The sequence below is a fragment of the Thalassophryne amazonica genome, chromosome 12, assembly GCF_902500255.1.
Source record: "Thalassophryne amazonica chromosome 12, fThaAma1.1, whole genome shotgun sequence".
Classification (NCBI taxonomy): Eukaryota; Metazoa; Chordata; class Actinopteri; order Batrachoidiformes; family Batrachoididae; genus Thalassophryne; species Thalassophryne amazonica.
In genome coordinates, this window is record NC_047114.1 from 62,697,307 (window position 1) to 62,841,485 (window position 144,179).

At 42.5% G+C, this 144,179-nt stretch overlaps 1 protein-coding gene and 1 long non-coding RNA gene across 2 annotated transcripts; one reads left to right on the forward strand and one right to left on the reverse strand.

The window, feature by feature from the left end:
* Positions 1-21,238: 21,238 nt before the first annotated feature.
* On the forward strand, positions 21,239-35,735 carry LOC117522131. The gene is made up of 3 exons (XR_004564149.1): positions 21,239-21,250; positions 23,422-23,426; positions 35,605-35,735. It is a non-coding gene; the product is annotated as an uncharacterized LOC117522131 (long non-coding RNA).
* A 3,433-nt stretch (positions 35,736-39,168) lies between these two features.
* Positions 39,169-106,659, reverse strand: LOC117522130 (solute carrier family 22 member 5-like). Its single transcript, XM_034183513.1, has 9 exons — positions 106,203-106,659; positions 105,923-106,026; positions 77,729-77,880; positions 75,311-75,482; positions 63,253-63,391; positions 46,202-46,296; positions 40,214-40,428; positions 39,939-40,121; positions 39,169-39,605 (listed from the first exon to the last, which is right to left on the reverse strand). Exons 1-9 carry the CDS (start codon positions 106,572-106,574, stop codon positions 39,439-39,441), a joined length of 1,599 nt encoding a protein of 532 aa, XP_034039404.1. The 5' UTR covers positions 106,575-106,659; the 3' UTR covers positions 39,169-39,438.
* Positions 106,660-144,179: the final 37,520 nt, after the last annotated feature.

Consider the following 144,179-nt stretch of genomic DNA (forward strand, 5'->3'; position numbering starts at 1 on the left):
TTAGAAGTTCTTAATTTAGCCCTGCTCGTGTCCATAGCATCGTCAGCAGGGGGAGCTGTTACCACACGGAGCGCTGAGGCCGTGGAGCGTGGGGAGGGCGGAACCTTGTTGGACCCGGAAGGGAGAGGGACGGCACGTGCCCAGCCACGTCCTTCGTCTCGCTCCCGACGGCATTCCTCTAACCGATTGTCTAATCGTATAACTAGATCAATAAGCCCGTCCAAATCCCGCGGCTCATCCTTAGCCACCAGGTGCTCCTTCAGGGCCGACATCAGTTGTGCAAAGAAATTGGGGCACCAACACACTTCAAAAACCCACACAACTCTGAACTCAGGAGCAAAACATGGTGGTCGAGGGCTGGTTTGATTACAAGAATTAAATTTTAAAATTACAATTATTATTAGCAAAATCTAGTGAACGTAATCTGGTTATATTTGTTTGAAGAGCCCATGACAATAAACTAAAATGAATGTCATTTACCATCAGAAGCTGGTATGTAGTTAGAAATACAGTGGCAATCAGATGTATATTAGCCTATTTACACTAGCCATTACAATGCATTTTGGGCAATTCCTTTGCAAACCGATAGTATCTGACTACATGAAAGTACATGTGTAAATGCACTGAAGACACATTGAGGATGGATTGTAATCAGCTCGTCAAAGCCACCTCCAGAGGTAGTCAGAGATCCAGTTTACACCTGGCACGGAAAAGTGGTTTTGGACATCAGGTTGCAATCAGGTTGTACTTGACACATGAAACCACAGGGCTGAATGCAGCAAAAACACATTGAGAACACATTGTGATCCAACCGGCTAAACTACCTTAAGGAGTGTAGCAATGGCTGCCTGTCTCATTCTATGGAATGTTCCAGGAACAAAGGTGTGTATTGTTGATAGCATGAAACTCATTGAGACATTATGTGATGTTTTTTGAGTTTAAACATTGGTACAAAAGCAAAATGCACGTGCACGTCAGCTAATATACCCCCTCCAACATTTGCTTCCCCAATTTAATTATTTCTCTGTGAAAAATATCTGTGTCATTCCTTGCTGAGTGTCTCACCACCACAGTGGAATAAAGAGGAAACCAGGGAGGGCAGCAGCAACTAACAGCATCCTCCATCCTTGTATGAAGTAGGCGAGGAGAGAAAGAAAGGTGTAACCTAGGCCATAACCTAGATCATGACCCAGCAAAGCATAGCTCAGTCGAGCAGTCTTGTTCAGGATTTCTGAACCTGACAAGGGAAAAGATCAGAATCAATGCATAAATATGATAAGCCAGAACACAAGTACAATCAGTAGATTCACCTAATTCATAAGCACCACAAATGGGGCAGTTTGAACTTAAAAAAATCTCAACACCTGAAACTTTGGCAATTAAAGCCAGAATGCTGTTAAAAGACAACAAGAGCAATCTGAGATTTCTGAAGTCCACCAATCCAGATCACCTCCAAAATTCAATGGAGTCTTCCATGCCCTAATATCTATCTGTGGTGCAAATTTGGTGAGAGTCTGTGAAGTAGTTTGACGTAATGTCATGATCTGCCCCTGTCTGGATCTATGCCATGGTTTTGAACCTCATCTGCATCCTCTTTGCTCTTTGATCCACTGTCTTTGATTGCCTGTTGGTTATACTTTCATCACTGGTTGAATCATCTGAGTTCCGTTCGAGTTTAGTCTCTGCCTTTTATTTTCTTGTTGATCACTTTTCAGTTCTTTCATTTGTTTCCTAGTTTGATGTTTTGTTCCTTTCATGTTGGTATGTTATTTGGCCTTTGGGTTTTGTTTCATTGTTACTTTAGGTGTTTTATTTTCAACCTGGTCTCACGGCAAGTCGTGACTCAGCAGCACGAAATATACATTAATCTATTGGTTCGTGATATTGTGACGAAAAGCGCCTCATTTTCGTCACAGCAGCACGAATTCATTCTAATTCATTCCGTGATGCTGCATGAAATTAAAAGTGAAGCGGGGGGGGGGGGGGGGGGGGGGGGGGGAATCGGGGTGGTTATGGTTAGGGTTGGGGGATGGAGTAGGATTAGGTTATGGTTAAGGTTGAGGGTAGGAGTAGGGTTGGTAATAGTGAGTAAAAAAAAACCCAGTCACGAAAATTTGACTAAATTCATTACGGGCGCACGAAAAAAAAAACGTGAGACTGGGCTATTTATTTTTTTATCACTGTTGGTTTGGGGGGGGGGGGGTTACTGTCACTTTGTTGACTTTGCTCCTGTTTTGTCACGTCCACCTGTCACTGAACTCTCTTGTCTCCTGTCTTCCCTCGTCTTTGTCTCATTCGACCACGCCCCCTTCCTGAACTTACCCACACCTGCTTCACATCACGCCCTGATTCCCCAGTGTATTTAAGCCTCGCATGTTCAATGTTCACTGCCAGTTTAAGTGCTTTCCATTGTGAGTTACAGCTCTCGTTCTAGCCTCTGTATTTATGTCATAGCTGAGTTTTGGTTTTCTTCCCCTCCCTGGTTTTTGGACCTTGCTTTTGTCACAGCCCTTTGTATGCTGTCTCTCCGTGTTCTGAACCCTGCTTGTTTTTTGACTACAGCTCAGCCTGACATCTGTCTGTTTACGCCTGCCTCGCTGACTGTCAAATTGTGTATTGAACCTCTGCCTGAATTATCGATAAAGCCTTTTTATGAGGTCTATGCCTTTGTCTGCGAGTCTGCATATGTGTACATGCTGGATGTAATAAAAGATTAAAAAGTTGCCACATTAAGGACATGTGCTCTCTCACCCACACATTCTGAGGGCCAGTCCCAAGCCTGGGCGAGTAAACCAAACATGCATATCACAAATTGAATTCCATATAGGATCAGTTGAGGCCCAGGGTAACAACGTCCACAGGCCCCTGGTGGAAATGGGGCTACTGTTGAGCGAAGAAGAGGTGGAGGATGTGCCCAGAGGGAGAGGGAAAGGAGGAAAATTAGAAGTGTGGAAGTGAGTGTCAGGACACTGATTGTTGGCAGTATGACTAATAAAGGGAGAGAGTCGGCTGATATGATGGAGAGGAGTAAGATATATTCTGTGTGTGCCAGAGACAAAGTGAAAGGGACGTAAGGACAGGAGCATCAGAGGTGAGTTAAAACTATTGTATTATGGTGTGAATGGGAGGAGAATTGGTGTTGGGGTCATTCTAAAGTATGAGCATATTAAGAGTGTGTTGGAGGTGAAGCGAGTGTATAACAGGGTAATGTGTTGGAAACCGAAGAGCTGCTGATGAAGGTCATGACAGCTTATGCTCTTCATGGTCACACTTCTCCAAAATCAGACAAACGTATATGGTTTTCTCTGTGACTTGCCGGCTTCCAGTGTCATTATCCATTGAAGGGAACGCCTCTTTCAGTGAGAATTGTTTTCAGCAATGGGACCATCATACTCTTGAAATTTTCACACTCTTCCATGATGACATACATAGCAACAACGCATGTGAAAGTAACAGTAAACACAAAATAATTACAAAATAAAGCATATTATTTAGGTGCTGCTAAATGAAAATGTTCACTGCTTCCTGAAGTGCACTGAACTGCTAAAAAATGGATACAGACAATGCAATGTAGTCTGAGTCAAATTTTCCTATATGCGGTAGGGAGAATTGTCAAACATGCAAAACACACAGAAAATGAAAATAAACCATCTGTTCATGGAAATGCCATTGGCCACCATAGTCTACATTTTGTCATACAACGTAAGTGGTAGGACTCTTCCTTCTGCAAGTTCAATCTGAAACTGACATGCTCTGAAGAGAAAATGAATGAAGGCCAGTAGGAGCAAGATGGAATATATGTGTGTGAATGAGGACGAGTACCGTGGAATAGTGCAGTTGCAAAGAGTACACGTAGAGAAGGTAGATGAGTTTCAATACTTGGGTTTAATGCCCTACAGTGGCTTGCAAATGTATTCAGCCCCTTGGTATTTCATGCATTTTAATTTGTTTATGGCATTTCAAATACAAAAAGTAAATCAGGCTTCTCAATACAAAAATTTCTAAAATTATCTTCCTTAGACACAAACTGAAAGTAAATTTCTACAACTTGATATAAATTAATTAAAAATATAAAAGCCAAGATGATGGGCTGCATAAGTAATCAGCCCCTTTGGTACGTATAATACCTGTAAATGATCAGTTTAATCGCCAGTTTTCTTCAGACAAGTCAGGGGATGGATATGGAGGATGTCAGACAACGTAGGGTCTGTTCCAGTTCCTGGTTGGCCTGTTCTGCCTGTCCGTTCGTCTGGGGGTGATACCCGGACGAGAGGCTCACGGTGGCCCCCAGTTCTCTGCAGAAACTCCTCCAGACTTGAGAGGAGAACTGGGGACCATGATCCGAGACAATGTCTGTTGGTATCCCATGCAGACGTACGACGTGGTGGACCAGGAGGTCTGCTGTCTCCTGGGCCGTTGGGAGCTTCGGGAGGGCCACGAAGTGGGCCGCCTTGGAGAATCGGTCCACTATCATGAGGATGGTCGTCATGTCCTGGGACGGCGGGAGGCCCATGACAAAGTCCAGGCCGATGTGGGACCAGGGGCGGTGAGGCACCGGAAGTGGTTGAAGAAGTCCTTGGGTCCTCTTGTGGTCTGCCTTGCCCCTGGCACAGATGGTACAGGCCTGGACGTATTCCCAGACGTCGGCCTCCATGGACGCCCACCAGAAGCACTGCCGGACCACTGCCACGGTTCTTCGCACCCCTGGGTGGCAGGAGAGCTTGGAACCGTGACAGAAGTCCAGGACTGCAGCTCTGGCTTCTGGTGAGACGTAAAGACGGTTCTTTGGGCCGTTCCCCAGGTCCAGGCTCCGTGCCAGGGCCTCCCGGACGGTCTTCTCCACGTCCCAGGTGAGGGTGGCCACGATAGTGGACTCGGGTAGGATGGCTTCCGGTGGATCCGACAGCTCGGTCTTGACTTCCTCTTGGTGAACCCGGGACAAGGCGTCAGATCTCTGGTTCTTGGTCCCGGGGCGGTAGGTGATCCGGAAGTCAAAACGCCCGAAGAACAGTGACCAGCGGGCTTGCCTGGGGTTCAGCTGCTTGGCGGTCCTGATATACTCCAGATTCCGATGGTCCGTGAAAACCGTAAATGGTACCGCAGCTCCCTCCAACAGATGTCTCCACTCCTCAAGAGCCTCTTTCACCGCGAGGAGTTCCCGATTGCCCATGTCATAGTTCCGTTCAGCGGGGTCAACCTGCATGAAAAATAGGCACATGGGTGGAGAACCTTGTCGGACTCTCTGCTCTGGGACAACACGGCTCTTATCCCTCAGTCAGAGGCGTCCACTTCAACCACGAACTGGTGGCTAGGATCAGGCTGCACCAGAACTGGTGCAGTCAAAAACCGGCGTTTCAACTCCCTAAACGCGGCCTCGCACCGATCCGACCAGGTAAAGGGGACTTTAGAGGAGGTCAGGGCTGTCAGGGGACCAACAACCTGACTGTAACCTTAATGAACCTCCGGTAGAAATTAGCAAAGCCGAGGAACTGTTGCAGTTTCCTACGGCTTGTCGGTTGGGGCCAGTCTCTCACCGCCGCAACCTTGGCCGGATCAGGGACGACGGAGTTGGAGGAGATGATAAACCCCAGGAAGGACAAAGAAGTGCGGTGGAACTCACACTTCTCGCCCTTCACGAACAGCCTGTTCTCCAACAAGCGCTGCAGGACCTGACATACATGCTGAACATGGGTCTCAGGATCCGGGGAAAAGATGAGTATATCATCCAGATATACGAAGACGAATCGGTGCAGGAAGTCCCGCAAGACATCATTTACCAAGGCTTGGAACGTCGCGGGGGCGTTAGTGAGGCCGAATGGCATGACCAGGTACTCAAAGTGACCTAACGGGGTGTTAAATGCCGTCTTCCATTCGTCTCCCTTCCGGATCCGAACCAGGTGGTACGCATTTCTAAGATCCAGCTTTGTGAAAATTTTGGCTCCATGCAGGGCCGTGAACACTGAATCTAACAGGGGCAACGGGTATCGATTGCGAACCGTAATCTCGTTCAGCCCTCTGTAATCAATGCATGGACGGAGTCCGCCGTCTTTCTTGCCCACAAAAAAGAAACCAGCACCCATCGGGGAGGTGGAGTTTCAGATCAACCTGGCTGCTAATGAGTCCTGGATGTAGGTTTCCATTGATTCGCGCTCAGGACGTGAGAAGTTGTACAGTCTACTGGACGGGTACTCAACGCCCGGGATCAGATCAATGGCGCAATCGTACGGCCGGTGCGGGGGAAGAGTGAGTGCCAGATCTTTGCTGAAGATGTCAGCAAGATCGTGGTACTCCTCAGGCACCGGCGTCAGATTGGGGGGGACTTTAACCTCCTCGTTAGCAGTCAAACCAGGGGGAACCGAGGATCCTAAACACTCCCGGTGGCAGGTTTCGCTCCACTGAGCCACAACCCCAGACGGCCAATCAATCCGGGGATTGTGTTTAATCATCCATGGGAAGCCCAAAATCACGCGGGAGGTAGAAGGAGTCACATAAAACTCAATCTCCTCCCGATGATTTCCAGACACTACCAGAGTTACAGGTAGTGTCTTGTGTGTGATTAAAGGGAGAAGGGTGCCATCAAGTGCCCGCACCTTCAATGGAGAAGGGAGCGCCACTAGAGGGAGCCCTACTTCCCTTGCCTATCTGCTGTCCAGCAGATTCCCTTCTGACCCCGTGTCCACCAGTGCTGGGGCTTGAAGAGTTAGATCCCCACTCAGGATCGTAACTGGGAGATGTGCAGAAGTGCGTGTGTGTCCCATGAGAATTTCTTGACCCACCCTTAGCCCAGGGCAGGCATTGGTGTTTTAACCGCTTGGGGTAGTCTCTTTACTGATGCTCACTTGAGCCGCAGATAAAGCACTCCCCGCGGGCCAGTCTCCTGTGTCTGTTAGAAGTTCTTAATTTAGCCCTGCTCGTGTCCATAGCATCGTCAGCAGGGGGAGCTGTTACCACACGGAGCGCTGAGGCCGTGGAGCGTGGGGAGGGCGGAACCTTGTTGGACCCGGAAGGGAGAGGGACGGCACGTGCCCAGCCACGTCCTTCGTCTCGCTCCCGACGGCATTCCTCTAACCGATTGTCTAATCGTATAACTAGATCAATAAGCCCGTCCAAATCCCGCGGCTCATCCTTAGCCACCAGGTGCTCCTTCAGGGCCGACATCAGTTGTGCAAAGAAATTGGGGCACCAACACACTTCAAAAACCCACACAACTCTGAACTCAGGAGCAAAACATGGTGGTCGAGGGCTGGTTTGATTACAAGAATTAAATTTTAAAATTACAATTATTATTAGCAAAATCTAGTGAACGTAATCTGGTTATATTTGTTTGAAGAGCCCATGACAATAAACTAAAATGAATGTCATTTACCATCAGAAGCTGGTATGTAGTTAGAAATACAGTGGCAATCAGATGTATATTAGCCTATTTACACTAGCCATTACAATGCATTTTGGGCAATTCCTTTGCAAACCGATAGTATCTGACTACATGAAAGTACATGTGTAAATGCACTGAAGACACATTGAGGATGGATTGTAATCAGCTCGTCAAAGCCACCTCCAGAGGTAGTCAGAGATCCAGTTTACACCTGGCACGGAAAAGTGGTTTTGGACATCAGGTTGCAATCAGGTTGTACTTGACACATGAAACCACAGGGCTGAATGCAGCAAAAACACATTGAGAACACATTGTGATCCAACCGGCTAAACTACCTTAAGGAGTGTAGCAATGGCTGCCTGTCTCATTCTATGGAATGTTCCAGGAACAAAGGTGTGTATTGTTGATAGCATGAAACTCATTGAGACATTATGTGATGTTTTTTGAGTTTAAACATTGGTACAAAAGCAAAATGCACGTGCACGTCAGCTAATATACCCCCTCCAACATTTGCTTCCCCAATTTAATTATTTCTCTGTGAAAAATATCTGTGTCATTCCTTGCTGAGTGTCTCACCACCACAGTGGAATAAAGAGGAAACCAGGGAGGGCAGCAGCAACTAACAGCATCCTCCATCCTTGTATGAAGTAGGCGAGGAGAGAAAGAAAGGTGTAACCTAGGCCATAACCTAGATCATGACCCAGCAAAGCATAGCTCAGTCGAGCAGTCTTGTTCAGGATTTCTGAACCTGACAAGGGAAAAGATCAGAATCAATGCATAAATATGATAAGCCAGAACACAAGTACAATCAGTAGATTCACCTAATTCATAAGCACCACAAATGGGGCAGTTTGAACTTAAAAAAATCTCAACACCTGAAACTTTGGCAATTAAAGCCAGAATGCTGTTAAAAGACAACAAGAGCAATCTGAGATTTCTGAAGTCCACCAATCCAGATCACCTCCAAAATTCAATGGAGTCTTCCATGCCCTAATATCTATCTGTGGTGCAAATTTGGTGAGAGTCTGTGAAGTAGTTTGACGTAATGTCATGATCTGCCCCTGTCTGGATCTATGCCATGGTTTTGAACCTCATCTGCATCCTCTTTGCTCTTTGATCCACTGTCTTTGATTGCCTGTTGGTTATACTTTCATCACTGGTTGAATCATCTGAGTTCCGTTCGAGTTTAGTCTCTGCCTTTTATTTTCTTGTTGATCACTTTTCAGTTCTTTCATTTGTTTCCTAGTTTGATGTTTTGTTCCTTTCATGTTGGTATGTTATTTGGCCTTTGGGTTTTGTTTCATTGTTACTTTAGGTGTTTTATTTTCAACCTGGTCTCACGGCAAGTCGTGACTCAGCAGCACGAATATACATTAATCTATTGGTTCGTGATATTGTGACGAAAAGCGCCTCATTTTCGTCACAGCAGCACGAATTCATTCTAATTCATTCCGTGATGCTGCATGAAATTAAAAGTGAAGCGGGGGGGGGGGGGGGGGGGGGGGATCGGGGTGGTTATGGTTAGGGTTGGGGGATGGAGTAGGATTAGGTTATGGTTAAGGTTGAGGGTAGGAGTAGGGTTGGTAATAGTGAGTAAAAAAAAACCCAGTCACGAAAATTTGACTAAATTCATTACGGGCGCACGAAAAAAAAAACGTGAGACTGGGCTATTTATTTTTTTATCACTGTTGGTTTGGGGGGGGGGGGGGTTACTGTCACTTTGTTGACTTTGCTCCTGTTTTGTCACGTCCACCTGTCACTGAACTCTCTTGTCTCCTGTCTTCCCTCGTCTTTGTCTCATTCGACCACGCCCCCTTCCTGAACTTACCCACACCTGCTTCACATCACGCCCTGATTCCCCAGTGTATTTAAGCCTCGCATGTTCAATGTTCACTGCCAGTTTAAGTGCTTTCCATTGTGAGTTACAGCTCTCGTTCTAGCCTCTGTATTTATGTCATAGCTGAGTTTTGGTTTTCTTCCCCTCCCTGGTTTTTGGACCTCGCTTTTGTCACAGCCCTTTGTATGCTGTCTCTCCGTGTTCTGAACCCTGCTTGTTTTTTGACTACAGCTCAGCCTGACATCTGTCTGTTTACGCCTGCCTCGCTGACTGTCAAATTGTGTATTGAACCTCTGCCTGAATTATCGATAAAGCCTTTTTATGAGGTCTATGCCTTTGTCTGCGAGTCTGCATATGTGTACATGCTGGATGTAATAAAAGATTAAAAAGTTGCCACATTAAGGACATGTGCTCTCTCACCCACACATTCTGAGGGCCAGTCCCAAGCCTGGGCGAGTAAACCAAACATGCATATCACAAATTGAATTCCATATAGGATCAGTTGAGGCCCAGGGTAACAACGTCCACAGGCCCCTGGTGGAAATGGGGCTACTGTTGAGCGAAGAAGAGGTGGAGGATGTGCCCAGAGGGAGAGGGAAAGGAGGAAAATTAGAAGTGTGGAAGTGAGTGTCAGGACACTGATTGTTGGCAGTATGACTAATAAAGGGAGAGAGTTGGCTGATATGATGGAGAGGAGTAAGATATATTCTGTGTGTGCCAGAGACAAAGTGAAAGGGACGTAAGGACAGGAGCATCAGAGGTGAGTTAAAACTATTGTATTATGGTGTAAATGGGAGGAGAATTGGTGTTGGGGTCATTCTAAAGTATGAGCATATTAAGAGTGTGTTGGAGGTGAAGCGAGTGTATAACAGGGTAATGTGTTGGAAACCGAAGAGCTGCTGATGAAGGTCATGACAGCTTATGCTCTTCATGGTCACACTTCTCCAAAATCAGACAAACGTATATGGTTTTCTCTGTGACTTGCCGGCTTCCAGTGTCATTATCCATTGAAGGGAACGCCTCTTTCAGTGAGAATTGTTTTCAGCAATGGGACCATCATACTCTTGAAATTTTCACACTCTTCCATGATGACATACATAGCAACAACGCATGTGAAAGTAACAGTAAACACAAAATAATTACAAAATAAAGCATATTATTTAGGTGCTGCTAAATGAAAATGTTCACTGCTTCCGGAAGTGCACTGAACTGCTAAAAAATGGATACAGACAATGCAATGTAGTCTGAGTCAAATTTTCCTATATGCGGTAGGGAGAATTGTCAAACATGCAAAACACACAGAAAATGAAAATAAACCATCTGTTCATGGAAATGCCATTGGCCACCATAGTCTACATTTTGTCATACAACGTAAGTGGTAGGACTCTTCCTTCTGCAAGTTCAATCTGAAACTGACATGCTCTGAAGAGAAAATGCATGAAGGCCAGTAGGAGCAAGATGGAATATATGTGTGTGAATGAGGACGAGTACCGTGGAATAGTGCAGTTGCAAAGAGTACACGTAGAGAAGGTAGATGAGTTTCAATACTTGGGTTTAATGCCCTACAGTGGCTTGCAAATGTATTCAGCCCCTTGGTATTTCATGCATTTTAATTTGTTTATGGCATTTCAAATACAAAAAGTAAATCAGGCTTCTCAATACAAAAATTTCTAAAATTATCTTCCTTAGACACAAACTGAAAGTAAATTTCTACAACTTGATATAAATTAATTAAAAATATAAAAGCCAAGATGATGGGCTGCATAAGTAATCAGCCCCTTTGGTACGTATAATACCTGTAAATGATCAGTTTAATCGCCAGTTTTCTTCAGACAAGTCAGGGGATGGATATGGAGGATGTCAGACAACGTAGGGTCTGTTCCAGTTCCTGGTTGGCCTGTTCTGCCTGTCCGTTCGTCTGGGGGTGATACCCGGACGAGAGGCTCACGGTGCCCCCCAGTTCTCTGCAGAAACTCCTCCAGACTTGAGAGGAGAACTGGGGACCATGATCCGAGACAATGTCTGTTGGTATCCCATGCAGACGTACGACGTGGTGGACCAGGAGGTCTGCTGTCTCCTGGGCCGTTGGGAGCTTCGGGAGGGCCACGAAGTGGGCCGCCTTGGAGAATCGGTCCACTATCATGAGGATGGTCGTCATGTCCTGGGACGGCGGGAGGCCCGTGACAAAGTCCAGGCCGATGTGGGACCAGGGGCGGTGAGGCACCGGAAGTGGTTGAAGAAGTCCTTGGGTCCTCTTGTGGTCTGCCTTGCCCCTGGCACAGATGGTACAGGCCTGGACGTATTCCCAGACGTCGGCCTCCATGGACGCCCACCAGAAGCACTGCCGGACCACTGCCACGGTTCTTCGCACCCCTGGGTGGCAGGAGAGCTTGGAACCGTGACAGAAGTCCAGGACTGCAGCTCTGGCTTCTGGTGAGACGTAAAGACGGTTCTTTGGGCCGTTCCCCAGGTCCGGGCTCCGTGCCAGGGCCTCCCGGACGGTCTTCTCCACGTCCCAGGTGAGGGTGGCCACGATAGTGGACTCGGGTAGGATGGCTTCCGGTGGATCCGACAGCTCGGTCTTGACTTCCTCTTGGTGAACCCGGGACAAGGCGTCAGATCTCTGGTTCTTGGTCCCGGGGCGGTAGGTGATCCGGAAGTCAAAACGCCCGAAGAACAGTGACCAGTGGGCTTGCCTGGGGTTCAGCTGCTTGGCGGTCCTGATATACTCCAGATTCCGATGGTCCGTGAAAACCGTAAATGGTACCGCAGCTCCCTCCAACAGATGTCTCCACTCCTCAAGAGCCTCTTTCACCGCGAGGAGTTCCCGATTGCCCATGTCATAGTTCCGTTCAGCCGGGGTCAACCTGCATGAAAAATAGGCACATGGGTGGAGAACCTTGTCGGACTCTCTGCTCTGGGACAACACGGCTCTTATCCCTCAGTCAGAGGCGTCCACTTCAACCACGAACTGGCGGCTAGGATCAGGCTGCACCAGAACTGGTGCAGTCAAAAACCGGCGTTTCAACTCCCTAAACGCGGCCTCGCACCGATCCGACCAGGTAAAGGGGACTTTAGAGGAGGTCAGGGCTGTCAGGGGACCAACAACCTGACTGTAACCTTAATGAACCTCCGGTAGAAATTAGCAAAGCCGAGGAACTGTTGCAGTTTCCTACGGCTTGTCGGTTGGGGCCAGTCTCTCACCGCCGCAACCTTGGCCGGATCAGGGACGACGGAGTTGGAGGAGATGATAAACCCAGGAAGGACAAAGAAGTGCGGTGGAACTCACACTTCTCGCCCTTCACGAACAGCCTGTTCTCCAACAAGCGCTGCAGGACCTGACATACATGCTGAACATGGGTCTCAGGATCCGGGGAAAAGATGAGTATATCATCCAGATATACGAAGACGAATCGGTGCAGGAAGTCCCGCAAGACATCATTTACCAAGGCTTGGAACGTCGCGGGGGCGTTAGTGAGGCCGAATGGCATGACCAGGTACTCAAAGTGACCTAACGGGGTGTTAAATGCCGTCTTCCATTCGTCTCCCTTCCGGATCCGAACCAGGTGGTACGCATTTCTAAGATCCAGCTTTGTGAAAATTTTGGCTCCATGCAGGGCCGTGAACACTGAATCTAACAGGGGCAACGGGTATCGATTGCGAACCGTAATCTCGTTCAGCCCTCTGTAATCAATGCATGGACGGAGTCCGCCGTCTTTCTTGCCCACAAAAAAGAAACCAGCACCCATCGGGGAGGTGGAGTTTCAGATCAACCTGGCTGCTAATGAGTCCTGGATGTAGGTTTCCATTGATTCGCGCTCAGGACGTGAGAAGTTGTACAGTCTACTGGACGGGTACTCAACGCCCGGGATCAGATCAATGGCGCAATCGTACGGCCGGTGCGGGGGAAGAGTGAGTGCCAGATCTTTGCTGAAGATGTCAGCAAGATCGTGGTACTCCTCAGGCACCGGCGTCAGATTGGGGGGGACTTTAACCTCCTCGTTAGCAGTCAAACCAGGGGGAACCGAGGATCCTAAACACTCCCGGTGGCAGGTTTCGCTCCACTGAGCCACAACCCCAGACGGCCAATCAATCCGGGGATTGTGTTTAATCATCCATGGGAAGCCCAAAATCACGCGGGAGGTAGAAGGAGTCACATAAAACTCAATCTCCTCCCGATGATTTCCAGACACTACCAGAGTTACAGGTAGTGTCTTGTGTGTGATTAAAGGGAGAAGGGTGCCATCAAGTGCCCGCACCTTCAATGGAGAAGGGAGCGCCACTAGAGGGAGCCCTACTTCCCTTGCCTATCTGCTGTCCAGCAGATTCCCTTCTGACCCCGTGTCCACCAGTGCTGGGGCTTGAAGGGTTAGATCCCCACTCAGGATCGTAACTGGGAGATGTGCAGAAGTGCGTGTGTGTCCCATGAGAATTTCTTGACCCACCCTTAGCCCAGGGCAGGCATTGGTGTTTTAACCGCTTGGGGTAGTCTCTCTGCTGATGCTCACTTGAGCCGCAGATAAAGCACTCCCCGCGGGCCAGTCTCCTGTGTCTGTTAGAAGTTCTTAATTTAGCCCTGCTCGTGTCCATAGCATCGTCAGCAGGGGGAGCTGTTACCACACGGAGCGCTGAGGCCGTGGAGCGTGGGGAGGGCGGAACCTTGTTGGACTCGGAAGGGAGAGGGACGGCACGTGCCCAGCCACGTCCTTCGTCTCGCTCCCGACGGCATTCCTCTAACCGATTGTCTAATCGTATAACTAGATCAATAAGCCCGTCAAAATCCCGCGGCTCATCCTTAGCCACCAGGTGCTCCTTCAGGACCGACAACAGTCCGTTTACGAAGGCGGCGCGGAGCGCAGCAGCATTCCAGCCAGACCTCGCAGCCGCGATGCGGAAGTCGACTGCATACTCAGCTGCGCTCCGATGTCCCTGTCTCATAGACAGCAACACTGTTGAAGCGGTCTCGCCTCTATTCGGGTGATCGAAGACTGTTCTGAACTCCCTCACAAACCCAGTATATGTTGTTAGGAGCCGTGAATTCTGCTCCCAAAGCGCCGTAGCCCAGGCGCGTGCCTCACCTTGAAGCAAATTAACCACATAAGCCACCCGGCTAGAATCTGCCGCGTACATTACGGGACGCTGCGCAAAGACGAGCGAACACTGCATCAAGAAATCTGCGCACGTCTCTACACAGCCTCCGTACGGCTCCGGGGGACTTATGTATGCTTCAGGGGATAGTGGGGGGATTCGTTGAACGACCATTGGAATGTCTATATTTGGCACCAGGACAGCAGGAGGAGCTGCAGCAGCGCACTGTGTGTGCGCTTCCACCTGTGCGGTGAGAGCCTCCATCCTGCGATTGAGAATGATGTTCTGCTCGGTCATTAAATCCAACCGAGCAGTGAAGGCGGTGAGGATCTGCTGCAACTCACCTACCACGCCTCCCGCTGGCGCCTGTGCACCCTGCTCTTCCATTGGTTGTCCAACGGATGGTTGACGCCCCTCGGAATCCATGACGCTGGCCAAGATATCCTGTTGGGAAAGTGTAGTGACACGGACCCACAACAGGGGGCATAAATGAACAGACAGTGGATGAGCCAAAAATACAACACTTTACTGTTGTGAAATGTGCACAACGAAACACAGACAAATGCAGAGTTTGGATTACAGTCAAATATACAAAGGTGACGTGTGAGCAGGCTTGAGGATAGGAGACCACCGTCCAGAGAAGAGCCGATTTCCATTGCCACCGGATCTGGAGCACACCGGAGTCGCCAAATCCTGAATCCCCAGGTGGGCACCGTCTCCAGCTGTCAGATCTGGTACTGCTGGCAGGAGGCAGAAAACAGTTAATGGTGGGTGTGAGAAAACACACCCAGTAAACAGTCAGCTATAGTTCCTTCACGGTGGGCAAAACACCTCCACCTCTAGAACAGGACAAAGTTCGTGCAGAGCCTGAATAACTACTTATCAAGTTTGATGTGAGGAGTAAAGAGCGTCAACTCCTCCACAATCCGCAAACCCCAGCTCCAGCTGCGAGTAATCACCAGGTAAGTCTGCAAAATATTCAAGAACAGATTACGTGCGTTCGGCACAATAACGGCTGAGAGTTTTACCTCGAGGTTACGATGATATCTCGGCAGCGAGGTGGAGTTGCTGCCCGGCTTTTATGGAGATGTGGTGATGATGAGTGACAGCTGGCGTTGTTGATGAGTGACAGCTGTCACTCCCGGTTGCTCCGGCGCCCTCTTGTGCCTCTCGTGAAACTTCAGCTACAATTTGCCAGAAGGTACATCTGAGATGTAAGCCTAGATTTGATGTTTTGGTGAAAGAAAACTCTTCATAACGGATGTAAATAAAGTTCAAGACATATTCAGTGACTTGGAAATGTTCATGTATCCATCCCCTGACTTGTCTGAAGAAAACTGGCAGTTTAACTGATTATTTACAGGTATTATACCAAAGGGGCTGATTACTTATGCAACCCATCATCTTGGCTTTTATATTTTTACTTAATTTATATCAACTTGTAGAGATTTACTTTCAGTTTAAGTCTAAGGAAGATATTTTTTGAAATTTTTATATTGAGAAGCCTGATTTACTTTTTGTATCTGAAATGCCATAAACAAATTAAAATGCGAAGGGGCTGAATACCTTTGCAAGCCACTGTATAGTAATGGAAAGTGTGGTAGAGAGGTGAAGAAGAAAATGCAGGCAGGGAAAGGTGGCAGGAGTGATTTGTGACAAAAATGTATCTGCATGAGTGAAAGGCAAAGTTTATAAGAGGGTAGTCAGACCAGCTACGCTGAATGGCTTAGAAGTGGTGGCTCTAAAAAATGACAGGAGGCAGAGCTGAAGATGCTTTGATTTTCTTTGGGAGTGACTGAGATGGACAGGATTAAGAAGGAACATAACAGGGACACCTCAGGTAGGATGGTTTGTAAATAATGTTAGAGAGGGAAGACTGAAATGATATGGACATGTGCAAAGGATCCAGGGTATATAGGGAGAAGGATGCTGAGAATAGCGTGAATTGACAAGATGGGAAATGGGAGGCCAAAGAGAAGGTTTATGGATGTGGTGAGGGAGGACAGGCTGAGATGGAGGTTGGATGATCTGCTGTGGTGACCCCTAATGGCAGCAGCTGAAAAAAGAAGCTCACCCAGGAAGATCGCTGGGCTGTAACATATTTGACTGATTCCTCTCAGAAAGTTGAGGACACAGAACATTGGCCAGTTGACCGAAGCAGCTTGAATCAAGGTCGAAAGTGTTTGTAAAGCCAGTGAGAAGAAAAATAATGGCTTTCTGCCAAACCTGAAAGAAAGTATAAAAAGACACAAAACAATTACGTCATACGACAAAGGAATAAGATAGATAGATAGATAGATAGATAGATAGATACGTGGGGAAATTTGTCTTGGACTTCTCAAAAATCATGACCCATACAGAGATACAGAACAAGACATAAACAGTTCATAACAGTGAATTAAAAAAAAAAAAAAGAATAAAAATAAATAAATAAATAAATAAAAAAACATACAAATACTAAAACCTCTTACTGAGCCTGATACAAATACTAAAACCTCCTACTGAGCCTGATTGTTAGCGGTGTTTGTTATGATATTTGTTAAGGGCTATGATTGATATAGGAACAAAAGAGTTTCTATATCTATTCAGTCTGCAGTGGGAGACTCTGAAACGCCGGCCCGATGGTAGCGACTTGTATTGCGTGTGCAGAACATGGGAGGGGTCAGAAAGAATTCTGTCCGCTTGCTTCATCACGCACTGATCAAAAATTGACTGAGGATTGTTATACTGTTTCAGACCGATGATTTTCATTGCTGTGAGGACAAGGTAGTTTAATTTTGATCTTAGGGCCCTGTCCCACTGGCGTTTAGGAGGATTTGTGGATGGAATGCGCACAAAAGTGGCCGACATCCGCCAAACAACCGCAATAACTGTGTAACATTCCTGTATGTGTCGGCCGCCATCCGAACATGTCCGTGATCATCCGCAGAGGCACGCATGTCCTCAGCCAGGATTCTTGAGCGGCTCAAAAATCCTGCTGCGGATGAGATCCGCATCACTGCCTGAACACATACTGAAGACATACGCAGGACATACACAACCAACGCGCCGCATATCCCCTGTCATCCGCTGATATCCGCAACCGACGGGTTGGCGCGGCTTGGCGGTGGACCGGGACAGCGTGCAAAACAGATATGACGCGTGCCCAGCACGGCCACATCATGGTCGCAAATGGTATGTCGCGCATGCAGACAGAGTGGGCACGGATGGAGCGAGTGCATCACGGCCGCTGTGCCCCTCATGGGGGCGCCTCCGCGGTCGCCTTCACTTCTGTTCCCTGTTATATCCACTTTTCTTCTTCATGTATTCGCTGATCCACCCCGGGACATTTGTCATTTCCGCCTACCTTTGTTGCGGACGCTCAGCTTTTGTCTCCTCATTTCATGCACAAATCCTCCTAAACGCCAGTGGGACAGGGCCCTTAGGGACACAGGAAGGTTCCTAAACCAAGTGGTTATGCCATATCTTAGAATGCTTTCCAGAACTGCCTGATAAAACAGTAACATAATTTTTTGGTCGACTCAATGCAATTCACCATGGCAACAGGAGAAAATCAAGTTAAAATTAATTAAATTAAATCTAATTAATTTTACTCAAACATCGTCCACAAACCTGGACTGTCAGAGGTGAAGGAATCACAAAGGTCTATGAAATCTCACATGTGGGCAAAGCCCAGCTAGCCTGCAAGTATATTGAAAATAAATAAATAAATAAATACATAAAATAACTAAATAAAAATTGCAGGAGGAAATTGATTTGCTTTTTGGTTTTCAGAATGAAGAAGTAACATTCAGGGTCTTGAGTGCAACTTGCATCTCACAGGCTGACTTTCACTTGCTTGATTACAGTTGTGTTTAAAAAGTACTTAAGGTGGTACTGTCACCACCGGCTACTGTGGGGATCAGTGAGATGTTGAATGCTTCACCAACAACATTAAGATAATTAAGTATTTTTTATGCCTTTTTAAAGAACTATGTTCTTCTATGTTCTTTTGTAATAGTTGCCATTAAATGCTACAGTAATAGTATCAAAGTAATATTCATTTTAAAAAAGTAAATTTAAAAAAATTCTCCCTTTATTTGGGGCAGAGTGGCAAATTATAAATGAGAATAACAACTAGTGCAGTGCCCGTAGGAAGTTTACATTTGCAGGAAACTTGGGAGCTGAAGTAGATTTCTCATGGATGGTTGTATGAGGCTGTGTTTGACACACACACAAGGTCAGCCTTATATATTAGATAAAAGCAAAATGTCAAGTTCATTGGATTTAATACATTTGCATTATTAGAAAAAATGTTTAACTTAGAGACATAAGGGCAAGCTACCACACCAATGAGAAAAAAAAAAAAAATCCCAAAAGCAAAATTTGCTTAGTAAAACATGACAATGACACGTGTTAATATTATTACAGCATCCAAACTTATTGGATTATAATGTGAAAAATTATTTTGGAATATGTGAAAGGTTTCATGTTTAAAATTACCATAACAACTTGAAAAAATGAGAAACCTTTTAATGTACAACCCCAATTCCAATGAAGTTGGGATGCTGTGTGAAATGTAAATAAAAACAGAATACAATGATTTGCAAATCCTCTTCAACCTATATTCAATTGAATACACCACAAAGACAAGATATTTAATGTTCAAACTGATAGACTTTTTTGTTTTTGTGCAAATATTTGCTCATTTTGAAATGGATGCCTGCAACACATTTCCAAAAAGCTGGGACAGGGGCAACAAAAGACTGGGAAATTTGATGAATGCTCAAAGAACACCTGTTTGGAACATTCCACAGGTGAACAGGTTAATTGGAAACAGGTGAGTGTCATGATTAGGTATAAAAGGAGCATCCCCAAAAGGCTCAGCCATTCACAAGCAGAGGAAAAAAATATGGAATCACTCAATTCTGAGGAAAGAATTATGGAATCACCCTGTAAATTTTCATCCCCAAAACTAACACCTGCATCATATCAGATCTGCTCGTTAGTCTGCATCTAAAAAGGAGTGATCACACCTTGGAGAGCTGTTGCACCAAGTGGACTGACATGAATCATGGCTCCAACACAAGAGATGTCAATTGAAACAAAGGAGAGGATTATCAAACTCTTAAAAGAGAGTAAATCATCACGCAATGTTGTAAAAGATGTTGGTTGTTCACAGTCAGCTGTGTCTAAACTCTGGACCAAATACAAACAACATGGGAAGGTTGTTAAAGGCAAACATACTGGTAGACCAAGGAAGACATCAAAGCGTCAAGACAGAAAACTTAAAGCAATATGTCTCAAAAATCGAAAAATGTACAACAAAACAAATGAGGAACGAATGGGAGGAAACTGGAGTCAACGTCTGTGACCGAACTGTAAGAAACCGCCTAAAGGAAATGGGATTTACATACAGAAAAGCTAAACGAAAGGCATCATTAACACCTAAACAGAAAAAAACAAGGTTACAATGGGCTAAGGAAAAGCAATTGTGGACTGTGGATGACTGGATGAAAGTCATATTCAGTGATGAATCTCGAATCTGCATTGGGCAAGCTGATGATGCTGGAACTTTTGTTTGGTGCCTTTCCAATAAGATTTATAAAGATGACTGCCTGAAGAGAACATGTAAATTTCCACAGTCGTTGATGATATGGGGCTGCATGTCAGGTAAAGGCACTGGGGAGATGGCTGTCATTACATCATCAATAAATGCACAAGTTTATGTTGATATTTTGGACAATTGAAAGGATGTTTGGTGATGATGAAATCATTTTTCAAGATGATAATGCATCTTGCCATAGAGCAAAAACTGCAAAAACATTCCTTGCAAAAAGACACATAGGGTCAATGTCATGGCATAGGGTCAATGTCAATGAGCAGATCTGATTTGATGCAGGTGTTAATTTGGGGGATGAAAATTTACAGGGTGATTCCATAATTTTTTTCCTCAGAATTGAGTGATTCCATATTTTTTCCTCTACTTGGTCTAAAAAAGTAACCGTTACTGACTGCCACAATCTTTTTTTCTTGATTTCTTATAGTGTTTCTTAAAGCCAGAAAGTTGCCAGTTGAAATGACTTTAGTTTTGTGTCATGTCTGTGATCTGCTTTTTTTCTACAAAATTAAACAACTAAATGAACATCCTCTGAGGCCGGTGATTCCATAATTTTTGCCAGGGGTTGTACTTATTTACATTGGTCTAATGGAAAATTGTGGTTTCCAGTTTAAATCTGCTGGAATCACTTTACAAAATCATAAATATACATTGTGAGAAACTAAAAAAATTAGCTGTAACAAATTACATCAATTTGTTTTAAGTTGATCCAAAGTAGCATTTTTTTTTTCAGTGTAGGAACAGACACAATTTCTCACAATTTCTCCTTCAAGACAGTACTTCAGTACAGTACTTGATATCAGCAACTTTTTTTTTAACCTCTGCTGGATTATGCCCCTGATCAGTACCTCAAGAAATTACATGCTGTGTACCACTGTGCTTTACATTTTATTACTGGTTGTGGAAATCGCACACATCATTGTATTTTGTATGATATTACTAACTGGCTATACCTCTGTTTATGCAGGTTCTCTCACTGGTTGATCTTTATATATAAAACTGGTCTTGGCATAGTTCCTCCTTATCTGTCGACCTACATGTGTAGAAACCAAAATCAATATGACCTTTGCTCTCATTCTATTCTACAGACGGTGGTCCCAAGAATGAGAACAGAACTTGGAAAAAAAGCTTTTAAATATGCTGCTCCTTTCACATGGAATAACTTACAGACTGAACAGAAATTGTCGGAACTGATCTGTCTGGGGGAGTTTAAGTTGATGATGAGAGATCGAGAGGAAAACTCCCTTGGTCAATGTGAAAAGCTTTTAAATGTTTTTACGATGGCATTTTAGAAACTGTACCTGTATCACATGCTTGCTGGATGTTGTGATTTTAGTTCATTTATATATGTGTATGCATAGAGAGAAAGAGAGAGAGAGAGAGAGAGAAAGAGAGAGTCCATTTGTTGTGTATGAAAGTTATGTCTGTTTGTGTCCATCATGTTGTGCTGCCTTCTTGGCCAGGTCACTCTTGGAAAAGAGATTTTTAATCTCATTGAGGCTTTTCCTGGTTTACCTGGAAATTACAACATGTAATTTATTTAAACAAGTTTGTTGCCCATAAGGGACACAACAGAAAGCTGATTTTTGGCTGTCAGCCCATCTTATTTTCACCAAAAGTTAACTTCACAAATGAATAAACAGGTGAGACCTTGCTGCAGATTTGAACAGGTTTTGTTGCCATCTATTAGGTGATGTGAGTATTTCAGGGTTTCTGCTATGTTTACTACTTGAAACCCAAATTTAAGTTAAAAAACAAACAAACAACAAAAAAAGGCATCATAAAGTTAAAAAATGCCTGATTTTTTTTCCCCATACAGAACTTGGGCCTTCCAGTATTAATGTATAAAAATTTTAATTTTGAGAGTTTTACAGCTCTTGACTTTTAAAATATGAAAGTTTGCTGTAAGGACATTCAGAAGAACATACGGTAGGATGGAATATCTAATGAAAGCACAACTTACAGCTACGAATAAGTTAAAATGTTGTCAGTTCGGCTGCTCCCGTTATTGTTCGGGGTCGCTACAGCGGATTCAGCCAGATCCGCATTGATATTTGGCACAAGTTTTACACCGGATGCTCTTCCTGGTGCAACTCCAGTTTTACCTGGAGAAACACACACAGCCGCTGGTGTTCTGAAGAGGTCTCTCATTCACGTACTAACCAGATACTGCACCGCTTAGCTTCTGCAAATAAGCTAAAATGAAAAAAAAAAAAAAAAAAAACCTCACCAAATTAAGGTAACAGTTTTCATGGACATTTCTGGGTAGAATGGAGGTAAAATTATAACAACTCAAATTAAATTTGTCTACCTCGCAACACCAAAGCTTTTTAACCAACTTGGTGTTTCACTTTTGCCTCATAGCAAGAAGGTCTTGGGATCGCTTCCCGCCTTGTCCTTTGTGTGGAATTGACATATTCTCCCCCGTGTCTGTGTGGGTTTCCTCTAGGCACTCCAGTTTCCTCCCACAATCTTATTTAGGGTCTGCTCCTGACCAAGGCAGAGTCTCTACATGCTGAAGTGGATACCTTTACTGTGGCTGTTCACTGCTCCTAGTGGTTGGATTGTGTTGAGTACACTTTATGTTGTATGTATAATGACCCTTCTTCTAAAAATGCTTTGCTAAATTTGAGTTAGCCTGATGACAAAAGACTCATGATGTGTACTCAGTAGTGGCTGAGTTGGAATTACTTAAAATAAGATCCATGAATGTTGTTACCTTAATTTTTTTTTTTAAGTTGAGCATTGCATCCTTTTGTGTATTCGCCCTATTGACATATCCCATAATCCCTTGAGCGCCAGAGAGTTGCTGGAGTCAAACAACATATAGAGAATCCACATGATGACAATTGTAAATGAATATTATACTAAAAAAAATGTAATTTTTTATGCTTTTCATCACGTTAATAAGAGACTGCTGCATGATACCCTGATTGCTAAAACAATTATAACAAATAATCTGTGTCTGCTACGTTTAATCTGCGTAGAATTTAATAAACGCAACCTGAATTTCAGACATATTATATATATTAGTCTGGAACAAAGAGGACAAACAGTGTTGTAAAGAACAATAATCAAGACGTTAAAGAGCAAACTTCACTTTCTCCCAGAACGACATGATCAGGAAGCGAGCGTAGCTCACAGCAGCTCCCATTGAAAATAACGGAGAGACAGCCTGTGATTCTCGCATGTTTACATAAAACAAATGCAATAACAATGTCTATAAACCCAGAGAATATATTCATAAGAGTTTTAGGCACAATATAAAAATAGTTTTATGTTGCGATGTTAATGGTGTTGTCCGTGTGCAGCAGTTAAAGTGAAGCCCGATCAGAGCGTCTCAATGCAGTTCTCAATCTTACTGAGATCTTGCAGCGCAGCGAACTCTCCGAACTTTTGCGGGATTTGAAATGTCAATAGGGAGAATAGAACCTCTGTCAGCATGTGACCCTCACACAGCTGTAAGACAGTCATTTCACAATTATGGGTGTCTTTCAGTATTCCACAGTGTCAGGATGTGAGTTTTTGTCTGTTTTTGTTTTTAGGTTTTGGTTTGGTTTTGTTCTTTTGTTACATTTTTCTTGGTGTTATTACTTTCCTGTTTGTCTATTCTCTTGCTGGGTTCTTCCTGCTTGGGTCTGTCTGTCTCTATCTCTCTTGTCTGTCTCTCCTGGTTCTTAGTGGTGGGCGTCTCCCTCTCTCTGGCCACACCCTCATTCTGGTGCCTTCCACACACACCTGCTCTCAATATGCACCTCATTACCTGGGTGTGTATATAGCTCCCCAGTTCGCTTTGTCCTTCGCCAGATTGATGCACCTAGTGCCTTCTCTCCAGCTCTGTTTTTTGTATTCTCAACCTGCTTGCCTCACGTGTATTTTGACCACCTGCTTGTATCCTCGACCACGCCTAAGCCTGATATTCTTTGTACTGTTGCTCTTTGGACTGCCTTCTTGTGTACCAGACTCTGTTTACTACAACCCCGTGTTATGTGCAGACGCAAGTTGAGGAGCGGACCAACGTCTGACCGAACCCAGCGCTAAATAACCAGAAAGCGGTTCCACAAACAAAACGATTTTATTTCCCCTCCGGTGCAATAATTAGTGTACAACATAAATATTGTTTATATATTGTTTATATAATGTTTGTCTGGCAGAGTGAAGGATGGCGCGCTCTCCAGAGCCCAAAAGGATTGAAGCCTCGGCGCTTCTGGACTCAGATTCACCGCCAAACACCCCCCAGGTGGACACGACAAACTGACTCTGTGAAGGATGGAAAAGGTGAGGTAAGTCAACAGAGCTACAGCAAATATCTTTCAGAGGCACACACTATCAGCAACACATTCAGGTCTGAATTTAAGCTTTATGTAAATGAGCAGCTTCTCACAACAGGTGGAGGATCATCAGTCCGTACGCCACGGCAGTGAGAAGCAAACTGCACAATTCTCATCAATGTTCAAATATACTGCATAACAAAATGCCAAATTACTATTAACGATCATTCAGACAATAATCACCTCTGATGTGTGCTGACAGCATGTGTCCCTCACCCGTCCTCCTTCACAGGCACAATGTGTCAAACCCTGGCGCGGTCCTCAGCGTCTCACAAACGAACGTCACAAGGTCGAGTTCCCGGCAATTCTGCTTGAACCACTCATGGCTTAAAGTCTTTAAGTTTACACGTGAGCATCATCCACAGGTGCTGCGAGTCAGTAGGCCTGCACGTAAACATCCTCCTACAGGTGCAGCTAATAATGCTGATGAGGGTGAAGGACTCTTCTGCCAGCACCTTCTCCACAGACAAAAACCAGTTTGCATACCACCTGGAGAGCAAAGAAAAGAAAACAACACAAAAACATCCAGCCAAACCCCCCAACACACAACACCCCGATTCCAATGAAGTTGGGACGTTGTGTAAAATGTAAATAAAATCAGAATACAATGATTTGCAAATTCTCTTCAACCTATATTCAACTGAATACACCACAAAGACAAGATATTTAAATGGTCAAACTGATAAACTTTATTGTTTTTGTGCAAATATTTGCTCATTTTTAAATGGATGACTGCAACACATTTCAAAAAAGCTGGGACAGTGGTATTATGTTAAGATTATGTTACAAAGTATTGAGTTGAACTTTTGTTATTGACCAAATACTTATTTTCCACCATAATTTACAAATAAATTAGTAAAAAATCCTACAATGTGATTTCCTGGATTTTTTTTTTCTCATTTTGTCTCTCATAGTTGAAGTGTACCTATGTTGAAAATTACAGACCTCTCTCATCTTTGTAAGTAGGAGAACTTGCACAATCAGGGACTGACTAAATACTTTTTTTTACCTCACTGTACAACCCTAATTCCAGTGAAGTTGGGACATTGTGTAAAATGTAAATAAAACAGAATATAATGATTTGCAAATCCTCTTCAACCTATATTCAATTGAACACACCACAAATACAAGATATTTAATGTTCAAACTGAGAAACTTTATTGTTTTTGTGTAAATATTTGCTCATTTTGAAATGGATGACTGCAACACATTTCCAAAAAGCTGGGACAGGGGCAACAAAAGAAAATGTGGAAAATGTCCCAGTTCTTGCATGGCCGGCATACTCACCGGACATGTCACCCATTGAGCATGTTTGGGATGCTCTGGACCGGCGTATACGACAGCGTGTACCAGTTCCTGCCAAATATCCAGCAACTTCGCACAGCCATTGAAGAGGAGTGGACCAACATTCCACAGGCCACAATTGACAACCTGATCAACTCTATGCGAAGGAGATGTGTTGCACTGCATGAGGCAAATGGTGGTCACACCTGATACTGACTGGTATCCCCCCCAATAAAACAAAACTGCACCTTTCAGAGTGGCCTTTTATTGTGGACAGTCTAAGGCACACCTGTGCACTAATCATGGTGTCTAATCAGCATCTTGATATGGCACACCTGTGAGGTGGGATGGATTATCTCAGCAAAGGAGAAGTGCTCACTATCACAGATTTAGACTGGTTTGTGAACAATATTTGAGGGAAATGGTGATATTGTGTATGTGGAAAAAGTTTTAGATCTTTGAGTTCATCTCATACAAAATGGGTGTTGTGAAAGTGTCGTGACATGGACCCACAACAGGGGGCGTTAATGAACGAACAATGGATAAGCCAAAAGTAACAATTTAATGTTGTGAATCGCACAACGACGTACAGACAGTAACAATATGGTGGACTGTGAATCATACACCAGGTGACGTGTGGGCAGGCTCAACGATAGAAGACGCCTGGCGAGAGAAGAGCCGGATCCACACAACTTTCACCACCAACGGAGCTGAAGAACACCGGAGCCGCCAAGCCCTGCGCCCCAGGTGGCCACTGTCTTCAGCAGTCAGACCCGGTACTGCTGGCAGAAAACAGAGACAGTCCTGATGAGTGTGAGTTCGCACACTCTGTAATCCCACAGTCAGTGTTTACTTAGGATGGAGCACCTCCACCTCCAATCACACACTTGTGCAGCTCCTGTTTCACCACTTATCTGGTTTGGGGTGTGAGGCGAAGCCGTCACTGATCACACCAAACGCCAATCCCACAGATAAGGACACACCAGGAAAACGGCTGCAAAGAAGCTCAGATTAATACTCAATGTTTTGAGTCAGCAGAGAAAATTACCTGAATGGTAGCTGATTTCTCGGCGAGGAGGTGGAGTTGCAGTCCGGCCTTTATGGTGATGGTGCAGACAGTCATCTCATCAAGACCAATAACAGGTGATAGACTGGATGCGATTAGGGCAGCCACTGGCCACGACACTGATCTCCAGAGAGTCATTTGCTTCATCAAATGTGGCTGGCCAGAGGACCTGACACAAATACCGCATACACTGCACAGATTCCATGCGGTCAGAGCACACCTGTCAGAAGCGGAGGGACTACTACTGTATGATGACAGGATTGTTATACCCCTCTTTCATCAGAGAGATGTACTTACCCAGTTACACAAAGGCCATTAGGGCCTCACCAAGTGTCACTGGAGGGCCATCTTGTCTGTCTGGTGGCCAGGGATAGGCCGTACCATCACTGAAATGGTAAAAACATGTGAATTCTGCCTGAAGAACAAACCAACTCAGAGACATGAGCCATTGATGACCTCACCATTACCTGGTGGTCCATGGCAGAAAATTGCAGCAGACATATGTGAACAAAATGGTAAACAATACTTCATAGTAGTGGATTACTACTCTTGTGACATTGAAATTGGACAACTGATCACCACAACCAGTCAACAAGTAATTTCTCGCCTGAAAAGCACGTTTGTCAGGTGGGGGATCCCTTTGGAGCTAGTATGTGATAATGGTTCTCAGTTCACGTCAGCAGTTTAAAATGTTTAGTGAAACATACAACATTAAACATACTACATCAAGCCCCCATTATCCACAGGCCAATGGGGCAGCGGAGAGGAGTGTTGCCACAGCAAAGCACATCCTGCATCAGCCAGACCGTCACCTAGCCCTGATGAGCTACAGGGCCACTCCAATCACAACAACAGGCCTGAGTCCGGCTCAACTCACAATTGGTCGACAGATCTGGACAACAGTCCCTGTGCAGCCCAAGCAGCTACTTCATAGCTCAATTGACCACAATACAGTGAGGTTTAAGGACCAACAGACTAAAAGCTATGGAGCTAAATCAAGGCCAAAAGTTTTGTAATCTGAAAATAAAAAAAGATTGAAAAAATAAATTCTGAAACTGAAAATTAATGTTTTGTAATCTGAAAATAAAAAAAAGATTGAAAAAATAAATTTTGAAAATGAAAATTCAATGTTTGTTCTTGAATTTTATAATCATTTAAAAAGTGTTATCAAAATAAAAATAAGTGTAAGATATATATTTTTCAGTTTAAATAAATTTTTGATTCAGCTCTGTAATTATTTTGATCAAATAATTTATTTTCATAAATATTTATTTTTTTCACCTTCAGATCTTTTTTTCACTTTCAGATCTTATTTTTTCAGTTTCAAACTTTTGGCCCTGTTCTGGCGTGGGAGGGCGTGGCTTCGATTGAGATGGGAGTGGAATTGTGAGTGACAGCAGAGCAATCAGTCCTCACATGATGCTGGGACAGTGGTATGTTTACCACTATGTTACATCACCTTTCCTTCTAACAACACTCAATAATCATTTAGAAAATTTGTTGAGGGAGTTGAAAGTCCATGTTGCCCAGCGAGAGCCCCAAAACATCACTGCTCTAGAGGAGATCTGCATGGAGGAATGGGTCAAAATACCAGCTACAGTGTGTGCAAACCTGGTGAAGAGTAACAGTAAACATTTGACCTGTCATTGCCAACAAACATTATGTTACAAAGTATTGAGATGAACTTTTGTTATTGACCAAATACTTATTTTCCACCATAATTTACAAATAAATTTGTAAAAAATCCTACAATGTGATTTCCTGGATTTTTTTCTCATTTTGTCTCTCATAGTTGAAGTGTACCTATGTTGAAAATTACAGACCTCTCTCATCTTTGTAAGTAGGAGAACTTGCACAATCAGGGACTGACTAAATACTGAGAAACTTTATTGTTTTTGTGCAAATATTTGCTCATTTTGAAATGGATGACTGCAACACGTTTCAAAAAAGCTGGGACAGTGGTATGTTTACCACTATGTTCCATTACCTTTCCTTCTAACAACACTCAATAAGCATTTGGTAACTGAGGACACTAATTGTTGAAGCTTTGTAGGTGGAATTCTTTCCCATCCTTGCTTGATGTATGACTTCAGTTCTTTGACAGTCCGGGGTCTCCATTGTCGTATTTTGTGCTTCATAATGCTCCACACATTTACAATGGGAGACAGGTCTGGACTGCAGGCAGGCCAGTCTAGTACCCGCACTCTTTTACTTCGAAGCCACACTGTTGTAACACGTGAAGAATGTGGCTTGGCATTGTCTTGCTGAAATAAGCAGGGACATCCCTGAAAAAGATGTTGCTTGGATGGTAGCATTTGTTGCTCCAAAACCTGAATGTACCTTTCAGCATTGATGGTGCCATCACAGATGTGTAAGCTGCCCATGCCATGGGCACTAACACACCCCTATACCATCACAGATGCTGGCTTTTGAACTTTGCACTGGTAACAATCTGGATGTTTTTTTTTTCCCTCTGTTGTCCAGAGGACACAACGTCCTTGATTTCCAATAACAATTTGAAATGTGGACTCATCAGACCACAGCACACTTTTCCACTTTGCGTCTGTCCATTTCAAATGAGCTTGGGCCCAGAGACGGTGGCGGCGTTGCTGGATGTTGTTGATGTATGGCTTTCGCTTTGCATGGTAGAGTTTTAACTTGCACTTGTAGATGTAGTGACGAACTGTGTTAACTGACAATGGTTTTCTGAAGTGTTCTTGTTCCCACGCAGTAAGTACCTTTACACAATGATGTCGGTTTTTAATACAGTGCTGCCTGAGGGAGTGGCAACTTGATGGAACTTGCTGCAGAAAGCAGAGAAAAGTGCTACAGAATGTGCTGCAAAGAGGAATGGGTGAAGCTGGTTAAAGATAGCTGCACCAAGCTTGTGGCATCATATTCAAAAAGACTTGAGGCTGTAATTGCACTGTACATGTTTTTACTTGTAATGGGCCAATATCTACAGAGGAACATCTTTGCAGAAACCTTCAGCTGTTGGAGAAGATACGTTTAATCTGTCTGAGGTATGCAAGTTTATTTGTGGTTTCTGTAATTCTAATAATAAGGATGCACTTATTACCTGTGCCAACAAAGTTGGAGGCGGTTTTGTTGTCACCTCTGTTTGTTTGTTTGTGAACAGCCAGAGCTCACAATTTTTCATATATCATTATGATTTTTTTTACTAAGTGTGCAAAACTAGAGCTGTGAGGGCAGTGAAAACAACTGAAAGTGACAGTGATGAGGGCAGTGGATGGTTCTTAGGAGCTGTTTCAGAGGACAGAGGTCTGGATGAAGACAAATGGGTTACATATCTGAAAATCAATGGGACCACTGTGCAATGTAGAATTGACACGGGTGCATATGTAACAGTAATATCAGAACAGACATATCACAGCCTACCTCAGCGCCCGGTTTTTAAAGACACTAAAGCAGTCTTCATTACTCCTGGGGGGAAGCTGGACTGCAGAGGGAAATTCTTAACAGACTGTGAGAGACGTGGGGTGAAATATACCTTTTGGATATATATAATGAGAGGCCCATTTACTACGAATCTGTTGGGAAGGGAAACAGCAATTAAATTGGGGCTTGTCCGCAGAGTGGATAGACTTGAGTCATTTGAGGATGGTTTGGTGACATTGGACTTCTGAGATGAGAACCAGTGAAAATAGAGCTCCAGCCCAATGACACACCTTACACTATTGCCACACCTTTACGTATACCTTTCCCCATCCTGTCTCAAGTTGAAGAGGAACTGAAATGAATGGAGTCACTAGGCATCATTGAGGAAGTGAAAGAAGCCACAGATTGGTGTGCACCTATGGTGCCAGTTATTAAAAAGAAAAAGAAACCCAGATTTTGTGTGGATCTAACAAAGCTTAACAAAGCAGTAAAACGGGAGAGATTCATTCTTCCCACACTGGAAGATATAGCATCAAAGCTTTCTGGGGCAACTGTTTTCTCCACTGTTGATGCCTCCAGTGGATTTTGGCAAATACCACTTGATGCCAACAGCAGGATGCTCACGACTTTCAACACACCAGTGGGTTGGTTCTGTTTTCGGAGACTTCCTTTTGGCATAATGTCAGCCCCGGAGATTTTTAAACAAAAGATGAGTGCTCTTCTGAGGGACCACACAGACACAGTAGTGGTGATGGATGACATCCAGATTTTTGGCAAGGATAAAAAAGGACCACGATCAGAACCTCAGGGCAGTGACGCAAACCATCAGAGCATCCAAAGATAAGTGTCAGTTTGGCAAATCTGAGATCCAGTATTTTGGACACATCATAGGGAGAGACGGTATCAAACCTGACATGAGCAAAGTTAGCGGTATCACAGAGCTACCCAGCCCCACCAGTGTTGCAGAGTTACTTCAGATGGTCGGAATGATCAACTACTTGGGGAAATTCCTCCCTGACCTTTCATCTGTCATGTACCCCAATAACAGCCTGCTAAAAAAGGATGCTGTATGGTTTTGGGGAGAGGAACAGGAGCAAGCATTCAAGAGAGTGAAAACCATGCTGACCTCTACACCAGTCCTAGCATATTATGACGTGGCCAAACCAACAGTGGTTAGTGACGATGCCAGTAGCTTTGGCCTGGGTGCAGCATTGTATCAGGAGAAGGGAGATGGACTCCGGCCGGTTGCTTTCTGGTCCAGAACTTTGACAGAGACTGAGCGGCGGTACTGTCAGATTGAAAAAGAATGCCTCGCCAGTGTGTGGGCGTTTGAGTGGTTCAGCAGGTATCTACAAGGCATGAAGAAATTCACATTGCAAACAGATTAGAAGCCGCTTGTTCCACTTATAAACTCATATGTCCTCGACAAAGCACCGGTGAGATGTCAGCGGTTGTTGATGCGCTTAATGAAGTTTAACGCTGACGCTGTTCATGTCCCAGGGAAGCAGCTTGTTGTGGCCGACACCTTGACTCGCAATCCTCTGCCGGACAGGACAGAGACACATCTGACACAGAACAAGAGCAAAAAGGAAAGTTTTAAGCCTAATCTTAAAAGTAGAGAGGGTGTCTGGCTCCCTGATCTGAATTGGGAGCTGGTTCCACAGGAGAGGAGCCTGAAAGCTGAAGGCTCTGCCTCCCATTCTACTCTTACAAACCCTAGGAACTACAAGTAAGCCTGCAGTCTGAGAGCGAAGCGCTCTATTGGGGTGATATGGTACTACGAGGTCCCTAAGATAAGATGGGACCTGATTATTCAAAACCTTATAAGTAAGAAGAAGAATTTTAAATTATATTCTAGAATTAACAGGAAGCCAATGAAGAGAGGCCAATATGGGTGAGATATGCTCTCTCCTTCTAGTCCCCGTCAGTACTCTAGCTGCAGCATTTTGAATTAACTGAAGGCTTTTTAGGGAACTTTTAGGACAACCTGATAATAATGAATTACAATAGTCCAGCCTAGAGGAAATAAATGCATGAATTAGTTTTTCAGCATCACTCTGAGACAAGACCTTTCTGATTTTAGAGATATTGCGTAAATGCAAAAAAGCAGTCCTACATATTTGTTTAATATGCGCTTTGAATGACATATCCTGATCAAAAATGACTCCAAGATTTCTCACAGTATTACTAGAGGTCAGGGTAATGCCATCCACAGTAAGGATCTGGTTAGACACCATGTTTCTAAGATTTGTGGGGCCAAGTACAATAACTTCAGTTTTATCTGAGTTTAAAAGCAGGAAATTAGAGGTCATCCATGTCTTTATGTCTGTAAGACAATCCTGCAGTTTAGCTAATTGGTGTGTGTCCTCTGGCTTCATGGATAGATAAAGCTGGGTATCATCTGCGTAACAATGAAAATTTAAGCAATACCGTCTAATAATACTGCCTAAGGGAAGCATGTATAAAGTGAATACAATTGGTCCTAGCACAGAACCTTGTGGAACTCCATAATTAACTTTAGTCTGTGAAGAAGATTCCCCATTTACATTAACAAATTGTAATCTATATCATCTATTAACAAGACAATGTGAATCCACATTCTGCACACATTGCAAAGGTATGGCTGTGGAACAACAGGGTATGGTTACTGGACTGACTTGCCTGCAGTCCTGACCTGTCCTCAAAACAGCATGTGTGTAGATTGTTGAAAAAAAAAAAAAAAAATACAACAACCCTGTACTGTTTTGCACCTTAAAGATGTGCTTGCAGGAAGAATGGGACAAAATAACACCTGAAACACTCCATTGCTTGGTTGTTGTGGTGGCAGACCCATCAGTAGTGATGATGATGGTCTCTTATTCGATTCCTGGATGGGGACGTGAACCTGGAGGTGACTGAACAGGCCCACTCTTGATGCGTGCTGTTTCAGACTGACACTGCATGTGGTTGCTGTGGGAAGCTCCTGCTGGTCTCTCTGCTCTCTCTCCTTCCTCCTTCTCATTTTTTCCTTGATGCTGTTTACATTTCTTTCAAGACTTCCAGCTGGCTCACTCCCTCACGTGTTCTTCCCAGGTCTTCCAGTTGATGGAGCAGCTCTTAAGGTTGTGCTTCAGGAGGTCCTTGTAGTTTCTTCTGAATCCTCTGGACTGTTTTCCTTCACTCAGCTGGAAGTACAAGATAGCTTGGTAAGTTAGATGTCATCCATCCTAATAATGTGACCCACCCACCGAAGCTGGTTCTTGATGACATTCTCGATGCTCTGGAGCTTGGCCAAGCTCCAGAGCATCGAGAATGGTCCCAGAGCTCCGGCACTCTGGGACCAACTCCAGATGTAGAGATGCTGACTTGGTTAGGGGCAGAGAAAGAAGTAATTGTTGTGGGAGGATATCCGAGGAAACACACTGACACGCTGGGAGAAGACATAAACTCCACATAGAAAGGACGAGGCTGGAAGCGATCACACAACCTTCTTGTTGTGAGGCATCAGTATACAAACCACTAAGCCACCCAGCAGGGTTGGCATGACGGCTTTGTTGATGAGGATCACACACACACACACACACACACACACACACACACACACACACACACACACACACACACACACACACACACACACACACACACACACACACACACACACACACACACACACACACACACACACACACACACACACACACAATTTATATGTAAAGAGTCGACTCGAGAAAACATAAAACTTTCCATTCTCAAGAAAACTACATTATAATTCTTTGAGATGCACCTGGATGTGAACTGATGTCAACAAAAAGAAGCATAAGGAATATTTTTGCCACCTACTACTGTTAATTTTTGTTGAATGTAAAAGGTTGTTACATGTAACCACATATTCCTCAGATATATTTTCTGGGTGGAAAAAGCAACAACAAAAATCTAACTGTATCTTATATTGTGCCCAAGTCAATGCTATTTGATTTGTCTCCAAATGCTCCCCAACCATGACTGCAAATATTCACCTGAGGGAAGCAGGATGCAGAGGCTTTGTAGGAAAATCAACAAACGTTTGTGTTACTGTCATACCTGGAGCATGCCTGCAGGGGGCCATTAAAAAAACTGGCAGAGTAGGTAGAGAAAAATTGTCACTGGGTGTGGTCATGGAGGAAGAATACATTCTGAAGGCCAACAATCCAATATGGACAACTGCGTATGGGGGCGGGAAGAAAGTGCACTCTTTCACCTTAGATTTAATCGGAATTGTCATATTTGTTGATTTGAATGAGTGATGTGTTGATTCATATACACTTCAAGTCATATTAGAATGGATGAACCAGGATATTTATTCAAACAGAAAACAAACAGTTCAACACCTGCAACATCCATTTTCTATACCCGCTTACTCCAGTTAAGGGTCACGGGGGGAGGTGTGAGGGGTGGGGTGGTGGCTGGAGCCTGTCTAAGCAGTCATGGGGTGTGAGGCAGGGTACACCCTGTACAACACGCCAGTCCATCATAGGGCCACATATAGACAAACAAACCTTCACACCTACGGTCAGTTTAACGTTTCCAGTTCACCTAACCTGCATGTCTTTGGATGTGGGAGGAAGCCAGAACACCTGGAGGGAACCCACGCAAACTCCACACAAAAAGGCCCCATGCAGGTGGGAAATGAACCCACAGCCTTCTTTCTGTGAGGCAACAGTGCTACCCACTAAGTCACCGTGCTGCCACCTGCATGTTTCATAGTTCAAAATTTTCCTGAAAACCAACAAATGACCAAAGATATATCATCTGATAGGCACCACAACACTTCCAAATTAAGACAACACTTGCACATACAGAAAACATTTACAAATGCAAAAAACAACAACAAAAAACACCTGCACCAGTTCAGCAAGAGGAAGTTGCATCAAAAAACATCTTGCTAATTGAAAATTGCTTCCAAACATTGAAAATACAAACATAATTTATACAGTATATAATGTCTGTGCACAGGACATTAACTGACTTATACTCTTCATTTTATTGCAAATAAAATAAAAAAAATGTGAAATACTGCTTGTGTAAGAGTGAAATGATGAATAATCTAAATAAACTTGCTCAGTTCTGCCCACCAGGTAAAGAGTGGAGCACCACGATGCATTTAGCTATCTATTCCTTCAGGCAGAAACATCTGTTTTTGTTATGAGTATACTTCATGTGCAATTTAATGTGGGGTGTGGCCCAGCTGGTTCTGTGTTGTTGGCATGTACTTTGTTTTATTGTAATTGTGAAGGCATTCATGTGCACTGGCAATGAATCAAAGATGAAATTCCCTACAGGGACAATGTGTATTGTATCACATCGTCTGGGGAGCCAAAAAGGGGAGAATAAGGAGAAGGAGTCTGGGTGCCCATGACTGACAGGGGCCCAGAGAGGCCCCAGATACAATTGTAATACTGACAAAATAATAAGGGGGGTGGCTCAGTAAGAGAATTCTTTTCATGGGACCCAAAATCCCTCGGGGCGTCCCTGCACAACGCACTTCTATTGTGTTATTACTTACATTGTGTTGTGAAGCTTTGCAAAGCATTTCAGTGTTTGGGTGTGTGGTGTTATCCAAATGCATTTGCTGCAAGTTAGAATTGTGTTCTGTGTGTTTCCAAGTTTGTGTTTTTGATGCAACTACTTGTGGAAGTAAGGCAGATTTTTTTTTTCATTTCTGAATGTTTTATGGTTTTGCTTGTGTTGTGATAATTTGGAATTTGTTATAGCCCGTAATGGACATAGAAATAAACACACACACACACACACACACACACACACACACACACACACACACACACACACACACACACACACACACACACACACACACACACACACACACACACACACACACACACACACAGTTCTCCCACTTAGAAATCATGGGGGGTGGGTGGGGGTTCTGAAATTTTCATCTTAGGTACATGTCCACTGTGAGAGACATAATCTAAAAAAAAAAATCCGGAAATCACAATGTATGATTTTTTTTTTTTTTTATAATTTATTTGTAGGTTACTGCTGCAAATAAGTATTTGAACACCTACCAACCAGCAAGAATTCTGGCTCACACAGACCTGTTAATTTTTCTTTAAGAAGCCCTCTTATTCTACACTATTTACCTGTATTAATTGCACCTGTTTGAACTTATCTGTATAAAAGACACCTGTTCACACACTCAATCAATCACACTCCAACCTGTCCATCATAGCCAAGACCAAAGAGCTGTCTAAGGACACCAGGGACAAAACTGTAGACCTGCACAAGGCTGGGATGGACTACAGGACAACAGGCAAGCAGCTTGGTAGAAGACAACTGTTATGATTATTTATTAGAAAGTGGAAGAAACACAAGATGACTGTCAATCTCCCCCGGTCTTGGATTCCATGCAAGATCTCACTTTGTGGGGTAAGGATGATTCTGAGAAAGCTCAGAACTACACAGGAGGACCTGTTCAATGACCTGAAGAGAGCTGGGACCACAGTCACAAAGATTATATTAGTAACACATGATGCTGTCATGGTTTAAAATCCTGCAGGGCAGCAAGGTCCCCCTGCTCAAGCCAGCACATGTCCAGGCCCGTTTGAAGTTCGCCAGTGACCATCTGGATGATCCAGAGGAGGTATGGGAGAAGGTCATGTGGTCAGATAAGACCAAAATAGAGCTTTTTGGAATCAACTCCACTTACCATGTTTAGAGGATGAGAACAACCCCAGGAAAACCATCCCAACCGGGAAGCATGGGGGTGGAAATATCATACTCTGGGGGTGTTCTTCTGCAAAGGGGACAGGACGACTGCACCATATTAAAGGGAGGATGGATGGGGTCATGTATTGTGAGATTTTGGCAAACAACCTCCTTCCCTCATTAAGAGCACTGAAGATGGGTCATGGCTAGGTCTTCCAGCATGACAATGACCCCAAACACACAGCCAGGGCAACTAAGGAGGGGCTCCGTAAGAAGCATTTCAAGGTCCTGGAGTGGCCTGGCCAGTCTCCAGACCTGAGCTCAATAGAAAATCTTTGGAGGGAGCTGAAACTCCAAACCTGAAGGATTTGGAGAAGATTTGTGTGGAGGAGTGGACCAAAATCCCTGCTGTAGTGTGTGAAAACCTGGTGAAAAACTACAGGAAACATTTGACCTCTGTAATTGCAAACAAAGGCTACTGTACCAAATATTAACATTGATTTTCACAGGTGTTCAAATACTTATTTGCAGCAGTAACATACAAATAAATTATTAAAAAATCATACATTGTGATTTCCAGATTTTTTTTTTTTTTTTAGATTATGTCTCTCACAGTGGACATGCACCTAAGATGAAAATTTCAGACCCCTCCATGATTTCTAAGTGGGAGAACTTGCAAAATCGCAGGGTGTTCAAATACTTATTTTCCTCACTGTATATATACGAAGTCTGTTAGAATAGTATCGTACCTTTTTATTTTTTTCAAAAAGTATATGGATTTGATTCATATGTTTTTACGTCAGCCAAGCTTGAACCTTCGTGCGCATGCGTGAGTTTTTCCATGCCTGTCGGTTGCGTCATTTGCCTGTGGGCAGGCTTTGAGTGAGCACTGGTCCACCCCTCTCGTCATTGTTTCATTGCGAGGAAATGGCGGAATGATTTGGGCTTTTTTTCCATCAGAATTTTTTCAGAAACTGTTAGAGACAGGCAGCTGGAAACCATTCAAAAAATGTATCTGGCTTTCGGCGAAAATTTTACGGGCTTCACAGAGAATAAGGAGTGTTACTACAGCTTTAAGGACAGCCCACAATGGCGCACGGCGCGCCGCGCTCCGAGCCGCCATCGAGAGGCAGAAACCACCACATCATTTCTAAACGGATGGCTCTGTGGAGCCGGGACCGTCGTGTGCAATTTCTCTGGTTATCACAAGAGCTGGACATCAGCCATTTTCCGGCAGATTTCACTTTTAACAAGAGATTTTGTCATGGAAAGACGCGCGGAGGCTTCGCACGTCACGACCGATTCGCTGATGAAGCGAGACAAAGGAACACCTCCGTTTCGGAGTGTTAGAGTTGGGACAAGCCTATCTCGGCTTTCAGTGCTTACCAGTCGAGTGAGTATAAGAGAAATTGTGGAGAGCTGGGCATGTCCCAACTTGTCCTCTAACACTCCAAAACGGAGGTGTTCCTTTGTCTCGCTTCATCAGCGAATCGGATGTGACGCGCGAAGCCTCCGCGCGGCTTTCCATGACAAAATCTCTTGTTAAAAGTGAAATCTGCTGGAAAATGGCTGATGTCCAGCTCTTGTGATAACCAGAGAAATTGCACATGACGGTCCCGGCTCCACACAGCGATCTGTTTAGAAATGATGTGGTGGTTTCTGCCTCTCGATGGCGGCTCGGAGCGCGGCACACCATACGCCATTGTGGGCCGTCCTTAAAACTGTAGTAACACTCCTTATTCTCTGTGAAGTCTGTAAAATTTTCACCGAAAGCCAGATAAATTTTTCGAATGGTTTCCAGCTGTCTGTCTCTAACAGTTTCTGAAAAAAGTCTGATGGAAAAAAACCCCAAATCATTCCGCCATTTCCTCGCAATGAAACAACAACGAGAGGGGTGGACCAGTGCTCACTCAAAGCCTGCCCACAGGCGAATGACGCAACCAACAGCCGTGGAAAAACTCACGCATGCGCACGAAGGTTCAAGCTGGGCTGACGTAAAAACATATGAATCAAATCCATATAGTTTTTGAAAAAAATAAAAAGGTACAATACTTTTCTAACAGACCTCGTATATATATATATATATATATATATATATATATATATATATATATATATATATATATATATATATACTGTATATACTGTATATATATTTATATGCTCCATACCATGAAACATAACATGCATGAAGATGTTTATGTGAAGACTTGATCCCCTTTGTGTGAGTTTCATTCATTGTCCTTTCTCTCTTTTCTTTTTCACTGAGCAGCAAGGAGGCAGCAACCATGCAGTGCTGAAGAATCAGTGCCAAAATCTGCAGTTCTTCAAATGGCCACTTGACTGTGAGACAAACTCCACTGATCCCCATGTTAAAACATCAGACTTTACAGCAGGAGTAAGCATGTTTGCGGCCACAGGTATGGGGTGGGGGTGAAGCGTAGGGGGTATAACTCAGTTTAAATCTTACCAAGCCATAAAGTTATGCACATGAGGAAATGCTGGTCAAATCAAAGCTTTATTTCCAACATACATAGACCTCAGGGCCTATATAGGTGCTTATCTTTAGATTCTGTATTGAGAAGAAGGTGACAGGTTGTCCTGGACAGGGTGCCAGTTTGATGCAGGTTCCTTCTCAAGCCAAGACTGATGCCCATTTTACAGCAGGGTGGACTGAGACAATGCAGATTAAGTGTTTTGTCCATGGGCACAGAGATGTACAGGATTTAAACCCAAGTCCATTGAACTACCTACTTCATACAAAAAAGTTTACTTAAGACTTTTCCTCAATGCATTGAACCCTCTGATGGGTTTGGCCTGACTAATGTGGTTAGGGAGTTTGTCGTTTTTGGTGTCCGGCAGCAAAACACTGAGGCCAGCAGCTATGATGCTGACTGTACCAAAAATGATGAAGGGGAGACTCTTGTTATAAACACCTGCAAACAGAAAAACAGGTTTCATAGTCAGTTGAATTTCAATGCATGTGTAATACTTATTCTATACAATAACCAGGGAAGGGCAACATTTCTTACACATGTATTTCAATTGCATATTTGAAATACACATAAATGTCAGATTGCTGTAGCCAATACTGTCTTCATTCCCTTGGACACCATTACAGAGTTAAACTAGTTTTTTATTTTAAAAAGTCATGTATGTGTCCGATTAATCCCAAAGTGATATAGGTAATATAAATACAGCAAAGACATGATTGTTTTTGCAGTTATTTTATCTTTGCATCTAATATGTTTTGGTAAGTCAGCACTTGCCTGCATAGATCACATAGGGACAAATCACTGAACCGATGCGTGAGGCTGTGGACGCCATGCCTACTCCCATGTTTCTGACCACAGTGGGGAATAACTCAGGGGTGAACACGAAGACAAAGCCGTAGCTAGCAGACACACACAGCTTCCCCAGCAATGCAAGCGTCTGCGAAATGACGGGTTTATCTGAAAACACGTAGTTGTTAGAAATATTTTGTGCAATGCAGACGATATTCAGTTATTCTGCAGATTCATCACAGTCATTAGAACATACAAACCTTCAGGGATGATCTTTACGAGTACAAGCATGACGCCACAGAAAAGCAGGGTGAAAAAGAGAATTGTGGGTCTTGGCACCCTATTAATCAACAGCCAGACAGCTATATATGCCACAATGTCAGTGGCTGCAGAAATTAGGCAGTTGAGGTAGGCATTTCCATTCATGTTACTTGTACTGAGAGCAAGTCCATAGTAGACCATGGCCGAAGCTAGCCTGCAGAAATACACAATCAAGAATGATTGGAGATTAAAGACTTATCATTTTAACTCCACCTTTTATTACAACAACACAATTCTTGATATTTCCCCTTGACAACTGAAAAATTCTCTGCAAATTAATAATACTGTATACTGAGAAATATTAAACAATTGTGAATTTATTATTTAGAAATTTATTAGAAATAGTAAGTTAATTCTATGTAAATTATAAAACAATTGCAATGTCATTTTCTATATGTAAATCACCAATCATTTACTTTAAAAGGAACAAACTTGGGCACCTCTGAACATACATATGTGTGGTTTTGAAGTTATGTATATCTTGAATTTAGCTTATTTTCTTTCATATCCAAAGCATAGGTGTGACATCCACAAACCCAGCTATTAACTAATAATTATATTTATTTCCATTGAAGAAATTTTGCATGTCAAATTCTGATACTCAAATCAGATTTTAAAGGGGGATTGCTGCAAAATGACACTTTACCTTCAATATTACTTACAGAGGTATAGATGTGGATAAAATCAGACTTTTGGAATTGATTATTGAGCTGTCTATGTAAAAATCAGGCGGCTGCCTATAAAGGTGTCCACATGGCCTGACTCGGATTTTGATCAAATTATCACCAATTACCCTTCAAATAGATTGATTAGGCATGGTAAAGTTTGTTTTTCCATCAGGCAAAATTTTACTTGAGTGTTGGTCAATTCAAAATTTGATGTCAAAACAGCCTGAAATGTTGTTACATTAAAATATATATTTAAAATGCCCAAATTTGAGGTAACACTGGCCATCTAGAAGCCCGTGGTTTGAAAAACTGGCTATGGGTTATCATCAACCATCATCCAGATATCAAACATTCATTGTCCATCTGGCATAACTTTTACGTATATTTCAGTTATTCAAACTTTTCGAAATTTGTATGTTGCCCTCCCTGACCCGGCGCCACGAGAGGGCGTTTGGGGGTGATGCTCCCTCACATCATCAACCTCGCCCCCTTGGATGTGAGAGTTATCAAAAATAAAAATAAAAAAGAAAGAAAAAGAAATACTGGAAAATATAGCGCCTCGCAGTTTGCACATTTTTTTAGTTCAATTTTGCATGCTTTTTTTTTCTTTTTCTTTTTTTTTACAGTGCATTGTGCTCTGCATCCTCATCAAGCAGGCCGGTGTTCTGTCGAGATGACGGGACACCTGTTGCGGCACCGCGAAGGGAGAGTACGCGCATTGTGTTCTGCGTGTCTGTTTATAAGAGTCTTCTCGCCCAGAAGAAAAAAGAGCGCCAGCAACTACCCATAACTGTGTTCTTCACTCGGAAAAAGACACCTGCAGCGAGGTGTGAGTGGAAAAAGGCGCGACAGTGACGCGGCGCCAGTACGCAGAGGCGCGATCAGAGGAACTGTGAAATACTGGTCTGTCACTATTAATAATTTCTTATGTGTTCAACCTCATAGGTTGATTGTTAAAATTAAATTTGTTACTTCTAAAATCCATCATAATTATTTATAGTAAAATGTTCTATTTTTATTTCTCAAACAAATGTTTGGGCCTGAAAACAGGTTGGTCTTATTTTTCTACTAAGGTTTGAACTTTGAGTGTTTACACAGGAAAGGAAAGTGAGAAAATGTTAATGCCTGTTTGAGAAAAGTGTATAAAGTGTGTAGTGAGGAGTTTTACAGCCTTAAAACGTCTATAATAATTGTAAAAAAATAACGCTGTCTACTTCGCGGATTTCACCTATTGCGGGCTATTTTTAGAACGTAACGAGGGACCACTGTATCTCTACATGAAAGGTTTATCTTTGACCCGTTGTGTAACTGTCATGCCCAATTGCGCTGTGTTTGCGCTTGTGATGGAGGGCTGTATGTGGGGTTAATCTACTGTCTTGTGTTGTTTCTCAGATCAGTAGTTGGTTTGGTTTTGTGGTATGCAGGAGATCACTTGACCGAGGGTCTATACGTTCAAATAATCATCACTCTTTACTCTTACTCATTCAGTCTCTTACAACGGTGTAGCCTAAATACGAGGTCTATTAGAAAAGTATCCAACCTTATTATTTTTTTCAAAAACCATATGGATTTGAATCACGTGTGATTACATCAGACATGCTTGAACCCTCGTGGGCATGCGAGAGTTTTTTCACGCCTGTCGGTTACGTCATTCGCCTGTGGGCAGTCTTTGAGTGAGGAGTCGCCCACCCTCTCGTCGATTTTTTCATTGTTTAGGAATGGCTCAGAGACTGCTGCTTTATTTGATCAAAATGTTTTCAAAACTGTAAGGCACAACTGAGTGGACACCATTCGATAAATTCAGCTGGTTTTCGATAAAAATTTTAACGGCTGATGAGAGATTTTGGTCTGGTAGTGTCACCGTAAGGACGGCCCACGGCGTCTGACGGCGATCTGCGCTTCGAGGCGGCAGCGTCTTGCCGTTTCAAGTTGAAAACTTCCACATTTCAGGCTCTGTTGACCCAGTAAGTCGTCAGAGAACAGAGAACTTTCAGAAGAAGTCGGCATGAGGAGTTTATTCGGACATTCCATTGTTAACGGACATTTTGTAATGAAAGAACGTGCGGGCAGAGTCGCATTTGTCGGGCCGGACCCGACCGCGGGGGGTCGCAACATGAAAAACACCTCCGTTGGAAACCTTAACGGCCAAGTTGGAACATGCCCAAGCTGTTAAACAATTTCTCAGTTACTCACTTGTTGAAAGCCATCAAAAGCCGCCTGAATTTTACAAATGGTTTTCAACACGGAGGTGTTTTTCCTGTCACGGCGCACACAGATCCGCCGAGTCATCACAGAAACGACTCGGCGAATTTGCGCGCACGTCTTTCATTAAAAAATGTCCTTAAACAGTGGAATGTCCGCATAAAGTCCTCATGCCGGCCTCTTCTGAATCTTCTCTGTTCTCTCACGACGTCCTGGGTGAATTAAGCCTTAAATTAGGATGTTTTCAGCTCGAAACAGGCCGACGACGGCGCCTGGAAGCGCTGCACGACGTCCCGCTCCGTGGGAAGTCCTTACACCGACAGAAACACCCCATAATCTCTCATCAGCCGTTAAACTTTTCACCGAAAACCATCTTAATTTCTCGAATAGTGTCCACTCGGATATTCCTCACAGGTCCAGAAAAAATTTTGATAAAGCAACGCACACCGTCTCGAGCAGCGTGTAAAACAAAGGAATTCAGCCGAGAGGGCGGGCCCACATCTCACTCAAAGCCTGCCCACAGGGAAATGACGTCACCGACATGCATGCGCACGAGGGTTCAAACATGATTGGTGTAATCGCACGTCATTCAAATCCATATAGTTAAAAAAATAAATAAAAGGGTCGGTTTATTATCTAATAGACCTCGTACACGAGCTTTCTAGGAGCGCACCCAATTCATTACGCACGCTCAGAGGCAGGTACCCTCCGGTGCGCACTTTTTTTTTGGGGGGGGGGGTGACCCTGCCCCCTGTGATAAACTCATCGCCCCCTTAATATTTTTTTCTGGCGCCAGGCCTGTGCCCTCCCAGGGTCAAATTCTGGAGGAGTAGGGAAACTGAAAAATGCTCATAAAATGAGTAATATTTGACATATCTCAGCAAATGAGATTTGCTGAGTTTTGTATGTTTTTGGATTTGGGAAGTTCATTTATGGGGTTGTTTGTGTGATCCAAGGTCAAGGTCATTGAGAAATGTCAAGGTCAATGTCTCATTTTCCTATATTTCCATCTATTCAAACATTTCACCACATCTCACATTTGAGGAAGTGCCTAAATATCATCCTATCATTAATATTTGAAGAGATACTATCATTAACTTTAGAACAATACCATATATGACCTAATTTAAGCAGTATGCTAACTCCAACGCATGTGAAATATAGACAGTTATTCCTACAGTATCACATTAAAGACATATATCTGTGTTGTTGGTAGGATGATCTTAATATCATTCAAACATACAGAAGTTGTAGACCGTTTGTATCCTATATCATAATTACTTAACTTTGAACGTCAAGGTAAAAAGGCATTTCAAGGTTAAACTTACGCTGTCATCTTACAAAAGGTAAAACGTTTTCTCTAGCTTACTGCAATACAGAAGTAGATTGGTATGATGTAAAATATTGAACTAAATAAATAATGGTTTCAATTATTTCAAAGTGTTGCATTTGTGAATGAATCTTTGATATCTGGATGATCGTTGATGATACCCCATAGCCAGTTTTTCAAACCACGCACTGGTAGATGGGCAGTGTTGCCTCAAATTTGGGCATTTTAATATATATTTTAATGTAACAGGATTTCAGGCTGTTTTGACATCAAATTTTGAATTGACCAAAAATCAAGTAAAATTTTGCTTGATGGAAAAACAAACTTTACTATGCCTAATCAATTTATTTGAAGGGTAATTGGTGAAAATTTGATCAAAATCCGAGTTGGGTCAAGTGGACACCCCCCGCCTGATTTTTACATAGACAGTTCAATATATTACTCTTAGCCCTCTCTGGATCATAAACAGTAAACACCTTATGCTTCATATTAAAACTGAGCAATGTTTGTGTGCGTTTGTTTATTCCACTACTTATTATACTACTCAACCTCCCTGGTAAAATCTACTCCAGGGGGCTGGAAAAGAGAGTTCGGCCGATAGCCAAACCTCAGATTGAAGAGGAATAATGCTGGTTCCATATGGAACAACCGACCAGCCCTTCACTCTCACAAGTGAGATGCTGTGGAAGGCGCTGTGGGAGTATGGAGTGAGGGGGTCATCCAAGCTCCGTAATCACAAACCGAGAGCTTTGTTCGGGTTCTCAGCAGTAAGTCAGACTTGTTTCCGGTGGGGGTTGGCCTCCCTCAAGGCTGCAGCTTGTCACCAATCCTGTTTATGATATTCATGGACAGGATATCAAGGTGTAGTCAGGGGAGGAGAGTCTTCAGTTTGGTGGGCTTAGGGTCTCATCACTGCTTTTTGCAGATGATGTAGTCCTGTTGGCTTCATCGGTCTGTAACCTCCAACACTCAGTGGGTCAGTTTGCAGCCGAATGTGGAGCAGTATGGGGCCATTATTGGAGCAAAAGTATTTGCAAATGTGTATTTCAATCTGTGTGTATGTAACCACAAACCTTTTTTGCACATTTGTGGATCTAGTTACATACACACAGATTTTTGTACACATTTGTGGATCTGGTTACACACAGAGATTGAAATATACTTTTGCAACAATAACATGCAGGTTAGATGGAGTGGAAACTTTAACTTGCCCATAGGTGTGCATGTGGGGATAAATGTGTTTCTTTGTCTATATGTGGCCCTGCGACAGACTGCCGTCCTGTCCAGGGTGTACCCCGCCTCACGCCCTATGACTGCTGGGATAGGCTCCAGCCCCTCTGTGACCCTTAATTGGAGTAAGCGGTTGAAGATGAGTGAGTGAGTGAGTGAGTGGACCACATGTAGCACATAATTAGGTGGAGTCCAGAATTACTCTAGCAAGATCAATCATTTTGCTGAAGGTCAAGGTCAATTGTGGCCAAATGTCAGATTTATGATAACACTATTGTCTTCATGTCCATGGGTGATATTACTTCACATTTTAGAATATATTAGATGTGACCATAATTAGGAAAGTGAAGAAGAAATGCTCTAAGGGTTGGTAAGGTTAGACCTTACGCACCTTGAGGCAGCTTTGTTCTGCTTTGGCGCTATATAAATGTATTAAATTAAAATTAATACATTGAATTGAATAAATATAAAAAAAAATAGAAGTAAATCCACATTACCATATGAAGGTAGTTAAGATTGTTATGTTCCTCATGTTGGTGGTACGTATCAGGTCCAAATAAGAATATGTCTGCTGTTGGCCATCAGTGTTTTGCTGAATCAAACAAAAGAAGCAGAACCATCACATTGCACATGATGAAATGTTTCTCAGCACCTTGCATAGACTGTAAATTCAAGTAACTAGTAAGTCCTGCTCGCTTGTTCAGTGGTGATGTCACGCTGCATGTCAATGTGACGTCCACATCAAAACAATCACATATGATTTTATCAGTAATAGCAAACATTATTTGCTATCACAACATTCTTATCCCACTCCCTACAACGAGTTAAAATTTTAAAATTTCTGAGTCAAGCAGGGTTTTGTCTGTCGACATCTATAGTGATGGTGTGTCCTGAGAAAGAAAATGTGTGGATTAAAGAGCTTCACTCAGTTTCCTGTCCTGCTGCGGACATAAGTCAAAGCCTTGTTAATTATGTTTTTTTTATAGAAGCAGCTTTTTAAAATAACATCATAGAAATATATTTATTGTAAAAGTATAGAATTGAAGTTGAGGTGGCATTTCAAATCTGTTATAGTCAGGAAACAACATTCAAGCATTTTCACTCTGTAATCACACAGTCTATACTGAAAATGCAAACAAATCACTATCAAATCAATGGGGAACAAAGTTCTCGGGGGAGTGAGAAATACAGATGAAGTGTCTTGTCCAAAAACACAGTGAGCATGAGCAGAAATTGAGCCTGGGTATAGATATTTGCAGGCCAGCTTCTTATCCACTAAGCTCCCTCCTCTGTACATCCTGAGTTCAAGCACCCTATTTTTCAGAATATAAGTTGCACCCAAGCAGTAAGATTTGGAGGTCTCAGAAGAGGCATAGACAGCAGAAGAAAGTTCCTTGACTGCTACTTGAGGCTGGCTACAAAAGTGAACAGGTACCCATTAAAGCCAATTAATGTCCAACGTCAGACCAGAAATAAACATGTTTACAGACTGGTACAAACAATGGTTTTGGTCTTGGTTTAACAAAACTACTTATAAAAAATGACTTTTGAAATATGTTGCAAATGTAACAGTTGTATTCCTCTGGGAGGCAAAGCAGTGAGTGTGGCAGGAGTTCGGAGGAACCATGGAGAAGAATTTTCAGTCTGCACCAAGGTGCTTCTGGCAGAAGGCACCTCAGGAAAGGAAAACGGGGAACCATCCAAGCTGTCTCCAGTAAGGATAGGATTCTGTTGACCTCAACTAGGGAGGTAATAGGGCACTGGAAGGAACACTTTGAGGAACTCTTGCATCAAACTGGCGCACCCTCTGTAGTAGAGGCAGAGCTGGAATTCGATGGGGGATCATCATCAATTTTCCTGGTGGAAGTAACTGAGGTAGTCAAACAACTCCATAGTGGCAAAGCTCCAGGGGTTGATGAGATCTGTCCAGAAATGCTGAAGTCTCTGGGTATGGAGGGATTATCTTGGATGAGACATCTCTTCAACACTGCATGGAGGTCTGCCACAGTGCCTAATGAGTGGCAAACTGGGGCGGTGGTCCCCATATTTAAAATAGGGGACCAGAGAGTGTGTGCCAACTACAGGGGCATCACACTACTCAGCCTCCCTGGTAAAGTCTGCTCCAAGGTGGTGGAAAAGAGGGTACAGCTGATAGTCGAACCTCAGATTGAAGAGGAACAATGTGGGTTCCATCCTGGTCGTGGAACAACCAACCAGCTCTTCACTCTCACAAGGATTCTGGAGGGTAACTGGGAGTATGCCCATCCAGTCTTGATGTGTTTTGTGGACTTGGAAAAGGCATATGATCAGGTATCCCAGGAAATACTGTGGGAGGTGCTGCGGGAGTATGGAGTGGGGGGATCCCTTTTTCAAGGCCATCCAATCTGTGTACTCACAAAGCAAGAGCTGTGTTCCTGTTCTCAGCAGTAAGTCGGACTTGTTTCCGGTGGGGGTTGGCCCCCACCAGGGTTGTGCCTTGTCCTATTTGTGATATTCATGGACAGGATATCGAGGCATAGTTGGGGGAGGAGGGTCTTCAATTTGATGTTCTCAGGGTCTCATCGCTGCTTATTGCAGATGATGTGGTCCTGTTGGCTTCAATGGCCTGTGACCTCCAACACTGGAGTCCAGAGTATACAGTAGTATGTAAAAACGTGGGCACCCGTGATGATTTCCATGATTTTCCTTTATAAATCATTCGTTGTTTGCATCAGCAATTTCAGTTAAATATATCATATAGCAGACGAACACAGTGCTATTTGAATAAATGAATGAATGAATGAATGAATGATTTATTCAGCACGCATGAACAAAATCTCTCATTTACAAAAGAAGTCAAGAGAAAACAAAAATTAAAACATATAGAACAAAACTCAAACAATTTACCAATTTAGTGCGGCTGAAAGGGTGTGGGCAGAAGCAAAAGCTTATAAACGCCCACCCCGTACATCAGTTTCTGTGCACAAACAAAAAATAAACACGAAAAACAATTACCAGTCAGCAATGTAACGCAGTTAAACAAAGTAATACAACAGACAAACAAAAAATGGCCACACCAGCAATTTACTTAATTACGCAAACTATAACAAGTTAATATATTATTTTTATAGTCTTTTAAAACAAGCCAATGTACTCGATACTTTAATACAATCTAAACAATCATTCCACACTCTAACACCCTTTACGAAATGCAATGACTTTTAGCAGTAGTTCGAATCATTCTTCTATCAAACACCAAAGATCCACGCAAATTATAACTGGACTCTCTCATTTTAAACAGCTCCTGGACATGTTGAGGCAAGAGTCCGTTTTTAACTTTATACATTATCTGTATTGTAAAATAATCAACCAAGTCATAAAATTTCAAAAACTGAAGACGAACAAACAGTGAATTTGTTGGTTCACGATATGGTTTTTTACTTATCACTCTTATAGCTTTTTCTGTAACAGAAATATTGGATTCGTATTTGTTTTATATGTATTTCCCCAAACTTCAATGCAGTAAGTCATATAAGGGACAAGTAATGAGTGATACAATGAAACCAACAGATGTTGGGGGAGAAAGTATTGTACTTTGTACAAGATAGCAATAACTTTTGATATTTTGGACTTAATATGTTTTATATGAGTTTTCCAACTGAGCTTGTCATCAACAAAAACTCCAAGAAATTTAGTTTGAGATACAATTTAAATTTCAATGCCATTCAACAATAATTTACTACTTAAATTTCTGGGCTTATTTCCAAATATAATGCACTTAGTTTTACCGAAATGAAGTGATAATTTATTAGACTCAAACCAGTATTTAAATTTTTGCAGTTCCCTCTCCACCAAGTCCAAGAGCTGTCTCAAATTATCTCCACTACCAATCACAGTTGTATCATCAGCAAACAAAATACAACTCAAAGACTTAGAAACCAAACCTATATCATTAATATACAGCAAAAACAATAATGGCCCGAGAACTGACCCCTGGGGCACTCCACATGTAATCCTCAAAAATTCTGATTTTATCCTACCAAGGTGAACACACTGATATCTATTACGTAAATAACTAGCTATCCAGTTAAAGGCCAGTCCTCTAATACCATACATCTGTAATTTTTCCAATAATACGGTATGATCAATAGTATCAAATGCTTTCTGTAAGTCAAAAAAACCTCCCACAGTGTATTGCTTCTTCTCTACTGCATTTGTAACTTGTTCCACAAGTCTATTAAAGCCAAAGAAGTTTTTTGATTTTTTTCTGAAACCATACTGCTGTTCGTTAATATGATGTTTTTCTATAAAATCGTTTAACCTCTTTACAAATATTTTTTTCCAGAATTTTAGAAAACTGTGGTAACAAAGAGACTGGCCTATAATTTGAAAAAAATGTGTTTAGCACCACATTTAAACAATGGTATCACCTTAGCAATTTTCATTCTGGAGGGAAATTTCCCAGTCATGAGTGACAGGTTACAAATATATGTTAAAGGTTTGATAATACAGTCAATAATGTTCTTAATCAAAACCATATCAAAGCTATCAATGTCAGTGGATTTTTTTCCCTTAATGTTGTGAACTATGTTAAAAATTTCTTTTTCATCCGTTTCGCTAATAAACATTGAATCCTGAATTTTATTAATTAATTTGCAGTTGTCCATAGAACACTTTGCCATAGTTACAATTGAGTTTGATACATTTTTACCATTTGAGAAGTATTTGAGAAGTGAAATGAAGTTTATAGGATTTACAGAAATTGCACAATAATTCTTTAAACAAAATTAGGCAGGTGCATAAATTTGGGCACTCCAACAGAAAAAATATATAAATATTTAGTAGATCCACCTTTTGCAGAAATAACAGCCTCTAAACACTTTCTATAGCTTGCAATGAGAATCTGGATTCTGGTTGAAGGTATTTGAACCATTCTTCTTTACAAAACATCTCCAGTTCAGTCAAGCTTGTTGGTTTGCGAGCATGGACAGCCGGCTAAAATCACACCACAGATTTTCAATAATATTCAGGTCTGGGGACTGAGATGGCCATTCCAGAACATTGCACTTGTTCCTCTGCCTGAATATCTTAGTAGATTTTGAGCAGTGTTTAGGGTTGTTGTCTTGTTGAAAGATCCAGCCCCGGCGCAACTTCAACTTTGTCACTGATTCATGAACATTGTTCTCAATAATCTGCTAATATTCACTGGAATCCATGTGACCCTCAACTTTAACCAGATTCCCAGTACCTTCACTGGCCACACAGCCCCACAGCATGATGGAACCATCTCCAAATTTTACTGTAGGTAGGAAGTGTTTTCTTGGAATGCTGCGTTCTTTTTCAGCCATGCATACACCCCTTGTTAGGTCCAAATAACTCAATTTTAGTTTAATCAATCCACAGCACCTTATTCCAAAATGAAACTGGCTTGTCCAAATGTGCTTTAGCATACCTCAAGCGACTCTGTTTGTAGCGTGTATGCAGAAAAGCCTTCCTCTGCATTACAGCATCATACAGCATCTCTTTGTGCAATGTGCGCTGTATAGTTGAACGATGCACAGAGACACTATCTGCAGCAAGATCATGTTGTTGGTCTTTGGAGCAGGTCTGTGGGTTGACTATGACTGTTCTCACCATCCTTCGCTTCAGCTTATCAGAGATTTTTCTTGGCCTGCCACTTCGGGCCTTAACTAGTACTGTGCCTGCGGTCTTCCATTTCCTCACTATGTTCCTCACATTGGAAACTGACAGCTGAAATCTCTGAGATAGCTTTTTGTATCCTTTCCCTAAACCATGATCTTAAACAATCTTTGTTTTCATGTCATTTGAGAGTTGTTTAGAGACTCCCATGTTGCCACTCATTAGAAGAGATGCAAAGAGGGGAAACATTTGCCACCTTAAATACACTTTCTCATGATTGGATTCACCTGTGTAAGGAGGTCAAGGGTCAATGAGCTTATCAAACCAATTTTGTGTTCCATTAATTAGTGCTGAATGTATTCAAATCAAACAAAATTAATTTTGTTTAAATAATTATTGCACACTTTCTGTTTGTCCTAGAAACTTCATTTCACTTCTCAAATATCAGTGTGTTTGTCTGCTATATGATATATTTAACTGGAATTTCTGATCCAGACAACCAATGATTTTTAAAGTAAAATCTTGAAAATGATCAGGGGTGCCCAAACTTTTGCATACAGCTGTAATTGGCCGTTTTGACTACTTTTGGTTTTGCCTTCATAATTTACCTTTAAAAAGTGTTTACTTTGCCTTCTTTGGTGTCACTTTTTTCAGCACAACCTCACCTGTGTGACTTTACCATTTTTCTTTCATTCTGACATATTGTATGAACACAATGAAGTTAAATTCACACAAAAACATAAAATCAGAGTAGAAAAAAGTTTTTTTTTTTTTTTTACTTTTTGACCACAAATATGTTTAATGAACCAATGTAGCAAACAAGAAAGTTATATACAACTATTCACATTAAATGCAGGAAATGCTCCAGGTGTTTTTTTGTAGAAATATTTACAAAACAAATAGATGTCACAATAAGATTTAGAATGTAAATATAAGTGGCAAATTTCAAAAACACGTACAAATATACTGCAGGAAATTCTAAAGGTAATGCTAAAAATATTTACAAAACAATCAGATGGCAAAATAAGATGCAATACAAATTTGTGCCACTCAAAAAAAAAAAAAAAAAAAAAAAAAAAAAATTCCTGTCCAACACAAGACAGAGGGGCACATCACAGGCCTGACACTTCCATGGTGTGTCACTCCTCTTGTTGTCCACCTGATGGCAACTCAAAAGCCACCAAAGGCTTTTCCATGCCAAGGGAATGAATGAATGAATGCTATTCATATATATTATGAATGAATATCAGGATATATATATATATGTATATATATATATATATGTTTTTTCAGTTTAAGTAGATTATGGAAATCTTAATCGCAACCCCTATCACTGCAAAAATGTGAATATCACATTTTGTGAGACCCACATTCACGTTTTGGGAGATATCTTTTCAGTATTCATGTTTTGCAATTAATGGTTTGCGGATAATTCACGATTTGCAGCTAATTCACGTTTTGGGGGTTAACATGCCTCATTTTTACAAAAAACAAAAACAAAAAACAACAACAACACCACACTAACCACACACGCTAAATACTCCACCACAGACTAAATACACACTCCAAACACGCCAAATATCTCTCAGATCTCTCAAATACCAAAACTCTAATCTCTGCTTTTCTCTCTTCTCGCCAAAATCACCCACAATATTCCTTCCAACAGCAACCAAATTATGTGGCTTGGGGATCATTGTTATTGGCATTATGAAGTTTATTTTCCACCAGTGATAAAGAGAAATTCATGTTTTGTTTTGTTTTTTACTTGTGTTGCTACAGGCAGAGGGGGGAGAAGGTAGAAAAGAAACTCCGTTCACGCATGTCCTGCTCAAAGCGTGTTCACCAACATAGTCCAAAAACATAGTGGTAAATAGTATTTTTTTTTTTCGTTCTTGAAAATATTTCCCAGTACAATGACCTGGTGTCGCGGACCGAACGGTCCCCCCTAAAAATTGGTCTGCCTTTTGCATATGCGCATGCTCGCAACAGTGGTGACGTGCATTGTTTATTTTCAGGAAAATTAGGCCCCCTGGGTTTCTTGCGTTGCCGCTGAAGGAATAAGATGCTTGCTTGCAATCTCGCTCTTGATATACATACATTTTTTCAATGTGGCAATCTGATCCAAAACACTCCGTCATCTAAAACTCCATCGTAATTGCCTCCATCAGTTCATTGTAGTCACACACAGTCTTTCCATTGTCCAAAACTCTGTTGTCCAAAACTCTCTCTTAAGTGGCATCCAGGGGCGGTCCTGGAGGCGGGCCGACCGGGCGGCATCGCGGGGGGGGGGGGCACTACCGTGCGGAAAAAAAAACAGTCAAAAAAAAAAAAACGGGGTGGGGGGGTTGTCCTGACGGGGGGGGGGGGTCGTGGTTATGTTACGTTACGGCAGAGCGGCGCCCCCACCTTCCCGTCCCATGGCGGCTTTCCTCTCACTCATTCCCGCAGCTTCACAGTGCTATAAACAGTAGTGAAGCAAAGACTGCAGCGAAACGAGACGAGTCATTGGATAAATGGTGGGCTTTGTCCCGCCCATCGGACGCTCAGCGTGTCTGGGGGTCTATGGGGCAGTGGGCCGGCCTCGGCCGCTCAGCTTCTGCATGATGATTGGATGATCTGTCTGAGGCTGAATCCCTTTTTGATTGACAGCGAAATGAGCGAATCAGCGATCTTTTGGTGTAAACATCCGTGGAAGCATTTTTAATTTTCATTCTGTTCTGAGTTGAACCGGAGAGTTTCCTAATCCTCTTAGCAGCATTTTCTTTGTTAAAAACGACTAGCGACAAATCGAGCTTCTATTTCTGGTGTTTGTTTTTTTTTTTTTTGTAGCTGCTTGTGTTTGGAGACTGACTTCTGTCACTCTTTCTGACTTCTATCGCAGTTTCTGTCCCTACCGAGCAGCGGGTGCTGCTGAGACCCTCCACCGTCACAAAGCACTCACAGGCGGACAAACTTCACACTAGCCTCGCGCCAGTCCCAGCTAGCGAACTAGCTAGGTAGCAAGCTGCACATAATGGCAGACAATTTGAATGTTGTGGACCGGATTTTGGCGAAGCCATTTGATAGTCTTCCTTATGAAGAAGCCATGGCTGCTGTCATGGCTTCAGCTCTCAATGGTTTGCAGGCCAAAGTTAAAGCAATAGCCCCCAGTGCAATGTTTGTGCATTGCTATGTACACAGACTGAATCTGTTTCTGTTTCAGGGGGCTAAATGCTTATCTGAGTGCAGAATATTTTTTGCATCACTCTCTGGGTTTGCCACATTTTTCTCAAAATCCACAAAAAGGATGTCTTTTCTTGAGTCTGCAGGCTGCTCAAGGTTGCCCAGAAATGCTCCTACTCGATGGAATTTCACGTCACGGATAGTGAGCACTGGGGCAAACAATTATGATGCCCTCCTGCTAACTTTTGAGATGATCATTGCAGATAAGTCCATGGATGATGACACATTAGACTGTGCCAATTTCTGTGCCAATTTGTTTGTTTTTGCAGGAGTCATTAAAACTGGAAATTTGTTCTTAAAAATAGCTGTTGTGAATTAATTTGTGGGATTGTGGATGTTCAGGACGAAGTTAGTGTTTTCATGGGTGGTGGGGCGGAGGTGGTGGCCATGTTAGTGTGCGCGGGGTGGGGGGGGCGGCAAACGCAGGGGGTTTCACTCAGGGAGCAAATCACTCTTGGACTGCCACTGGTGGCATCCATTATCACAAGATATATATATCAAGAGTGAGATTCCTTCGGCGACAATGTGAGAAACCCATGGAGGACTAACTTTCCTGAAAATAAACAATACGTGTCACCATTGTTGCGCGCATGTGCATATGCAAAAGGCTGACCGATTTTTAGGTGAGGACAACAGACTCTTGTGCTGCCTTGGTATTTGCGCTGTTCTGCTCCCCCTCTTCTTCTGTTTCTGCAGGTACCATGTCATGGAGCTGATCATCTGCACCTGTCAGCAATCATCACCACCTGTATATAAACCCTGGTTCATCCTCTCCATATTGCTCATTATCAGGGGCATCACTATGTTTTAAGGACAGGGGAGGCTTAGCCCCCAGGAGATGCGCAGGATGTGAGTGAACATAGGGAGCCAGCACAAAATATCACAAGCGGCTAACAAAAACTTTTTTGGACAGATTTAACAGAGATACTTTACTGTGTAACAACACATACAGGAAGTATGGTTACAGCATTAACAACAACATAAAAAGAAAAATCCACTTATAGTTATAGTGCCGTATTTTACAAATACTTCTTATTCATGAAATTATTTCATTCTTCTTAATTTGTTCCACATGTATTATGCAAAAACTCACTCACTCACTCACTCACTCACTCACTCACTCACTCACTCACTCACTCACTCACTCACTCACTCACTCACTCACTCACTCACTCACTCACTCACTCACTCACTCACTCACTCACTCACTCACTCACTCATCTTCAACCGCTTACTTTAAGTAAGGGTTGCGGGAGGCTGGGGCCTATCCCAGCAGTCATAGGTTGTGAGGCGTGGTACACCTCCGACAGGATGCCAGTCTGCTGCAGTGCCACACACAGACAAACCAACACATTCATATCCACATGCACACCTAAGGACAATTTAAAGTTTCCCATCCACCTAACCTGCATGTCTTTGGACGTGGGAGGAAGCCAGAGCACCCGGAGGGAACCCACGCAAACACGGGGAGAACATGCAAACTCCACACAGAAAGGCCACCGATGGGAATTGAAACCATGACCTTCTTGCTGTGAGACAACAGTGCTGACCACTAAGCCAACATGCTGCTCTATTAAGAAAACTGTATGCAAAAAAGGAGAGCACTGTGTTGTCAGAAAGTACACCATTTTTAACCTCTTAAGCCCTAGAGCCTATTTCACCAAATCACATACCCATACATTATGATTTATGTCTCAGCTTGTACAAGGTCAAAAATGCAAAAATTTGGATCAGCTAAAAGACAGGTCCTAGGGGATGTTGTGGATGCAAAAAAATTTAAAGTAAATAATACTTGGTAGGAGTAAATGAGGTTGTTTTTCCCAAAAAAATGAATTCTGATTTATGTTTTTATTTGCTTGGCGTTTCAACTGTGGTTAGTTGATATGTGATTGAAGTGGATACTTTTGTAGAGGGGACTTCGCTTGACATTTTGATGTATAATAAGTGTATGTTGGTGTCAACATTGGTTAGTTATGAGTGTTCAAATGTTCCAAAACAGGGCAAGTCCCCAAATTTGGGGACTCTAGGGTTTAAGAGGTTAAATAACATGGATACAACTGGCAGTTAATTGGTGGGTGGAAGCATTAAAGAATTCCGTCTGTTTTTAAGAGTGACAAATCTGTCTGTCACTGTTGTTACTCAAACTGACTGCAAGACTGTGAAGTCTTTTCTGACCCTTCGTTTCACGCAGCCATGAGTACAGCTGGCGCAGCGCACTAAAAGACCTTGCAGGCACTGTTCGGTCAACTTGGATCGTTGCCTTCAGAGAGGGAAACATATCTGAATCAAGGAGGTTGTGCACAGACAAAATATCTGTGGGTGAACATCCAGCCTCTGTTTTCCAGGCAAGAAAGTTTCTGGCCACCAGAACCTCTTCTGTTTTCAGGTCAGTGCTGTACTGCTTTGCAAGTTCATTCAAGTGTGATTCACTCAAGAAGTTGTCAGATTTAGGACTGTATGCCTTTTAGTAGCCCTGCATCTACACTGTGAAATCTTTCCTCAAGTTCAACAACCATCCTATCAACACAAGGAAAAAGTGACTCTCTTTTCATTGTGTATGAGTTGTTCAATTCAGTGTGTGAACCTGCAGTTGCCTCCAGCACAAACAACTCAATTTTCCTCTGTTTATCCCGTGTCTTGGCACCTGGTTCAGGGATAGTGTGGGTGTGGCACAGGGCTTTGTTTCTCTCATGCAGCTCGAAGGCAAATGCATCTGTACGTGCGTATCACGCACTGCTTATTTGCAGATCAAAGCTTCTGCCAGGTCTAAAGTCTCTTGTGGAGTCCTTTGGTTACAGATAGAGGTGGCTGAAACATCAGTAGTGCATAGACTGTTGAGAACAGACCAACAGCTATGGGGGATCCAATGGCAGAAAGGCTGCCCAGTGAGTGTTTCAAAGTTGCACAAGCTCAACTGCTGTCAATTCAAGCCTTGACCTTCCATAAACTTATGATGATTCACTAGGGAGGTGCTGAAGAACAAGTACACAAGGGGAACATCCTCACATCAGCCGCCAGTCGGTCTCCTTAGGCCTTTGCCCATCCCTAGCTGCCCCTGGTCTGACATCTGTCTGGACTTCATAACCAGACTCCCGCCATCCAAAGGACACACCACCATCCTCACCATCATTGATCACTTCTCCAAGGAAGCACACTTCATGGCCCTGTAGAAGCTACCATCAGTCCAAGAGACTGCCAATCTCCTAGTCCATCATGTATTCCAACTGCATGGCTTTCCATCAGACATCATGCCAGACTGGGGACCCCAGTTCACCTCCTAGGTGTGGAAGACCTTCTGCTCTGCACTCAGGGCCTCGGTCAGTCTCTTGTTTGGTTACCATCCACAAACCAATGGCCAGGCAGAGTGGACAAAACAGGAACGTAAATCCACCCTTTGGTGCGTTGTGTCTTCCCATCCCACGTTATGGTGTGAACAGCTGCCGTGGGTGGAGTGCACCCATAATACTCAGATTAGCTCAGCTACTACATTTTTGCCTTTCCAATGCACTCTAGGATATCAGCCACCTCTGTTCCCTGCTCAAGAAGAGGACCTCTCAGTACCATCTGTGCAAGCCCACCTATGGCTTTGTTGGCGGATGTGGACAGAGTGGATCTGCTCTGGATGAGGGACAGGACACAATGCCATGCAGACCCAATGCTCCTCAGTACTGGCTGAGCCAGGATGTGTGGTCATTGGTCAAAGACATTCCACTGCAGACTCCTGAAAACTGATACCCCATTACATTGGACCCAGTGTTGTGGACTGAATGCTCAGTCCAGCGGCCATTCAACTGCGTCTGCCCAGGTCTCTGGGCATCCACCCTACGTTTCACATCTCTCGGATCAAACCAGTATGCTCCAGCCCGTTGTGCCCTCCAACCGAACCCCTCCTCCCGCACGGCTCATGGATGGTCATCCCACCTGGACTGTGTGGTGGATCTTGGACGTTCATCGCCAGGGCGGGGGTTTCAGTATCTGGGGACTGAGAGAGTTTTGGACCTGATGAATGCTCCTGGCTGTTGTGGGGCCTCATCCTGGACCCCTCCCTCCTGCGGGACTCATATTGTGTCCATTTGGGCAGACATGGTGGGTTGCCTGTGGGGTTCCCATTGGGGGAGGGGGTACTGTTGTGCTGTCTTGGTGTATGATTTGTTCTGCTCCCCCTCCCCTTCTGGTTCTCCAGGCTCTGTGTCACGGATCTGATAATCTGCCCCTGGTTTATCTTCTCCACATTCACCAGAAACTCTGCTTTCGCCTAGTGGTACCTGGCTTCTCTGTCTTTATAAGACACCTTCACATTTCATTGCTCAGTATTCCTAATTTAGTAACATTTTGTGTTTTTGTCTCCAGTGTAACCCGTCTCCTGTCAGCTCCTTGGGCAGCCACCTGCTCCCTACTACGTGTCATCGCACTGTTCTGGTCCAGCCTGTGTCTACTGCCTCCTGAATCTCCAGCACAATTCCAAATTCCTTGTGTTTACATTCCAATAAAACTGCTACTCTGTTCCACTCACTCAGTTCCCTGCTTTTTGGGTCCAATTTCAGTTTTCCTCGGCTTGGCCATAACACAGACTCCATTAATGCTCCACACCCAAACAGTTGACGGTGGTAATGCAGCGTGTTGGTTTGCAAACTGCCAATAAACTCCACAGAAGAAGAAGAAGACTCAGTGAGGTTCACTTCCGCCTGTCGTTTATTTTGGTTGCTGATGGCAGGACAAAGCGCTGTCGTCCTATGTTTCACGCTGACAAACGTACCCGGAGCAGACAAACAGACAGACATCTTTAAAAACACTACATTTTGGGGGGGGTCATTATTATGCTTTTTTTGCCTTGGTGGATCAAATGCGATTTATTTTTGTTGTGAACAGAATGCCGAAGATACATCAGATGGCTGAACGCTGGCTGGAACATATTACAGCCTTTAAAATAACTTATTTTTCTTGTTGATGGGATGAAGTGCTGGAGCTTTTGCTGCAGAGCCAGTCAATGGGCAGCAGTGGGTTTGCATTCGTCCATTATTTTGGTACCTCAGGCTTCTCTGCAAGGCAAAGGAAAGCCTGCTTCACTTTAAATACACAATAAGTCTATTTCAGGTGATCAGCATGGACCCCCTTTCTCTTAAAAGCCTTTATTTTAGTCAGTCTCCTGTTTTGCAAAGTTTTAGCTTCTGCTGCCTATATACTCTATTGTCTTCTCCGTTCTTCGTTGGTGCATTACAGTGCTACCTATAGGTCTGGCATATACAGTGTTTTCAGTGTTCCACAACTGACATGGAACGTTATTAACCAGTTCAAATTTTTTTTTTCCAACCAGTTCAGGAGTGTCCATTTTTGGGGTGGAACCCAAAATTGGAAATGTTAAAATACAGTTTCTTTTCAGAACAAACAAATTGGGAAAAAAAATTTGGTTCAAAGCCCTGATTTTATCTGCAGACATAGCAGTATCGTAATTTTTTGTATTCCCTAATAGTGGTATCGTATTGGCCTCCCAAAATTCTATGTTGGTAATGCTCTGCTCAACACTAAAAATGCAGCTTGCCTGATTGGTTTCACCTGGAATGGGAAAGTGATGGCCACTCATGATCTTAACGCTTAGTGTTATGGTGAGAGATGACAACTCCAAGTCCCATAGAAGGATGCCAAAGTCAAGGACAGATGATTTCCTACCTGAGTGCCGTGACTCAAGCACTCATGGCTGGAGTGACAGTGGAAGGAGAAAACATCAGGAGTGCCTCTCATTTTCATGCCCCAGATAAACAGTGCAAAAATGCAGTGACAAGGTAATACCACCAGATTGTGTCAAAAAAAACCCAACCAACCAATACAACCACAGAAAGCTTTTGGATATCCTCAAGACATTTTGGCATTCTATTGGCACATCTTTGCCACCTGTTTCCTTTTCAGCTACAGTTTCAGCTTGGGAGTCTGTCCTGACCCAGCATGAGCTTCACTGGAGCTCATCGGCCCTGATAAGAAGTCAGAGCCAGAGTGAGACCAGAAATGACAGTTAAGGTTTTTTCATTCAATTTCTATACCCAGTTACTCCAATCAAGGGTCACGGGAGGTGGGTGGGGGGCTATCCCAGGAGTCACAGGGCATGAGGTGGGGCACACCCTGGACATGATGCCAATCTATCACAAGGCTGACAGTTAATGTTTGACAGTAAATACAGTTATGCATTAAAAAGAATGTTACATTTATAGGAGTTATCTTTTGGTAAAGTGTTAATCATAACAAACAATTGTGGCATCTCATTACAATGATTCATATAATGATTCTCTTGTTTCTTGAGAAACTGTTATTGTGAAAAGCTCTGAATTGATTTTTGCTAACACAGTGAATTCACCATAGTTACTAAAAATCTGTGAGTTTCCGCTGTTGGAATTTGTATAAAGATGCTGTACGACCTCAGAAACAGGTGTGAAAAATGTTTAGATGATAATTCTCTAACTTGCAATTGTAAGTTAGAGAACTCAGGGTACTATGTCTGAACTTTGGTTGATTCAAGATGACTGAAAGACTACTCCAACCCTGCCAAGATTTTCTAAAAATGCTATTCATAAAGAGCCTCGGATACTCGCTGAGTGTCAGAACTTTAGCTTTCTTTGAACACCTTCTGAAATTGAAATTTTTGCTATTCGAACAAAGGACAAAGGAACTTAGGGCCCCTTCACACATAACATGATTGAAGTCGACTAGCACACAAAGGAGGAATTGCATGCCATTTGTGAAAAATCAGAGCTGCCTCCAACGCCCTGTACATGTGTCGCTACAACTATTTGCGCACACCAGCAGCTGAAAGACAGAGTGTGCCCTGTGAGAGCCCATTTGATCCCTCTCGTGGAAGGTGTCGGCCAAAATCCATGTGACACACACAAACATCCAACACTGCTTGCCTGACACTTAGAAATGTGTGGCCAGTTGTGCTGTCAGCATGAAAATAGTCAGCACACGATCACTTTTGAGCTGAAATTTGTCTAAGTCCCCCACAAGTGTGGCTTTGTAAACAGCAACACATGTGGTGCATGTGTCTCGCACGTATGCGTGTGTCTCGCGCCCCCCGCTCCCCCCCCGAAACATATGTGGTGTATGTGTGTTCCTCCACCCCACTCCCCCTGCAGATGTGGTGTGTGTGTGTGGGGGGGCACACTTGCATAAAATGCTTATATGTATGTACAGACATGATCACATGCAGGGCGAACAGCCACATCAGAGCGCACACAGCGTGGGGAGGCGCCTACCAGCTGCTGACCAGAGACACAAATGATGGCTTAGTGCACAGGACTCGCTGTCACGACCGGCTACAGCGAGTGAGTGTACGGCGTGCACATTGACTGGCTGCCCCACGTAACATGGACCATCAGATACAGGCAGCGGGTGATCTAAATGTCACGTCACCCACGTGAGCTCTGATCCACATGACGCGGTGTCTGTCCTGCAGTGCGCCATCCACAGGACATATGTGTCAGGCCGGACATGCACACTGGGCCGGCTGGGCATGCTGGGCCAGCAGATGTGGACATGATAAGAGTGCACTGCTTCATTCATGTCATTTCATGACTGTACGTCTGTGACCATGGGTCATCTTCAGAGGAACAGGCTTGATCAGAGGGATTCAATAAAATACAGTGTTTTTTTATGTTGTGTGGCTTTTAAAAAAAATAAGTTTATCTCCTTGTTGATTTCAGGCATTTTGTGCACCTTTTATAGGACAGTGATGGTAGTGCAGTGGTAAAGTTTCTGGCTGGCAATCAGAGCTTTTGTAAATTGCAGGTTCGAATCCCATGGGTAGAATGTATTTTTTAATTTTTTATTTTCCACAGCAGCTGTGTGATGTGGTTACACATGCTCCAGCTGCTCGCACTGTGTTCCCACTACGACGGTTTTGTGCACGCTTGTGCACAAAACCATCACAGTGGGATTGTTCACACTTGCCATTTATTAATCCTTTTATTTCAACCAAGAATTTGCATAATTTTTTACTGAAATTGGATCAACTTTAACTTTTGACCCCTGTACAAACTCAAACTGACCTTAGTCGCAATTTTTGCTGTTTTTACCTCGTAACTCCAGAACATTCAGTCTTAGATAGTCCAAACTATACTTTTTTGGAATTGTTAGGATCAGACATATAATGTGGTATAGTGTTTAACATGATTGGAGCATTTTTATATTTTGACCTCTGTGTAATTCTTCATTGATGCCTAGCTGGCTATAACTACCACCCTGGGATGGTATCATACATTTTTGTGTAGGCCAGGGTACACTGATGCTGGATTATAAGTGATGTTTCATCACTTTACGTGGTACAGATTAGGTTAAAATTGAAGACTGGCTCGTAGACTATGTACAGGCCAGATCTCACGGCTTTAGACTTTTAGCTTTGTCCAAAGCTAAAAGAACGCCTGAAGGGACACATTACACTGATGATGCAGAGGTGCAAGCAGCTGTGCATCACTGGTGCCAAGAGAAAACTCCCAGTTTTTTCACAAATGGGATGCATAAACTTGTCCAGCATTGGCATTAAGTGTGCAGAAAGGAAAGGCAACTACATGGAAAGGAAATTACATTGCCTGATAGAGAACATTTTAAGATTTAAGCAGACAGAAGATTCATGTATCTTGTTATTGAAATAATCACATAGAAGGCAGAACTTTCCAACTGACCATTGTACAGTGTTGGAGACACACATAAAGGAAAAGCATACCATGAGAGCTAAGTTATCTTCTCTGAATATGACATCAGGGGCAGGAACTTTGTTTCTTTTCGCAGCATTTCGTATCACAGCCTCAGCTTCTGCCACACGTCCTTTCTGCAGGAGCCAACGTGGAGACTCTGGAATCACCCTGAAAGGAAGGAGAGACACTAGTCCAAGGACTCAATAACATAAATCCATATTTACCACCAGCGAAGCTTGGCCATTTTTCAGACGTTTCACTGACCACATTTGGCTGCTTGTGTGCAATAACTTGAGAATGGTTGAACTTCTGAGTAGCAAACCCCACTAACGTACCTTGGCAGAATATCATGCCAACGTTTGCTGCAACAGGGTATGTGATATATGTTAACCTGTTGGTAACATTTTTAACACATACAGATACACTTTAGAGAGAAGTCATTAAAAGTTGAATTTAATCTTAATTCAGGACAATCACAAACTCAGAGACTTTGATTGCAATCAGAGTATCCACTGATTCCACAAAGATCACAGCATCATCCTCGATGTCAAAGTCAGTAAACCTTTCTTCACCCAACAAAAGCATCTAAATCACTGGTTTCCACACTTCCCCCCAGTGTTGGAGCCAGAACACACCCCTGATGAACACCAGTTCTTACTGGGAAAAACTGCCTCCACTCTGCACAGCATTCACAGTATCTGTGCACAGGCTGGTTATGATGTTTAATCAGATATATCTACATATGCCACACCAGCCAGGTGGATAGATTGTCTCAGCAAAGGTGAAGTGCTCAAATTTGCAACCAAAAATTGAGAGAAATGGCCTTTTGTGTGAATAATGATCATCTTGGATCTGTAACGCCAATGCATGAAATACGGGGAAGAAAACAAAATTAATGCACTTAGATTTTTGTTGATTTTTACTTGTCTTTAGATTTGAAACTACATAATATACTGGTAGACAGAAATTTGCAAGGAGCTGCATGACAACACAAGCACAACTGAAAGATGTCAGAATGTTTCTTTAAATTTTCATATTTGGCTCTATTGTGTAAGAAGCCAATTGATGTTTTATCATATCAGCATCTGCCAGGTTCTGGATGTCACAAGCTTGTTGATGAGGGGTTTCCATCTCATTTGCAGTGGCGGTCCTAGAGTGATTTACTCCCCGGGCGAAACCCCCTGCGTGCCCCCCCCCACGCACACTAACGTGGCCACCACCTCCGCCCCACCACCCATGAAAACACTAACTTCGTCCTGAACATCCACAATCCCACAAATTAACTCACAACAGCTATTTTCAAGAACAAATTTCCGGTTTTAATGACTACTGCAATAACAAACACAAAGAAATTGGCACAGTCTAATGTGTCATCATCCATGGACTTATCTGCAATGATTATCTCAAAAGTTTGCAGGAGGGCATCATAATTGTTTGCCACAGTGCTCACTATCCGTGATGTGAAATTCCATTGAGTAGGAGCATTTCTGGGCAACCTTGAGCAGCCTGCAGACTCAAGAAAAGACATCCTCTTTGTGGATTTTGAGAAAAATGTGGCAAACCCAGAGAGTGATACAAAAAATATTCTGCACTCAGATAAGCATTTAGCCCCCTGAGACAGAACCAGATTCAGTCTGTGTGCATAGCAATGCACAAACATTGCACTGGGGGCTATTGCTTTAACTTTGGCCTGCAAACCATTGAGAGCTGAAGCCATGACAGCAGCCATGGCTTCTTCGTAAGGAAGACTATCAAATGGCTTCGCCAAAATCCGGTCCACAACATTCAAATTGTCTGCCATTATGTGCAGCTTGCTACTGTAACAGACTTTCTGATGTCTTTGCTTTATTTATTTCCTTTATTTACTGTGAAGCTGCACAGGGTTAATGTTGGCACTGTTGTGTTGCCGTAGGCGGAAGGCGAGGAGCGAAGGGCTCCCGCTTTTGGTGTGTGTACGAGAACGCGCAATAAAGAGGAGCCACGTTATGGCGCTCGAACGGTCCACAGTGGTCCCGTCTCCCTCTTTCTTTTAATACTGTCAAGAGCCCACAAAGGAGCCGCTACATTGGTGGCAGTGGTGGCCGCTTGTGCAGGTTGATGCATGTGTTGGCGTTCGTGCTGAACAGTTATTTTGAGTTTTGACCCTGTTAGCTAGTGCCTCAATTTAGCTAGCCTGCTAACGAGCTCAGTGCTTCTGCGACATGTGGTTTGGGGACGAGGACCCGTCGAAGCCTTATACGGCGTGGACCACCAGGAGCTCACTTGGTGGTGAAGTTAGAGTGGACCTGCCTGCTCCTTTCGCTGGTGATGGGAGCCAGAGCTTTCACAGCTGGGTGCGGCAGCTGGAGGTAGCCATCGGGGCGACATCTGTCAGCAGAGACTGTAATGATGAATTGGCGCGCATTCTGCCTACTCACCTCTGCAAGTCGGCCTTTCTGCTGTGGGACAGTTTTCCTGACGCGGTGAAGAGAGATTATTCTGCTGTTAAAGATAAGCTCGGATCAGCGTTTGGGCAGAGACAGCTCTTGGACCGCTTCAGAGACAGCCTTTCTGCTCGAGTGCGTGTTCCGGGGGAGAGCCTGGAGGTATACGCAGCGGACGTGAGCCGCCTGGTAGCGGAAGCATTCCCAGGAGGAGCTGAGGAGACGCGGTGTGCGTTTCTTTCCACAACAAGCATCTGTGAAAGGTGGTCACCAGGGAAACGGACAGTAGCTGGGGTTGAGGCCCGGACGCCAGCCGTTCAGACCGAGGGCTCTGTACGGCATGACATGACTGAGGACGTGACTGAGAGCACCACTACTGTGGACAGTTGTGATCATCCCACGTCCTACGTCAGGGGTGTGGTGGAGAGCTGCGAGATCCCTATTTTAGTCGACTCGGGAGCTAATGTCTCATTGATCAGTGCAGATTTTCGAATGTCGGTCCCCGCTTTGAGGAACCGGCCTTTGAAAAAGAACTATGTTAGTTCTCGTGCAGTTAATGGACAAATGTTGGATACGCTGGGGTCTATTGAAGTGACATTCCGATTGGGTCCGACCTACTGGTAGCATAACTTTTATGTACTGAGGGAGTCGACTCAGAGTGTTCTACTGGGGCTTGATTTTTTGACTAGGAACCGTGCATTGCTGGACCTGGGGCAAGGGGTACTGCAATTAGGGGATGTCGTGGTGCCACTGCTGCGAGGGGGGGAGCTCACCCCCAACTGTTGTAACGTGACAGTGGCGAATGTTGTGACTATACCCCCCTTAAGTGAGGCCCTAGTGCCAGTAACGATTGGTTCTCTTGGTGGGGCTATGTTGCCTACTAAGGATTTTGAAGGGTATCTGGAACCCAATGCCCCAGAGTTGACAGGGCTTGTGGTAGCTCACTCTGTGAATAGTGTGAAAGATGGGGTCACGGTAGCACGTGTTCTCAATCCATCTGGGGGAGCTGTGGAAGTGAAGCGGGGGCTGCACCTGGGTCAGTTCCACTCGGTGGAGAGAGATGACCTGGTAGCCCTCCCCGATATTGCTAATGTTGGGGGCACCTCATCTCCGCTAATGGGCAGCACCTTCATCTTAGATGAGTCACCCATTACCATGCAGCAGAAGGAGGAGCTCTCAGGGCTCCTTCTGAGGTTTTCAGATGTTTTCAACCTGTCGGACAGGAACACAAGCAAGTGCAGATTGGTATCGCATCACATTAGAACCGGTGACCATCCCCCCATTAAACAGCGGCCCTATCGCACATCTCCCGAGAAAAGGGCTGAGATCGAGCATCAAGTAGCTAGCCTGCTGGCAGACGGAGTGGTAGAGGAGAGTGGCAGTCCCTGGGCATCCCCGGTGGTGTTAGTGAGGAAGAAAGGGGGACAGTGGAGATTTTGTATCGATTACCGTCGCCTTAATGCGGTGACGATTAAAGATTCACACCCTCTACCACGTGTAGATGACAGCCTTGATTTGTTAGCAGGCTCAGCCTGGTTCAGCACACTTGACTTTTCTAATGGTTACTGGCAGGTTGAGGTAGCTGAGGAGGACCGGGAGAAGACAGCCTTTACAACCGGTAGGGGCCTCTACCAGTGGCGGGCCATGCCGATGGGTTTGTCAAACTCTCCGGTCACCTTCCAGCGGATGATGGAGCTTGTTCTGAGGGGTTTGCCCTGGCACATTTGCATAGTATATCTGGACGATATACTGATTTACAGCCGCTCCTTTGGTGATCATCTCCTCCACATCGAGGAGGTTCTGTCCAGGATACAGGAGGCCGGGCTGAAATTGAATCCAAGCAAATGCCATTTCGTGAGGGATCATGTGGTTTTTTTGGGCCACGTGGTTTCTCGGCAGGGGCTCCAACCGGATCCCCGTAACACGGACAAGGTGAGGGCCTGGCCCACTCCACGTACCTCGGCGGAGGTGAGAGCATTTGTGGGCCTATGTTCGTATTACAGGAGGTTTGTGAAGGACTTCTCAAAACATGCGGCCCCACTGAATTACCTGGTGGGTAAGAATGTGCCTTTTGAATGGACAACTGAGTGTGAGGAGGCCTTTTCCTACTTTAAGCGGGTCCTGACCTCCTCTCCTGTGGTAACACTGCCAAATTTCGCACTCCCCTTTAAAGTCTACACCGATGCCTCCAGTGAGGCAGTGGGTGCGGTGTTGGCACAGGATGAGGGGGGGGTCGAGAGAGTAGTGGCATATGCCAGTCAGTCCCTCACAAAAATGCAGAGGAGGTGGTCCACTTTTGATAGAGAACTGTGAGCAGTCGTGTGGGCCGTGCGTGAGTTCAAACACTATGTGGGGCTTTCCACTTTCTCTATCATAACTGACCATCGTCCGCTGTTGGGCATCAGGAACATGGCTATGGACAGTGACCCAACGGGTCGTAGGAGTAGGTGGATTTTAGAGCTGGACCCGTTTAACTGGGTCATGATTCACAAGGCTGGTGTCCAGCACAACGACGCGGATGCACTGTCGTGCCGACCGGCTTCTCCCCCCCGAGGGCACCCAGATGGGCCGGCTGGGGAGCTCGCGGTCGCCTCCGTGGCAGAGTCGGGCTGCTCATCGTCTCTCGGGGTGTCCAATGCAGGTCCGGAGGCTGCCTACTCCCTGTTGGGGAGCGACTCTGAGCTCCGGGCCCGGCAACAGGAGGACCCAGATATTAGCACTATAGTGGGGTTATTGGAACGGAACGCGGCTAAACTGCCTCGTCGGCTAATCAAGGGGTCCTCTGCCAAACTGAGGAACTTGGAACAGATTTCAGCCGCCTAGCAATGGTAGGTGGACTGCTGTGTCGGACTGTGCGGCCGACAGCATCTGGGGAGGACCAAATTCAGGTGGTGGTCCCCTCATCTATGGTGCCGGAGCTCCTGCGACAATTACATGGGGAGCCTACGGCGGCCCATTTCTCGGCGGAGCGAGTGTGGGAGACGGCCCGACGGTCTTACTATTGGCCCTTCATGTTGAGAGACATCAGACGCTGGTGCAAGCAGTGTGAGGCCTGCCAGACCCGCCGGTGCCCCGTTCCCAGACTGAGAGCACCTATGGGGGGGTCTCAGGCGGCCCGTCCACTACAGAGGGTGGCGGCGGACATTTTGGAGTTACCTTTGACCTCCAGGGGGAACAGATACGTTCTAGTGGTGGAGGATTACTTCTCCAAATTTGTCAATCTGTACGCCCTGCCAAATCAGACAGCGCAGACGGTGGCTCACTGCCTGTTTGAGGATTATGTGTTGGTGCATGGGGTCCCCGAAGTCCTTCACAGTGATCAGGGCCGCCAGTTTGAGGCAGAAGTGATTCAGAGCCTGTGTCAGCAGTTGGGCATGAAGAAAACACGCACCACAGCATACAACCCCAAATCTGATGTCATGGTGGAACGTCATAACAGGACTCTGATTGATCAACTGGCTAAAATGCTGCTGTCGCATGGGGGTGAATGGGACTCGTATGTGAAGCAAGTGGCTTTTGCCTACAACACTTCTAAGCATTCCAGTACCCAGTTCACCCCCTACTTTCTCATGCACGGGCGTGAAGCGCGGGTTCCAGCTGACATGCATGTACCATCAGGTATTCGGGACCGCGGGGGTGCGGGGACGGAGGCGGAGTATGTGTTGTCTATGGCAGAGAGGTTGAAGTCCGCATTTGGCTTGGCTCGGCTCAATTTGGCAGAATCTCATGATCGGCAAAAACTGTACTACGACGAAAGTGGCTGTCACCGCGCCTATGGTGTGGGTGCACTGGTGTGGCTGAATAATCCCACTGAAAACCGCACCAAGTTGGCGCCACACTGGAAAGGCCCCTATCAGATTGCTCAGGTGTTAGCTTCAGGTGGGGAAGATGCCCTGACATATCGCATTGTTAACCCTCTGGACTCGATGGAACGAGCCCAGGTTGTTCACCATGACAGACTCAAGCCATACATTCTGCCGCTGCCGACGCATACGCCTCCTGCTGCTCCTCTGGCCTGCAGTCCCATCCGGCCAATCGTCAAGGCCCTGGAGGTGGGGGGTCAGTCTCAGGCTGCGAGTGGAGATTACGGACTCTGGGGGGATTTGGGGGCATCGGTGCCCACTCAATCTCGTGGGGGAAGAGAGGTACGACCTCCGGCGCACCTCAAAGACTTTATTAGGTTTTAAGTCCAGTGCAGCACATTTGTTATGATTTTACGGTGATTGGTGGATGCTAATTACATCCAATTATTCAGGAGTCTGTTATACTGTTTTTTTTTGTTGTTGTTGAGGTTATTGTTTATTATGATGTATGTGCTTTGTTTACAGTGGTACCAGAAACGAGGACGTTTCGTGTTGAGGGGGGGACGTGTGTAACAGACTTTCTGATGTCTTTGCTTTATTTATTTCCTTTATTTACTGTGAAGCTGCACAGGGTTAATGTTGGCACTGTTGTGTTGCCGTAGGCGGAAGGCGAGGAGCGAAGGGCTCCCGCTTTTGGTGTGTGTACGAGAACGCGCAATAAAGAGGAGCCACGTTATGGCGCTCGAACGGTCCACAGTGGTCCCGTCTCCCTCTTTCTTTTAATACTGTCAAGAGCCCACAAAGGAGCCGCTACACTACCTAGCTAGCTCGCTAGCTGGGACTGGCGCGAGGCTAGTGTGAAGTGTGTCCGCCTGTGAGTGCTTTGTGACGGTGGAGGGTGGAGGGTCTCAGCAGCACCCGCTGCTCGGTAGGGACAGAAACTGTGATAGAAGTCAGAAAGAGTGACAGAAGTCAGTCTCCAAACACAAGCAGCTACAAAAAACCCCCACCAGAAATAGAAGCTCGATTTGTCGCTAGTCGTTTTTAACAAAGAAAATGCCGCTAAGAGGATTAGGAAACTCTCCGGTTCAAGTCAGAAAAGAATGAAAATGCTCCCACGGATGTTTACACCAAAAGATCGCTGATTCGCTCATTTCGCTGTCAATCAAAAAGGGATTCAGCCTCAGATAGATCATCCAATCATCATGCAGAAGCTGAGTGTCCGGGCCGGCCGAGGCCAGCCCACTGCCCCATAGACCCCCAGACACGCTGAGCGTCCAATGGGCGGGACAAAGCCCAGCATTTATTCAATGACTCGTCTCGTTTCGCTGCAGTCTTTGCTTCGCTACTGTTTATAGCACTGTGAAGCTGCGAGAATGAGTGAGAGGAAAGCCGCCATGGGACGGGAAGGTGGGGGCGCCGCTCTGCCGTAACGTAACGAAACCACGACCCCCCCGTCAGGACAACCCCCCCACCCCCTTTTTTTTTTTTGACTGGTTTTTTTTCCGCACGGTCATGCCGCCCCCCCTGCGATGCCGCCCTGGGTCGGCCCGCCTCCAGGGCCGCCCCTGCTCATTTGTGCAGTCAAGTCCTTAAGTAGTTTGACAGTGACACAATTTTTGAAAATGTTGCTCTTTACAACACCACAATAGAGTTGAATGAAACAATCATGGATCTGAAGTTCTCTGAATAACAACAAATTTTATACCATGAATGTCAGTGATGCATTGAGCTAATTGGGGCCAATTCCTGTCTGAATGTGGTTGGTTCCCAGCCAGTGCAGCTGGTCAAATTCAACTGTAAGGCCTGACTGCAGGGGGCTCACTTCTGTGAGGTTTTGCTGTCATTTGACATCATATGATATGGTGACCTTGTGCACGGGCAGTAATACAGCTTCATTTGGAGTTGCACACAGAAGGATTTTATTGAAAAGATGATCTGAAATTTTAGCTCAAGTTTGCCAGAAGGCACATGGAAGAATCAAGGCGTGACTGGTGGTTAAACAGACAAAGGATGCACTATACACAGTCCTCTCCCTTCACAGCCACAGAAACATAACTCCTTCATGGTGGCTTCTGTCACTTGTCTCCTCCTTTTATAATCACCCAGCATTTGAGAACTGCCTACAGACTTACCATGCAGCATAATACTGTTATAATACTGGCATAATACTTATCAATTTTGATTGAGGTAAATGAAGTCTGGATATATTCAGTGACTTGAAAATGTTGACTTCTGACAGAAAACGAGCTGTAAAAATCATCATTTGTATGAAAAACAATACTTATATTTAGTGCGTTCAATTAATGGGCTCTGAAAATGGAGGCACTAGTACATGGCAATCTTCCCAAAGTGCTAATAGTATGTACACGATTTTTGTTAAACCCCTTGAATTAAAGCTAATGCTCTGCCCTACAAGCACATTATATTGATTGATTTCAGCTCCAATGTAGTGGTGTACAGAAGCAAAATTACAAAAAAAAAAAAAAAAAAAAAAAAAAGAGAAAAAAGTGTCAGTGTCCAATTAGGGGAAACTGGGGCACAGTGGATCAGAAATGTTGTTTTGTGGCAGCATAAACACATTGTGCATAGGTTTAGGTCATTCTATTGGGGATTTAATACAGCAAGTTATTGTTTATAAGGCTGTGTTAGTTATTTCTCACCAAGTGTAATTTACAGGTTTTAAAATCGATTTTAAAATTTTTGATTCACTTTGCCCTGGACACTAATTCATGGGGCACAGTGAATCAACTTAGAATATAATGAAAAAACACATGATTATAATGATTTCTTCAAAGTTATTAAATATATGCTGATGCATATACAAACTATAATCCAGCAAACCAGCTATGTAATGTGTGAGTGTCTTATAATAGTGATATAAGTCCTTTAGAAACTATTATATATACACAACAGTCATAATTTCTGTTCAAACCTGAAAACAGTTGTTTATATACACAAATTATAGAAATAATTCATGGAAAAATAAATGTGTAAGCTTCAACAAGTAATATTTGTCATCCACTTGATACTGGGGCTTTGTAAATAAAGTCGTTTATCCCTTTGGCGATTCGACTTTTAAATGCTCCATAGGGCTGCAATGTTTTTATTTATTTATTTATTTATTTATTCTTGCTATTCATTTTAACTCCTTAAGGCTGTTTTTATTAGTTTTATTGTTGTTATATATTGTTATGTTATTGTGTTTTTTAAATGGACTGCTCAAATGAAATTGCCCTTTGTGGGATTAATAAAGTTGTTGAATAAATCACTTTCTAGACTGATTCACTGTGCCCCGGGTGCCTGTGTCACACATGAGCCATGTTATCAAATAGTTGATAGTCTGGAGAAGACATAACACATGCTCATCAGTTGGACAGGGTAGTCTTCTAACTAATAATTTTTTGAGCCACCTTTCCTCTGTTGTGAGAAATAAATACAAAGACACTGACATCTACAAAATTTGCTTTTGATAGGAAAAAACTGACTTCACTTGCCACTTAGTTTTACCCTTAATGTATCCAAAAAGGTGAAGACCCAGGACTAGGTGGAGAGATTGTATCTCCACACTGGCCTGGGAACGCCTCGGGATCCCCCAGTCAGATGTGGTCAATGTGGCATGGGAAAGGGAAGTCTGGGGTCCCCTGCTGGAGCTGTTGCCCCCACGAACCAAACCCAGAAAAGCGGTTGAAGATGAGTGAATGAGTGATGAGTATCCAAAAACAAAACACTCATTTATAAGGGGGCTGTCTTTATGCATAAAAATATGGCATTACAGCTGCAAATATATATGTAGTTTTTCAGATATAGCTACTGATTCACTGTGCCGTGAATTCACCCGTGATTCACCCTGCCCCTGCTTCCCCTACTTCAGAATCAGAATCAAGTTTATTGCCACGTAAGTGTTTACAGAGAAGAAATTTGCTTTGGTGAAGAAGTAGAAATATAAATTATACGGTAAAGAGAGAGATTTGTGGCATGTGCAGTGTGCTGTTAGCAGGTCATGTGGGAGTTCATGGGTGTGCAAAGTGATTAGTAGTGTGGAACAGTGTCAGTGGATGTCACTGGCTCTCCCAACTGCAAATTGGGAAAAAGCTGTTCTTATGGTGAGAGATTTTAGCCCTGATGGACCACAGCCTCCCACCACAGGGGAGTTTCAAAAACATAGCAGCCAGGGTGGGAGGGGTCAGCCACGATCTTTCCTGCTCATCTCAGGGTCCTAGAGACCTACAGGCCCTTTAGAGATGGAAGATTGCAGCCAATCACTTTCTTAGCAGAGTTGATAATACACCAAATTCTGTCCTTGTCGTTGGTGGTGGTAGCAGCGTACCAGAAAGTGATGGATGAGGTGGGGATGGCTGTAGAGAACTGCACCATCATTGTCTTTGGCAGGGTGAACTTTTTCAACTGCTGCAGAAAGTCCATCCTCTGCTGGGCTTTCTTGATGATGGAGCAGATGTTCAGCTCCCACTTGAGTTCCTGTGTGATGATACTGTTCCACAGTATCAACTGGAGAGTCACACAGGGTGATGGGTTTACGTGTGACTGGACGTTTACTGAAGTCCACAATCATCTCCACTGTCTTTTTGTACATTGAGCTCCAAGTTATTCTGTTTGCACCAGGTCAACACTTAGTCAATAATGAGAGTGGTGTCATCCACAAAACGAAGGACTTTGACAGACTGATGACTGGAGGTGCAGCTGTTGGTGTGCAGCAAGAAGAGCAGAGGAGAAAGTACACATCCTTGCAGTGTTACAGTGCTGATGGTCCTGGAGTCACAGACATGCTTCTCCAACTTCACGTGCTGCTTCCTGTCTGAAAGGAAGTCCATGAACCTCCTGGAGGTGGAGTCAGGCACAATCAGCTGGGAGAGCTTGTGCTGTAGCAGAGCCAGGATGATGGTTTTAAAGCAGAGCTGAAGCCCACAAACAGGATCCTGGCATCTGGTTGTCTCTGTAGGAGAACTGTAGAGGGTCCAGTAGTGTTTCAGTGATGAATGTGAGGTAGGACAGGTGCTGAGAGGAGGATCCTTGATTCCTTGTGGACAAGGATGACTGTAAATGTTTCAAAAACAGTCTTATGTGTAAATCTCTTTAAACTGAATTAATTCAGTTTTAAGAACTCCAGTTATTATTTGCAAAAATCTAGTCAATCTAATCCAGTGTGTTTGATGATATTGTTCTGGAATGCCAGTGATAATAAATGCAAATGAATGTCACTTACTATCACAAGCTGGCAGGCAGGAACATAGTGACATTCAGAAGTATATTAATTTGTTTACACTCAGCATTTAAGTGTGTTTTGGGCGATCAGCGTGCAATCAGATGGTATTTGACCACTTAAAAGTACAGGTGTAAATGCACTAAAACCCATTGAAGATGGGTCATAATGAGGTCATCAAGGCCACCTCCAGAGGTGGTCAGAGACCCAATTTTTATATGGCATGAAAAACTTTGTTTAGACATCAGACTGTAATCAGGTTGTACCAGATTAAAGTACAAGTATAAATGCACCAAAAAACACATCCAGGACAGACTGATCATTCTGTAATGAAACATTCCAGGAGCAAAGGTGCCACATGCTGTAGAGTAGACAATGTGCAGCTGACTGACACACTTTGGTCTTTCTAAATAAAAGTTAATTGAATAACTTGTTAGCGACAACAGTGAAAAATATATCAGAAACAAAAACAGTCTGAAATATGGGTTTATGTTATGTGCACATTTAAACATTGGCACAAAAGCAAAATGTACATGCACGTGAGCTAATATCCCCCCATCCTAACATTTGCTTTGCCAACATAAAAATCAAAGCATATCTGCCATGAACAATATCTATCATTTGTCGCTGTGTGTCTTACCACCACAATGCAATGAACAGGAAACCAGGGAGGGCAGCAGTAACTAACAGCATCCTCCATTCTTGTATGAAGAAGGCAAGGAGAGGAAGCAAGGCGTAACCTAGGCCATAACCGAGATCATGACCCAGCAGAGTGTAGCTCACCCGGGCAGACTTGTTCAGGATTTCTGAACCTGACAAGGTAAAAGTTCAGAATCATATGATGAGAGAGAACATAAGTGGTTACAGTGAATCTGGAAAGTATAAACCAGCGCTTCACTTTTTCCACATATTATTTTACAGCCTTATTCCAAAATTGAGTAAATTCATTTTTTCCATCAGAATTCCACTCACAACACCCCATAATGACAACATGAGAAAGGTTTTTTGGAATTTTTTGCAAATTTGTTAAAAAAAACTACTAAGAAATCACGTGCACATAAGTATTCACAGCCTTTGCCATGAGGCTCAAAATTGAGCTCAGGTGCATCCTGTTTCCACTGATCATCCTTGAGATGTTTCTACAGCTTAAGTGGAGTCCAACTGAGGTGAATTCAGTTGACTGGACATTATTTGGAAAGGCAGACACCTGTCTACATGTAAGGTCCCACAGTTGACAGTGCATGTCAGAGCACAAACCAAGCAAAAAGTCAAAGAAATTGTCTGTTGACCTCAGAGACAGGATTGTCTTGAGGCACAAATCTCGGGAAGGGTATAGAAATATTTCTGCTACTTTGAAGGTCCCAATGAGCACAGTCGCCTCCATCATCCGTAAATAGAAGAAGTTCGGATCCAACAGGACTCTTCCTACAGTTGGTCGCCTATCTAATCTGAGCGATCAGGGGAGAAGGGCCTGAGTCAGAGAGGTGATCAAGAACCCGATGGTCACTCTGTCAGAGCTCCAGCATTCCTCTGTGGAGAGAGGAGAACCTTCCAGAAGGACAACCATCTTTGCAGCAATCCACCAATCAGGTCTGTATGGTAGAGTGGCCAGACAGAAGCCACTCTAGTAAAAGGTACATAGCAACTTGCCTAGAGTTTGCCAAAAGGCACTTGAAGAACTCTCAGACTATGAGAAACAAAATTCTCTGGTCCATACAGGCCTGATCAGCCAGGACACAAAGGGTTAAGTACAAAAATACAAGTGCTTTCAGAGGTGACAGTGAAATAACAATTGTGACCAAACAATCCCATGTGACAATAATCAAAAAAATACTTCAAAAGACTGTGTAAGGTAACAAAAACACTGTAAAAAACCATGGCGGAGTACAAACACTTACAAACAGGACAAACAGTTGGAGTTGGATGTGTGTGACAGAACCAGATGACTGAACTAATTGACTGGCAAATGAGGACGCAAACAGGCGTGGCTTATGTACAACACCAAACTAATGAGTCACAGGTGTAATAAATCAGGGGAAGGAAGAACGCATGCAGTGAGAACTGAATGAACACAAAGTGACTAAAACTGACATCTAAAGGGAAATAGAAAATAAAGCAATGATAAAAAAATCTACCAGAGGAAGTCACAAAACCAACATAAGACCCGAGTGCAACTCTAACAGTCACAAACTTCGAAATAAACCAGTGTAACACAAGAACCGAATGAGACAAAGCAACACTACTAATATAACAAAAACATCACAAAGGCAAAAACAGACACCGGAACAAAAATACAATAATCATGTGGCAAAAATAAATAGACAGAGCAAAGGGGGCAAACATAGGCATGATCGTGAGGGTCAGAACCCTTGGGCATGGCAGAACTGTCAGACGCCATGCACAGCTGACAGACGTAACCCTGACAACCGCACACAGCAGAGGGACCGGAGGACATGACAGGGACTCACAGACAGAGGACAGGTGACAGAGACAATGATAACACGGCAGATCAAAGACGAGTCATGACATGCACGCTCATCCACGCACACACACACACACACACACACACACACACACACACACACACACACACACACACACACACACACACACACACACACACACACACACACACACACACACACACACACACACTTGAACCTGGCAGACAGACATAATAGGTGACAAGATGTGGCACACGACAGGTGACTCACAAAAAACACAATGACAACTCAATAACACAGGACCAGACTAAACCCCAACAGGTCTGATAGAGTGACCATCAGGTTCTTGGTCACCTCCCTGACTAAGGCCCTTCTCCCCCAATTGCTCAGTTTAGACGGGCTGCCAGCTCTAGGAAGAGTCCTGCTGGATCCGAAGCTCTTCTATTTACGGATGATGGATGCCACTGTACTCACTGGGCCCTTCAAAGGAGAGGAAATGTTTCTGTACCGTTCCCCAGATTTGTGCCTCAAATAAGTGAAGCACTGTGAATACTTTCTGGATGTGCTGTGAGAGAGAAAGACATGTACGACATTAAGGATATGTACTCGCTCACCCAGGATGACCGCTGTGATATAAGATATTTGGCTGATTCCTCTCAGAAAGTTGAGAACACAGAACATTGCCCAGTTGCCTGAAGCAGCTTGGATTAAGGTCACAACTGTTTGTAAAGCCAGCGAGGAAAAAAACAATGGCTTTCTGCCGAACCTGAAAGAAAGTATAAACAGAGATAAAACAAAAGATAATGCACATACTATGGATGCTTGAACAACTAAAGCTGCCATTATGCTGCAAGCACTTCCACAAGGAAATATCACGTTTTGGTCTGACTTCTAATCTTAATATTAAATTGAGTTAATTTGACGATATTTTTATGCACCTCTCAAACATCCACAAATAGAGATAACTGGGTTATCAAAGCCATTCTCTGTAACTCTGTTAAACAGGCCCTCTGCTTCTACTCATAATTTATTTATTTATTTATTTTACTTGAATGTAATTAATTTATTACAGACCAAGTCACATCAAGCTTTTAACTAAAAGGAAATTTAATGTTAGGTTTCCTGACATATTTGCCCCTCATGCTACAATTCTGCAGAATGTGTTTGCAAATCTGCTTGACTTTGAATGTAATCTATTGATAAAACAAGAAACATCTGTGTGTGGGTATGCAGCTCGCATAACTCTCTGTTTTTCAGATCGACCTCAGCTTTTGGATGTGGCTTGAGCATGGCACGATGATGTACATCCTTTATGATGAAAATTTTTGGAATTAATTTTCAAAACCTTTATTTTGATTAGGGTTAGGGCGCATTTCAAAATGGAAACTGGACTGTCAATAACAACCCCAGAAACTATATCAATTTGTGGCAAAAAGGAAGACATCTGGCCACCCTAGCTCAGGCCTGTTTGAAATTCATGAGTGACTATCTGGATGATCCAGAGGAGGCATGGGAGAAGGTCATGTGGTCAGATGAAACCAAAATAGAGCTTTTTGGTATCAACTCCACTCGCTGTGTTTGGAGGATGATTCAACCTCAAGAACACCATCCCAAACCATGAAGCATGGGGGTGGAAACATCATTTTTGGAGCTTTTTTTCAAAGCAGACAGGACGACTGCACTGTATTGAAGGGAGGATGGATGGGGTCATGTATTGCAAGATTTTGGCAAACAACCTCCTTCCCTCAGTGAAAGCATTGAAGATGGGTCCTGGCTGGGTCTTCCAGCATGACAATGACCTGAAACACACAGCCAGGGCCACTAAGGAGTGGATCTGTAAGAAGCATTTCAAGGTCCTGGAGTGGCCTAGCCAGTCTCCAGACCTGAACCCAAGAGAAAATCTTTGGAGGGAGCTGAAACTTGAAATCTGAAACTTCTGGAGAAGATCTGTATGGAGGAATGGACCAAAATCCCTGCTGCAGTGTGCAAACGTAGTCAAGAACTACAGGAAACATCTGACTTCTGTAATTGCAAACAAAAGTTTCTGTACCAAATATTAAGGTTTGTTTTTCTGTTGTATCAACTAATTCTTTCATGCAATTATTTAAAAATCATATAATGTGATTTTCATTTTTTTTTTATTCTGTCTCTCAGTTGAAGTGTACCTACAATAAAAATTACAGACCTCTCCATTCTTAGTAGGTGGGAAAAGTTGAAAAATCAACAGTAGATCAAATACTTATTTACCTCACTGTGTCTCATCATATGTCCTCCAATATCCAAAATCTGAGTTGTTCTTATAAATTCTGTGTGACATTTTGTTTTAAATGAATGTGTTCACTTCCTCTTTGGATTGCCTTATTTATGTTTCATTTTGGCCTCATGCATCTCAGCCCTCTTCCTCCTGACACATCTGTCTTTCATTTCTCCAAATTAACCACAGACTAAATACTCCTTATTTTTCAATTCTACCAGAGATTTTTTTGTTGAGCATGGCATTTTGGTTTCCCACATCAAGAACTGTACATTTGAGTCATAATGCTGCCATTTCATTCATTCATTTTCTACTATTCCAGTCACGAGTCACGGTGGGGGGGTTTTTGGATGTGAGGCTGGAGCGTATCCCAGCAGTCATTGGGTGAGAGGCGAGGTACACCCTGGATAGGACTTTTTGCAGGGAAACAGACAGACAAACAAATTCACACTCACTGCCAATTTACAGATTCCATTTCACCGACCATGCATGTCTTTGGACGTGGGAGGAAGCCAGAGAACCCAGAGGGAACCCACGCAAACATGGGAAGATCACACACAGAAAGGATGAGGTGGGAAGAGATTCCAGGACCTTCTGTGATCATAGCAATCACTTTCAGTTAACACCATCTATGTCACAAATCTGAAGAACATTTGATCATATCACTCAAATGTTCACTTCACAAGGCTTTGTTATTGCATCATTAACTTGCTGAACAGTATGATGGTCTCTTAGAATTTGTGGAACATTGTGCACTCTCAAATCACAGTGGAATGCAAATGAGACTGCAGCTTTTAAATATACCTAGATTTAAGACACTTATTCTCTTTTAGGTTCATTTTTCATACAATCTGTGTATTCATTTACTTTATTGTAATAGTTTGTAGCCGTGTGAGTACACTCACCAAGTGTAGCAAGGTTTATCTATTGAAGTGGATCATTGGGAAAACCTTGCTAGAGACAGAATGGACCCACTTTTAGATTCAGATGTGTTTTTGCCTTCCTTATAGCCCCTTCACACGTAACACGATTGGGGCCGAATGCCGCACAAAGGAGGATATGAATGGCATGCTTGAAAATTCGGAGCCACTTTGAATGCCTCGTACAGGAGTCGCCACATCCATTCGGCCACAGCACGTGCACTCTACATTCGCGTGTCGCTTGCACCAATGTCATAGACCGAACGGTCCCCCCTAAAAATTGGTCCACCCTGCCTTCACTGCCCATGCGTCATTAGCCGCGGTTCACGGATTAACACCTCATTTCTGCTTAAAACTGCACTCTAGTCATCATCTATCTCAGCGACAGATATCTGAAGCTTTTGTACAACAATTATTTCCACATAAATTCAGCATTATTTCATCATAAAAGACGGAGGGAGCAATCAGAGCCCTGCGGTTACATGAGCTGCTAGTTGATGTGTTCACTGCATGTTGGTCATTTCAAAGCATCACGGAGTATCACCTCATTTCTGCTTAAAATGACCTTGTTTCTGCAGAAAACTGACTTTAGAATGATGTAAGAGGTTTTACCTTTATCATCTCATGGTTAATAATCCCATTAATCTCTTTGGGTGAAGAGACTCTATCTGAGATGAGTGGCTGACCTTGCCTGTGCAGGCAAGGCAGACCAATTTTTAGGAGTGGATTGTTCGGTCTGTCTGCGACACCGGAAACCCATTCGAAAGGTGGCCAAGATGAGGTCGCAACATTCGCATGACATGTCATACACATAGGTCGGACAAATTGGGCTGCGCCCGAGGGGCTGCACAAAATCACTGGCCATGTTGAACCCTGGCCGAATGGTGTGATCAAGCCAGCCTTCACACCAGCGGCCGAATGACGGTGAATGGTGGGTGAGTACACAGTTGACCCACTCTCATCCGGAGTCCAGGTGCTATCAATTGGAGAGCAATTAACATGCAGCTCAAGTGAAACTGTCTGGTCCTTCAAGTGTTAATTGGCACATTCCAAAGAAACCATAGGCTGATTTTCTTTGCTGACACCAGTGGCCAGGCCACCATCCTCTGTTGTGTCTGATTGAGATCTCTGTGCTCCTGCACGCATGGAGTAGTTGCATAATTTCTGGTCCATGATATTAACATCACATTCGAAATGGATGTAATCAACAACAGTATTTTTTGTTTTCGGGTGTCCACAATTTCCACTTTCTGATGCATGGTGCTCAGAAGACAGACAGATTTCTTCTTCTTTTTTTGTTGTGTACACTGTCAGCAAGGCACTTCCAGATGTGAACACCTGTGTTGAGAACAAATGGCGGCCCGAAGTTTCCTTTGCAGTTGCTGGTAGTTCCCGACGATTTTTGTTGATGGCACCAAGCAGAGTTGTTTTTCATTGAAGGAGCCTGTTAGCCACAGACAGAGAGGTGAAGAAATTGTCCATAGTTATAGTCCTTCCCTGGTCCATAAATGTTCCATCAACTTCAAAACGACATTCTGTGACAGCCTCTCTCCTGCTGGATGAGTGGGATCTTTTCCCAAAAAAGGGATGGCACTATATATGTATTTCATGTCCAAGGAGGTGATGGTCTAGTGGTTAAACATTGGGCTTGAGACTCAAGGATCCTCAGTTCAAATCTTAGCCTGATCGGAAAATCACTAAGGGCCCTTGAGCAAGGTCTTTAACCCCCTAGTTGCTCCGGTGTGTAGTGAGTGTGTTGCATGGCAGCAGCCTGAAAAAGGATTGTGAGGAACGCCATCAGCTCATAGACGCTCATCTGCCAGCTGGGGTTTGTTCTACGGCCCTCCTGGACTGTGCAGTCTCTGATGGTCAGAAACATGCTGATACCCCAGCCCAGTCTCACGTTTTTTTTTTTCGTGCTCCAGTGATGAAATGAGTCAAATTTTTGTGATGTTTTTTTTTTTTTTAAACTAGCTATTCCTAACCATATTCCTACCCCCGACCCTAACCTTAACCATAACCTAATCTTACTCTTTCCCCCACTCTAACCATAACCACCCCGACTCCCCCGCTTCAATTTTAATTTCGTGCAGCCTTCACGGAATGAATTAGAATGAATTTGTGCTGCCGTGATGAAAATGAGGTGCTTTTCGTCACAATATCACGAACCAATAGATTAATGTATATTTAGTGCTGGTGAATCACAACTTGCCGTGAGACCAGGTTGGATATCCATCAAACACAGGAAGCTTTGAAGGCGACTGGTGAGTTTGCATTTTGCAAACTCTGTTGGCCCTCCAGATCCACTAAATGCTGTCTGTGGAGTTTCAAGAGCAGAATAGTCTCCAACTTTGCGATGGAACCACACAGTGCTATCTTTCAATTCAGTTCAATTTAATCAGCTTATAAAGGCCAAATCACAACAAAAGCCGTGTCAAGGCGCCTCACAAAGAACAGTTCAACATAAAAATTAAAATAAATAAAAATTTAAAAATTCAAATACATAATCAAAAACAGAAGTAAAATAATAAAATAGGTAAAAAACTATTCATAAGAAAGAGAATAAAAATAGGTTTTAAGTCTTGACTCAAAAATGTCCAGGACTCCGACTGCCTAGTTTTGGTTTGCACCCCTCATGTTGTTGTGGTGCCGAGCTGCATCGTCTCGGCACTAAGTTGCTTCCATGCAGTGTCATCATAACGACGCACGATGCAACTGGGAGCAACTGGGAGCAGCCCCGGTGTGAAAGGGGCTTTTGCTGAAACCTGTGCCAGCCTCCATATCTTGTTACATATGCAGGCTATGAAAAGCACACAGGGACTCAGCTCATTTATATATCAAAGGGAGGATGTTGGTCGTATGCTAAACTTTGGGGGATTTTCACTGTAGACTAAAGTATGCTCTCTGGGCCTACAAGTGTTAAAACAACTCCCTCCCCACCAACAAAAAACAAACTGGCTAAGTATAATATTATAATGCCATATTTTAATGTTATTACAACATACAAACTTAACACAATATAACCACACTTAAGATTGCACCTCCTCTTTTAAGGCCATGCCTTCCCAAGGCACAGACACCTTGGTTCAACGGTTACTTGCGTGACCTTAGGCAGAAGGCTAGAGGGTTGGAATGGAAATGGCGTAGTTCCAAACTAGAGGTGTTCCACCTTGCGTGGCGTGAAGCTATTTTAGATTATAAACATACTCTATTGGCTACGAAGCAGGCCTATTACTCTGAATTGATCAACAAAAACAAGCATAACTCAAAGTTTTTGTTTGATACGGTGGCATTTCTTATTCCTGGATAGCCACCTGTTAGTCGTTCAGCACAGGACTTTCTGGACTATTTTGAGAAGAAAATAGAAGATATTAGGTTGAGCACCTCTCAGCATACTTTGGTCCAGTAACTGCACCCAGCTATTGAGGTGGGGCTACCAATGAGGTGCTACCTATAGATTAACGGAACTTAATAGTATTTCACTAGGTGTGCTGACGAAACTCGTGATGTCTACCAAAAGCACAACTTGGTTATTTGATCCCATACCAACAAAATTATTTAAGGATCTGTGGCCACTCTTAGGCTGACTGCGCTGGAAATGCTTAAAATTCACTAAACTCTGGATCTGTTCCAAATTGTTTTAAATACTGCTTTTAGAAATATCACTCCACAGAGACAGCACTTATTAAAGTAGTTAATTATCTTCTGCGAGCAAAAGACTCAGATACTGCTACAGTCTTGGTGTTGTTGGATCTTAGTGCTGTGTTTGACACTGTTTCTCATTATATTCTACCTGATAGGCTAGAAAATTGTTTCAGGATTACTGGAACTGTCCTTGCATGGTTGATGTCTTATCTGTCTGGTTGTTCCCACTGTGTTTTGTGCAATGGCACGACCTCTGATTTTAGGGGCATGAAGTTTGGAGTTTCACAGGGATCCGTTCTAGGCCCCCTGCTTTTTTCCCTGTATATAGCACCCCTTGGGAACATATTGCAGCGTTTAGGGGTTGCTTTTCATTGCTATGCTGATGACACTCAATTATATATGCCGATAACTGCTGGAAATCTTGTCCACAGGAACCTTGGGGTAATTTTTGATCCTACGTTGTCCTTTGACCTCCACATTAGGGACATTATGAGGACTGCTTTCTTCCATCTAAGAAATATAGCAAAGATTCATCCCATCCTATCTATGGCTGATGCTGAGACTCTGATTCATGCTTTTATTTCTTCCAGATTAGACTATTGTAATGCTTTGTTTTCTGGTTTACCGCAGTCCAGCATCAGGGGTCTTCAACTGGTTCAAAATGCTGCTGCCAGACCTCTGACACAAAGCAGAAGGTTTGACCATATTACGCCAGTTCTGGCATCCCTTCACTGGCTTCCAGTCTCTCTGAGATCGGATTTTAAAGTATTATTAATGACCTATAAAATTGTTAATGGACTGGCACCCCCCTAAATGGCCGGCCTGGTTGAGTACTACATACCGGCTTGGGCCCTGTGTTCACAGAGTGCAGGCCTATTGTGTGTCCCGGTGGAAAAAAGTCAGTGGGGTACAGAGCCTTCTCTCACTGTGCCCCAGCTCTGTGGAATGATCTCCCTGTGCAGATCCGACAGTCGGACTCTGTGGAGACTTTTAAGACCAGACTGAAGACACACTTTTTTCCCTATATTATCATTAGTATTTTATAAGATTTTGTCTTCTTTTATTCTTTTTATTTATTTTATTCCTTTTACTTATTTATGTTTTAATTTTTTATTGTTTTTAATCTTCATTCATTTTATTCTGCCTTTTATATGATGTTGTGAAGCACTTTGAGGCGACTAGTTGTGATGTGGCGCTGTATAAATTAATAAATTTGAAATTTGAACATGAAAATTTATACTGCAATAATGTGAAAAATATGTTGAAATGTGACACTTTGTATTATTATAATGCGAGAAGCTTCAGGTTATAAAGAGGTAAGTACTTCTCAGGCAGAGGTGGAGGCATTTTAATGATGGCTGTGGCTGGTCACAGTTGAATCATTCAACTTTAACAGCTGAGAGACTTTTGATGGAGTTTTTGTTGGCACATGTAAATGCTGTCTTAACATTTACAAAGACTACAAGCCAATTACTTGTGCTTTCTCTCTGTAACCTGTAACAGGCACGGTTTTTGGTATGGGCGAACTGGGCGGGGCACTTTTTTTCATGACACATATATGGGGAGCACCACAACAAGCACTTAAAAAAAATCATTCTGTGTCACAAAGCGGTTATTATATCACTGTGTGAGGAATTGGCAAATTGACGTCCCACAGCTGCAGGCAGGTGCCCCTGCGTGCTGACGTGCACAGAACAGTGACAGAGGTTTGGTGGCTGTCTCCTGCGTAACCAGGGACAGGCACACTCCTTGTGGAGGCTCCTCTGCTCCGCGGCTCTGGACAGAGCAACCTGCTCCCCACTGCTCTGCTCACAGCAAAGTCCACTAAGGATGCAGCAGAACCAAAACTTCAATGAATGAGGCAGGCAGCTAGTTTATGAGATAAAAGGTGTTTGAAAGCAGATAGACAGGGGGTTTGAATCTCATTGGAGAGGACAGGAGCTCCGTTGACATTTCTAGCTGAAGTGACTTGAATTTTACCTTTTTTGTGTGACTGCAAGAGTGTGTGCTCTCCAGTTTTTACAAAAATTTTCCAGCAGCTGGAAACTCTCTTCTTGTTGCCATGTACATTGACAAAATAATCATATGAGCGAAGCGTCACGCAGCGGCGCGAAGGTCACTCATGGTACAGGGCGTCCTAAACAGGAAATGCCAATTTTCAGATCCACAGTAAAACAGGAAATGTTCAAATTTCAAATTGGTTTGACAGACGAGATCCCATGGAATCTTGCGGGAACTTGGTAAGCTCACACTCAAACAGGAAGTGAAACAGGAAATGTTCAAATGTCAAACACTTCCTGGCATGAGTGGAGCTAGAGCGGAGGCTGGAGTTTCACTGGATTCTACTGAAATCTTATTGGACACAGATGATTGACATGTCACAGCACCACACGTCTGGTTGAAAGAGCTGCATTTTCAAATCAGTGAGTCATACTGACTGCTAGTTTCCTCCTGTCCAGTAGTTTGTGCTGTGTACCACAAAACATTCTAATCCACCTTAGTAGAAGAAGAAAAATGTTTGCTCCAGATGTGAACTGAACATGTCGTTTGAACTATGGACTTCTAATCACACCAAACTTATATTGGTGAGTAAATGACTGTATTTTATGTCAGAATGAGTTCCAGGTTGTTAAAAGCAGCATTTCTCTGTTAATTCGGGTTGCCTTATATACACATGTTTAAACTAACAGACAGCAGCTGGTTCATGCTCTGTTGGCTTATTAGTGCAGTAGATAACTGTAACAATCCTTCAAATGGTGATACAAGCATCAAATTCAGTACAAATACAGCTGGAGCAAAATTAATGGAGCAACTTTAACTTCTGACCCCTGTACAAACTGAAACTGACCTTTGTCACCATTCTTGCTGCTTTTACCTCATAACTCCATAACATTCAGTCACAGATTGTCCAAACTATACCTTTTTTGGAATCTTTATGATCAGGCAAATAATGTGGTGCAGTTTTCTATATGATTGGAGCATCTTTTAATTTAAACCAGGGGTGGGCAACTTGTTCCAGAAAGGGCCAAGAGGCTGCAGGTTTTCTTTGCAGCCACTGATTCCACCAGGTGATTTCACTGATTAACTGATTCCATCTGCTCAAAGTGATATTAATCAGTGAAATCACCTGGTGGAATCAGTGGCTGCAAAGAAAACCTGCAACCTCTTGGCCCTTTCTGGAACAAGTTGCCCACCTGTAATTTTGACCCCTGTGTAATTCTTCAATTGACCATGACCTGGCTGCCTCTTGAAAATTCAAGTAGCCAATCAGTTTTTTTTTTAAAAGAGTTTATGTCTATGGATTATTTGTGCCAAATTTGATGCTTGTATCACCATTTGCAGGATTCCACTCAAAATATTCTCTTATCTGCTGCACTATATATAAGATGTAAGATGCTGCTCCACAGTGTTTCTCAATTGCCCTCAAAAGTATTGGAACACTTGATATTTCACACATTTTAATTTGTTTATTCTATTATGAATACATTTTTTAAAAATTATCTTCCTTAACTCAAACTGAAAGCAAATCTCTACAACTTGATATAAATGAATTAAAAATATAAAATCCAGCTTCCTGATGAAGTGGTGTAGAGGAGGATTTTCTTAAAAAGGAGACCTGAAAGTTCAGCTACAATTTGACAGAAAATTGTAAGGGATATCTTCTATTTTTTTTTTTTAATTTCATTTCATTTATATAGCGCCAAATCACAACAGAGTTGCCTCAAGGCGCTTCACACAAGTAAGGTCTAACCTTACCAACCCCCCAGTAAGGAAAAACTCCCTATGAGGAAGAAACCTCAAGCAGACCAGACTCAAAAGGGTGACCCTCTGCTTGGGCCATGCTACAGACATAAATTACAGAACAATTCACAAAACGAATATACAGGAAATGCTGTTGGTGCATGGAGCTACACCTTAAACAGAGAAAAAAAAACAGAATCAGGCATCAGAAAGACAAGAAATACTGTATAATTTGCCAGCATTAAACAACAAGAAAACAGAAGAAATACTAAGGTGATCTCCGGCCACTAGCACTAAGCTTCACTAAAAACCCAGAATTTAGGTAAAGTTGAGGCCGCTGCATGCTCCGTTTCCTAATAAAATTAATTAAAAGAGTAAAAAGCGTAAAACAAAACTATACCAGTATGCTAGCCATACGAAAGGGAAAATAAGTGCATCTTAAGTCTGGACTTGAAAGTCTCCACAGAATCTGACTGTTTAATTGATGCAGGGAGATCATTCCACAGAGCAGGGGCACGATAAGAGAAAGCTCTATGACCTGCAGACTTCTTATTCACCCTAGGGACACAAAGTAGTCCTGCACCCTGAGAACGCAAAGCCTGGGCCGGCACATAAGGTTTAATTAGGTCAGCTAGGTAGGGAGATGCCAGACCGTGAACAATTTTATAGACTAGTAGCAGAACCTTAAAATCTGATCTCACTGGGACAGGAAGCCAGTGAAGGGATGCCAAAATGGGTATAATGTGGTCGAACTTTCTGATTCGTGTGAAAAGTCTGGCTGCAGCATTTTGAACCAATTGGAGAGCCCTAATGCTAGACTGCGGTAAACCAGAAAATAGAACATTGCAGTAGTCCAATCTAGAAGAGATAAATGCATGGATCAGGGTCTCAGCATCAGCCATAGACAGGATGGGACGGGTCTTTGCTATATTTCGCAGGTGGAAGAAAGCAGTCCTCATAATATTTCTAATGTGGAGGTCAAAGGACAATGTAGTATCAAAAATTACCCCACGGTTCCTCAGTTTGTCAGTGTGATGTATGACACATAAGCCTAGGCTGAGCGTTAATTGGTCAAATTGATGCAGATGTCTCACTGGACCAAGAACCATCATTTCAGTCTTATCAGAGTTTAAAAGTAGGAAATTTCTGGACATCCAACTTCTCACTGATGCAAGGCAATCTTCTAAGGATTTTATGTGAACGAGATAACGAGCAGTTATCGGCATATATAACTAAGTATCATCAGCATCGCAGTGAAAGGTAATCCCATTTTTCAATATACTAGGGTCAAGATTAGGTTTCTTAAGTAATGGTTTAATCACTGCAGATTTGAAACATTTAGGAACAGATCCAGAAGTTAAAGAAAGATGAATAATTTCCAAAACAGTCGGCCCAAGAATGGGCCACAGGTCCTGAAACAGTTTTGTTGGTATAGGATCAAATAAGCAGGTTGTGCTTTTTGTTGACGTTATGAGTTTCGTCAGCATGCTTAGTGAAATACTATCAAATTCTGAAAATCTAGGTAATACCTCAGTAATGGCACCCACCTCAATAGCAGGGTGTTGTGGATGGGTTAAAGCATGCTGGGATATGTGTAATCTAATGTTTTCTATTTTCTTCTCAAAGTAATCCAGGAAATCTTGTGCTGTAAAAGGAGACTGAACTGCAGGTGGTTGTCCATGAATAAGTGTTGCCACCGTGTCAAACAAGAACTTTGAGTTATGCTTGTTTTTGTTGATCAAATCAGAGTAATAGGTCCGCTTTGTAATCATTGAACCAAGGTGACTGTGATTTGGGGGAGCGCGGTTTTAACACAGGTGGCGCAATCATGACAAGTGTAGTATTGAGCACTGAGTTTAAACTATCCACAAGACTGTCTACTGATTGGGTATTTCCCAAATGTGAAGCTAAGACATCAGGCAGTCTCGCTTCGAGTTCAGTCTTAGTTGAGGAGTTGATGCATCGCTGTAGTAATATATACGAGGTCTGTCAATAAAGTAACGGTCCTTTTTATTTTTTTCAAAAACTATATGGATTTGAATCACGTGCAAGCCGCAGGGCACGCTGCGCTCCGAGCCGCCGTCGCCAGCCTGTTTCAAGGTGAAAACTTCCAAATTTAAGCCTCTGTTGACCCAGGACATCGTGAGAGAACAGAGACGTTTCAGAAGAGCTCGGGATCAGCAGTTTACCTGGACATTCCACTGTTAAAGGAGATTTTGTAATGAAAGATGTGCGGACGGATTCGCGCGTCGGCACCCAGCCGCTCATGGCACGGCGCCACAGCAAAACACCTCCGTGTTGATAACCATTCGTAAGATTCAGACGGTTTTCGATGGCTTTCAGTCGAGTGAGTATCCGAGAAATTGTTTAACAGCTGGGCATCTTCAAACTTGTCCTGTAATGCTTCCAACGGAGGTGTTTTGCTGTGGCACCGTGCGATGAGCGGCTGGGTGCCGATGCGCAAATCCGTCTGCACGTCTTTCATTACAAAATCTCCTTTAACAGTGGAATGTCCGGATAAACTGCTGATCCTGAGCTCTTCTGAGACTTCTCTGTTCTCTCACGACATCCTGGGTCAACAGAGGCTTAAATTTGGAAGTTTTCAGCTCGAAACAGGCAGACGACGGCGGCTCGGGGCACGGCGCGCCCTGCGGCTCCATGGGGAGTCCTTAAAGCGACAGTAACACTCCATAATCTCTCAACAGCCGTTAAAATTTTCACCGAAAACCAGCTGAATTTCTCGAATGGTGTCCACTCGGATGTGCCTCACAGTTTTTGAAAAAATTTTGATCAAGCAAAGCGGCAGTCTCTGAGCCATTCCTGTACAATGAAAAAAAAGACGAGAGGGGTGGACCACTCCTCACTCAAAGCCTGCCCACAGGAGAATGACGCAACCGACAGGCGTGGAAAAACTCACGCATGCGCACGAGGGTTCAACATTGGCTGATGTAATCGCACGTGATTCAAATCCATATAGTTTTTGAAAAAAATAAAAAGGACCGTTACTTTATTGACAGACCTTGTAAGGTTGTTGTTCCACAAAACATGGCAGCGAAACTGTAAACTTAAGTGAGTGATCAGATACCACTGATGTAAGAGGCATGATGTCAATATTTGTGACAGCAATATCACGTGCAATAACCGGATCCAGGGTATTTCCACTAATGTGTGTTGAGTCCCGAATGCATTGCTGAAATCCTAATGCATCCACAATTTCCATAAATGAAAATCACCAGTGATTAGAATGTTATCTGCAATAGTTGACAAGTTAGAGATGAACGCACCAAATTCATCTAAGAATTCAGAATATGGGCCAGGAGGCCTATATACAGTGACAAAATAATACGGCTGATTTTTATATTTCTGACCTTGGCAATGCATAATATCCTGAGAGAGTGGAGAATCAGATGCTCAAACTAGTTATATCTGTGACCCCCCACTAGCTAATAAGCTAAACCTAGAATTATAAATAACAGCAACACTCCCGCCTTGCTTCGCATCACGAGGGACTTGACTAAATGTATATGCTGGTGGGCAGGCCTCATTTAAGGGGAGGACAGCTGTCAGTTTAAGCCAGATTTCACATAATCCAATCATATCTAAGTGATGATCAATAATTAGATCATTAATCAACAATGATTTTGAGGACAGTGATCTTATGTTAATGAGATCCAGACTAAGGACCTCAGTGGGGTTGACAGTTGAACTGTTTGGATTTAGGGGTGGTTCCAGAGTAGGATATATAATATGCCTAGAAGTAGGTTTAGGTTTGAGACATTCCACACGCGTTGTAAGTTGCAGACACGAAACCTTTGCTATTGCTGGAGCAACCACTGGGCCATCCTCAATTTCAACATCATCCAATGTAGTAATGGGTATTAAGTTTGCAAAGCATATCCCTCTATGATTTTTATGGACATGTCTACGGAAGCAGGCCACAGTCTCAACTTGTTGAATTTCCCTCCCTGGCAGATAAACTGCACTATCACCATAGTGGATTTTCTGCACTAATTTTCCCGCTAAGCTAATGGATTCTACACCCACATTTGTCATAAGCCTTGCAGAGTCTCTAATCACCTGCTCCGTGGCCTGCTGTAAATTCCTAATGTTACCCTCCCTGTAGAGCAGGGGTGGCCAAGTTCGGTCCTCAAGAGCCACATTCCTGACACTCTTAGTTGTCTCCCTGCTCCAACACACCTGAATCCAATGAAAGGCTCATTAAAAGTCTGCTAACGAGTCTTTCATTGGATTCAGGTGTGTTGGAGCAGGGAGACAACTAAGAGTGTCAGGAATGTGACTCTCGAGGACCGAACTTGGCCACCCCTGCTGTAGAGCTCTGTCTATGTTCGCAGACACGATGGCGGCGCCTACCCCAGTAGGGTGGAGGCCGTCTGACATCAGTAAGCCACGGTGACCCCAGAAAGAAGGCCAGTTATCAATAAAGCTAAAGCCTTGCTGTCTACAAAATTGCACCAGCCACCTATTTAATGATGTCAGCCTGCTAAATGCCTCATCATTACCCCGGGAGGGGAGGGGACCAGAGACTATTAATCGATGCAGACACATCTTTCTGGCAAGGTCACAAGTACTTATAGTAGAGAAGCTTGAATCTTCGACTGGACTGGATTGCTTGACATCCAGTCGAAGATTCAAGCTTCTCTACTATGGAAACCACCTGGACAACTGAGAGCCTTCACAGAAACGTCACAAGTACTCTCTATGTCCATTTTTGTGACCTTTGAGTGCTTCATCCTGACATCACTGGTGCCGACATGAATAACTATGTGACTATATCTCATGTCATGCTCCTTAGTCTGGCTTCCATTTTGCAGCATCAGCATGCTAAGATGGGATGCAATGGCCCCAGGAATATATTTATCGTCAGCCGGCATCTGTAACCTGACTTTGCGGGTGATAGAATCCCCTATCACTAAAGTCTGGTGTTTCGGCCTGGAGACAGGAGTGGAAGTCACTTGTGGGCTCAGAGAATTCACATCAGGCAATTCCAAGGGGGAGAACTGATTCACAGTCGCAGTGGCAAGTGTGATCGGGGTACCACAACCGGGCACCAAGCCCTACGGGGCTTCCTCCGCTGAGCCACCGTCTGAAAACCGTCCTCCACAGCCGGCATTTCTAGGTTAATGCTAATGGGCTCGCTAGCCGGCCCAACACTAACCTCATCTGGAGTGTCTGCAACATCTAACTGGAGTGCCCATAACATCGAACGTTACATCTAGCATCTAACATTATACATTCCAAATCTAAGGTGGAACTCTACTCGTGTTTACTAAGGTACGCCTAAATATCTTTAAAAAGAGAGAGAGAGAGAGAGAGAAAAAGAGAGTAGAGCCACTTAGGTGCCTGGTTTTGAGAATCACGGATGGTAGGTTGAATAGCTTTTTTATCACACAGGAACTCTTCCTACCCACTTACGCAGCTCAAGAATATGGACAGCAGGTATATAAGTGACATTTACATGACAATTTATATGACAATATTGAGATACGATAATTTGGCCATATTGTACCATATTGTACAGCCCTACTGTCAACTAGCTGAAAACTATGAATATTAATTTACATCTACATTTAAAAAATGCTTAAAGTGGGAGGGGGTTAAGAGGGCTGTAATGGGGGGGGGGGGGGGGGGGTCAGCTGAAAAGCAAAAAAAGAAAAATGCTTAAAAAGGCGTGAGGTCTGAAAGGTTTTTGCCATACTAATGCTCCCCTGAAGCATTTGCTCAAAATAAAGTCTGAAGAACCTGAATGACATGGTGAGATGCTGACGAGCTTCGCTCATTGATATCCACGACATATGCATATTAATCATCATCATCATCATGAAATTTTAAATTAGGCTCATCTTCATAATTAACTGGTTTATTTGATGGAGAAAAAGAATCACATTTGATTTCAGTGGCATGGGAATGCTAGTAATATTTCAGTTTTGATTTTCTTTTGACCCACAGATGAAGACCAAAAATTAGGGAGAAAAAAAGGCAAACACTACATTATCAAATTTCTGTCATACCTAAAACTTTTGCAGATTAGTTAATGCTACATATTTACACATTTAGTCTAATATTTATAGACATCAAACTAAACATTTAGCTAAATGTTGCGACAAATATGCACCTTAATAAAAGAGCTAATTATTCCTCCCTGAAAGAAAGATTCATAAAGTGTCTAATGAGCATGTAAGGCCATGTTTATTCAAATTTGCAATTCATCAATGTTTTGTATGAAAGTTATATTATAGCATGAGGTCTTATTATGTCAATTTCAATTACAATTTCAGGGGCACTTCTAAAATAATAAAAAATGGTTGTTTGTGTGTGTGAGGGGTGGGGGCGCTTGGAGGGGGTCTCGTCCAGGGAGTAATTCAGTGTGGAACCACCGCTGATCTGTAATGTAGGATCAGCATGTGTAATTGCACAGGAAACTTTCAGGTGGAGCATGTCCCCAAAGGAGAAGCTATATGGTTTCATGCACAAACACAGCAGCTATGCATTTGTTGATTATTTAAATATCTTAACACTTTGACAGACTCAGTCAGGAGCAGTGTTCCTGTTCACATCCCACAATCCAGGTTTGCACAATAAACCATTTGGAGTAATTCACCTAAGAAATCAAAGCAGTGTAATAAATAAATAAATAAATAAATAAATAAATAATAATAAAAATCTGAAATTGAAGCAGTTTTGTTTCCCTTGGAGACTTTCATCTATCAGTCAAGTTTCGAACCAGTTTGCACTCTGTTTGCACAATTATGACACATTGCCAGTGGGGATCCATGAGCTCTCGTGTTTATAAAAAAGGTAGCTGGCATTTTTCAAGAGTGGCAATAAATTATGCAAAGTTTCTCTAATGAATTGGAATTGTGTGTGAGTCCAGAATGTTCTTAGATGGGCTAGGGAGCCCATTAGCATCAGCCTAGAAATGCTGGCTATGGAGGACGGCTTTCGCACTGTGGCTAGGCAGAGGAAGCCCCAGAGGGCTTGGTGCCTGGTTGTGGTACCCCGATCACACTCGCCATTGCAAACTGTGAATCGGTTCTCCCCCTTGGAATTGCCTGATGTGAATTCTCTGAGCCTACAAGTGACTTCCACTCCTGTCTCCAGGCCGAAACACCAGACTTTAGTGATAGAGGATTCTATCACCCGCAAAGTCAGGTTACAGACGCCGGCTGACGTTAAATGTATTCCTGGGGCCAGAGCTCCCGACATTACATCTCATCTTAGGGTGCTGACGCTGCAGAAGGGAAGACAGACGAAGGAACATGACATGAGATATAGTCACATAGTTATTCACGTCAGCAACAATGATGTCAGGATGAAGCACTCAAAGGTCACAAAAATGGACATAGAGAGGACTTGTGACCTTGCCAGAAAGATGTGTCGGCATTGATTAATAGTCCCTGGTCCCCTCCCCTCCCAGGGTACTGATGAGGCGTTTAGCAGGCTGACATTGTTAAATAGGTGGCTGGCGCAATTTTGTAGACAGCAAGGCTTTAGCTTTATTGATAACTGGCCTTCGTTCTGGGGCCACCGTGGCTTGCTGATGCCGGACGGCCTCCACCCTACTGGGGAAGGTGCCGCAACCTTGTCTGCGAACATAGATAGAGCTCTACAGGGAGGGTAACATTATGACTTTATAGCAGGCTAAGGAGCAGGTGATTAGAGACCCTGCAAGGTTTATGACAAATGTGGGTGTTTCTGTGTAGGCTCTCAGTTGTCCAGGTGGTTTTCAGGATATTACGCATTGCGAAGGTCAGAAGAATAAAATCAGCCGTATTACTTTGTCACTGTATATAGGCCTCCTGGCCCATATTCTGAATTCTTTGATGAATCTGGTGCGTTCATCACTTGCCAACTATTGCAGATAACATTCTGATCATTGGTGACTTTAACGTTCATATAAATAAGGCTTCTGATCCCCTCTGCAAAACATTTATGGAAATTGTGGATGCATTAGGATTTCGGCAATGCATTCGGACTCGACACACATTAGTGGAAATACCCTGGATCTGGTTCTCGCATGTGGTATTGCTGTCATGAATATTGACATCATGCCTCTTGCATCGGTGATCTCTGATCACTGACTTATTAAGTTTACAGTTTCGCTGCCGTGTTTAGTGGAACAACAACCTTATTTATCACTACAGCGATGCATCAACTCCTCAACTAAGACTGAACTTGAAGCTAGACTGCCTGATGTCTTAGCTTCACATTTGGCAAATACTCAATCAGTAGACAGTCTTGTGGATAGTTTAAACTCAGTGCTCATAACTACACTTGACATGATTGCGCCACCTGTGTTAAAATCGCACTCCCCCAAATCACAGTCACCTTGGTTCAATGATTACCTGCGTGACCTCAAGCATAAGGCAAGAGGTCTAGAACGGAAATGGCGTCGCTCAAAATTAGAAGTATTCCACCTTGCATGGCATGATGCAATCTTAGACTATAAGCATGCATTATTGGCTACAAAGTGGACCTATTACTCTGATTTGATCAACAAAAACAAGCATAACTCAAAGTTCTTGTTTGACATGGTGGCAGCACTTATTCATGGACAACCACCTGCACTTCGGTCTCCTTTTACAGCACAAGATTTCCTGGATTACTTTGAGAAGAAAATAGAAGACATTAGGTTAAACATATCCCATCATGCCTTAACCCAGCCAGTACACCCCACTATTGAGGTGGGCACCATTACTGAGGTATTACCTAGATTTACAGAATCTGATAGTATCTCACAAGGCATGCTGACAAAACTCATAACGTCAACAAAAAGCACAACCTCTTTATTCGATCCTATGTCAACAAAACTGTTTAAGGACCTGTGGCCCACTCTTGGGCTGACTGTGCTGGAAATGATTAATCTTTCTTTAACTTCTGGATCTGTTCCTAAATGTTTCAAATCTGCAGTGATTAATCCATTACTTAAGAAACCTAATCTTGACCCTAGTATATTGAAAAACTGTCGGCCGATATCAAATCTATCATTTTGCTCTAAAATTCTGGAAAAAATGGTGTCACGGCAGCTTGTGGACTGTCTTACTGATAATAATCTCTTTGAGCCACCGCAGTCTGCTTTTAGAAAATATAATTCCACAGAGACGGCTCTCACTAAAGTGGTGAATGATCTTCTGCTTACAATGGATTTGGACACCACCACAGTTCTGGTGCTGTTAGATCTCGGTGCTGCATTTGATACCGTGAAACATCATATTCTACTTGATAGGCTGGAAAGTCATTTGGGGATTAGTAGAGAAGCTTGAATCTTCGACTGGACTGGGGTGCTTGACGCGAGGACATTTCGCTTCAAATCGCAGAAGCTTCCTCAGCTAAAATTCTTGCTCTGGTAGTCTGACGTCTGCCTTTTAGAGAAGAATAACAGAAGCCACAAAGGCTTGAGTTTTAAACCTAACCAGACCCCTCCTACCGAGAGGCAGACTGCTATAGGCTTGTGACTAAACAATAGCTCTAATTAGCACCTATTGTGCTCTAGTTAGCACCCTCCTAATGACAGGACATCTGTCCCTCCTAATGATGGGACGGGTGCCTCTCCTGACCGCTCCCCTGACGACTCTCCTGAAGATGTGAATGACTCATTACCATGAACAAAAGACTGAAACTGCTTTGACCTGAGTACCCCATTGTAAACAGGGGACAAAGCGTGTCTCAGTCCACCTCCCCAGTTATGGCTGGGTTTCAACTGTTTCACATAAAATGCCTCCTTCACTCCTCTCTCAAACCATTTCCTTTCTCTGGCTAAGATTTTAACTTACTTGTCCTCAAACGTGTGGTTAGTGTCTTTAAGGTGGAGATGAACTGCAGACTGAGGTCCACCGGCGCCCTCTCTGCGGTGCTGGTATAGCCTTTTGTGTAACAGCTGCTTAGTCTCACCTATATAGTGTTTGTTACAGTTTTCCTGACATCTGATAGAATATACTACATTGCTCTGTTTGTAACTAGGGATCCTATCCTTAGGGTGAACTAATTTCTGTCTCAAGGTGTTAACAGGTTTAAAGTAAACTGGGATTTTGTACTGTCTGAAGATCCTCTGTAGTTTTTCCCCTACTCCTGCTAAATAAGGGAGATACACTCCTCTTCTTCTTGTCTCCATCTCCTGTCTGTCTGGTCTCTTTGTTCTTTGGGATTTCTGCACTTTATCCAGGGACCATCGTGGGTAACCACATACTGTGAGGGCTTTCCGGACATTTTGTTGTTCTTTAGCCCTTCCCTCTGTAGTTGTGGGCACCCGTAGGGCTCTGTGTTGAAGAGTCCTGATCACCCCGAGCTTGTGTTCAAGGGGGTGGTTTGAGCCAAAGAGCAGATATTGGTCAGTGTGAGTGGGTTTTCTGTAAACCCCTGTTTGGAGCTGCCTGTTCTCTCCAATTGTAACATCACAGTCCAAGAAGGCTAAATGATTGTTTCTGGAATCCTCACGTGTGAACTTCATACTGGAGTCAACCGAGTTGATGTGCTCTGTAAAGGCCTCCACTTCCTGTTGCTTGATTTTGACCCATGTGTCATCGACATATCTGAACCAGTGACTGGGAGCGATGCCCGTGAATGACTCCAAGTCTCTCTTCTCCACTAGCTCCATGTACAGACTGGCCACAATGGGGGATACCGGAGACCCCATCGCACAACCATGGATCTGCCTGTAGTAATTCCCCCTAAACAGGAAATACGTGGTGTTGAGACAGATCTCCAAGAGTTGGCAGATGTGGTCTGGTGTAAGTTTGGTCATTTCAAGTACAGATGCATCCTCCAGCAGCCTCTGCCTCACAGCTGTGACGGCCTCCGCAGTGGGGATGCAGGTGAACAACGATGCATCCAAGGCCTCCAAGCAAAACGTCCTCACGTCAAGCAACCCAGTCCAGTCGAACATTCAAGCTTCTCTACTATGGAAACCACCTGGACAACTGAGAGCCTTCACAGAAACATTTGGGGATTACTGGGAGTGCCCTTGCATGGCTGATGTCATACTTGACCAGTCGTTCTCACTGTGTTTTGTACAGTAACACTACCTCTAACCTTAGTGACATGAAATTTGAGGTTCCACAGGGGTCCGTCTTAGGCCCCTTGGTTTTCTCCCTTTATATAGCACCCCTTGGGCAAATATTATGCCATTTTGGGATTACCTTTCACTGCGATGCTGATACTCAGTTATATATGCTGATAACTGATGGTAATCTCGTTCACATAAAATTCTTAGAAGATTGCCTTGCATCAGTGAGAAGTTGGATGTCCAGAAATTTCCTACTTTTAAACTCTGATAAGACTGAAATGATGGTTCTTGGTCCAGTGAGACATCGGCATCAATTTGACCAGTTAACGCTCAGCCTAGGCTCGTGTGTCATACATCACACTGACAAAGTGAGGAACCTTGAGGTAATTTTTGATCCTACATTGTCCTTTGACCTCCACATTAGAAATATTATGAGGACTGCTTTCTTCCACCTGTGAAATATAGCAAAGATTTGTCCCATCCTGTCTGTGGCTGATGCTGAAACCCTGATCCATGCATTTATCTCTTCTAGATTGGACTACTGCAATGTTCTATTTTCTGGTTTACCGCAGTCTAGCATTAGGGCTCTCCAATTAGTTCAAAATGCTGCAGCCAGACTTTTGACACAAATCAGAAAGTTTGACCACATTACACCCATTTTGGCATCCCTTCACTGGCTTCCTGTCCCAGTGAGATCAGATTTTAAGGTTCTGCTACTAGTCTATAAAATTGTTCATGGACTGGCACCTCCCTACTTAGCTGACCTAATTAAACCTTACGTACTGGCTTTGCGTTCTCAGGGTGCAGGACTACTTTGTGTCCCTAGGGTGAATAAGAAGTCTGCTGTCATAGAGCTTCCTCTTATCATGCCCCTGTTCTGTGGAATGATCTCCCTGCTTCAATTAAACAGTCAGATTCTGTGGAGACTTTCAAGTCCAGACTTAAGATGCACTTATTTTCCCTTTCATATGGCTAGCATACTGGTATAGTTTTGTTTTACTCTTTTTACTCTTTTAAGTCATTTTATTAGGAAACAGAGCGTGCCGCGGCCTTCAATGTTACCTAAATTCTGGGTCTCTTAGTGAAGCTTAGGGCTAGTGGCTGACGATCACCTTAGTATTTCTCCTGTTTTTCTTGTTGTTTAATGCTGGCAAATTATACAGTATTTCTTGTCTTTCTGATGCCTGATTCTGTTTTTTCTCTCTGTTTAAGGTGCAGCTCCATCCAGAGATGGGAGTTGTATTTGTGCTGGTGACCCTCCTGTCCTGTGTACCAACAGCATTTCCTGTATATTTGTTTTGTGAATTGTTCTGTTTCTGTGAATTGTTATGTAATTTATATCTGTAGCATGGCCCAAGCAGAGGGTCACTCCTTTGAGGTTTCTCCCTCAGAGGGAGTTTTTCCTTACCACTGTTGCTCTGGGGGTTATTAAGGTTAGACCTTACTTGTGTGAAGCGCCTTGAGGCAACTCTGTTGTGATTGTGGTGGTGTCCATTTTCCATGACTGGACTGGGTCAAGCAACCCAGTCCAGTCGAAGATTCAAGCTTCTTTACTATGGAAACTACCTGGACAACTGAGAGCCTACACAGAAACATTGTCCATATCAATCATAGCCAAGCATATGTGTCTTATACCATAATCACATTCTTTGTCATGCAATAAGGAATTAAAATAACCATTTGTACTTAAGAATGAAATACGTTTATGTCTCATTATCATGTGAAAATTTGGTTTCATGTGAATGGAGATATTTTGGGAAAAAAAAATAAAATAAATAAATATATATATATATATACAGTGAGGAAAATAAGCATTTGAACACCCTGCAATTTTGCAAGTTCTCCCACTTAGAAATCATGGAGGGGTCTGAAATTTTCATCTTAGGTGCATGTCCACTGTGAGAGATATAATCTAAAAAAACAAATCCGGAAATCACAATGTATGATTTTTTAATAATTTATTTGTACGTTACTGCTGCAAATAAGTATTTGAACACCTGTGACAATCAATGTTAATATTTGGTACAGTAGCCTTTGTTTGCAATCCAGTTGTTAAGTGTGACGTAACGCATCATGTGATTTTCAACTTCCGGCTCCAAACAAAAAAGGCTCGCTGTCATTAACATTGAGAACTGCACTGAGACGATCTGATCAGGCTGCACTTAAACCGCTGCACAAGGACAACAGCATTAACATCACAACATGAAACTCTTTGTATATTGTGCCTAAAACTCTCCTGGATATATTAACTGGGATTTTAGACGTTGTTACTGCGTTTGTTTTATGTAAAAATGTCAGACGTTCAGGTCGTTTGTTATTTTCAGTGGGAGTTGTTGTGAGCTGCGATCGATTCCTGTTCATGTCGTTCGGGGAAAAAGTGAAGTTTGCACTTTATCGTCCTGTTTATTTTAATAAATATTTTTTTATTAACAAACAGACATATATTTTAGCTGTGCATAATAAAATATGTAAAGTAAAAGAAAAAAAAGTTTTATTAAGTGTTCTGACCATAGAACCAGATGAATGCGGTTAACGGAGGTGGAGGCGGAGAAGGAGAAGGGAGGGACGGAGGTTTGCGCACAATGTAAACACAAACTAAACTTAAACTGCAAATCCTTAAAAGGATCAAACAGACGTAACTTTAATTGTAAACTTGCAGGTCTTTGGACCCGGAAACAGATTTATCACGTGATGCGTTACGTCAGCGCTTAACAACAGGATTACAGAGGTCAAACGTTTCCTGTAGTTTTTCACCAGGTTTGCACACACTGCAGCAGGGATTTTGGTCCACTCCTCCATACAGATCTTCTCTAGATCTTTCAGGTTTGGAGTTTCAGCTCCCTCCAAAGATTTTCTATTGAGTTCAGGTCTGGAGACTGGCCAGGCCACTCCAGGTTCTTGAAATGCTTCTTACGGAGCCCCTCCTTAGTTGCCCTGGCTGTGTGTTTGGGGTCATTGTCATGCTGGAAGACCCAGCCATAACCCATCTTCAATGCTCTTACTGAGGGAAATCTTACTGTTTGCCAAAATCTCGCAATACATGACCCCATCCATCCTCACTTCAATACGGTGCAGTCGTCCTGTCCCCTTTGCAGAAGAGCACCCCCAAAATGATGCTTCCACCCCCATGCTTCATGGTTGGGATGGTTTTCTTGGGGTTGTTGTCATCCTCTAAACATGGTAAGTGGAGTTGATTCCAAAAAGCTCTATTCTGGTCTCATCTGACCACATGACCTTCTCCCATGCCTCCTCTGGATCATCTAGAGGGTCACTGGTGAACTTCAAACGGGCCTGGACATGTGCTGGCTTGAGCAGGGGGACCTTGCTGCCCTGCAGGATTTTAAACCATGACAGCATCATGTGTTACTAATGTAATCTTTATGACTGTGGACCCAGCTCTCTTCAGGTCATTGACCAGATCCTCCTGTGTAGTTCTGAGCTTTCTCAGAATCATCCTTACCCCACAAAGTGAGATCTTGCATGGAATCCCAGACTGAGGGAGATTGACAGTCATCTTGTGTTTCTTCCACTTTCTAATAAATAATCATAACAGTTGTTGTCTTCTACCAAGCTGCTTGCCTGTTGTCCTGTAGTCCATCCCAGCTTGTGCAGGTCTACAGTTTTGTCCCTGGTGTCCTTAGACAGCTCTTTGGTCTTGGCTATGGTGGACAGATTGGGGTGTGATTGATTGAGTGTGTGAACAGGTGTCTTTTATACAGATAACAGGTTCAAACAGGTGCAATTAATACAGGTAAAGAGTGCAGAATAAAAGGGCTTCTTAAAGAAAAATTAACAGGTCTGTGTGAGCCAGAATTCTTGCTGGTTGGTAGGTGTTCAAATACTTATTTGCAGCAGTAACATACAAACAAATTATTTAAAAAATCATACCTTGTGATTTCGGGATTTTTTTTAGATTATGTCTCTCACAGTGGACATGCACCTAAGATGAAAATTTCAGACCCCTCCATGATTTCTAAGTGGGAGAACTTGCAAAATTGCAGGGTGTTCAAATACTTATTTTCCTCACTGTGTGTATATATATATATATATATATATATATATATATATATATATATATATATATATATATATATATATATATATATATATATATATATATATATATATATATATATATAATCCACGTTATATTGAATGAATGAATGAATGAATGAATGAATGAAATTTATTTCAGCATCAACACAGTACAGACACAACATATCAAAACAAATCAAAACAAAAACCAAAACCAAAATTTGCACTGTGTGTCTGAAAAGGGGTGGGAAGAAGCAAAGCTTATAAGTTACCCACCCCATACCAAAAATCCAGTCCAACACATTTTACACTTATACTCCAAAAAAAATAAAAAAAATAAAAAATAGGACTCATAAATACATATCCATTTTTGCTCACACTCCTATATATACATACATTCCCCACAGATACATACCATACATTAACAAATTTATACATCATATTTATACATTAAATTCAATTTCCTTTTCCAATATATCCAGAAATTAATAGGTTTTTATAACATTTCTTAAAACAAACTAAAGAACTACATAATCTAATTTCAACAGGACATTTATTCCAAATCTTCACCCCCTTAACTGAAACACAAAAACCCTTTATATTAGTGCGTACGGGAGGCCTCTTAAATACAGCACATCCTCGTAAACTATATCCAGAATCCCTTATCTTGAACAGGTTCTGGACATAAAGTGGTAAGGCTCGATTATTTGCTTTGTACAAAGTTTGTATTGTGATATAATCCACTAAATCTCTAAATTTCAATAAATTTAAAATCATAAACAAAGAATGCGTTGACTCAAGATAATGTTTGTTACAAATAATTCTAATGGCATGTTTTTGTAAGAGAAATACTTGATTGGTATTTGATTTATAAGTGTTACCCCAAGACTCCACACAATATGTCATATATGATACTACTAAAGAATGATATAAAGTGAGTAATCCTTCCTGTAACAGTGTGTCCTTGACCCTGTACATGATGGCGATAGATTTTGACATTTTCAATTTTATATAATTTATATGCGGTTTCCAGCTGAGTTTATTATCAATTATAACACCAAGGAATTTATTCTCAGTCACTGTCTCTATTTCCATATTGTTAATGGTTACATTTTTACATTTAGGTACAAATTTATTTCCAAATATAATACATTTAGTTTTTCCAAGGTGAAGTGACAATTTATTAGCATTAAACCAAGCCTTGAATTTATCCAATTCATTTTCCACAGTATCCAAAAGCTGTTCAAGATTATCACCACTACAAAACACAGTTGTGTCATCTGCAAAAAGGACACACCTCAGTACTCTTGACACCCAACTTATATCATTTATATATAGTATAAATAACAGGGGTCCTAACACCGAACCCTGGGGCACCCCACACGTAATTTCACGAAGTCCAGAATCAATGTTATTATAATGAACATACTGAAACCGACCATGTAAATAACTATTTATCCAATCATATGCTAATCCTCTAATTCCGTATTTCTGTAATTTGGTTAATAATATTTCATGGTTAACAGTATCAAATGCTTTCTGTAAATAAAAAAAAAATACCTACTGTATATTGCTTATTATCTACTGCAGTCGCTATATTTTCGATAAAATCCATCAATGCATGTGATGTAGATCTAGATTTTCTAAATCCATACTGTTCTTCACAAAGTATCTCATGCTTTTGCAAGTAATTATTCAATCTTTTTACAAAAATTTTTTCTAGTATTTTCGAAAATTGTGGTAAAAGTGAAATAGGTCTGCAATTGGAAAAAGTGTGTTTGTCCCCGGTTTTAAATGTAGGTATTACTTTTGCTATCTTCATCTGAGAAGGAAATTTACCAGAACTTAATGATATATTACAAATATAGCTGAAAGGTTTCGCCATACAATCAATAATTTTTTTCAGAAAAGCCATATCAAAATTATTAAAATCCTTTGTTTTCTTACTTTTGGAATTATGCACCAGATCAATTATCTCTTCTTCATTGGTTGCACCAACAAACATTGACACAGATTTATTAAATGTTATCTTATTTTCAAAAAAATTTGTGCTCCTTGAGTCGATATTACTAGCTAGTTTTTTCCCCACATTGACAAAAAATTCGTTAAAATGGTCAGCAATAGACTCATTGTCTTCAATCACAGTATTATTCAAGAGAAAAAAAGAAGGATAATCTCTAACATTTTTACTCTTTTTTATTATTTCATTTAAAATGTTCCATGTATTTTTTTTATATTATTCTTGTTTTTAACGAGTAGCTCGCTATAGTATTTCTTCTTACTAAATCTCATAATATAAATTAGTTTATTCTTATAAATTTTATATTTACTTTCAGCTTCCTTTGTTCTTAATTTTATAAATTGTTTATACAATAAATTCTTCTTTTTACATGCTCTCTGAAGTCCCTTAGTTATCCATGGTTTATTGCCGTATCGATTAGTGTATATTTTGTCAACAAGAGGACAATGTTTATCATATAACTTAGAAATAGAGGAAATGAAACCATCATAGGATACATCAACATCATCAACATAAACTTCATTCCAATTCTGACGTAGTAAATCCTCCCTTAAATTGTCAATGGCTATTGGTGTTACTTTTCTACTCAACCTATTCAAATCCTTTCGAAACACTCGACCATGTAATGCAAAAACAGTGAATACTGGCAGGTGATCCGTAATATCACTTACCAGTAGTCCCGCACTGAGCTTACCGGATATAACATTTGTTAGAATATTATCAATAAGGGTTGTTGAGTTCGAAGTTATTCTGCTTGGATGAATAATAGTCGGGAATAACCCCATACAATATATGGAATTTATAAATGAAGTAGTTTGTGGATGATTGTGAGGATTTAGAAAATCAATATTAAAATCACCACAAATAAATAAATGTGCATTCTTATTAATTTTGTTGTACATTCCCATAATTATTTGTTCAAAGGTATCAATATTTGCTCCAGGAGCTCTGTATATGCAACTAACAACCGTATTATTTGAATTTATAGATGTAATTTTGACCGTAACACATTCCATGATATTATCAACTGTAAAATACATATTATTAACTAGTTTACAATTATAATCAGACCTTACATATAATGCCACGCCCCGCCTCTTCTCATCTGTCTATTAACCAGAAACAATTGATAACCATCCAGTTGTACTAAATCTTGATATTCATAAGACTTACCAGTCAGAAAGTTGTCCAGCAACAAGGGTTCCAATCGTCATTCCTACAAAGAATAAGGAGGTGGACAGAGGAACCTTCCATGCGTCATCGCACACCAGATCCCACTGCACAACGAAATGATCATCTGGCTTTAACTTGTTTGCGACAGAAAACACAAACGATCTAACAAATACTTAAAATTAATCCCATCTTTTAAATTCAGATAGCATTTTAGTTCACATTTCATTTCAAAATCAGATTTATTTCATGCGTGCCAGCGCTTTGCTCCGTGCGTAAATACCTCAGAGACGATAGTGGCGGCGTATTTCTCGGTGCTGTAGACCCATCCATCCACGCACGGTTCCGTGTCGTTGCTGAATATCATTGTGTCCTCCGTGGAGTTGATCACTTTGTAACGGGAGCAGCTGTCAGGTCCGATCCTCCTGCTGCGCTCGCGGAAGGACGGCAGATCCACTGTGCCATTGCGCGTCAGGTTGGCAGGTGTTGTGCAGTGATGTTCGGACGTATCAGCGATAAAAACCGTCAGAACTCCCATGTACCCGCATGGAACGACGCTGACACTCAGTAACACCATGATCATAACTTGAAAGAGTCCATAGTCTCCCAAAAAAGACGTGGCATCATCGAAGTCACTTATTTCTTCACCCGACATGACTTACAGGAAACGTACCAAAAACGAAGTCTGTCACACAACCCATGCTCGGATTGGCTATATACACTCATCTGTGCCTGCAGCGAGGAATGAAAATCAATCACGTTGCCAGACTCGTTTATGCGCACAACACAAATTGAAAACACGCTGCATGTCCTTGAATGCAAGACTTTCTTTTTTTGGGGCTAGATGGTTTTTTGCCACTAAAACCTCCTCTGATTTCAGACCAACATTGTAATGATCTACCAGACCACTGAGGTGCTTCTCACAGAGAAAGCTTTCTGATTCAGGACAGTGGCGGTTCTACACTGAATTACTCCCCAGGCAACACCCCCCCAGAGTGCTCCCCGGAACCCCCCTGCCACAAAATTTTGCACAAACAGCCATTTTTAAAATTATTTTATTATTAATATTTTAGAAGTACCCCTGAAATTGCAATTGAAATTGACATCAAAAGACAGCAGGCATCATTTTTTTCTGATTGGTTAAAATTGTGTCAATGGCAACATTTATGAAATTGTCGAATTCTGCTTAAATTCAGACTTTCAAGGTGGATATTTCAGTTGTCAGCGGTCTTATTTTTATTGATACGCATCAATCTTTAGTTTATTGCACAGTCTATCTTGCCAGCTGTATTTTATCAGCGGGTTTTCTTTTCCTTTAAATCATCGGCAATTTTTCATTAGGTTTTGATGTAAGTGTGTGACATAACTGATGTTATCACATCAACATGATTTATTTATGTATTTATGTTTCTCTTGGCCCATAAACTGACTGGCACCTCAGACAAAACTGGAGGGCCAAATTGAACTGGAAAAGGTGGTTGTTGTAGAATAAGCTCACAGTCTTATTTTGAAACTCACCCACCGTTGATCTCATAGTCTGATAGCATTAGGGTCAGAACCTGCTGAAACACCCACAGTTTCAGTTTAGCACAACACTTTTTTCTTTTAATTGCCTTGGTATTGCACTTCCTTGTGGACCAGCAAACATAATTTGTTCACAATTTAGCATTTGTTGAAAATCGAGAATCACGTTTTGATATTCATTTGGAGGGTTGAAAGCTGCTGTACAGTAACTTTTCAAGAAATGTCACATTGCAGACATCAATAAGGCACATGATGTTTCAACAAACAGTTAATCAGTTAACTGGGGGAGGTGATGGTCTAGTGGTTAAGGCATTGGGCTTGAGACCAGAAGATCCTCAGTTCAAATCCCAGCCTGACTGGAAAATCACTAAGGGCCCTTGGGCAAGGTCTTTAATCCCCTAGTTGCTCCCGGTGTGTAGTGAGCACCTTGTATGGCAGCACCCTCACATTGGGGTGAATGTGAGGCATTATTTGCATTATTTGTAAAGCGCTTTGAGTGTCTGATGCAGAAAAGCCCTATATAAATGCAGTCCATTTACTATTTGATACCAAAAATTAGAGATGTACCGATTTTTAAGGTTCTGCCAAATACCGAATCCACTGCTTAAGATTTGGCCGAATCTGAAACCGAATACCGAATCCTACTCCGATCATCAGCTAGTACATTATAATGCAATGAAAACCATTGCACAGTGTATTTCCTTTCCTTAACAGTAAGATAAAACACAGGCAATAACTTCTACCATTATTTTTTTTTATTTGAATATAGTCACACTTAGAGAACACCACTGAAATGTTAAGCTTAAAGCCATTCAGCGTACAGGCTTAGTGTTCTGTTCATTGCAAAGAACAAAGAAAGAGAGCAAAAAGGTTATCTTCTCTTAAGCCTGGTTCACATGACAGGATTTTTAAATGATCTTTAGGTTTCCATAACCTGAGAGACCACACACGTGAAGATAAAAAAAAAATCATAGCTCTAACAGGTTTGGTCGTACAGTGTGTGATGTTTAGTCACACGGTAAGAACAACACTACACACGAACAGATTTCACGCACGGACAATTCACAGCTCAGACAGGAAATCTCGCAAAATCTCTCGAGATTAAACGTGACTTCAGAGTAAACAAACGGAGATACTTTGTGGACTATTTAAAACAGAGGGGAAAAAACGATACAAAAAGAAAAAGAAAAGGTGTTCTTTAAAGGAGTGGAGACAGCGCGACCACCGGACTTTCTGGTAAGTCAGAACAGCTGTTTTGATTTTATTTTCCGCTCCGTGCGTCCGTCACCTCGCTTTCTGATCGGCTGCACGTCACATTTAGCAGGCTGCGTGCTCGTTTGTGGTCGGAGGACACAACACACACACTGTGATATCGGGCCAAAAAAATCCAACATGTTGAATATCCCCGATTTGCGATCGGAGCGCACCGGCGTGAAGTTAGACAGTAGACAGTAGTTCATTATTCAGACAGTAATCAGCAATGAAGCAGTTCTGGTTGTATTATGGGCAAAAAATATTTTAAAATTGGAAATACGTACCCTGTTAAATTCTACATTTAAAAAAAAAAAATCCAAAATAAAACAGTGATTTGGTTTTGATGCTAAAACCAAAAATACGACGACAGAATATGGAAAGCGTAAACAGACATATACTCATTTATTAGGCTTGTGCTTTGAATTAAATATGTCAACTCCTTACACCTCACTCTAGTCACAACTTTAGTTAAAAAAGTGCTGCAAAAACAATTATGAAAAGAACGGACAGTTACACATCAAAAAACAACAACTAGAAATAAAAGAATGACTAAAATTAAAAAATTAAAAAAAATAGTCAAGATGACAAGTGACTACTGTACAAATAATATTTCAAAAATTCTGATTTTCTGCGCTGAGTAACTTCACATTTAAGCAGTAATAGCTTTCTTTTACATGGTCAAGTGCATTTTGGTGCCACCTGCTCAGATATGTTGAGTGCCCTTGCCCCATGCCCACCAACCTCCATTTCAACCTCCAGCCCGACATGCGACTCTGCCCGCACGTTCTTTCATTACAAAATGTCCGTTAACAATGGAATGTCTGAATAAACTCCTCATGCCGACTTCTTCTAAAAAGTTCTCTGTTCTCTGACGAACTTACTGGGTCAACAGAGCCTGAAATGTGGAAGTTTTCAACTTGAAACGGCAAGACGCTGCCGCCTCGAAGCGCAGATCGCCGTCAGGCACCGTGGGCCGTCCTTACGGCAACACTACGAGACCAAAATCTCTCATCAGCCGTTAAAATTTTTACCGAAAACCAGCTGAATTTATCGAATGGTGTCCACTCAGTTGTGCCTTACAGTTTTGAAAAAATTTTGATCAAACAAAGCAGCAGTCTCTGAGCCATTCCTAAACAATGAAAAAAATCGACGAGAGGGTGGGCCACTCCTCACTCAAAGACTGCCCACAGGCGAATGACGTAACCGACAGGCGTGAAAAAACTCTCGCATGCCCACGAGGGTTCAAGCATGTCTGATGTAATCACACGTGATTCAAATCCATATGGTTTTTGAAAAAAAAAAAATAAGGTCGGATACTTTTCTAATAGACCTCGTATAACATATAACTTTTAATGTTGAATAATGCACTAATTCTGAGGTTTTGTAACAAACACAGACCGCAAAGCATTCTGGGTAAAAGTGCCTCTGCTAAACACTGATTGGTTCAGTCATTCATTATGTAAACCAACACATTAATGTGACATGTGTTGTGTGTTGGTTTAAAGTAAATGTGCTTTTGTAAAATATCCATCCATCCATCCATTTTCTTCCACTTTATCCAGAGTCGGGTCGCGGGGTCAGCAGCTCAAGCAAAGCCGCCCAGACCTCCCGATCCACACACACCTCCCCCAGCTCCTCTGGGGGAACCCCAAGGTGTTCCCAAGCCAGCTGAGAGATGTAGTCCCTCCAGCGTGTCCTGGGTCTTCCCCGGGGCCTCCTCCCAGTGGGACGTGCCTGGAACACCTCTCCAGCAAGGCATCCAGGGGGCATCTGGAAGAGATGCCCGAGCCACCTCAACTGACTCCTTTCGACGTGGAGGAGCAGCGGCTCGACTCCGTGCTCCTCCCGAGTGACCGAGCTCCTCACCCTATCTCTAAGGGAGCGCCCAGCCACCCTGTGGAGGAAACTCATCTCGGCCGCTTGTACTCGCAATCTCATTCTTTCGGTCATGAGCCAAATCTCATGACCATAGGTGAGGATCGGAACGTAGATCGATCGGTAAATTGAGAGCTTTGCCCCCCTACTCAGCTCTCTCTTCACCACGACGGTCCGATACAGCGACCGCATCACTGCAGATGCTGCACCGATCCGTCTATCGATCTCACGCTCCATCCGTCCCTCACTCGTGAACAAGACCCCGAGATACTTAAACTCCTCCAGTTGAGGCAAGGACACTCCACCGACCTGGAGAGGGCAAAGCACCTTTTTCTGGTCGAGAACCATGGCCTCAGATTTGGAGGTGCTGATTTTCATCCCGGACGCTTCACACTCGGCTGCAAACCACCCCAGTGCATGCTGAAGGTCCTGATTTGATGAAGCCAACAGAACCACATCGTCCGCAAACAGCAGAGACGAGATTCTGTGGTTCCCAAACCAGACCCCCTCTACACCCTGGCTGCGCCTAGAAATTCTGTCCATAAAAATAATGAACAGAACCGGTGACAAAGGGCAGCCCTGCGGAAGCCAACGTGCACTGGAAACAGGTTTGACTTACTACCGGCAATGCGAACCAAGCTCCTGCTGCGGTCGTACAGGGACCGGATAGCCCTTAGCAAAGGACCCCGGACCCCGTACTCCCGGAGCACTCCCCACAGGGTGCCCCGAGGGACACGGTCGAACGCCTTCTCCAGATCCACAAAACATGTGGACTGGTTGGGCAAACTCCCATGAACCCTCGAGCACTTGATGGAGCGTGTAGAGCTGGTCCAGTGTGCCGCGACCAGGACGAAAACCACACTGCTCCTCCTGAATCCGAGGTTCGACCATCGGTCGAATTCTCCTCTCCAGTACTCTGGAATAGACCTTACCGGGGAGGCTGAGGAGTGTGATCCCCCTATAGTTGGAACACACCCTCTGGTCCCCCTTCTTAAACAGAGGGACCACCACCCCGGTCTGCCAATCCAGAGGCACTGTCCCCGATCGCCACGCGATGTTGCAGAGGCGTGTCAGCCAAGACAGCCCCACAACATCCAGAGACTTAAGGTACTCAGGACGGATTTCATCCACCCCAGGAGCCTTGCCACCAAGGAGCTTTCTAACCACCTCGGTGACTTTGGCCTGGGTAATGGATGAGTCCGCCTCTGAGTCCCCAGTCTCTGCTTCCTCTTCGGAAGTCGTGACGATGGGATTGAGGAGATCCTCGAAGTACTCCTTCCACCGCCCGACAACATCCCCAGTCAGGGTCAACAGCTCCCCACCTGCACCGTAAACAGTGCTGGTGGAGAGCTGCTTCCGCCTCCTGAGGCGTCGGACGGTTTGCCAGAATCTCTGCGAGGCCGATCGATAGTCCTCCTCCATAGCCTCCCCGAACTCCTCCCAGACCTGAGTTTTTGCCTCTGCGACTGCACGGGCTGCGGCACGCTTGGCCTGCCAGTACCTGTCAGCTGCCTCTGGGGTCCCACCTACCAACAAAGATAAGTAGGACTACTCCTTCAGCTTGACGGCATCCCTTACGCCCGGTGTCCACCACCGGGTTCGGGGATTGCCGCTGCGACAGGCACCAGAGACCTTGCGACCACAGCTACGAGCAGCCGCATCGACAATGGAGGTGGAGGACATGGTCCACTCGGACTCCATGTCTCCAACCTCCCCCGGGATCTGGGAGAAGCTCTCCCGGAGGTGGGAGTTGAAGACCTCGCTGACAGAGGGTTCCGCCAGTCGTTCCCAGCAGACCCTCACAAAACGTTTGGGCCTACCAGGTCTGACCGGCTTCCTACCCTCCCAGCGGATCCAACTCACCACCAGGTGGTGATCAGTCGACAGCTCTGCCCCTCTCTTCACTCGAGTGTCCGAGACATGTGGCCGAAGGTCAGATGATACGACTACAAAGTCGATCATCGACCTCCGGCTCAGGGTGTCCTGGTGCCATGTGCACTTATGGACACCCTTGTGCTCGAACATGGTGTTCGTGATGGACAAACTGTGACTAGCACAGAAGTCCAACAACTGAACACCACTCGGGTTCAGATCGGGGAGACCATGCTTCCCGATCACCCCCCTCCAGGTTTCACTGTCGCCGCCCACGTGGGCGTTGAAATCCCTAGGAGAACAATGGAGTCCCCAGTCGGAGCGCTATCTAGTACCCCTCCCAGGGACTCCAGGAAGGTCGGGTACTCTGCACTGCTGCTCGCCCTGTAGGCCGAGACAACGGTGAGAGACCTGTCCCCGACCTCTCGTTCACCGGAGTGAACTCCAACACTTGGCGACTGAGCTGGGGAGCAATAAGCAATGCGACCCCAGCTCTCCGCCTCTCCCCGCTTTTGTAAAATATTCCATTTTTATTTGTAAAAACAGGCATTTTTATGGAGCCCTGGAAGTCTCATCGCAAAATGTTTTGCATGTGGAGAGAATGTGCGCACGTTTTATTAGTGCCGTGCACACATTTTCTGATGTTGTAAACGTGCACTCAATATTAGTAAGTAAGTAAGTAAATTTATTTATATAGTGCCTTTCACAGACATAAGTCACAAAGCACTTCACAGGTTAAAATGCAATAATAAATAATAAAAACATAGATAAAACAAAGGACAAGGTTAACAACTGGTCAGTTCTGAAAAGCCTTATCTTGACACATAAATGTTGGCTTTACACTGTGCGTGTTTTGGCCATTTTTCCGATGATTTTTCTTTCGTGCGAGAATTTTTTGGACCGAGTTTCAGGTTAATCGCACGTCCTGCATCGTGTAGTGGAGTAACAAGCTTTAGCATCTCACGACCACCTCCTGCTGCTGAAGAGCTACAAGCGTCCAACCACAGAGCTGTCTTGTAATGTTTTTTTTGTTGTTGTTTTGTTTTTAAACTTAATTTGTTAAAAAAAAAAAAAAAAAAGCCATTTGCAAGCCAAAAAAGTTGATTTGACACCATCTGATATAACCGGGTCAAATAAATAGAACACTGCCATCTACTGGTACCCAGACACTTAGTACTTGGGGCGAATACTGCTATGAACACTACTGGCCAGTAGATGGCAGTAGCGGCCTTGAAAACTTGCCAAACAAAATTCCAGATAATCCGTGTCTGCTACATTTAAGATTCGTGGAATTTAACAAACGCAAATACAATAAGTCTATAACCCAGAGAATATATTCACAAGAGTTTTAGGCACTAGAGTTTAATGTTGTTGTCCTTGGAGCCTGAACAGAGTGTCTGAAATGTATTTGTCCTGTCGTGAACGTCTGAGATTACCCTATGCTACCCATAATGCATTGCTGCCGGGCACAGCATGTGCTCACAAACCTTAAAAATTAGCACATTACTTTAAAACGAAAACATATATCTGATATTTTCACTTTATAAAACTTCAGACATGACAGTAATTTTAAATAACTTGTCCAAAATTAGTAGGTTAAAATTTGAACCATAAGTTAAAAATGTATGCCTCTGGATGACTTGGGTGATATTGCGATTATATCAGTATGGTGTTAAAGGAAATGATTTTTTTTTCTACTTCTGAAAACAGCTCTCTTGTATTTGCAGAGGATAGAACAATATACCTATTAGGAAACTTTTAAGAGGTAGGTCTCAACTGCTTTTAAGTTTTAAAAATGTTTTTCACTGTTCAGCTTGGTTTACTACGTTATCGGTCTAAAAGTTATCGGACGGCAATTCATCGGAAGATAATTAGTCCGATGATGGTTTTTAAAGTTATCTAAAAAGATAATCCGATAATGAAAACATTATCTTCGATAATTATCTGTTATCGGATTATCGGAAGTGTGCCCACCACTGTCCTAATGTCACCTTATCAGCTCATGTATGTTTCCCTTTCTGCTTGCACCTGCCAGTGAGCCTCTTTTCTGCATTCCTTCACAGCAAGTCAGACACACGAATCATCATCTCTTCTACACTGTAAAAATTATCAGGTTAACCAACCTGATAATTTTAAATTAAATTTCTGCCTGAAAACATAAGTAATTCCACTTCAAGAAGATCCAACTACCATTTGAAAATGCACATTAAGTTATGCTGACACATTTAAATTTATATTTAAATTTCACTGAACTGGCTTACAACCTTGAGTTGAAATGCCAGTAACTCATGAAGTTAAGGTGAAATTTCATAACTCATTATGCTGACTGGAGTAAATTATAGAAATGAGTTATAATACCTAATTGAACTTATCACTTTTACAGTGTAGCCCTGTTTCCAGCAGAATCTCTGTTTTCTGTAAGAGTCTCCTCTCTTTTTTAGACCTCTGCTTGTCATATTTATCTACAGTTGTATGTAAATGTTTGAGCACCCCTGATGATTTCCATGATTTTCCTTTATAAATCATTGGTTGTTTGGATCAGCAATTTCAGTTAAATATATCATATAGCATACAAACACAGTGATATTTGAGAAGTGAAATGAGGTTTATAGGATTTACAGAAAGTGTGCAATAATCCTTTAAACAAAATTAGGCAGGTGCATAAATTTGGGCACCCCAACAGAAAAAAATACATCAATATTGAGTAGATCCTCCTTTTGCAGAAATAACAGCCTCTAAATGCTTCCTATAGCTTCCAGTGAGAGTCTGGATTCTGGTTGAAGGTATTTGGGACCATTCTTCTTTACAAACATCTCAGGTTTGTTGATTTCCGAGCATGGGCAGTCCGCTTAAATCACACCAGATTTCAGTATTATTCAGGTCTGGTACTGAGATGGTATTCCAGAACATTGTACTTGTTTCTTTGCATGAATGTAGATTGATGATTAGTAGATTTTGATGCAGTGTTTAGGATCGTTGTCTTGTTGAAAGATCAGCCCCGGCGCAGTTCAACTTTGTCACTGATTCTTGAACATTGTTCTCAAGAATCTGCTAATATTCACTGGAATCCATGTGACCCTCACCTTTAACAAGATTCCCAGTACCTCCACTGGCCACACAGCCCCACAGCATGATGGAACCACCTCCAAATTTTACTGTAGGTAGCAAGTGTTTTTGTTGGAATGCTGTGTTCTTTTTCAGCCATGCATAGTGCCCCTTGTTATGTCCTTATAACTCAATTTTAGTTTCATCAGTCCACAGCACCTTCTTCCAAAATGAAGCTGGCTTGTCCAAATGTGCTTTAGCATACCTCAAGCAACTCTGTTTGTGGCGTGTATGCAGAAAGGCTTCCTTTGCATTCATCCAGCATCTCCTTGTGCAAAGTGCACTGTATAGTGAATGATGCACAGAGACACTATCTGCAGCAAGATCATGTGGTAGGCCTTTGGAGCAAGTCTGTGGGTTGTCTATGACTGTTCTCACCATGCTTCGCTTCAGCTTATCTGAGATTTTTCTTGGCCTGCCACTTCGGGCCTTAACTAGTACTGTGCCTGCGGTCTTCTATTTCCTCACTGTGTTCCTCACAGTAGAAACTGACAGCTGAAATTTCTGAGATAGCTTTTGTATCCTTCCCCTAAACCATGATGTTGAACAATATTTGCAGGTCATTTGAGAGTTGTTTAGAGGCTCCCATGTTGCCACTCATTGGAAAAGATGCAAAGAGGGGGAACGTTTGCAAATGAACACCTTAAATACCCTTTCTCATGATTGGATTCACCTGTGTAAGGAGGTCAAGGGTCAGTGAGCTTACCAAATCAATTTTGTGTTCCAATAATTAGTGCTAAATGTATTCAACTCAATAAAATGACAAGGGTGCCCAAATTTATGCACCTGCCTGATTTTGTTTAAATGATTATTACACGCTTTCTGTAAATACTAGAAACTTCATTTCACTTCTCAAATATCAGTGTGTTCGTCTGCTATATGATATATAAACTGAAATTCTGATGCAGACAACCAATTATTTATAAAGGAAATTCATGAAAATTATCAGGGGTGCCCAAACTTTTGCATACAACTGTACATAGTTTTGGATGCTATCAAAAAGAAAAAACTGAAAATCCTCATTCCAAAAATATCCCAGAATGTCCCAGCACACACAACCATTTTTGGCATTAGCAGGCATTAGCTTTAAACATTCGTACATCTTAGCCTCCGCCTTTGCCTCAATACAGTCAGGGTATTTTCTTATTAATATTTATCATTTCAGCTGCCCTAGTCTTCAATGCTTCTTCCAAAATAGGCAAATGGTCTCATCAATTTCTCTGCATATTTCTCAATATTCTTTCTCAACTTCGGGTTCACACCATGCATTCTGCAATTCATCCATTCTCCCACCTTCGTCCACACGCACACGCAACCATGCAACTCACGTCCCAGGACACTTATTTGGCAGCAACAAACTCTCCACTAACTCAAACTTCACTCTCTTCACACATCATGCTTGAAAACTGATACACATAGTACCCCGACTTTCATTCTGACAACTGCACCTGCCGGAGTTGAATGTCCAAAAATATTCTCATATAGCTCAATTGGATTTCTGCCTTTCTCTGTTTCTGCAGCCGTTCTGTATTTACATTTTCTGCATGAACATCCACCGCCTTGCTGGATTTCTCCTTCTCTGGCTTTTTAGTTTTAACATTGGAGGTCCCTGGAGGTAGTGGACTGTTGATAACCATTTTCCTACTGAGCACCTGTTAGACAGACACACAACAACAACAACAGACAGTCCACTTTAATAATTCCAACAGCATTGTCTGAAATTTTGGCTACCCTTAAAATATCACCAGTGACCACATAGTTTGAGAGAGCGTGAATAATCTGCAGCTTATTTCACTCACAAAAAGGCACCAACGTTTCTGTGTCAGAAGCAAACCAGAAACCAACTATCCCCACTGGCATGTACTTGCACTCCCTGACCTCTAGCCTAGGCTTACATTCTTCCGGCATCAATCAAGCCCTGTGAAGCCGCATAGGTTCCTCGGCAGGGGGCAATGTAGGTGCAAGGAATAGACTTCCTGTGGCACATGAAGAAGAAGGTATAGGACCTAGTCGCAGAGGGATCTGAGGGAAGACGCGAGTTCTGCCCTTCCGCCGCCTTTCCCTCAATCTATTGTCCGGCTTTATGGCAAGGGACAGGAGTTGGTATAAGGTATCCAGTTCATCCCGGATTTCCAGTTCACCTTTAAGCATCTCCATCAATCCATCAACAAACACGCTCCACAGTGCAGCGGCATTCCAGCCAGACTCTGCAGCCAGGACACGTAACTCGACTGAATATGCCGCCACACTGTGGGTCTCCTGAATATGGACAATAATCTCTTTTAGATCGATTTGCCCCGCATCAGATGATTGAAGACCATGAGGAATTCTTGTTAAAATGCTGAATAGGTAGCAAGGACTGGCGACCATTGACCCGGCAATGCCATTGCCCAATCCAGAGCCTCACCCCAGAGTAAGCTAACCAGGTAGGCTATTTTGTGTTTATCTGTGGAGTACATAGATGGTCTCTGGTAAAAAAAACTAGGGGCATGGTAGTAAGCTAGCACAAGTATCAACAGACCTAGAATATGGTTCGGGTTGGCAATGATGGGTTCCTTAGTGTGCAGGATAAGGCTGGTGGAGGCATAGGTGGAGTGGAGGTGGATGGAATGATAGGTGCCAGGATGGCGTAAGGCTAGTGGCTAAACGATCGGTAAAGGCAGGTAGCTGTGTACATAATTGAGATACCTGTGTAGCCAAGGTTTGTTGTTGTTCTGACAAAGCTGTGAGCTGCTATTGTTATTGACCCAGTAAGGCTCCCTGCAAGTCAACTGGAAAATGACTGAATTTGCAAGTGGTGGAAGGAGGCAGTGGAGGAGGAGACATCTGTTGGCGCTGAAGGTGGAGGCAGCTGTTCCTGAACCAGATGGTGGAAGTTATTTCTAAAACAGAGAGACAGGGCCAGGGGGCCGTAGCAAAGCTGATTGTTGACAGGAATGCTGAGGAAACAAGAGATGGACTTATCACGGAGTCACAAAATGACACCTCGCATGCTGCACTTGTTTCCGTGGGATAACATAATTTCAGATACTTTTTGGATGCACCTCGTACACTTTTGCTAAAGAAAAAGTGCAGATGAAGTTGAGTTCAGGCCTCATCATCTGACTCAGGTCATACAGGGTCTTGTCCATGCTCCACCTCAAGAAGATCGAGCAACTGCCAAAGTATCTGTAGCCACAGTATGGTTACCTTTGGATTAATATTGGATACTGTAATTTCTGTTTAATTTAGATTTTTGCAAATTTATTAAAATAAAAACTAAAAAAATCACATGTATTGTACATAAGTATTCACAGGAATTGCCATGAAGCACAAAATTGAGCACAGTGCATCCTGTTTCCACTGATCATGCCTGAGATGTTTCTACAGCTTAATTGGAGTTCACTTAAAATAAATTCAGTTGATTGGACATGAGGGGGCCCCCGATCATCCTGCTTGGTATCCTGGCCGTGTGTGTTTTTCTAGATCTCTAGCAGTTTTTTGTTGCCATATCTTGAATTTTAACCATTTTCTCCTTTTGTCTTCAGCAACCTGTCTCCTGTCAGCTCCGGTGTGGCCTCCTGGTCCTTGTTCAGTGTACAGCGCCATCTGGTTGGAAACTCATCCATCAGCATCTCCCTCCATGGATTTTACATTTACCATTATCTCTTTGTCATAATAATAATATTGTTTTATTTGTTTTTTTTTTGGGGGGGGGGGGGGGGGGGGGGGGGGTTGCGCTATGGCTCCCTGCATTCTGGGTTCTAACTTTGTATTTTGGTCTCGCAATAACAGAAAACTGCCACAAGGAATGGCTTGGAGCCAGGTTGTTTTGGGGGCTGTTGGTAAATAGCTGCATAGAAGCTTATCACTCAAAGTAGGCTGATGGTTAAAGCTAAAGATGGGAGGCTCTGAGAAAATCACAATATAGCAGATTACAATGTTTTTCTTATGTTGTTTTAATGTATTAGGCTCTGTAATAAATCTTGTGGAAAATAACACACTTTCCAAGGGTGTCCTCACTGTCCTTGTAATCTCTTGCTTTGGCTTTTAGCCTTTTGGACAACTATGTTATCATAGCTCCTCTAAATAAACTGCTTCTTTAGCTCTTCGCTTTAAGAACAAAATCACTTATTTTGTCACAAACCCTTCTAAGCCTCAGAATTGGCAATAGGATAATTTTCATTAATATGTTTCGGATATCAGCTTTTGGCATGGACGAGACGTTCAGACTGAAACTGATTTGCAAAAATCTCCGTATGTGGTTTGAATCCACTTAGAAAAAATCAGATCTCATGTGGTTTTTCACTGACCACACTGCTGAAAATTCAATCTGGATATGCTAAAAATCCATAATGTGAACAAAGCTTTATAAACTCTGTTATTATGGTGATGACTGAATGTACATTTCATCCTGAGTTCTGTGACACCTTAAATGCAATCGCATTGCACAAATGGCATTACAATGGTTTCAGGCATGCTTAAAGTCAGTTACAACGTACATACTGCAAAACACCTGAGATAATACACATTCCTATCAAACACGAACAAATGCAGGCAACGTGGCGGCTGGTACATTTGCAGTAAATGTGCTAATAGTTTGCCAAAGGGATAATGCTGCTGTCTCTTACTGACACAACAAACATACTGGCTCAGAGCCATGTCTGATTAAACAAGCAGGAGGTCAGACGAGGATTCATGTATCATACTGTGTATGAAACAATTTTCAAGCAAGACAATTCAAGACTAAATTTTGCTTATGACTGTGTAGATTCCACATGCATAAAGATAAAAACTGATTTTTGCATTTGCATGTTTGATCCACAAAAAATCTGGCATAGTATGTTCCTATGCTTTTTACTTTTTCAATTCATTGTATTAGGAAACGGAGCATGCCATGGCCTCAACTTTATCTAAATTCTGGGGCTCTTAGTGAAGCTGAGCACTAGTGGCGGCGATCACCTTAGTATTTCTTTTGTTTTCTTTGTTGATTAATGCTGACAAGTTATAATGTATTGTTGTCTTTCTGATGCCTGATTGTTTTTTTCCTCTCTGTTTGAGGTGCGGCTCCATCCAGAGATGGGTGTGGTGTCCTGTTTCTGAAACCCTCCTGCCCTGTGCACCAGCAACATTCCTTATATTCGTTTTGTGAATGGTTTTGTAATTTGTGTCTGTAGCATGGCCCAAGCAGAGGGTCACCCCTTTGAGTCGGGTCTGCTTGAGGTTTCTTCCTCAGAGGGAGGTTTTCCTTACCACTGTCACCTGTGTGCTTGCTCTGGGGGTTTGGTAAGGTTAGACCTTACTTGTGCGAAGCACCCTGAAACAACTTTGTTCTGATTTGGCGCTATATAAGTGAAAATAAATTGAAATTGAAATTAAAATCCAGCGTTATCAAGAGTGTTTGAAAAGTGGTCCAGATAGCTGTGCATTCACTGCTATAACAACTGCTATGATCATTTTTCTGCCGCCGGTCAATTGATAATAAGAAGTCAGTGGACCCGTATTTTCCTTCAGTGAAATTTTATTAAAAATAATTTAATATTGTAGCTGCATTATCACTTTTAGCAGCTATCTGTAGCTTGATGTTCGGTCCATCCATGTTTACTGAGGAAATAAGATTATCATAATTGTTAACACCCACACCAAATGTTCATACTGTCTGCAATGAAATAAAAGAATATAAATGTGAGAATCATGCTGTGGGTGTATATATATATATACAGTGAAGAAAATAAGTATTCGAACACCCTGCGGTTTTGCAAGTTCTCCCACTTAGAAATCATGGAGGGGTCTGAAATTTTCGTCTTAGGTGCATGTCCACTGTGAGAGACATAACAGGCTGTGTGTTTGAGGTCATTGTCATGCTGGAAGACCCAGCCATGGTAAGTGGAGTTGATTCCAAAAAGCTCTATTTTCGTCTCATCTGACCACATGACCTTCTCCCATGCCTCCTCTGGATCATCCAGATGGTCACTGGTGAACTTCAAACAGGCCTGGACATGTGCTGGCTTGAGCTGGGGGACCTTGCTGCCCTGCAGGATTTTAAACCATGACAGCATCATATGTTACTAATGTAATCTTTGTGACTCTGGTCCCAGCTGTCTTCAGGTCATTGACCAGGTCCTCCTGTGTAGTCCTGAGCTTTCTCAGAATCATCCTTACCCCACAAAGTGAGATCTTGCATGGAATCCCAGACCGAGGGAGATTGACAGTCATCTTGTGTTTCTTCCACTTTCTAATAAATAATCATAACAGTTGTTGTCTTTTTTTCCCATTTATTTGTGCAAGGACAGCATACAATTACATTATGCTCATTGAGCAGAGATGTTTGTACCAGATTATAGCTGCAACAGCTAATTTCCATCTGTAGTCCTTGAGGGTCAGGGGGTTACACATAGGGCTATTAAATACAACAGAAACAACCCTACAAATTATGTAATACTAAATTCATAAAATATGTAATACTAAATTCATTCATATATCATTCATCTCTAAAATACTTGTGCCATATCAAAACATTTAAAAAAATCATTCATAATTTTATCCATGTCACTCATGTCATTGCAATATAAAAACATCAAAATTATCAAGACATTTATAAATTTATGTAGATCACTCAACTACTGTGCAATATCAAAACATTTATAAAAGATATTCACCATTCATTCATGTAGTTCATTCATCTCTCGATTACTATGCAAAGTCAGAACACTTATTACACATGTTCAATGTTACCTTTAGCAGTGCTATATGTTTAATGCCTGCATCTTTGGTTTTGGAGAAAATCACAATATAGCAGATTACAATGTTTTTCTTATGTTGTTTTAATGTAATTAGGCTCTGTAATAATCTTGTGGAAAATAACACACTTTCCAAGGGTGTCCTCACTGTCCTTGTAAGTCTCTTGCTTTGCTTTTAGCCTTTTGGACAACTATGTTATCATAGCTCCTCTAAATAAACTGCTTCTTTAGCTCTTCGGCTTTAAGAACAAAATCACTTATTTTGTCACAAACCCTTCTAAGCCTCAGAATTGGCAATAGGATAATTTTCATTAATATGTTTCGGATATCAGCTTTTGGCACGGACGAGACGTTCAGACTGAAACTGATTTGCAAAAATCTCCGTATGTGGTTTGAATCCACTTAGGAAAAATCAGATCTCATGTGGTTTTTCACTGACCACACTGCTGAAAATTCAATCTGGATATGCTAAAAATCCATAATGTGAACAAAGCTTTATAAACTCTGTTATTATGGTGATGACTGAATGTACATTTCATCCTGAGTTCTGTGACACCTTAAATGCAATCGCATTGCACAAATGGCATTACAATGGTTTTACCTCCACGATTTTACCTCTACAGAAAATGTCTTAAAGTCTGGTTGTGTTTTTATTTCTTCTGGTAGTATGTTCCATTTCTTTGTGGCTAAGTATGAAAACATTGATTGTGCAAATGCAGTCTTACATTTGGGAATAGTGCACTGCCTCCGAGTGGTTGCTCTTGTTACCCTTGTTATGAATGAAGTTCTTGAGTGGTGGCGGAGCTTAATTATGGACTATTTTGTATACCATTTGGACCTCATGGAGAAAGATAAGATTTTCAAAGCTGAGTATGGCGTATTTGCTCAATATATGACAATGGTGGTATTGGATGCTTTTTTGGTCAAGGATTTTGAGAGCCCTTTTGTACAGGGACTCCAAGGGTCTTAACGTTGGATTTGCTTAGGCCCAACTAGTTATACAGTAAGTGAAATGAGGTGTTATCATTGCATTTAGAAAGCATTTTGCAGCCTCTGTTGTTAGTGTATTTCTGATGCTTTTAAAAGTAGCTAAATTTCAAAGTGTTTGAGGTCTTTTTTATATGCTTCTTAAAGCTGAGAGTTGAATCTAATGTAAGCCCTAAATATTTAAATTCAGTTACATTTTTTATAATTTGATCATTGATAATAATATTTGGATATACTGTTTTATTTTTAATAGTGAAGTACATAGCTGCTGTTTTTTCTAAGTTTAGTGTTAGACAAGATTCCTGAAGCCAGGTAGAGACTCTTCCCATGGCTATAGTTAGTTTGTTTGCAACCTCTGTCATATTTGTTCCGTGTGTGTAAATCATCTATATACAAAGAAAATAGTGCCGGGCCCAAAATTGATCCTTGTGGTATACCTATATTACACAGTTTTGTCTCAGATACTATGTTATTAATTCTGACACATTGATTTCGCCCTGATAAAGAGGATTTTAACCAACTTATTGTATTTAAAGTTTTGGGACATTTAAGTGTTGGTGATGTATTTCTGTGCATTCCATTAACTCATTTTAATTGAGTTTATATAACGAAGGCCAGCAGGTGTTGCTGTGCATATGTAGTTAGTAAACTTAACTCCCAACAGCTCAAAAGAATTCTCTGGTCATAAGGCCAGAGCCCTGGGTTTTAGCCTTCTGGTTAGAGTGTCTAATTCTATGCTGGAGATCGTGAGTTTGCGATCTGATTGGAGCGAATTGGCAGAGTCGTAACAACACAACGCAGAGTCGACAAGTAAATCAAAGAATGCATCAAAAAATCTAATCCAAAATGTAATGCAATTTTTTAGGCAGAAATGTGTCACTTTTTATTGAAAAACAAACTAGATTTACATAAGTTTAATTAACTATAAATTAAGTTACTAAAACTTTAACAATTACATTTTTGAAAAATTAAGTTGGCAAACTCAAATGGGTTTAAGGGCAATCGGTTTTCTTCAAATGGTTTGAGTTCAGTCTAACTCATTGAGTTTTACAGTGCACCAGAAAACTCTATTTTGGTCTCATCTGACCACATGACCTTCTCCCACCACCTCTGCCTCCACTGAATCATCCAGATGGTCACTGGCAAACTTCAAACGGCCCTGGACATGTGCTGGCTTGAGCAGAGGGGCCATGCGTGCCCTGTGGGATTTTAAACCATGACGGCGCAGTGCGTTATGAATGTAATCTTTGTGACGGTCTTTGCGTCATTGACCAGGTCATCCAATGTCGGTCTGGGCTTTCTCAGAATGTTTATTACCCACCGTGCAGGGGCGGCATGGTGGATAAGTAGTTAGCACTGGTGCCTCACACCAAGAAGGTCATGGAATCAATTCCCAGCCTTTCTTTGTGGAGTTTGCATGTTCTCCCCATGTCTGTGTGGGTTTCCTCCAGGCAGTCCAGTTTCCTCCCACAATCAAAAAACATTGTTATTTAGGGTCTGCCCTTCTCTGCCCCCTGACCATGTCTACATCTGGAGTTGAGCCCCGGGTGCTGGACTGTGGCTGCCCACTGCTCCCAGTGGTTAGATTTTATCTAACTGCAATTAGGATGGGTTTAATGCATATACAAGTTTCATTGTATAAGTTTCATTGTTATATGTGCAATGACAATAAGTTTCTATTCTATTCTATTCTATTCTAGGTGAGACCTTGCAGGGAGCCCCAGAATGTGGAAGATTGACAGTTATCTTGTGTTTCTTCCATTTTCTAATAATTACGCCAACAGTTGTTGCCTTCTCACCAAGCTGTTTGTCTATTGTCCTGTAGCCCATCTCAGCCTTGTGCAGGTCTACAGTTTTGTCCCTGGTGTCCTTCGACAGCTCTTTGTTCTTGGCCATGGTGCATAGGTTGGACTGTGATTGATTGAATGTGTGGACAGCAGTGGAGGGCACAGATAACCAAAAAATTAACTTCAATAACAGATAATCAGATAACTGAAAAGTTCTCTTTGATAAAGATAAAACAATAAACCACCCAAAAATGTATCGGAAGTTACAGATAATCGATAACCAATAAATTTCAGTATTGCCTCTGGTACATTTTCAACTACTAACAAGCTGAATTTGAGTTTTAACACCATGATCGCTTCTGGTAGCATCAAAAGCGACAACAGACCCAAACACTTCTGTCGTTGAACATCTTGCCCTCTGCTGGAAGCTCTTGTTTACTAAATGGCTTCCAGCACAGAAGCAAGCTGAGAACAGCCACAAAGCTCAGCTCTCTACCCACTCACAACGCTCCAGTTAGGTGGAGGTCTTGGAAAACAATACCGAGTTATGGTTTGGTGTATAAATAAAATAAATACTGATAGAATATCTCCATTAATGTCAATTCTGTCATTTGTACAAAGTTAAAATATAACATACATCTTTTAATGTTGAATAATGCACTAATTCTGACGTTTTGTAAAAAACACAGATCGCAAAGGATTCTGGGTAAAATGTGCCTCTTCTGCTAAACACTGATTGGTTGAGTCATTCATTATGTAAACCAACATGTTAATGTGACGTGTGTCGTGTGTTGGTGTTACAGATGTGCTTTTGTAAAATATTCCATTTTTTAATTTGTAAAAACACGCATTTTTACAGAGCCCTGGAAGTGTCATCGTAAAATGTTTTGTATGTGGAGAGACTGCGCGCTCATTTTATTATATTGTGCGCACATTTTATAATGTTGTGCACACGTTTTATTATATGGTAAAACGTTGCACTCAATATTGTCTTGACACATAAATATTGGCTCGCCGTGCTGCGAGATCTCAGTACCATGAGAACTTGCATTGAGATGCTCTGATCATGCTGCACTTTAACCGCTGCAACACAGACAACACCATTAACATCGCAACATAAAACTATTTTTATATTGTGCCTAAAACTCTCGTGAATATATTCTCTGGGTTTTTAGATGTTATTGCGTTTGTTTTATGTAAACGTGAAAATCACAGGCTGTCTCGTTATTTTCAATGGGAGCTGCTGTGAGCTATGCTCGCTTCCTGATCATGTCATTCTGGGGGAAAGTGAAGTTTGCTCTTTAACATCTTGATTATTGTTCTTTACAACACTGTTTGTCCTCTTTGTTCCAGACTAATATATATATAATATGACTGAAATTCGGTCTGCGTTTATTAAATTCCACGCAGATTAAATGTAACAGACACGGATTATTTGTTATAATTGTTTTAGCAAGTTTTCAGGGTATCATGCATGCAGTTTCTTATTAACGTGACGAAAAGCATAAAAATATTACATTTTTGTAGTATAATATTCATTTACAACTGTCATCGTGTTGATTCTCTATATGTTGTTTGACTGCAGCGACTCTGGCACGCAAGGGATTATGGGATATGTCAATAGGGCAAATGAACACTACTGGCCAATAGATGGCATTAGAGACCTTGAAAACTTGCCAAAACAAAATTCCAGATAACCCATGTCTGCTACATTTAAGATGCGTGGAATTTAATAAACGCAGACACAATAACAACGTCTATAAACCCAGAGAATATATTCACGAGAGTTTTAGGCACTAGAGTTTAATGCTGTTGTCCGTAGAGCCTGATCAGAGTGTTTCAAATGCATTTCTCATGTCATGAACGTTCTGAGATTACCCTATCCTACCCATAATGCACTGCTGGGCACAGCATATATCCACACTAAAACCTAAAACATATATCTGATATTTTCACTTTATAAAGCTTCAGACATGACATTAATTAAATAACTTGTCCGAAATTAGTTTGGTTAAAAGTTGAACCATAAGTTAAAAATGTTTCTGTGTAGGCTCTCAGTTGTCCAGGTCATTTCCATAGTAGAATCTTCGACTGGACTGGGTTGCTTCCTCAGCTAAAATTCTTGCTCTGGTAGTCATCCAGAGGCATACATTTTTAACTTATGGTAGAGAAGACAATTATATGTAGAGTGACGTGTGGGCAGGCTTGAGGATAGAAGACGTCCGTCCAGAACCGAGCCGGATCCCACACGGCCCTCACCGCCAATGGATCTGAAGAACACCGGAGCCGCCAAGTCCTGGATGCCCAGGTGGCCACCGTCTCCAGCTGTCAGAACTGGTACTGCTGGCAGAGAACAGAAACAGTGTAGAAGAGTGTGAGTTCGCACACTCAGTAATTCCACAGTCTGTGTTCTTTTGGGAGGGAGCACCTCCACCTCCAATCACACACTCGTGCAGCTTCTGTCTAACCACTTATCTGGTTGGAGTGTGAAGCGAAGCCGTCGCTGATCACACCAAACGCCAATCCCACAGATAAGGCAACACCACAGGAAAATGGCTGCAAAGAAGTTCAGATTATTACTCAATGTTTTAAGTCAGCAGAGAAAAATACCTCTTACGGTAGCTGATTTCTCGGCGGGGAGGTGGAGTTGCAGTCCGGCTTTTATGGTGATGTGGATGATGAGTGACAGCTGGTGCTGATGATGAGTGACAGCTGTCACTCTCTGTTGCTCCGATGCCCTGCTTGAAGCCCGCACTTCAAGCAGGGCGCCATCTGGTGGTGGTGGGCCAGCAGTACCTCCTCTTCAGCGGCCCACACAACATTTTCTGTCTGACCCTTGTCGAGAAGAACAAACAGAAGCCACAAAAACTGGAGTTAAACCTCCAGCTTTTGTGGCTTCTGTTTTTTCTTCTCGACAAGGGTCAAACAGAAGTCAGACTACCAGAGCAACAATTTTAGCTGAGTATGCTTCTGCGATTTGAAGCGAAACGTCCTCACATCAAGCAACCCAGTCCAGTCAAAGATTCTAGCTTCTCTACCATAAGTTAAAAATGTATGCCTCTGGATGACTTGGGTGATATTGCTCGCATATCAGTATGGGGTTAAAAGTAATGAGGTTTTTTTTGGGACCAGTTCTCCTTTGTCTGCAGAGGATAGAGCGGTTTCTTCTTAAAGCAGCTCTTTTCTGTTTTGCAGAGGGTAGAACTTAACATCAGCTACGAAATATTTAACAGGTAGGTGCTCAACTGATTTTAAATTTTATAAGTATTTGTAGCTGTCCAGCTTTATGTACCACGTTATCGGTGTAAAAATGATCAGACAAAAATTTATTGATAAGATAATTAGTCCGATAATGGTTTTTAAAGTTATCTAAAAAAGATAATCCGATAATGAAAACATTATCTTCGATAATTATCGGTTATCGGATTATCGGAACTGTGCCCACCACTGTTGGACAGGTGTCTTTTATACAGGTAACAAGTTCAAACAGGTGCAATTAATACAGGTAAAGAGTGCAGAATAGGAGGGCTTCTTAAAGAAACACTAACAGGTCTGTGAGAGCCAGAATTCTTCTTAGTTGGTAGGTGATCAAATACTTATTTCATGCAATGGATCCTGAAGAAGGGAAAGTAAGAATATATTTCTGAAGACCATTTGTGTTCTCACCCAGGATGAGTGATGCAAAGAAACTGTACATCTGGCCAAGTACTTTCAGAAAGTTTCAAATGAAGTTCTATCTAATCTAATCTAAAAACAAAACATGACCTAGCTGACAGAGTGGAATGCAATAAAGACTGTTTGCAAAGCCATGGTGCAAAACAAAACAGGCAGTATTTTTCAATCATGGATCAGGTTTCTGTCAAACCTGAAAAACAAGCAGAGTCACTAAATGAGAACAAGTGCGTTCTGGCTGCCTGCTGCAAATATTGCTTATTAGGATTGACTTCTTTGATCTTCTAGTGCTTCTAAGCAATGAGGACTAAATATTATGAAGATTATTTCAAAACTGTTTCATTAAATGGAATTCAAGGTATGATCATTATGATCACATTAAAATAAAAGACTTTCATTAAGATAAAAGATACAAAAACATGTTAGTTTTTAAGTAACATGCACAACTCATCTGTTAACAACTTTGGCTCATCTTCGCACACCACTGAAACTTGTATATGAGTACAGACAGCAGGCTGTGAACTTTAAAGCAAGTGGTTAGTCCACTTGGTTTCAATGCGGAAGGTTCTCGGTGTCGCCGCCTGAAAGGTCCCCCCCTAAAAATCGGTTCACCGTTTGCATCTGCGCATGCGTCATTAGCCACGGTTCATGGATTAAAACCTCGTTTCTACTTCAAACTGCACTCCAGTCATCATCTATCTCAGCAATAGCTATCTGAAGCATTTGTACAACAATCATTTCCACATAAATTCAGCATTATTTCATCATAAAAGGCGGCGGAAGTGATCAGGGCACCGTGGCTAAATGAGCTGCTAGCTGATGCGTTCACTGCGTGTCGGTCATTTCAAAGTGTTACGGAATTTTGCTGAGTTTCTGCTTAAAATGTCCTCGTTTCTGCTTAAAACTGACTTTAGAATGATTTAAGAGGTTTTACCTTTATCATCTGATGGTTAATAATCCCATTAATCCATTTGATCGCTTTGGGTGAAGAGACTCTGTCTCAGACGTACTGCTGTGGTCTGAAATGACATACGCAGATGCAAAAGGCGGACCGATTCTTAGGGGCAGACCGTTTGGTCTGCGACACCGGTTCAAATCACTCCTGCCACATTTCTCAGTGTAATGTGGAGTTGCATCTTGAAGGGCATCCGGTGTAAAATGTCTGCCAAATCAACATGCAGATCAACCTTGGATCTGATGTGACGACCCCAAGTGAAAACAATGGAGCAGGCGAAGGGACTTACTAAAGGCGTTAAGTGATGAATCATGACTGGTGTGGACTGTGTTATATACGACTGTACTGATGGCAATTATAAAGCTAAACCCCTTGATTGTCAGGGGGAAAAAATGAGAAGAAATGTGGATTAAACCCATTTGTTTTGATTCCATTTGCTACAGATGTAGAAATGGACATAAAACGTGGATAAGAGATGCAAGTTTCTTGCAGATTTAGTTTGTCAGCATTTCAGAAACTGAATTATTCTGTTGTTACTATGCAGACCAGCACGTGAATACTCCAACTGGGACCAGCAAGACACGATGGGTTGGGTCAAGTTCAGTCAAGTAGCTTGAAATAATAATCAGGTTTGGATCCATTCATGTCAGCACAAAGAGACTGAGAGGCTTGACAAAAAGGTTCACTGCATGTACCGCACAATGTATGTAAATCTTTACCAGACAAACTTGTTTCTGTAGAGACTTACATGTCCAACTGAAGACGCACTTATTTTCCCTTTTGTATGGCTAACATACTGGCATATTGTGTTACTATGCATCCTACCCTTTAAATTCATTTTATTAGTAAACAGAGCAGGTCGTGGCCTCAACTTTATCTAAAGCTTAGGGCTAGTAGCCGGTGATCACCTTAGTATTTCTTCTGTTTTTCTTGTGCTTAATGTTGACAAATTATACATTATTTGTTGTCTTTCAGTCACCTTTGCAATTTTTGTGTACTGGATTTTGCAAATCCAGTACACTGTAAGCCATTTGGAGGCATGAAGAGCTGTTGGGATGAAAAGCTGGATAAATTTCTGATGTGATATGTGTGTCATAAATGTTTTTTGCAAATTCATTGAGGGCAATTTTGGGTTCCTATAATAATAATGGTGGTACTTGGAAAACTTATCAAACATATTTTGAAAATATGTTTGAAAAAAGAGTAAGTAGTTATAATTTGAAAGGAATAGAAGTCTTTAAAAACCAAGATTCAGAACCAAAATAAAGGAACGGAGTATTGCAGTGAATGATGAAAAATTATGGAACAACCTCAACAAAGAAATCAAAGAATCAAGGTCGCTTAAATTATTTAAAAACGTATTAAACTAGATGTATTAAGTAAGTATGAAACTATGAAATAAGTCAGTGGGTTGTGTCAAAGTCTAAAATGTAATCTGTTAATAATGTCTAAAATGTTTTAAGTCTAAAATGTAACCTGTTAAAAATGTAATCTTTTAAATAATGGCTAAAATTATGAAATAAGTCAGTGGTATGTGACAAAGTCAAAAATGTAATCTGTTAAATAATGTTGAATAATGATGCTTAAAACTGAAAGATTGTATTGTAAAAAGGGGCAGAAAATATAAGACTTGTTCTTCTCTCTGCTCCTTTTCATTCAGTGTCTTGTAATGTACTCATTTCTGCTTTCTGCTTTTCTTTTAAATGAATGAAATAAATATTGGAAAGAAAAAAAAAAAACAAATACAGTGGTTTGCAAAAGTATTCAGCCCCTTGGTATTTCATGCATTTTAATTTGTTTATGGCATTTCAAATACAAAAACTAAATCAGCCTTCTCACTATAAAAATTTCTAAAATGATCTTCCTTAGACTCAAACTGAAAGTAAATCTCTACAACTTGATATAAATTGGGGCTTGAGCGTATCCCAGCAGTCATAGGATGAAAGGCGGGATACACCCTGGATGGGACACCAGTCTCCAACAGATCACCACCTGGTGAGGTGTTGGGTCAGCTGGCTGGGTAAGCCAACTAACCACAATGTAACTGACATGCTGGAGGGATTATATTTCCAAGATGCCTTGGAAACACTTCAAGATCCCCCAGATAGAGTTAGAGGACTGGGCCATGGATAGGGAATTGTGGATAAGCTGCTTGGTCTATTGCCACCATGATCTGGACTCCTACAAAGAATCAGGATGGGAACAGAGGCTCTTTCCATGCATCATCATCACACACCAGATCCCAATGTAATCAACAGATAATACAGCTTCATTGTCAGTCCTTGATCCCACAAGCACCAGAAAAGATTTTGCAAAGTGTACAATAAAAAAACCCTAACAAAACCAAACAAACATTCAATGTAGATTATGTGATACTTATGTGAAAAGAATCACTTGAATAAATTTGATAACATACCCACACAAATTTAATACTCTGAACATTTTTCTTAAAACTTAAAGACAAAATATTGGGGGGGAAAAAATAATGGATCTAATCATTTTCTATACCTGCTTATGGCAATCAAGGGTCACAAGGGGCTGTAGCCTATCTCAGCCATAATAGGACGTGAGGCACATACAGACAGTCAAACCTTCTTGCATGTTGTGTCACCTAGTGGCATAGATTATAAAATTATTTTTTTTAAAAAGCAGAAACAAACCCAACCATATTTAATGGCGGAGGTGTTCATGTTAGCAGTAATTAAGCTCTTCTGGCCTCTCCCTTCTTAACTTGGGGTCACCACAGCAGACCCGTTGTGGATCTGCATACTGATTTTGGCACGTTCACCCCAGATGCCCTTCCTGACATGACGCCACATTACATAGAGAATGGGCAGGGGTTGGAACCTTCTGCTCTGCAAGAAAGCGCATTCATGTTTGCTGTTTCCTGTGAAAGGCGGTGGCTCCATGGACTGCAAGTTTGTGTACCAACTCAAGCCTGTGGTTTTGATAATGAGCCCGTCTTTGAAGAGCTGCTTTGTGAAATTATTTTTTGTACATTGGCAGCCTGTATCCCAAGTTTGCTCTTGTCTGTTATTAATAACCAAGTGTTTGTTTTTTTCTGAAACATCTGTCATTGCTTTGGGATTCCAGCATGTTCTATTACAGAATTTAGCCACATAAAATTTATCAAATGGATTTTTGATATTTTCTGTTTTGCTACAATTACCTGGCAAAGTTGAGTGGGTGTGGCTTATTTTGTTGAACCTGCTATGACTCATGAATGAATTAACTGTTTTGAAATCAAACTTTGTGCACAAAGTCACTATGGATGTATGCAAAAACTGAAATATGAATTGTCCTGATGGGGGTGCTACAACATCACAGTATAGTTTTGGCAGTAACTGCTGTATAGAGCTAGAACGAACAAGAAGGCCAGAGAGGAAGTTTGTGGATGTATGAGGTCAGTCATGCAGATAGACAATGTACAACCCCAATTCCAATGAAGTTGGGACGTTGTGTAAAATGTAAACAAAAACAGAATGCAATGATTTTCAAATCCTCTTCAACCTATATTCAATTGAATACACCACAAAGACAAGATATTCAATGTTCAAACTGATAGACCTTTTTGTTTTTGTGCAAATATTTGCTCATTTTGAAATGGATGCCTGCAACACATTTCAAAAAAGTTGGGACAGGGCAACAAAAGACTGGGAAAGTTTATGAATGCTCAAAGAACACCTAATTGGAAACAGGTGAGTGTCATGATTGGGTATAAAAGGAGCATTCTCAAAAGGCTCAGCCATTCACAAGCAAAGATGGGGCGAGGATCACCACTTTGTGAACAACTGCATGAAAAAATAGTCCAACAGTTCAAGAACAATGTTTCTCAACATTCACTTGCAAGGAATTTATTTAGAGATTCCATCATCTACAGTCCATAATATAATCAGAAGATTCAGATAATCTGGAGAACTTTCTACACTTAAGCGGCAAGGCCGAAAACCAACATTGAATGCCCATGACCTTTGATCCCTCAGGCGGCACTGCATTAAAAACTGACATTGTGTAATGGATCTTACTGCGTGGGCTCAGGAACACTTCAGAAAACCATTGTCAGTTAACACAGTTCGTCGCTACATCTACAAGTGCAAGTTAAAACTCTACCATGCAAAGCGAAAGCCATACATCAGCAACATCCAGAAACACCGCCGCCTTCTCCGCCGAGCTCATTTGAAATGGACAGACGCAAAGTGGAAAAGTGTGCTGTGGTCTGATGAGTCCACATTTCAAATTGTTTTTGGAAATCATGGATGTTGTGTTCTCCAGACAAAAGGGGAAAAAGACCATCCAGATTGTTACGAAAGTTCAAAAGCCAGCATCTGTGATGGAATGGGGGTGTGTTAGCCACACACACACACACACACACACACACACACACACACACACACACACACACACACACACACACACACACACACACACACACACACACACACACACCTTCAACCGCTTGGTCCAGTTAAGGGTAGCCAGGGGGCTGGAGCCTATCCCAGCAGTCATACAGTGCAAGGCGGGGTACACCCTGGACAGGACGCCAGTCTGTTGCAGAGCCACATACAGACAAACAAACACATTCACACCCGCACGCACACCTACGGACAATTTAAAGTCGCCAATCCACCTAACCTGCATGTGGGAGGAAGCCAGAGCACCTGGAGAAAACCCACGCAAACACGGGGAGAACAGGCAAACTCCACACAGAAAGGCCACAGGTGGGAATTGAACCCATGACATTCTCGCTGTGAGGCAACAGTGCTAACCACTAAGTCACCATGCTTCCCAAAGTAAACTTAACACAACTAAAACAAAATGTAACGTGACCTCCTGTGAAAGACTTTGTTTTTTTTTTTGTTTGAATGAATGAATGAATTCATTCATTCATTCTGCAGCATTTTTTCAACTTCCAGAACCGTGCAGTTATGTCTACTTGCTCATCTGAGCTAGGATATTAGTTCATTCAAAAGATCAATTTTTTAACTGAACCAAATCTGCATTGCTAGTTGTAGTAATGCAAAGCTGAGTGAACTTAACCTATTCTTCTGTGTGAACTCAAAGGCTTACTGAGGAGGAGAACAAGTCAGCACAACTACAACCCCTGGAAAAAATTATGGAATCACCGGCCTCGGAGGATGTTCATTCAGTTGTTTAATTTTGTAGAAAAAAGCAGATCACAGACATGACACAAAACTAGTCATTTCAAATGGCAACTTTCTGGCTTTAAGAAACACTATAAAAAATCAAGAAAAAAGATTGTGGCAGTCAGTAACTGTTACTTTTTTAGACCAAGCAGAGGAAAAAAATATGGAATCACTCAATTCTGAGGAAAAAATTATGGAATCACCATGTACATTTTCATCCCCAAAACTAACACCTGCATCAAATCACATCTGCTCGTTGATATTGACCCTATGCCATGACATTGACCCTATGTGTCTTTTTACAAGGAATGTTTTCACAGTTTTTGCTCATCTTGAAAAATGATTTCATCATCCCCAAACATCCTTTCAATTGTCCAAAATATCAACGTAAACTTGTGCATTTATTGATGATGTAATGACAGCCATCTCCCCAGTGCCTTTACCTGACATGCAGCCCCATATCATCAACGACTGTGGAAATTTACATGTTCTCTTCAGGCAGTCATCTTTATAAATCTTATTGGAAAGGCACCAAACAAAAGTTCCAGCATCATCACCTTGCCCAATGCAGATTCGAGATTCATCACTGAATATGACTTTCATCCAGTCATCCACAGTCCACGATTGCTTTTCCTTAGCCCATTGTAACCTTGTTTTTTTCTGTTTAGGTGTTAATGATGGCTTTCGTTTAGCTTTTCTGTATGTAAATCCCATTTCCTTTAGGTGGTTTCTTACAGTTCGATGACAGACGTTGACTCCAGTTTCCTCCCATTCGTTCCTCATTTGTTTTGTTGTGCATTTTTCGATTTTGAGACATATTGCTTTAAGTTTTCTGTCTTGACGCTTTGATGTCTTCCTTGGTCTACCAGTATGTTTGCCTTTAACAACCTTCCATGTTGTTTGTATTTGGTCCAGAGTTTAGACACAGCTGACTGTGAACAACCAACATCTTTTGCAACACTGCGTGATGATTTACCCTCTTTTAAGAGTTTGATAATCCTCTCCTTTGTTTCAATTGACATCTCTCGTGTTGGAGCCATGATTCATGTCAGTCCACTTGGTGCAACAGTTCTCCAAGGTGTGATCACTCCTTTTTAGATGCAGACTAACGAGCAGATCTGATTTGATGCAGGTGTTAGTTTTGGGGATGAAAATTTACAGGGTGATTCCATAATTTATTCCTCAGAATTGAGTGATTCCATATTTTTTTCCTCTGCTTGGTCTAAAAAAGTAACCGTTACTGACTGCCACAATCTTTTTTCTTGATTTCTTATAGTGTTTCTTAAAGCCAGAAAGTTGCCATTTGAAATGACTTTAGTTTTGTGTCATGTCTGTGATCTGCTTTTTTTCTACAAAATTAAACAACTGAATGAACATCCTCCGAGGGCCGGTGATTCCATAATTATTGCCAGGGGTTGTATAAGGCCTGAAGTTGAGAGAACTTAAAAATCTTTTGCAGTTGGTTGCCTTAATGATAGTACTGAAGAGCTGTCATACGTTGTGTAGTCGCTGTTGGCACCGAGAGGCTCTAGCAATATGTTGGCAGAGCTCTGTGAAATTGCCTGACGAGATGAGGCTGTCACCATGGATGGCAGATCTCCATACAGGTCTGTCTGCAGCAATTTCCTCAAAAGCAGATGGAGCATGGCTGATATCTAAACAGCTCAGTCACTCAGTCAGCCTGGAGTGTGTGTGCAAATTATGGTGGGAATAGGGTGATCTATCCTGGAAATTAAAACATGATTATACGAGGTCTCTTAGATAATAAACCGACCCTTTTATTTTTTTTAACTATATGGATTTGAATGACATGCGATTACACCAATCATGCTTGAACCCTCGTGCGCATGCGTGAGTTTTTTCACGCGTGTCGGTGACGTCATTTCCCTGTGGGCAGGCCTTGAGTGAGATGTGGTCCCGCCCTCTCGGCTGAATTCCTTTGTTTCACACGCTGCTCGAGACGGCGCGCGTTGCTTTATCAAAATTTTTTCTGGACCTGTGAGGAATATCCGAGTGGACACTATTTGAGAAATTAAGCTGGTTTTCTGTGAAAAGTTTAACGGCTGATGAGAGATTATGGGGTGTTTCTGTCGGTGTAAGGACTTCCCACGGAGCGGGACGTCCTGCAGTGCTTCCAGGCGCTGTCGTCGGCCTGTTTCGAGCTGAAACATCCTAATTTAAGGCTTAATTCACCCAGGACATCGTGAGAGAACAGAGAAGATTCAGAAGAGGCCGGCATGAGGACTTTATGCGGACATTCCACTGTTTAAGGACATTTTTTTAATGAAAGACGTACGCGCAAATTCGCCAAGTCGTTTCCGTGACGACTCGGCAAATCTGTGTGCGCCGCGACAGGAAAAACACCTCCGTGTTGAAAACCATTTGTAGAATTCAGGCGGCTTTTAATGGCTTTCAACAAGTGAGTAACTGAGAAATTGTTTAACAGCTTGGGCATGTTCCAACTTGCCCGTTAAGATTTCCAACGGAGGTGTTTTTCCTGCCGCGACCCCCCGTGGTCGGGTCCAGCCCGACATGCGACTCTGCCCGCACGTTCTTTCATTACAAAATGACCGTTAACAATGGAATGTCCGAAATAAACTCCTCATGCCGACTTCTTCTGAAAGTTCTCTGTTCTCTGACGACTTACTGCGTCAACAGAGCTGAAATGTGGAAGTTTTCAACTTGAAACGGCGAGACGCTGCCGCCTCGAAGCGCAGATCGCCGTCAGGCGGTGGACCGTCCTTAAAGCGACACTACCAGACCAAAATCTCTCATCAGCCGTTAAAATTTTTACCGAAAACCAGCTGAATTTATTGAATGGTGTCCACTCAGTTGTGCCTTACAGTTTGAAAAAAATTTTATCAAACAAAGCAACAGTCTCTGAGCCATTCCTAAACAATGAAAAAAATCGACGAGCGGGTGGACGACTCCTCACTCAAAGACTGCCCACAGGCGAATGACGTAACCGACAGGCGTGAAAAAACTCTCGCATGCCCACGAGGGTTCAAGCATGTCTGATGTAATCACACGTGATTCAAATCCATATGGTTTTTGAAAAAATAATAAGGTCGGATACTTTTCTAATAGACCTCGTATATGTCATAACCACCAAAACCTGTTTTACTACAAAGTGCTGCCGTAATATAATGCTTGTTGATTATAGAGTTAAACAGCTAAAGTTGAATCATATAACAAGAATGCTCTCAAATATGTGAAGTCATATTTGAATCTTGTTAACTAGTTGGCTATTTTAGTCAAAGTCATTTTTTTTTTTTACCCTTGGTGTTAAGTTATGCCCCGTTTATATTGGACTGAGACCCAGGGGCATCGGACTGGGGGGTAAAGGGTACCATGTACCCAGGGCCCAGAGCATGGGGGCACAGAAAAACTGGCCTTAATACATTTTTGTTTTGGATGTTATTATTGTCCATACAATTCATGTTGTAAAAGAATATAATTAGAATGCATGTATAAATGTTGCGAAACATAATTCTGCTCTAACAATTATATTGAAAGATCTCTGAGGGAGGGCCCTTCCCACTCCTGCACAGTTGTGCAATGGTTTAGCCCAGGGCATAGGCAGCACGCTGCCACACACACATCCCAAACAGGTTCTGACAGCATGAGGAGAGGTGTTTAGGCTGAATAAGATATGTCTTTCCTAAAAAAAAAAAAAAAAATCAAACTCCGGATTTCAAAAAAGAAGAGAAAAAAGGACAGGGAAGAAAACTAAATGGAGGGAAAACAACTGCTAACCAAATTGTTTGAGAAGAGAGGTGAGCTTGAAAACTACGAGCATGCAGGAAACTTGCTAATATCAGCACTGAGGACATATAAACTTCACAATTTAAAAGGGAAAGGCACACTAAACCCACGCTGGTTTGGTGGCAAAATAACTAAAACATAATCTGAATGAATGTCAACAAGTACCCTGGTAGCGGGAGGGAGAAAGGGAGTGAGGGGAGACGGAACAGCGTGCGGCTGCTGCTGTAATGACACACAGGACACGAGCAGAGGCAACTTGCTTCTGCTGCAAGAAAATCAAATGTCTTGATCCAGTCTCCCCTGACTTGCCACTGGTTGTTAGCCCATTTATGGCAAATTAATTACGCAAATGCCTAAAATAACTGTGTGCATTTAGCACTGTCCCTTTCATTATATATGTGCAGATTTGGAAACGTCTGTTTTATTACAATGACAGAAAAACAATACATTGGCCTGCCTATCTTCTGTGGGATATAATAAGACCGCAGTCCAGTTGCACACTCACCTGCCTACAAAAACACTTGCACCCACACATATAGGGAAACGTTTTACTATATAAAAAAATGTATTATCAGAATGTAATATTAACATTATGAACCCCATGGCCTTAGTTTCAGACAAAGCAGCAGGTGCTGGTCCAGGTGCTGGTCCCTCATCTTGTCAAATCAAATCAAATGTATTAATTTATATAGCGCCAATTCACGATGAGATCGCCTCAAGGCGCTTCACACAGCATAATAAGAACAGAGAAAATGAATTAAAATTTAGAAACACATAAATGACAAAACCATAAAAGAAACCAAGCAACCATGATGTTAGTGAAGGTAAGCTTACAGAGCCACTTTACAAGCAAATGATTTAACTAAAATGTAACTGAATTTTAGTAACCTTTAAAACATTTTTTCCTGTTTTGTGTATTTGTTTTTTTTTTTTTTTTGAGCTAATATTAGTATTACTAATAAATGGTGTGTCTTTGCAGTCGCAGGAACTGAGGGACAGATAGAAGATGACTATACAAACTATACAATATTACAGAGAATTACAAAGTATACAGAATAGGAATAGGGCTATTATGGCATGTATGTAGAGAGTATTTAATATGAATCAACATTTTCCTTATTTTTTTTTAAACAAACAAAAATATATTGCATTGATTTATTCAGTCTAACATTGTTAAGAAATAACAGGAATTACCTTATTTTTTAAATACAGGTTATAAAATGTCATTTTTATTATGACATAATTTTATATTACCTCATAAGACAGTACAGTAATTGCAGGCTAAGGAACTTGTAACTTGTAGGTTAAGGAAGTAATATTCTGAAAGTCTGTTTATTATTAATATGGACTGAGTTTACTGAATGACATTGACTATAAGATGGTAACCTGTTCTTTAATGTTTGATTGTAGAATATTGTATTATGTTTTTTTTTCTTCACAAAGGGAATTACACACTGTTAAGCCATGAACTACACTACTTTATTTAATTACTTATTTTGGAAAATTGTGTTAAATTAGATATTTTGCTGTAACTGTAGATCTTATATCCCTAACCCTAATTTGTAGTCATGTTAACATTGGGTATATGTCTGTTAAAATGCACGGGAATGCACCAAATTGCACCATTGTTCTAGAAAAATGGTGCAATTTGGTCCCCCAGACCCCCCAACTCAATATTGTTCCCCCAACTTTAAACTTTAGAAAGGGTTCTGACATTTTTGTACAGTATACTAAGCAGCCAGTGTCAATAAAACGCCAAACAGAGATGTCTAAAAATAAACTTTCATGGATTGTCACAGTGAAAAAAACAACAACTCAATATTGTGACCAGTACGGCTCAAACAATTACAAAGCTACTTTCTATGTGGTGGCATAGCCACTGACACAAAAACGGGGTTTGAAGTATGAATGAAATGTTTTGAGTGAGTTTGTACTATTTTCAAATATCACATGGAGTTGTGATGTCTCATGAACAGTTTTACTTAGCAAGTGCATTCTTTGCTTTCTGTATCACAGGTGAGGATGGGTTGAGACCGCAATGAGGAGATCACAAAAATAAGGCAAAATACAGTCTTTAATGACTTGCACTGAAAGAGCTCAAAGGTCAGTACACAGGAAAGCAGTCCAAAACTGTCAACAGTGTCCCATGAAGGGATTGGCAGGAGAGCGGCCAGAGAGGAAGCAAAAGATCCAAAAACACGAGAAGCAATAACAGGGCAGTGTCCAAAACAGTAGGCAGTATCTAACAACATTCACTGGAAAAAACACAGGTTCAGTAACATGGAGTCACACACGGGAAACCACTAGCAACAAGCACAAGAAAGAGGGCAAAAGCACACAACATTCAAGTAATGCACAGGTGGAACACAGGGGTATAAATACACACTGAGGATAATCACACAAATGAGACACAGGTGAGGGTAAACACTAATTAGAAACAGCTGAGGAGAGACACAGGAAGAAAGTTAACAAAACACACAAGGAAACCATGACCACCAAAAATAAATCAGGAAGTACTAACTAGAATAAATACAGAAACACAACCATGAAAAAACCAAACACAGGAATGAAACCCAAAATAAATCCAGACTATAATTGCTCAACTAAACTGCAGATTATTTAAATAAACACCAAGACATAGAAGGAAACAGACAGCACACTGCACTGACATGAAAATCCACAGGACCAGAGGTCAAGGACACAGACAGGGATCATGACATTCTGGAGCAAACATTTTCACAAAACGTGGTGCCACCACTGGTTTCTGGCAAGTGCCATTACACCCAAAATCATTCCTGCTCAACGCCTTCATGACAGCTTTTGCAAGGTACTGTTTTCACAGATTGCCATTTGGAATGGATTTCATCAGCCCTGAGACTTCCAGAAGCAGATGCTGGCTGGACTAGAACTTATCAGTTATCATGCTGATAACATTCTTGTCTTCTGGTCATCTCAAGAACAACTGGACCACAGGCTATCTCAAGTACACACTAAAAATGAACTGCTCTCTCAACGAAAAAAGTGATGTAACAATTTGCATAGATTTTTTTAAAAGTTACTTCAGCTTAAACTAAAGTTATTTCAGCTTAACTCAAGAAGTCTTGTGGCATTAACTTAGTTGAAAGTTGAAATAACTTTTAAAAATCTATACAAATTGTTACATCAATATTTCATTTTTCTAGTTGAGACAGCAGTTCCTTTTTTAGAGTATAGGGACTGACAAATGTCATTTTCTGTGGATCAGATCAAGTTTCTGGGCCACTCAGTGCACAGATCATTGAGGTAGACTCAGGCAAAGTCAATACAATCACTGAGATGCTCATACCAAAAAATGTTGCAGAATTATATGTGGTGGTTTTTGACCATGCATTGCACACGCAGCCAATCAGGGACTTGCACAGGCAGACAGTGATGAAAAATGGCTCTCACACGGGGTTGCAGGCTGGTCACAGTGGGGTCTCCATGGTCGGAACAATGATCTCTCCTGGTCGCCATCACTCTCCATCAGTTTCCTACAGGTACTCAAGTTTACTGAACTGTTTAGAATACTCACAGCAGTTGTGCGACCGGTTAAAGGATGCATGGATCTCATTAAATCTCACAGGTTCCAACCCACTCCCAACCTGATCCTATTGGTCGTAATAGACTCTCAACTGATTCTGCATGGGTTGCATCACTGATCACGAATATTAACAAATATTTCACTTGTACAATTTAGATTGCAATGCACACTTGGTGTGAAACGCAAATAACAAATCAAACTGGAGACCAGCTAAGAACTGTGAGAGTTGACAATATGTCATGGTCTTGTACAGTGAGGAAAATAACTATTTGAACACCATGCAATTTTGCAAGTTCTCCCACTTAGAAATCATGGAGGGGTCTGAAATGTTCATCTAGGTACATGTCCACTGTGAGAGACATAATCTAAAAAAAAAAAAAAAAAAAAAAAATCCGGAAATCACAATGTATGATTTTTTAATAATTTGTTTGTATGTTACTGCTGCAAATAAGTATTTCAAAGGATTCAAGGATTCAAAGGAATTTATTGTCATATGCACAGAAGAACATGTTCCCTGCACAATGAAATATGTCTACGGCATTTAACCCATCCTAATTGCCAGTAGGAGCAGAAGTCGCCATTAGGCGCCCGGGGACCAGCTCCAGATGTACATCCCTGCCTTGGTCAACAGCAGGGCTGAGCAAACCAACAGCGACCCATAACAAACAACACACACACGACACACAACACATAGGCCGGCCCGGTACATAAACATATATATGAAAAGCAAAACACGAGGGAAAAGGAGAAAAAAAAAAAACCCTCATAGCCGCTGCATTACACAGCGGCAATGAGGAAAAAAATCTCCATCAGCACAGAAAAACATAATCACACAGACAAAAAACAAGGACACAGGACGACAACCGAGATTTGAAAAGGTCCAGTTTATCAGAACACATCCGGAGGCAGCCTGTTTGGCGCCGTCAATGGCCTTGTCCGACAATCCTGGAGGGGGGAGGGGCAGTCCTAAGCAGTCCTGAGCAGTCAATGTCAGAGCTGGAGAAGCTGAGGGGAGGGGGGAAGACCAGGGACCTACCATTTACCTACCAACCAGCAAGAATTCTGGCTCACAACAGACCTGTTAATTTTTCTTTAAGAAGCCCTCTTATTTTGCACTCTTTACCTGTATATATTGCACCTGTTAACTTGTTACCTGTATAAAGACACCTGTTCACACACTCAATCAATCACACTCCAACCTGTCCACAACCACCACAGCCAAGATCAAACAGCTGTCTAAGGACACCAGGGACAAAACTGTAGACCTGCACAAGGCTGGGATGGACTACAGGACAACAGGCAAGAAGCTTGGTAGAAGACAACAACTGTTATGATTATTTATTAGAAAGTGGAAGAAACACAAGATGACTGTCAATCTCCCTCAGTCTGGGATTCCATGCAAGATCTCACTTTGTGGGGTAAGGATGATTCTGAGAAAGCTCAGAACTGTACAGGAGGATCTGGTCAATGACCTGAAGAGAGCTGGGACCACAGTCGCAAAGATTACTTTAGCAACACATGATGCTGTCATGGTTTAAAATCCTGCAGGGCAGCAAGGTCCCCCTGCTCAAGACAGCTCATGTCCAGGCCCGTTTGAAGTTCACCAGTGACCATCTGGATGATCCAGGGGAGGCATGGGAGAAGGTCATGTGGTCAGATGAGACCAGAATAGAGTTTTTTGGAATCAACTCCACTTACCATGTTTAGAGGATGAGAACAACCCAAGAAAACCATCCAACCATGAAGCATGGGGTGGAAACATCATACTCTGGGGGTGCTCTTCTGCAAAGGGGACAGGATGACTGCACCATATTAAAGGGAGGATGGATGGGGTCATGTATTGCGAGATTTTGGCAAACAACCTCCTTCCCTCAGTAAGAGAACTGAAGATGGGTCATGGCTGGGTCTTCCAGCATGACAATGACCCAAACACACAGCCAGGGCAACTAAGGAGGGGCTCCGTAAGAAGCATTTCAAGGTCCTGGAGTGGCCTGGCCAGTATCCAGACCTGAACTCAATAGAAAATCTTTGGAGGGAGC

Bases quoted from the DNA above. Each gene is read 5' to 3' on its own strand.
- LOC117522130 (XM_034183513.1), bottom strand. From the start codon at position 106,574: ATGTCGGGTGAAGAAATAAGTGACTTCGATGATGCCACGTCTTTTTTG. The intron at 106,027-106,202 runs GTATTTACGCAC...TTCGTTGTGCAG, and splicing joins CCGCCACTATCGTCTCTGAG to TGGGATCTGGTGTGCGATGA. The intron at 77,881-105,922 runs GTAAGTCTTATG...ACTTTCTTTCAG, and splicing joins GCTGGACAACTTTCTGACTG to GTTCGGCAGAAAGCCATTGT.